The sequence below is a fragment of the Scyliorhinus torazame genome, chromosome 14, assembly GCF_047496885.1.
Source record: "Scyliorhinus torazame isolate Kashiwa2021f chromosome 14, sScyTor2.1, whole genome shotgun sequence".
NCBI lineage: Eukaryota > Metazoa > Chordata > Chondrichthyes > Carcharhiniformes > Scyliorhinidae > Scyliorhinus > Scyliorhinus torazame.
This window is the reverse complement of record NC_092720.1, coordinates 58296917-58418812: the sequence shown is the minus strand read 5'-3', so window position 1 is coordinate 58418812 and position 121896 is coordinate 58296917. Positions and strand designations below refer to the sequence as shown.

At 46.0% G+C, this 121896-nt stretch overlaps 1 protein-coding gene across 6 annotated transcripts; it reads right to left on the bottom strand.

The window, feature by feature from the left end:
• Window positions 1–274: 274 nt before the first annotated feature.
• fam131ab (family with sequence similarity 131 member Ab) lies at window positions 275–92713 on the bottom strand. Of its 6 annotated transcripts, none has more exons than XM_072474250.1 (6): window positions 92383–92713; window positions 87868–88007; window positions 21240–21333; window positions 16206–16388; window positions 4457–4591; window positions 275–2913 (listed from the first exon to the last, which is right to left on the bottom strand). In XM_072474250.1, exons 1-6 carry the CDS (start codon window positions 92411–92413, stop codon window positions 2414–2416), a joined length of 1083 nt encoding a protein of 360 aa, XP_072330351.1. In that variant the 5' UTR covers window positions 92414–92713; the 3' UTR covers window positions 275–2413. The 6 variants fall into 6 exon arrangements, with proteins under 6 accessions (XP_072330351.1, XP_072330354.1, XP_072330353.1 ...); XM_072474253.1 differs by having other exon boundaries at window positions 92476–92713; XM_072474252.1 differs by lacking the exon at window positions 92383–92713 and adding an exon at window positions 88275–88295.
• Window positions 92714–121896: the final 29183 nt, after the last annotated feature.

Genomic DNA, 121896 nt, shown 5'->3' with positions numbered 1-121896 from the left:
AGCACCCGGAGGAAACCCACGCAGACACAGGGAGAATGTGCAAACTCCACACAGACAGTAACCCAAGGCCGGAATTGGATCAGGGTCCCTGGTGCTGTGAGGCAGCAGCGCTAACCACTGTGCCACGGTGCCGCCCTTTTTGTGCGAAGAACGATATAGTAATCTCAATTTCATCTTAAAGAACTTTTGCTTTTAATTACATATAATGGAACGTTTCAAAAAGCTCAACATCGATCAAAAGTGGAAAGAATCATGAAGAAAAGTCCACAAGCCGTTTGAAGCAAACAAAGAAACATTACTGATTGTTTATTTGGAATTCTTGATTGTTGCTATAACAAAGAAAATGATAGACAAAAGAAGACACAAGTTATATCCACATACTACATTTACAACATTACAAAATAGATGAGTGCAAGTAGATTTCATAGGAACATTCACAGTGGCATCTTCCATTAAACTGGGAATTTCTAAAAAAGACTTTCTGTGCGACAGAACCGTTGCACAATTTGTAATGGAGAGATCTGCAACCTCTGCTAATGCCTAAGTGAAAATATTTTGGAGTGCGTCACTCGGCAAGGTTACTTAAAACCATAGTTGTAGCAAAATAGTCCTGCGCTTAATCCAAAAGAAAGATGATCCACTTTCACCCACTCTACAATTCTGTTAGCAAAAAAGTATAACAAAGACTGGCAATTACTTAGCTGCAGACTCAAGTACATCCAAAACAATCAGGCATTATGATCAACTGTCTACAACCAAAGTGTGATGGATCTTGCAGCTTTTCCAATCAGAGGGCTTGAGTTCCTGATTTTGGTCTGTAACAATTGTTTCTCAGTTTGTACATGTTTTACTAGAAGAAAAGGACATTGCATCATTCCTGAAATGTTGTTCAAGCAGAATCAATCAGGCCATGTCAGTATTCTGGGGATGATTAAGGGATTTAGGAGAAGGGTGGTGGTGGGGAGGGAGAGGGGGGGCAGAGAGAGAGAGAATGTGAGGGCATTGAATATTTACCCTGTCCAATTTGAGGTAACATCAAGCCCTGGAACATTTTAGTAGGCATTCAAGGTAGATGGCGTTTCTTGGGAGCATTAAGAACTTTTACAAACCACATTCAGCGTCAAACTACAAAGGAACAGCCAGTCCCAGTCTAAACAAGACTGATGCTTATGAGGTGCAGCAAAGTCATAGTTGAGGGCAATCTAAAACAAATAAGCTGCTGTGTTTTTGTAAAACAGCCACTGCCAAAAAACATGACATGGGGGAATTGTCCTTCCATTGCAGTCCATTATCATGCCAAGAAAACAGCAATTACACAAAACAGGCAGCTGTAGGCAGAGAATGGTCATCAACTAAAATCTTCCTCCCATGTAAGAGCACGATCTGAAGCACCATGCTAGAAAACAATGATAGCCCAGGGTACTGTAATAATGTACCTTCCTATGTGTGGTCATCATTAAAGCGTCCAATAAGGTTGTCAAATTCATGTGCTACCAGACGGAACTTTTTTTGATTTTAAAATATCTCTTTTGAGTGGTGCCTCATCAATCTGCGTTTCAGACACTCACACGTGTGTTTTATTTGAGTGGGAGGGGTCCTGTATCATTTTAAGTCAAGGTTTGTTAAAACACTTGCAGTTTGAACAGTATGACAATGAAAGTCAGAAATACCACAATATTCTTTGTTTGTAGACTATATCACACAGTGATAACAAAGAAATACCCTACAGCAACAGCACTGAAGCCCCGTGCAATCCAATTTACAGCAAAACCTCACAAGATGCAGACACAAATACAAAAATAGAAAATTTGAACCATAATGCACTTTTGCTTTACTGCATCAGTGGAAACTATTTTATCCAAAATTAGAGGATTCAACTGTGGGAATTTAAAAGATTTAGACATCTGCATGTTTTTCATAAGACCATTGAAAATTAATTATTCATCAGACTATAGTATGTTGAATGGTATAAAAGTAGTAGGTTAAAAGCAAATACCTCTTATGTGAAATATTTTTTAAAAGACATAAGTTGTCTGTTTTTAAGAACATTCCAGCAGCTGCTTAATCTTGTACGAAGATTATAATTTGGCCATTTTAGCACAAGACATAGCCATGCCATTGTGACTGGAGAATGCTTTCCAGCATGAAAAGTAACGTAGCATGTAATTTAAAGATCAGTACGAAAGATTCTCAAAGCTTGAGCTACATACCGTGCTAAGAACATTTCAGCAAACAGTTCCTTTCAGCACTTCGTAGCATGCAAACTTGTGAAGTGCTGAACCCGTGCATCAAACCTCAGGCAATTATCCGGGCAAAGGTTACTTTTATAGTCTTTTACAAAATACAGACCGATTGTTTGGACGCCTCAAGACCAGTATCAAAGGGAACAATGCATGCCAGGGTCACAAAGGATTCATTGATCTTCAGCATCATCCTCTTCCAGAGATACCACACCTGAGGAGGCAACATCTGACACTTTTCTACGTCCCTCATACTCGTCATCCTCCTTCTTAGAAAGGGTTTTGTAATCTTGACATGACAAGTCATCTTCTTCCGGAGTAAAACAAGATTCAGCATAAGACACAGAGTAAGAGGAGTCTTCACATATAAGGTTCCTAAAGGCACATTCAGTATTGCTGTTCGACTGCAGCTGAGAGATCACAGCCCCACGACCAGTCATTGCACTGATCTGACCAAAGAGTTTTGCAGCTAGTTCAGTGGGGGACCCTAGCTCCATTTTAAGCAAAGGGTGGTCTTCCAGACTGCACAGACTTGAACAAAGAGTCTCTGGTGAGACAGTTTGGGAGGAATCACTTTCCTGCTCACATGATGACTGTCTCACTGTAAGTTTGCACATATGGCTATGCAGTATGTCTCTCGAGTAATTCACTTGAGGATACTGGCCTGCTGCATCTGAAACAATAAGATAATTGCAGTTCAAAAATTCAGTGGTTCAGTCCTGTTCCAATAATATATTGATTAACAGCAACGTTTTGTGAAATCAAAAGGCTTTCACAGCAAATAGGGGTTCATTGCATTCATCTGCATCATGTGATAATGTTAAAATATGAGTGGGACGCACAATACATTAATTTGAAGAATGTTCTGGAACAACTGATGTATTACAGAATTGAATTTGTATCTTTGTCTGTCAAAGCTGTTAGCCCAAGATGCCTAACTGTCTATTTACCGGACAGAATATTTAGTGTCACCCATCCTTGTTTAATTGTTAGCGGGTGCATTTCTCTAAGGTGCAACAAGATATTATTACAGGTTTTATTTTCAGTTCCACAATGAAGACATTCCATCTGGACTACATGGACTAAAGACTGGTGAACATGATGGTTGGGATCTTTCGTCCCGTCCAGCCTATAAGTAACCAGTAATTTATTAGCCTGTCTCGACAATCAGAAAATAAGAACACAGGAAACAGGAGCAGGAGTAGACTGGACAGGTCATTGAGCCTGCTCTGCCATTCCATATGCTTATGGATGATTTGGGCCTTCAACCACTTTCCCACCTGCTATCACATCCCGTGACTAGCCGAGAGACCAAAGTCTGTCTATCTCAGCCTTAAATGTATTCAACAATGGGGCATTGAAAATGCTCTGGGGTAGAGAATTCCAAAACTTCACAATCCTTGCAAGGAAATAATTTCTCCTCATCTCAGTCTTAACTGATCTGCCCCTTATCCTAAGACTGCTCCCCCATGCTCCAGATTGCCCAAACAGCAGATGTCATGCCTTAAAGCAATTAGAACTGATCCCAGTGTTAAATTATTTAACACATTTGTGTGGACCCAGTACTAGATGGAGCCCTGGCAAGGTTTCGCAGGCGAGTGCCAAGATCCAGACCGCAGCGGGTGGAGCAAGTCATGTGACTTGCGATCGGCCCGTGCGGAACCTGATTTGGTGCTCTTGCGCGATTCACCCGTTGCGCCCGGATCCACGTTGGGCACAATAGGATTGCTGAATTACGCCCATGGATGCATTATTCACAAACCTATTTTGAATTATTACTTTTTTATTTAAATTAAGAGCACCCAGTTATTTTTGTTCAATTAAGAGTCAATTTAACGTGGCCAATCCACCCACCCTGCACATCTTTGGGATGTGGGGGTGAGACCCACGCAGACACGGGGAGGATGTGCAAACTCCACACGGACAGTGACCTGGGGCAGGGTTCGAACCCGGGTCCTTGGCGCCGTGAGGCAGCAGTGCTGACCACTGGGCCACTGTGCCACCCATTTTGAATTATTATAATTGTTTCCATGCTTTTTCGGCTGTGTTCATGCTGAAATGGACATGTGGTCATATAGGCAAGGAGATCCAAGGAAACACAGGGAAAGCACACAGCAGATTACTCCTATAAACAGTAACACTGTGTTTTTGTAGAGTTGCATAATAGTGTTACACACCACAATGATACCAGAACAATAGTGTTTGAAAAGGGTTACCATTACCAGCTGGCAGTGTGCTGTCACTAGTTGGAACAAAATCTTCATCGTAGGAGTCATCATTTGAATCATCACCATCAACAGATGACCATGCTTTAAGCTTAGCCTCTGCAATTTCAAATTGTTCTGCCACACCTGAAATGCAAATACTTTATTTGAAATCATTGTGTAAAAAGGGATAAAAAGGAATATACAGCCAAAAATGGACATGCTATGGAACGGGAAATATTTATCAAATTTGCTTTCATTTTCTATCCATCCCCAACACTCCCCTTCCCATTCTCGACTTCTCTGTCTTCATTTCTGGGGATAGGCTGTCTACTACAATTATTATCAGGCCACCAACTCTCACAGCTATCTTGGCTACACTTCCTTGCACCCTGGGCTGGATTCTCCGGTCGCCTGAGGTCCGCACCCTGATGCTCCGCCCCCGACCGGCTGAGTTCCCGACGGCGTGGGACACGTGTGGTCTCACCCGTCGGGAACTTGGCGTGGCGGCTGCGGACTCAGTCCAGCGCCACCACAGTTGGGGGAGGGACGATCCGCGGTCAGGGGGGACGTTATGCGGGGCTGGGGGCACTGTGGGGGATCGTCTGGGGCACGCGTGCCGGCTAAGGGGGGGGGGGGGGGACTATTTTGCGGATGGGTCAGCGATTGGCCACAGCCATGAAGCACGGCGCAGCCGCTGCAGGTCTCCGCTCTGCACAAGCGTGGCCACAGACCCGGCAATTCTCCAGGGCATATCGGCAGCTAGAGTCGGGTGCTCTAGGCTGCCGTCCTGCGAGCCCCCAGCATAGTTTTTAGATAGTTTTTTGAAGAATAAAAGGATTAAGGGTTATGGTGTTCGGGCCGGAAAGTGGAGCTGAGTCCACAAAAGATCAGCCATGATCTCATTGAATGGCGGAGCAGGCTCGAGGGTCCAGATGGCCTACTCCTGCTCCTAGTTCTTATGTTCTTTTATCAAAATGGGAACTCGGTGGCCGGTTTCGCCATTTTTTCTGGCGTAAAATGCCACCGTTCCCATGCCGGCGTGGGGACATAGCCCCAGAATTGGAGAATCCAGCCCCCTATCTCCTGGAAGGATTCCATTCCATTCTCCCAGTTTCTCCATCGTATCTGTCTGATGATGCTCACTTCCTCACTAGTGCTTCCAACCTGATTTCCTTTTTCCTTAACCAAGAACTACCCTTCAGCCCTTCAGTTCCCCCGGTGTGGTTGACCGGGCCCTCAACCATGTCCGACCCCTTGTCCTCACTTTCCTTGCTGCCAGCCTCCACATTCAAAAGATCATCTTCCACCATTTCCATAACCTACACTCGGCCCACTAGCATGATCCTGACTTCCAAACTGCTTGCCATTTAATTCACCACCCTGCTTCCACACTCACATTTCTGTTCTCAGCCTGCTACAATTGCCCAGTGAAGCTTGAGGAACAGCACCCCATTTTCCGATTGGGCACTTTGCAGCCTTCTGGACTCAGCATTGAGTTCAGCCAGGTCAGACCATGACCTCTGCCCCCCATTTAAATTCCTGTTTTTGCCAAGTGCCAATCTGTGTCTTGTTTTCATGTTTTTGGTGTCAGGGAGCCAATGTTTATTCTGTCAGTAACACAAACTCTGGATCAATGTGTTGCTTCTTGACCACAACCATTGGACACAATCGAAAGGCCTCGTTGCGCTGGACTCAGTGACACGACGAGGCCAGTAAAGGCCTCTCGCGAGACTCGGGACCCTTGGTAAGCAAGATCCATATATTTAAATGAGCCATTAGGCTCTTTTAAATATGTCGACGCCCGATTCTCCTGAGGCCCGGGAATGAACGCCACCTCTGGGAGACCATGCTGTGCCGCCAAATGTGAACAGGTGCAACGGCAACTGAGGGTGTCCTAGGCCATTGGATACACCTGGTGGTCAGGGGTTGGGCAGGGTGCCATCCTAGCACTGTCAAGGTGCCTGGTTGGCACTGCCAGGCTGGCAGGGACACTGACAGGGTGCCCAGGTGACAGTGCCAGGGTGGCCAGGTAACAGGATAGCATTGTCAAGGACTGGAACCTGAGGGGGGTCCATGCTCATGAAAGGGGGGATAAGGAGTGGTATGAAAGATGAGGGGGGGGGTGAAGAGAGTGTGTAAAGGGGTAACCTAAAGGTTGGGGGGTGGCTTGAAAACGGGGTGCCCTGAGCGACCCGATAGCAGGGTGTCCTCACTTGGGGTGTGGGGTAATACACATGTGCGCGGGGGTGACATTGGCCGTGGGTGGGAGGTGTGGGGGACTCTCATACTCACTTAGAGATAGGGACACCTTTCAAAATGATGGCCCAATCTCTGAGGAGTCGGTCTGGTCAGCGAGTTTTGCTGAAAATGTTTCAAAGTGTGGGCAAGACGAGTGAAAAAGTCTTCAAGGCACAAAACAATGGCTAAGGCTGGAATTTACCCGATATTCACGCATACCGGCATCCTCCAGTCCCACCGCCGGTGCACCCCCGCCTCGGGTTTCCCGCCCACGAGGGGTGCATTCAATGGGAAATCCCATTGACAGCGCCGGAACCAGAAGGTCCCGCTGATGGGCCGCCTCCGCCACCATAAAACACGCGGAGGGTCACGCAGAAAATCCCTCCCTAAGTGTGGGTGAATACCGATGTGGATCTCACCCAAAAAGCCGGAGAGAAACACCCCGACAAACTCACTCAAAATGATACTTAGGGCACAATTCCCCCAAATTTCTAAGGGCGCGATCTTCCCAAAAGGGACCAAAGTCCGCGAGTGAGCGCGTTTGGCCGCGTGTTTCCCAGCACTCACAATGCCGAGAAACACATGACTATTCAATGCTACTCTCATTGAATAAGTGGCCTAAATGTGGAACACGCAGCCAAGCCTGCACATAGCCCCGTTTTTTACAACCGGGAGCTCCGCTCGCCAGAACTCACAATTATAGCAAGAGACCACCGAGGCCTACAAAAATCCCTGACTTCCCTCCAGCCCAAACGCAATGTGGTAGGGTTCCCAGCCGTCCGAACCCCCCAACACCCATGGTGAGCAACCCCAGCCCAATCGTGCACACACAGAAAATGCCACCATGGCACCGCCAAGCTGGCACTGCCACAGTGGCAGGCTGGCATTGCCTGCATACCTCCGTGGCACCAGTAGTTTGTGGGGACCGGTGCCAAACGGCACTCGCCCGAGGTCCCTGAGGCAAAGGGATTGAATCCCAAAAGCCTCAGGTACCTCGGGAATCTGCACATTAGAGTGAGGCTTACTGCCTCGCTCAAATATGCAGATTTGCCAAAAACTGATCCCGCCCATTGTGGGCAAAAGTCCCCGTGTAACGTCTCGCGAGATTGCGTTAAATCTCAGGAGGCACTGCGAGCCGGGTGGATCCTGGGAGCGGGGTCCCCCGGCTTTCATTGGCCACGGTGCACCATGGCGAGCTGCTTTTCAGGCACAGCGTGGCCGCAAGATTGTGCCCTAAGTTAATTTGTGGCGGATTTTTCAGGGAGTTTCCTGCCAGCTCTGCCAGCGAGTTCCCCACCGCTATTCAATGACACTTATCCACCTTTCTGGGTCCTAGGGAGTTTAGCCCACACTTCGAATTTTCTTTAGCACTGGGAAACTGAACTCCGAGATCGGGACGCCATTTTGAAAGAGTGCCCCAATCTCTAAGTGAGCTTGTGAGTCCCCCACACCCTCATCAATAGGCAATGTCACCCCCCACACACACATGGACACTACCTCAGGCCCCCCAAGTGAGGACACCCCACTATGGAGTCCCTGGGGATCTGCCCTCTTAAGGCCCCCCGACACCCCCTTACAGCAACCCCCATCCTTCCAGGACTCCCAACCATCAGCCCAACAATCTCTTAGAAGCCCGTCCTTACCTGCCTATACATCCCCAAATCTCCCCTCCACCATCCTTTCATGGGCAAGGCCTCCCTCAGCCCTTGACCCCGGGCAGTGCTCCTTCCAGCTTGGCAGTGCCACCTGGACACCTTAGCAATGCCCATGTTCCAGGGGGAAAGGCCAGGGAGCCACCCTGCACTGACCCTGGCCACCCTGGGGTCTCCGGTGCTGTTCCGCCTGGTCCATGTTTGTGTAGACCAGCACTGATCGGCACCCAGCTGCAGCCTCCCTGAGGAGGCCGGAGAATTAACAGAGGTCAGTGGATCCCGGCAGGTAGGTCGTAAGTAGGCTTATGACCTACTTCCGCGAGTGTGATTTGGTCTCGGCCAATTTGGGCAGAGTTCCGACTCCAACGTCTCGCGGGACTTCGGTGAATCTCGGGAGGCGCGGAGGCTATCGGGAGGTCCGCTGGAGGCCTCTCTCGGGATTCTCCGGCCTTGTTTGCTCTCGTTTGAGCGCAACGCAGCAAGAGAATTGCACCCTGAGAAATGTTTCCGTTAAATCACGCCCATTATCACTCCTTTTACCTTTTGTTCCATGACATCTTTGCTATTTATCTCTCTCACCCTCTATCCCATCACAGACATTCCCTTTTGTTCTACCTCCCCCGCTCCACTTTCAATGCCATAAAACCCATCACAATTCAACCTCCCTTCAGTTTCGAAGAAGGATCATTCAACTCGAAACATTACCCTTACTCTTTACACAGATGTGCCAAACCTGCTCGGTTTTTGCTGCACTTTCTGTTTTTATATTAGATCAAAAATATTTGTCTGTGCTACCTGGTCAAAGAGTTCAGACAACCTGTAAAACTGTACAATATTCATCACTGAACTCCATCTCATTCCTCAATATTACCATAACACTTGGACATAGATGAGACTATTTGAAATAATCATGGGCGGGATTCTCTGATCTAGGGGCTAAGTGTTGACGCCGTCGTAAACGGAGGAGCGTTTTACGACGGCGTCATCTAGCCCCTAGGATCAGCGATCCTGCGCCGCACAGGGGGCCAGCACGGGACTGGAGAGCCTCACGCTGCGGGCGCGAGCACGTCCGGCGCGGGTTTGTGCCACAGCCGACCCGAGTTCGCGCATGTGCACCATGGCTGGTGCGAGTTCGCGCATGCGTGTGGGTTGCCGTCTACGCACCGGCCCTGATGCAACATGGCGGAGACCTACAGGGGCCCGGCGCGGAGGAACATGGGCCCCCACCAGGATAAGCCCGCCGATCGGTAGGCCCCGATCGCGGGCCTGGCCACCGTGGAGGCCCCCCCCCCCCCAGTCGGATCCCCCCCTCTCTCCCCCCCCACCAGGCCGCCCCCCCCCCCCCGCAACATAAACACCGAGGTCCCGCCGGGTAGGACCACACGAGAACGACACCGGTGGGACTCGGCGGGCACTCGGCCCATCGCACGGGGAGAATCGCCGGGGGGGGGTTAGCGTTGAACTGGATTCTCCAGTTGCCGGAGAATTGGCGGGCCAGCGTTGGAGCGGCAGCGCGGGATTCGCGCCCCCTCCCCCCCCCCCCGGACAATTCTCCAATCCGGCGCGGGATCAGAGAATCCCGCCCCATATTTCTGTTAGTAACTCAGTGGCAATATGACATCAGAGAACGTTGTAACTTGGCGACATTGTAACTTGGCGACAAAAGGTTCAAATGCAGTTCTTAAGATGTATCTCGTCAACTGAAACTTTGCACTAATTGCTAAGGATGGAAATAACATCACAGTAGTGTCAAAAGGCAAGTATTCCCACTCTGAATTATAATCCATCTGTATGATGCAACCAAGTATATTCACATATATTTATTTGTAGAATATTTACTGAAGTGAATTTGAAACTGAAGTTATATCTGAGGAAATTCCAGGTATACATTCTTTTTTCAGTTTTGAGCTTGTTAGGGGGCTGGGTCATTTTTTGTTTAAGCTATTATTCAGCTCTTGAGTTTCATAGGTTGGCCAGTACGTGAAAACTTTTATAAACACAATTTCTGTAGTATCACTCATCTGTCATAGATTAATAATAATAATAATAATCGCTTATTGTCACAAGTAGGCTTCAATGAAGTTACTGTGAAACCTGTGAGTTAAAATCCAGTCCTTACAGCATATTACTATTTAGAATTTCTAGCACAACTACACTTAATGGGTCCAACCTTAATTGTTGTCCAAATTGATGGTTTGGAATGTATACCAGATTTGCACCTCATTAAATCTATGTCAGAATTTGTGAGCTGCTGCAATTACTTTCCAATGTAGATTGAATACCTCCAACACCATTTCCTGAATGATGAAAATGTAGCATAAAAATGATTAGCAGTGAATATTTCACCCATGGCATCTAGAACTAGAACAGAAAATGGCATTAAATCTGGCAAACATAATCCTCAATATGTAAAGCATATTGCACCGGTTCTGAATTACTTTAAAGCATTCAGATTGTTAAAAAATAGTACGAAGTCTTACAACACCAGGTTAAAGTCCAACAGGTGTGTTCCGATGTCACTAGCTTTCGGAGCGCTGCTCCTTCCTCAGGTGAATGAAGAGGTCTGTTCCAGAAACACATATATAGACAAATTCAAAGATGCCAGACAATGTTTGGAATGCGACCATTAGCAGGTGATTAAATCTTTACAGATCCAGAGATGGGGTAACCCCAGGTTAAAGAGGTGTGAATTGTCTCAAGCCAGGACAGTTGGTAGGATTTCGCAGGCCAGATGGTGGGGGATGAATGTAATGTGACATGAATCCCAGGTCCCGGTTGAGGCCGCACTCATGTGTGCGGAACTTGGCTATAAGTTTCTGCTCGGCGATTCTGCGTTGTCGCGGGTCCTGAAGGCTGCCTTGGAGAACGCCTACCCGGAGATCAGAGGCTGAATGCCCTTGACTGCTGAAGTGTTCCCCGACTGGAAGGGAACATTCCTGCCTGGTGATTGTTGCGCGATGTCCGTTCATTCGTTGTCGCAGCGTCTGCATGGTCTCGCCAATGTACCACGCTTCGGGACATCCTTTCCTGCAGCGTATGAGGTAGACAACGTTGGCCAAGTCGCACGAGTATGTACCGCATACCTGGTGGGTGGTGTTCTCACGTGTAATAGTGGTATCCATGTCGATGATCTGGCACGTCTTGCAAGAGATTACAGCAAACTACCCAGTCTTCAGAACAGTGACCACGACACCACACAACCCTGTCATGGTAATCTCTGCAAGACGTGCCAGATCATCGACATGGATACCACTATTACACGTGAGAACACCACCCACCAGGTACGCGCTACATACTCGTGCGACTCGGCCAACGTTGTCTACCTCATACGCTGCAGGAAAGGATGTTCCGAAGCGTGGTACATTGGCGAGACCATGCAGACGCTGCGACAATGAATGAACGGACATCGCGCAACAATCACCAGGCAGGAATGTTCCCTTCCAGTCGGGGAACACTTCAGCAGTCAAGGGCATTCAGCCTCTGATCTCCGGGTAGGCGTTCTTCAAGGCGGCCTTCAGGACCCGCAACAACGCAGAATCGCCGAGCAGAAACTTATAGCCAAGTTCCGCACACATGAGTGCGGCCTCAACCGGGACCTGGGATTCATGTCACATTACATTCATCCCCCACCATCTGGCCTGCGAAATCCTACCAACTGTCCTGGCTTGAGACAATTCACACCTCTTTAACCTGGGGTTACCCCATCTCTGGATCTGTAAAGATTTAATCACCTGCTAATGCTCGCATTCCAAACATTGTCTGGCATCTTTGAATTTGTCTATATATGTGTTTCTGGAACAGACCTCTTCATTCACCTGAGGAAGGAGCAGCGCTCCGAAAGCTAGTGACATCGGAACAAACCTGTTGGACTTTAACCTGGTGTTGTAAGACTTCGTACTGTGCTCACCCCAGTCCAACGCCGACATCTCCACATCATGTTAAAAAATAGAAAGCACATCTAGATCTTTACTTTTAAAACTATCTTAAAAATTAAGCCGATAATTAAAAGTGTACAGTAGATTAACATTTAAGAAGAAAAGGAGAAATTATCATTGTGATGAGGCTATGGGCGTGATACAATCAAAACATTTCAATATGTGGTTACGGGCACGTTTAGTGAGGTGTTTCTTGATGCCTGAAGTGCTATCCAATGACATGTGGCCGGTTGTTTTGGCCTTGGCGAGGAACGCGCGGTTGAGACCGCACTAAGATCATTTTGCGCCAGTGCAGAAAGACTACTCATGGATAGGGCTGGATGTTTTGGACCCCGCCCTCAGTAACCCCGCCTCTGAGCCCCCTCACTGCACTCAACCTACCCCTTCCAGTGAGTCCCCTCTCAACCCACTACTGGCACGGGAAACCTGGCACCTTGGCACTGCCAGCCTTGGGTGGCAGTTACAAGATGCCAGGCTGGCAATGCCAGGGAGTGCAGGTGACAGGTGGAGTGCCATGGTATCACCCTGCCCAATGTCCAACCGCCCGGGGGTCTCTGATGGCCTGGGAGACACCCTCAGGTGCCATTACGATTGGTCCATTTTTGTGTGGACCAGTACTAAATGGCGAGGTCTCCCAGGCATAGCCGGTGAATCCTGGGTCCCGGGAGTATCTGACGAATGCATATTTAAATGAGCCCAATGGTTTATTTAAATATACGTAGCTGGATGTCGTCCAACGAGAGTGAGATCCAGATCACAACGGCTCTGTTAAATCTTGCGAGACGGTTTGAACATTGCGAATCTCGCAAGATGTCACTAGCGAGACTCAATGGCGTCGCCCTGACATCAAGTCGGGCAGGATGGGGCTGTTGAATCGCCTCCTGAATCTACTGGAGCGAAAGGCTAAAAGAAAATTTAACAGAAGTTCACCCTCATCTCCACAATTGATACCTTTGTCCCCAGTAAAACCTTAACTCTCCTCCATTTTGCTCATTCTTCTTGGTATGATCCCCACTTTTATTCCCTCAAATCTGAAGGGGACATATTTGGTTTAGACATCCATCACCAGATTCGGCTCGAACACATCCAGACAGGGATGAAGTGAGTTTTATGGGGCTTCACATCACAAGGGCTTTGGTCAATTCCAAAAATGTGTTATTTTAGAAAACAGCAATTTGTCAGCATTAATTGCAGTACGTTCATGAAAATTCATAGGCTCAAAAAAGTAAGGCATTGAGAAAGAAGATCAATCACGATCAGGCTGAATGGCGGAGCGGGCTCGACTGGCCGAATGACATACTCCTGTTCCTATTTTCTAAGTTTCTATAAAGCTACAAGGTATTATGTATATGACATTCAGTTACTACAAGAAAAAATAATTGCCATTTTGGGGTTCCTCTGAACAGTCCCTCGTCACTATCCCTCATCTTCACTGTTTAATACTGATTTGAAAGCAGTCTTTCCAATGAACATGATTTCTGAAGAGGCAGTGCCAATGTGAGTTAGTAAGAAAAACGAATGCTGACTACGGATGATGTATAGGCTGTCTTTACAAAAATAACCCTTTAACCAAGCCTCAAAATTTACTTCAAAACAAGAAACCGAATTTTCTTAAGAAGTCGTATGGACTCGAAATGTTAACTCTGTGTTTCTCTCCTCAGTTGCTGCCAGATCTGCTGAGCTTTTTCAGCATTTTCTGTTTTTATTTGCTTTTGTCAACAGAATTCTATTCATTTGTGATGGTGGAATGAAACAAATTATGGTATATTACATAACACAGAAGTAGTTTATTGTGAAATAGAATCTGCTGGTTCTATAGTCGCCCTTATGATGGTAATCATTTTGGATTTATGCCCTCGAAAAACAATTTGTTGCGTATATTTTCCATAAGGTTCATTTCGAAGTCTAGTGAGGATTCCGTGCTCTCAATTGTGTTTTTGCAGACTGGAAAACAAAATGTGTACGTTTTTTTCTTCTTCCCTCCTGAAGGTTCTGATGTTTGCTGGAATCTGGTTCCAAAGGTAACCCCAAAAACTCTCACTGAACAAAGTACTTTATATGTTCGATAGACAACGAGAGTCATCAAACTCCACAATCATTGAAACCAATATACCTAAGCTTGGATAAACTCAGCAAGTCTGGCAGCATCTGGGGAGCAGGATACGCAGTTAATGTTTCAAGTCCCTACAACCTTCTATAATACTGAAAAGTGATGGAAATGTGACGAATTGTATTCTTGGTGGGGGTGGGAAGGCAGAATGGAAAGTCAATGATAGGTCAGAGTTAAGGAGAGATTGACAAAGATGTTGTCGACATGACAATCCTTCATCTCCTTCTCTTGTCACCTACCCATGCAATTGCAGAAGGTGCAATACCTGCCCCATTATCAATAATAATAATCTTTATTGTCACAAGTAGGCTTACATTAACACTGCAATGAAGTTACTGTGAAAAGCCCCGAGTCGCCACATTCCGCCGCCTGTTCGGGTACACTGAGGGAGAATTCAGAATGTCCAAATTACCTCACAGCACGTCTTTCGGGACTTGTGGGAGGAAACCGGAGCACCTGGAGGAAACCCACGCAGACACAGGGAGATCATGCAGACTCCGCACAGACAGTGACCCAAGCCAGGAATCGAACCTGGCACTCTGTCCTTGTGAAGCAACAGTGCTAACCACTGTGATACCGTGCCGCCTCCCTCTTCAATGTCCAAGGGCCCGGTTACTCCTTTCAGGTTAAGCAGCATTTCACTTGCACCTCTTTCAATTTGGTCTGCTGTATTTGAGGCCAGAAACTCAATTGAAATGCAGTATTAGAGGGAGGCGGTGGCTGCTGCCAGTACAATAACCACGAGGCTGAGGATTACTCTGAATCGTGGGCCAATGGGGAGTGATGGTAGCATGGGGTCTCGGGGTTGGGATGCGCAGCAAGGACAAGGGGATAGCTGTCAGCAGCAACCCCTTCCCCCCCTCCCACTTCCCGAGGCAGTTCTCAGGACAATCCCGGAAAGTCTAGGACCGTTGGTCACCCTGCCATCTGAAACTATTTCCACTGGTGCAAAATGGCTCAGAGGAGATGGGTAGAGGATCACCCTCACCTCCATAATTGATACCCTTGTACTTAGTAAAACTCTTATACTCTCTTCCATTCTAGTTATTCTTCCTGCTATGGCCCCAACTACTTCACAGCTCCAGGGTTCCAGGTTCAATTCCCAGCTTGGGTCACTGTCTGTGTGGAATCTGCACGTTCTCCCTGTGTCTGTGTGGGTTTTCTCCAGGTGCTCCGGTTTCCTCCCACAGTCCAAAGATGTGCAGGTCAGGTGGATTGGCCATGATAAATTGCCCATAGTGCCCAAAAAGGTTAGGCGGGGTTATTGGGTTATAGGGATAGGGTGGAGGTATGGGCTTAAGTAGGGTGCTCTTTCCAAGGGCCGGTGCAGACTTGATGCCGAATGGCCTTCTTCTGCACTGTAAATTCTATGAAACTAACAGTCCCTCAAATTTGAAGAGTGCATAATTGGGTTAGCCACATATCACTATGGTTAGAAAACATCAAAGAATATAGGACTTCAAAGGCAGATAATTAAAAGGTCAGTTACTGCATTCATAAAAAGTAAATTTCTAAAGTGACATTAAAATGACTGAACCAATTCTAATAATCCAGCGAATTTATTCTACCTCTTCCCGCTACTTCTAAAATTCTCACAACATACACGACACTGTGTCTCAATACTTTTCTTTCCACAAGTAGTCTACAATCAGTGCTCGATACAGGCTGACAACACCATTGTCATTCATAATACTCATTAAACACTTCGACATTCACAGATATACATTGTTTTTACCACAGAGTATCAAGCAAATTTTGTATGGGTCTGGTAGCCCATGAAATGAGACATATATTTCATAGCTCGGTTTTCAAAGTTAATTTACCTGCTGCAAATCTCGCTTCCTGTTCTCCTTCACTTAAATCTGAGTAAGAATTGAAATCAATCTCAAGAGTCATTGGCGACTCCATGGGCTTACACCAGCCTTTCCACTCTATGAGGTGAGCAACTCGGCCCTGAGCCATGGCTGTAGGTTTAGTTACGTGGTCCTTTACAACCTGTGAGAAACCTGAACAAAATAAAAATTGGTTTAGAAGAAGGGATGGGTGGAAAGTCGGATTATTTTGACTAGGTCAACAGTGAAGCAAATGTCACTGTAAAACATTGTTTTGGTAACACAGTTAAACCTTGGCAATCGGAGTAAAGGAAAATCAAGTGAATTTCTAAGCTGTACACAATCCTGAATAAAATTTGGAGCGAATGCTTGTAAGAATGATATTGCTATCAGCACAGACTCCAAACTATCTGTTCAATTTTAGTAACTAATCTTTTTCCAGTGAGTTTCCCGCATTAAAACAGTGACTGTACTTCAAACATGCTTCATTGGTTGCAAAACACTTTGGGATGTCCGGTGAATGTGAGAGCTGCTGTATAAATACAAGTCGATCTTCTTTGAGTCGGGCCAGCCGCCTGTTTCGTGGCCCTGTGCCGATCGCTGGCAGCGGGATTCTACCTTCCTGCCGCTTGTCGATGAGATTTCCCATTGAAGCCACCCCGTGAGCTGGGAAACCCGCGGGCGGGGGTGCACTGCCGACGGGGAAAAGTGAATCACAGCGACCGAAGAATTCCGGCCAGCTTTTAATTCTTTTTCAGTAAACTTGTTAACAAGTAAATGTTCACATTAATTTAAACTAGGCTAGCATGTGTCATTGTGTGGACAATATCATGTGCACAGAGGAGTTTATGTTCATGCTTCCACTCATGGGTGAGTGTAGGACCAGAGAGCACACGGCAGAATAAGGGGATGCTCGTTTAAGATGGATTTCAGGAAGAATTTCTGCGCTCAAAGAGTAGCGAATCTTTGGAATTCTTTGCCCCAGGAAGCTGTGGAGGCCGAGTCCTTGAACATTTTCAAGGCTGAGATCGATAAGTTTTTAATCAGTAGGAGAACTGAGGATTACGGAGAGGAGGCAGGTGAGTGGACTTTGTGAGTTTTAGATCAGCCATGATCTTGATAAATGGTGGAGCAGGCTCAAAGGGCCGAAAGGTCTACTCCTGTTAGCAAACATCATAATATGAAATTGTAGCCAATTTCCAAATCAGGACTTTGACACAACAGATGCTGCTTGTAAACAATAGGAGAAGCTAAAGATCCAGTTGTTCTCTCCAAGACTTGGGCCAGAATTTTATGTTCCCCTCCCAGCTGGTTCTCATAAGGGGCTGGAGGGGAACGTAAAATTTTATGGATGGGAACCCACTTGGATCCTGTCCGCCCCAACCTGGACGTGATTTTACGGTGGAGTGGACAGGGCCTTGGATGCGAATCCTGCTGATGCCCCAATTGAGGTCAGGCCCTTAAATGGCCACTTGAAGGCCTTTTCCTGCACAGCCTCAATTTTAAGCTGGCAGGCACCTGATAACTAAAGGTGGGAAACAAATGAAAGGAGTTCTCACCCTCGAACTTGGGTGGCAGATGATGGTCGGTAGGCCCTTCAGATTGGGGAGCCCTTCCCTCACAGACCTACTCTCCCTCCCCAGGTCCCCTGGTACTTACCAGCACTGCAGTTCCCAGGACTTAATCCCTGGCACAGCACTGCAGTGCCTCTTCTGGCCATTGTAGCGCTGTTCCTGGATGGGCTGGAGAGTTGATGACCAATCTGATTGGCCGACTGCATTCCACGGTGGGACTATTGTCCTCACTTGCATGGAATTAATAGTCATCTTTATTATTGTCACAAGTAGGCTTAAATTAACACCGCAATGAAGTTACTGTGAAAATCCCCGAGTCACCATATTCCGACACCTGTTCGGATACACAGAGGGAGAATTCAGAATGTCCAATTCACCTAACAAGCACCTATTTTGGGACTTGTGGGAGGAAACTGGAGCACCCGGAGGAAACCCACGCAGGCACTGGTAGAACGTGCAGACTCTGCACAGACCGCGACCGTAGCCGGAATCGAACCTGGGATTCTGGCGCTGTTAAGCCACAGTGCTAACCACTGTGCTGCCGAGTCCAGATTGCTGCCGATCAACACTCACTGGGGCATAAAATGGCAGTGGAGCGGGCCTGTCAGAGTCAGTGGGGATGCGTTTCGCACTGACTGTCCAGATAACGGGCGCCAGGCGCTCAGCATCCTTAAAATTCAGGCCTTGGCTTCATAATAAACGGAAGGCAGTAGAGAAATGTTCAAAATGCATTTGATGTTTAGAAACTCACAAACAAAATAATACGCATGTAAACATGAAAAAAATTGGTGGGTAATACCATATAAAGATTCTAACAGAACACTGCTTCAAAATTTAGCCCCCAACTAAATGATTAGTATTCTTAGGATTCTGACTTTATTCATATACCAGAATAGATAAAAATTTGTCAGAACATATAAAGCAATATTAGTTCATATATATTGATGGACATTATGTATTATTCTTCTGCTAATGCGGAGTTGTTTGTAAATGGTGTGTCCCTTTAAGGCCACAAAATCTGTTTTACCTGAGCATTGCTGATGCCATTTGTAGGATAATTGCTTTTAATCCAATCATAAGGTCAAGATCAGAAACAGTCTTGCAGCTTCTTTCGCTGGTTTACTACTTTTTTTTCAAAGTGCATCAAGATATATAAATCCCCGGGACCTGATGAAATGTATCCCAGGATGTTGTGGGAGGCTAGGGAGGAAATTGTGGGTCCCCTAGCAGAGATATTCAAATCATCAACAGCCACAGGTGAGGTGTCTGAAGATTGGAGGGTAGCAAATGTTGTGCCTTTCTTTAAGAAGAGCCGCAGGGAAAAGCCTACCGGATGGTGAGCCTAACGTCTCTGGTGGCTAATTTGTCAGAAGGTATTCTGAGAGGCAGGATCTACAGGCATTTAGAGAGGCAAGGAATGATTAGGGACAGTCAGCATGGCTTTGCGAGTGGAAAATCATGTCTCACGAATTTAATTGAGGTTTTTGAGGGGGTTACCAAGAAGGTAGATGAGGGCAGTGCAGTTGACGTTGTCTATATGGACTTAAGCAAGGCCTTTGACAAGGTACCGCATGGTAGGCTGTTGCAAAAGGTTAAATCTCACGGGATCCAGGGTGAGGATACAAAATTGGCTTGACGACAGAAGACAAAGGGTGGTGGTCGAGGGTTGTTTTTCAAACTGGAGGCCTGTGACCAGTGGTGTGCCTCAGGGATCAGTGCTGGGTCCACTGTTATTTGTTATATATATTAATGATTTAGATGAGAATTTAGGAGGCATGGTTAGTAAGTTTGCAGATGACACCAAGATTGGTGGCGTAGTGGACAGTGAATAAGTTTATCTAGGATTGCAACGGGATCTTGATCGATTGGGCCAGTGGGCCGATGAATGGCAGATGGAGTTTAATTTGGATAAATGTGAGGTGGTGCATTTTGGTAGATCGAATCGGGGCAGGACCTACTCAGTTAATGGTATGGTGTCGGGGAGAGTCTCCTGTCCCCAAAGAGATCTCGGGGTACAAGTTCACAGCTCCTTGAAAGTGGAGTCACAGGTGGACAGGGTGGTGAAGAAGACATTCAGCATGCTTGGTTTCATTGGTCAGAACATTGAATACAAGAGTTCGGACGGCTTGTTGAAGTTGTACAAGATATTAGTAAGGCCACACTTGAAAAATTATGTACAGTTTTGTTCATCCTATTATAGAAAGGATATTATTAAACTAGAAAGAATGCAGAAAAGATTTACTAGGATGCTACCGGGACTTGATGGTTTGAGTTATAAAGAGAGGCTGGATAGACTGGGACTTTTTTCGCTGGAGCATAGAAGGCTTAGGGGTGGTCTTATAGAGGTCCATAAAATAATGAGGGGCATAGATAAGGTAGTCAACATCTTTTCCAAAAGGTAGGAGAGTCTAAAACTAGAGGGCATAAGTTTAAGGTGAGAGGATAGATACAGAAGGGTCCTGAGGGGCCAATGTTTCACACCAAGAGTGGTGAGTGTCTGGAACGAGCTGCCAGAGGCAGTAGGAGAGGCGGGTACAATTGTGTCTTTTAAAAAGCATTTAGACAGTTATATGGGTACGGTGGGTATAGAGGGATATGGGCCAAATGCAGACAATTGGGACTAGCATGGTGGTAAAAACTGGGTGGCATGGACAAGTTGGGCCGAAGGGCCTGTTTCCATGCTGTAAACCTCTATGACTGGTTAATAGGTGGATAAAAGGTGTACATTGCTGTATTGTATCTGACTGGAGCATGTCTGATAGGCCAAATGGTTCTTCTTCACCCCAACACACACATTTCTCTTTCATGTGATTCCTGAAGTCATTTAAAAGTTATTTTCTGCAACTGGGGCATTTTGCTTGATAGATTTATTTTTGTGAAAAGTTACAACATAAAAATTTGACCATGCTGAAGTATAATAATTGCATCTAAAATTTGATTTCTGTTTCTTTTCTATTTCTATTCTATCTGGTTTGCATGGTAACCTCATAGTTGGTAATTCACCTGAATATTATAGTAGTTCATTGGCGGATTTATGTCCAATTATCTCATAGTTACGCAGTGGATATACATCTAATATATCAGTCTGGGAGGATAGATATTTCTATTAATCCAGGATTTCAGAAGAATTTGCCCACGTTTCCTGAAAGTGCAGTATTGGATTTGCTTTCAATTTTCTTGAGAGTCTAGTGGATTACGTTAATCGAGAAGGTGGCTGAAAGAGGATGCATTCAAGTTTTCTTATTTTACCGGCATATCCCTTTATTTGTTCACACATTGTGTACCCACGCCACCTTTTTAAGCACTATTGTAACAGAACATTTTGCACACGTGGGCAGTACTGTTATACAAATTATTAAGGACATATGTGTCTGACTGTTCATGCTTTACAGAATTCACCTTTTAGATCATATAATTCTGAAAATTGGGTATATTACTAATGCACACATACCATGCAAAGATGATCTTGCAAGTGCAGCAATCTCCTGGATTGTAAGTGCGCGTCTTGATTTCGGTAACATTTCAATTGTGTCTTCAACATTTACCTGCAGAGAAAACCAACAATCTGTGAGCACTCAGACACAGGGGGCGGGATTCTCCACTCCCACGCCGAAGTGGCCGCGCCGTCATGAACGCCGTTCACGACGGCGCGGAACGGCCACGGTCCCGACCGATTCAGGCCCTGACAATGGGCCAGTATCGGGGCCGCGTCATCTAAACGCGCCAGGCCTTGTCGCCCGCGTGAAAGCGGCGCCGCATAGATGACGCGGCCGGCGCCGCATAACGGACGTCATCCGCGCATGCGCGGGTTGGACGGCGCCAACCCGCGCATGCGTGGTTGCCGTCCTCTCTACGTCCGCCCCGCAAGAAGATGGGGGACGGATCTTGCGGGGCCGCGGAAGGAAGAAGGTCCTCCTTCAGAGAGGCGGCCCGACGATCGGTGGGCACCGATCGCGGGCCACCCCACATTCCAGGTGAAGCCCGGTGCAGGATTCCCCCCCACAGGCCGCCCCCCCAGCGTTCACGCACCGCCCACGACTGCAGCGACCAGTTGTGGACGGCGCCAGGGAGAACCCGCCGTTTTGGCCTGGCCGCTCGGCCCATCCGGGCCTCAGAATAGCGGGGGTGCCGGAGAATCGCCATTTTCGGTATCTACGGCGTTTCTCCGGCCTGCGGCCCGTGAAACTCGACCGGGCCGTTCCCGCCGCTTGGGAGAATCGCGGGAGGGCGTCGGACCGGCGTCCCCGGAAATTTTGGCGGCCCAGGCGATTCTCCCAACCGGCGTGGGAGTGGAGAATCGCACCCAGGATCTTCCTTCTTAATGCTACCGTCTGTACTTCATCAGTAATAAAAGATATCCAAGTTTAGTTTGCTCCCTGCCTCTGAAGCAATATGCACTTTATATAATGGAATAATTTAATCTGCTTTTGTTTGTAAAATTATACATATCGAGTTGTTAATTTTAATAACTGAAGCTGGCTTTATCTCAGATGATTTACGTGTGGTCATATCGCCTGAGGAGGTAGAGTTTTCCTGCAGAAAGAGTATTTGCTGTATTTTTGGTCAAATATGGACAAGCAATAGCACATTTGGGAGATTGCATGGATATTTTTCTGCAATGCTCACCACTGTATTAATTTACTTTAAAAATAAAAGCCCCACTTCAAGCTTCTGTCGAAGCTATTCATTTGATGGGTATAGTGCAAAAAGAAAGTATTAATTTTTAATTGTACTTTGTTAGTCACCCAACTATTAAGTAAGCTTTCAGAATGACCTTTAACATCTGTGAAAGTAACTAACAGTCTGAAATAATTTCAGGTAATTTGGTTAGCAGTATAATTACTTCCTCAAATCAAGAACAATTCAATGTACTTGCATGGGCGTTCATTTGTAACAGTGCGAGTGAGGTCAGATCAGTACAATGTCATAGTCTGTATGTTATTTTGCAGTGGTTCCACTGAAAACAATATCCATTAAGAGAAACAATTGGATAAAAGCATCCATGCTTCCTGCACACTTCTTCACGTCCAGCTCCATCATATACAGTTGTTATTCTCCTCACCGCTGCTACCACCTGTCATAATGATAACTGTTGTGCAGCACTGTATCAAATGCCTTTTGGAAGTCCATGTACACCACATTGCCCTCATCAACCCTCTCAGTTACCTTTTTGAAAAACTCCAGCAAATTAGTTAAACATAATTTTCCATTAAGATAGCCAGACTGACTTTCCTTAATTAACCAGCATTTGTCCATGTGACTATTAGTTCTGACCCGAATTACAGCTTCCGGAAGTTTCCCCACAACCAAAGTTAAACTGACTTGTCTATAGTTGCTGGACTTATGAAGAAGGAAAAAAACAAACAAAACAATGATGACACACTTTCAATGTCAGAAAGGAGCGATGTAATGTTGATTACTGAATGTGTTTCATCAATGTTGAACAGTGATGAAAGTCAACCAAGGTCAGATGGCACGTGGCCAGAAGTTAGGCTATATATGGCAGAATAAATTATGTGACACCCTTGCTAAACCTGTGACTTTGAGTGTTGTTCTTTCAGCCAGAGATGTGACACCACTCATCCAGTTCTATCATTATTCTACAAAGAACAATACAGCACAGGAAAAGGCCATTCGGCCCTCCAAGCCTGTACCGGTCATGATACCAATCTTGGCCAAAACCCTCAGCACTTCCTTGTGCCGTATCTCTCTTTACCCATCCTATCCATGTTTTTGGCGAGGTGCCTTTTGAACACAGTTAATATATCTGCTTCCACAACCTCCCCTGGCAACGCGTTCCAGGCACTCATCACCCTTTGTGTAAAAGAACCTGCCTCGCACATCTCTTCTAAACTTTGCCCCATGGACATTAAACCTGTGCCCCGTGGTGACAGACCCTTCCCCACCCTGGGAAAAAAGTGCCGACCCAGCCACTCTATCCATGCCTCTCATAATCTTGTAGATCTCTATCAGGTCACTCCTCAACCTCTGTCTTTCTAATGAAAACAGTCCGAGTCTATTCAGCCCCTCCGCATAGCTAACACGCTCCAGGGGTGGGTTTAGCACAGGGCTATAGAGCTGGCTTTTAAAGCAGACCAAGGCAGGTCAGCAGCACGGTTCAATTCCCGTACCAGCCTCCCCGAACAGGCACCGGAATGTGACGACTAGGGGCTTTTCACAGTAACTTCATTTGAAGCATACTTGTGACAATGAGTGATTTTCATTTCATTTCGTTTCAGACCAGGCAACATCCTGGTAAACCTCCACTGCGCCCTCTCCAAAGCCTCCACATCTTTCTGGTAGTGTGGCGACCAGAATTGTGCGCAATATTCCAAATGTGGCCTTACCAGGGTTCTATACAACTGTAGCATAACTTGCAGTTTTTATACTTGATGCCCTGCCCAATGAAGGCAAGCATTCCGTATGCTTTCTTGAACCAAGTACTTCCCCCTAATTCTGACCAAAGTCACCGTTACCCTCCTGTCCAGGGGTAGTCATGCATATTATTGGCCCATCTTACATCTCAGTACTTGACTTTCCTACCAATGAATCCATTCCATTCACTTACCTTCCATGTCTGAGCTCTAATTAACTCTATTTGTACGTCAGATGTGCTGCAAACTGCCTGATAAGAAGTGTAAGACCAGAAAATTCCTGTTCCATTTGGTAACAATAATACATCATACCACAGATCATTCCATACATGAGCAAAAATGACCAGTCTTGTTTTGAAATCTTGTGAAAAATGTGGTCTTATTAAATCTTTTCTGTAAATATTACTGTGGTATTATAGGTATTACGGTACCTGAGAGGCTGAAGTAAAATTGGTAGAACCTATATGCTTGCTATTGGCTGGAAAGTATAATAGCTCCGCCCTGGTAGATGGGGTATAAGAACCCGTGCCGTCCCAGCAGTCCTCATTCTGTACCTGAGCTGCTGGGGGAAACACCTAGCTTATTAAAGCCTTCAGTTGTACTACAACCTCGTTTTAGTGGTCATTGATCGTGCATCAATTACTAACGGTTATTAAAAGATGCTGCTGCAGCAGCAGCATTGTTCTAACAGTAGATATTACGAAAGGTGGCTGCAGTTAAAATATAAGGGCAGAAGTATTAGGATCAGGAGTAGGCCATTCAGCCCCACAGGTCCGCTCCCCCATTCAATAAGATCACGGCTGATCGGATTGTGACCTCAACTCCACTTTCCTGCCTGCTCCCCTCAACTGTTGACTCATTTGCCAAACAGAAATCTGTCTAACTCAGCCTTCAGTATTTTGAATGGCCCAACCTCCACGGCTCACTGGGGAAGAGAATTCCAAACACGAATGACACTCAGAGAAGACATTTCTCCTCATCTCTGTCTCAAATGGGGGACCCCATATTTTTAAACTGTTCCCCCTAGTTCTGATTTTCCCACAAGCGGAAACATGCTGATTTCGGCATCTACCCTGTCTAGCATCCCAGAATCGTATGTGCTTAAATAAGGTCACCTCTCATTCTTCTAAACTCTGATGAGGATAGCCCAACCTACGTAACCTTTTCAAAAAGGACACATCCCTTATCCCAGGAATCAGTCTAGTGAATCCTTCCTGAACTGCTTCCCCTGTAACTGCATTCCTCCTTATTGTAAGGTGACCAAAGCTATACACAGTATTTTGGATGTGGCCTCACCAAAACCCTGAACAGTCACAGCAAATTTTCCCTACTTTTATACTCCATACCCCGTGCAATAAAGACCAACGTTCCATCTGCCTTCCTAATTACTTGCTGTCCTGCATGCCAACATTTTGTGAATCATGTAAAAGGATACCCAGATCCCTTTATACCTCACTTGGGGGAGGCATGGGGCAATGTCCATGTGTGTGGGGGTGACCACAAGAGATCCGGGCATCTTTCAAAATGGTGGCCCGACCTCTGAGGAGTTGGTCTGGCCAGCAGATTGTCACAACCATATTGAAGAAAGAGTGTAAGGACAGTTCTAGCAACTACAGGCCAGCTAGTCTAACATCAGGAATGGATAAAGTTTTAGAAGTAATAATCAGGGAAAACAAATTAAAAGAGAGGTTTGAATTAATTAATGAGTGTAAGCACAAATTTATAAAAGTCAGATCGTGCTTAACTAATCTAATTGAATTTTTTGATGAAGTAACAGAGATTGTTGCTGGAGGGAATGGGGTGGTTTATGTCCATGTGAATTTTAAGAAAATGCTGGACAAGGTTCAAAAATGTTAATAATATTGAGGCTCATTGAATTGGCGGGTCAGAGTCCAATTGGATAAAAATAGATAGCCGATGTACAGAAAAAAGTGAGTCATGATAAATGGTTATTTTTCCTTTAGGAGGGTGGGAAACAGTGACGTACCCCAAGGGGCAGTGTCAGGACCATTGCTCTTTTTGCTATACATAGATGATTTGGATCTTTAAATAGAGAACAAAATTTCAAAACTTGCCGATGATTTCAAACTTGGAGTGGCAAACAGTGAGGATGGTACAAATCACCTACAACAGGAAATGGATGGGCTAGTAAAATGGGCAGGCAGGTGGCAGATGGAATTTAATACAGAGAATTGTGAGGTGACACATTTTGGCAGAAATAGGGAGAAGCAATATTGACTAAATGGCACAGTTTTAAAGAGTGTGAAGGATCAGAGAGACCTGGGGTGCATTTGTTTCAATCTTTGAAGGCAGAACATATTGAGAGAGTGGTTAACAAATCATGTAGGATCTTGTGCTTCGTAAATACTGACATTGAGCACAAAAGCAGGGATGTTTTCCCAACCTGTATAAAGCCCCAACAAGAGTACTTCATCCAGTTCTGGTCACCATACCTTCGGGATTATGTGAGGGTGTCTGAGAGTTTGCAGAGGAGATTTCCAGGGTTGGGGCGATTTTTAGTTACAAGGTTGGAAAATGTGGGATATTTATTCTCCTTGAACAAGTGAGCATAAAAGGAAGTTTGCAAAAGGCATACTAGATTATGGCAGGCTTAGGTAAGTAGACAAGGAAAAGTTGTTCCCATCAGTTGATAGTACAAGAACTAGAAAACATGGGTTAAAGACCTTGGGAAAGAAATGCAAGGGGAATATTTGGAAGAACATTTTTTATGCAGCAAGTGGTAATGACCTGGAATGTTGTGCCCACAGGAGCGGTAGAAGCGGAAACAATCAATGATTTCAAACAGAAATTGGATGGTCCCTTGACGGAAAATATTTGCAGGACTACGGGGATAAGGAAGTGGAGTGAGTTTGACTGGATTGCTCTCTAGAGAGCAGGCATAGACTCGATGGGCTGAATAATCTCCTTCTGTGCCATAAATTATTCTACGGAAAATTATTCTTTGAGGCAGGGTATCCACCGGCCGTGGCAGAAGGGGGGTGCGATTCATGCGATGACGCCCCGACGCCGGTCCGCGTGATGGGCCGACTGCCCGCCGAGTTCCGCCAGCGCCGTTCTCGTATGATCCTACCCAGCGGGACCTCGGTGTTCATGCTGCGGGGGGCAGCCTGGTGTGGGGAGCGGGACTCCGACCAGGAGGGTGGGGGGGGGGGGTGGCCTCCATGATGGCCTAGCCCGTAATCGGTGCCTACTGATTGGCAGGCCGGCTTATCCTGGTGGGGGCCTATGTTCTGCCGCGCCGGACTCCTGTAGCTCTCCGCCATATTGCGTCGGGGCCGGCGTGGAGAAGGCAACCCACACGCATGCGTGAACTCGTGCCGGCCGTAGCCGCATGCATGGACCAGTGGCGCCCGTTCTGACGCCTGTATCAGCAGCTGGAGCAGCGTGAGGCTCTCCAGTGCCGTGCTGGCCCCCTGTGCGGCGCAGGATCGCTGATCATAGGGGCCAGATGATGCCGTCATAAAACGCTCTGACATTTACGACGGCGTCAACACTTACCCCCAGGATCAGAGAATCCCGCTCCTGGTATCTCCCACAAGAGGAATCATTCTCTCAGCATCACTCTGTCATGTTCCCTCGCGATCTTATATATTTCACTAAGATCACCTCTCAGTCTTCTAAATGCCAATGGATACAGACCCAGTCTGTCCAACCTTCCCTCCTAGGATAACTCCCTCACCCCAGGAATTAATCAAGTTAACCATCGCTCAACTGCTTCCAATGCAAATCTGTCTTTTCTTAAATAAGATCAAAACTGTACTCAATACTCTGGATGTGGTCTCACCAATACCCCAGACAACTGTAGCAAAATATGGGGAAGCATGGTAGCACAGTGGTTAGCGCTGTTGCTTCACAGAGCCAGGGTCCCGGGTTCGATTCCTGGCTTGGGTCACTGTCTGTGCGGTGTCTGCACGTTCTGTGTGGGTTTCCTCCGGGTGCTCTGGTTTCCTCCCACAAGTCCCGAAAGACGTGCTTGTTAGGTGAATTGGACATTCTGAATTCTCCCTCTGTGTACCCGAACAGGCGCCGGAGTGTGGCGACTAGGGGATTTTCACCGTAAATGTATTGTGGTGTTAATGTAAGCCTTCTTGTGACAATAATAAAGATTATTATTATTATTATTATATTCCTACTTTTATATTCCATTCCCCTTTCAATATTCCTCTTGCAATGAAAATAATTTTGCCTTTTGTCTTCTTAATTACTCGCTGCACCTGCATACTAACTTTTTGCGCTTCATGTGCCAGGACACACTGATCCCTCTGTACCTCAGAGTTCTGCAATCTCTCTTCATTTAGATAATATGCTGCTTTTATAATCTTCCTATCAAAGCGAACAAGTTCCCATTTTCCCACATTATAGTCCATTTGCCAATTTTTGCCCGCTCATTTAACCTTTGCTTCATAACTTACTTTCCTACCAATCATTGATATAGATTGTAACCAATTGAAGTCCCAGCACTGAGGCACTCCACTCGTTCCATTTTCCCAATCAGAAAATGGTACATTTATGCCTCCTTGCTGTTTCCTGGTCGCTAACCAGTTCCCTATCCTGAATTCTCTATTGGATTTATTACTGATAATCTTATACTTAAGATCCTTAGTTTTGGACTTTCCCACAAGTGGAAACATTTTCAGTTGGTTTTCCATTCATTCCTTCTTGCACAGCACTTCCCACATTCTGGAACCAGGGGCAAAATCAGGGCCCACTGCTTCACGTAAAGGATGGTAGGAATTGAAACCGATCTTCCTCCTTCGTTCGATATGTCCTGATACCCTTATCCAACAAGAATCTAGTGATGAGTCTTGAAATCTCCAGTACCCACACATTTCTGGGGGAGGGAATTCCAGGTTTCCAATACCCTTTGTGGGAAGGACTTCCTCATTTCACTCCTGAACTGTCTAGCTCCAATTTTAAGATGATATTACCTCACTCTTGATTCACCCACACCATTTTTTTTGTATCTATTGAATTCTTTTCACATTTTAAACACTTTGATCAGCTCATCTCTGAATCTTCTAAACACAAGCCTCATTTATGCAACTTGTCCTCAATTTAACTATTTCAGTCCTGGTTCCGGTGAATTTCTGTTACACTCCCCTCCAAGGCCAATTTATCCTTACTGAGATGCAGTGCCCAAAACAGAACATAGTACAGTACTCCAGACAAGGTCTGACCAAGGCGCTGTGAAACACAGGATGAAATTCTCCGCCTTACACCGCGGTAGTAGAGTTACCAACGATGTGATGATTGGAAGATTTTTAGTAAAATTGGATTATAAATGTATTGGACAAGTGAGGGTTAAAAGCCTGGGGTTAGAATGTGTTTTAAAATTCTGTTCTGCAGGGTCTGGGTGGTTTCAGTAGCCAGCAGATAAAATTGATGACTGAATGTGCTTTTCAGTCTGGGCTAATGCATAGTGGTTTGCCTGGGGAAGTCCCTGGAGAGTTCATGTGCTATCAGTCCCTGGAAAGTTAATTTGCTTTTTAGCTTGGGGAGGTAAGGTGGAGCCAAGGAAGGCAGAGAGACATTTTGAAAGCATTAGAGAGAAAAAGGGCTGGATTCTCTGTTTCAGAGGCTAAGTGCCGGCTCAAATGGAGAATTCCCGGGCGTTTTACAACCGGTGAGGGGCTATCAGCGGGTGAAACACCTGGCTCCCGTGCCATAAACGGCCGGAGAATGGCCGGGTCCCCGGCTGCGCATGCACACGGCGACAAACTGCAGCGGTCGCACCATACAACATGGCACCGGACGTGCACGGATCCGACCTGCCAGATAATGCCCCCTAGACACCGTCTCGCCACCCCCCCACCAGCCCTCACTAAAGCCCCTCCTGGCCAGCAGCACAGCTCCCACCCGACTGTGGCGGCGCTGGACACAGTCCGTAGCTGCCACGCCAGGTTCCCGACCGCTGAGACCACATGTTCCCGCGCGGTCGGGAACTCGGCCCATCGGGGGAGGATCTCAGTGGTCGTCCTGTGGCCGTCCCAATGGCGTGCGGTGTGCTCCTCGATGATGCTGTTTTGGAGGGGGTGGTGGTTGCGAAAACAGGCACCACCCCCGATTCCATCGTCAAAAGGAATTCTCTGCTCAATCGCCGATTACGAAATCGGAGTCGGGGAAAGGAGAATCCCACCCATAGTCTCCCAAACGGAAAATGTCACCCATAGAGTGCAACATGTCTGACACAGGATGCATAGTTGTGTACCATTGTGTGTTTACCAGCTTAATGTGTAGCAGCTAAGCCCAGAAAGGAGTGCAATATTCCAAATAGCAGAATTTGGAGGTGGTTGTTCCCCAAGAATTAACCAATTTGGAGTTTTTTCAGGTGTTTGGCTCCTGTAGGTTAGCAACTGGTCGAGTCTGACACCCTAGTAAATAAGGTAATCATCAGGTTTAGGAAAGGCATTGACTCCATGAATTGGTACAGCTGTGCATGTGTGCTCTGAAACACAGAAGCTAAAATTCAACTAAACGGATGGCCCAAATTGGCAGCACGCTCAATATTTTTGCAGAAGGCCAATATTCCTGAAGTCATCATAGGTTGCTGCTGGTTCAAGGAAGATAGCACCAACCTGAAGGTTTTCCTGAAAACCATTTTAAATTTAGGTGGTCAGGGTACATACTTGGTCACAGATGCTGCGGCCATGTTGGAAATCAGTTTGACCTGGACTCATTCAGCATTGGCCAATAAGTGATACATTGGAGGACCAGTCGTTAAAGAACCTTATGTGGACATTCAGGAGAGCGATTGGTCAATGGTTCACTACCAGCTATGTTTCCTTGCTGGTTTATGTATGCAAGCTGCTAAAATTCAGTCTTCCAGGATGACTGAAGAAAAACAAGGTGTAATTACAAACCCTCGACCGAGGTTCTACAAGCGTTCAGGATGCATGATGTTATAACTGGCTATAGTAACAGGTGTCACATCACACAGCAGGTTTCTTATCAGAAGCAACACAGCCAAATGCTTAATCAAACGACTAGAAAAGAATATCTGAAAAGAAGTGAACTGTGGCATTCTCTAATAATTCATTGCGATTCAAAAACAATCACGAGATAATAAAATGACAATGTCAAGAACTGATATCAAAATTCTGAAAATTGGCAATAATGGTTGAAATGTATTTTTATGTGCATCTAATGGTTCACTTTCATCAAAGCGATGTTGTACTCTTTCCAGCAACACATACTTGAAATGGTGATTTTGCTCAGTCTTCCTTATTATTGTCTCTTGTCTAGTTTGACCTTCTCAGTTAATGTAGATCATAAAAGTCCTGCAGCTGTATTAAAATGAAGCTTCTTTTTGTTGCCAAATAAACAAAGTAAATCTTTTGCTTTTCATATAAGCTGATAAATTGAACAGTGCTGAGGAACGCATGCTTTCAGTGAAGCAACTGTAACTGGCAGACATAAAAAGAACGTTCCAGTTTGACAAACCAGGACAGACATACAGGAGGAGGGAACATAACATATCCCCTCACACTGCGGACAGGGGGCCACTAGCAGGTTGGGTTGGAAGCATACTTCAACGTTGTTCTTTAATTCAACCATGGCATTAGCAACACAAGTTTCCCAACCAAGTTTCCCAACCAACGACAAGAGGCCGGTTATGATGGCTTGCCAAAACTCTTTCAAAGGAAGGATTTCTAGTTAAAAGGCCTGGCAGGAGTCCAAATGGTTGATTAAGGAGGCTTCAGCAACCACAGAAAATGGAAAGGATGCCTGGGAAGGCTGCCCACACCCCTCAGTGTGTTTCATTCCTACCTGGAGGTCCTGCTGCAACACCTGAGGGACTGAAGTGAGGTAATGATTTCCAAGGGGTCAGAGGAAGAGGTCAGCCTGTCAAACCAAATTCTTCCCTGGGGTGCCTGACCTCCCCACATCAACAAATCCTGGACTTAGCTGACTCTGGGTCTTCTTGGGCCTGCTTGCAGTCCTTGCAGCGCCCACTACTGGATTCTGGTGCCGCTGGCACTGCTAGGGATGCTGGCCAATCAGAATAGCGTGTTGCTAGCAATGGTGGGGCTTCCTCCCACTGAGAGGCAGAAGGCCCACTATCTGCATCTTTCGGCCGCTGGCAGGGTGACATGGTTGGGGGGTGGGGAAACTTTTTTAAAATTTTGGTGGTTTGTGACCTACGTTTATAATGGGGGAAGGAGCAATGCAACACCCGGATCATGTCAGGTTTATGACTGGCTATCACTTTCCAGGGCTTTCAACCCCGTCACCTGTACCTGAGCCTATCCACCCCCACCCATAGTCTGCCCATAGTGTACAATATAAAATCTGGGAATAGAGGAAGGCATTCAGCAGCCATTGGAAATCTGTCCCTGTGGGATCAACCAGCAAATTGGTTCAGCAAGTATAATGGGCAGAATATATATAGCAGACAGAGTTTCCCCTCAGTCTCTTGCAACTGATGTGAAATTAATGATAACCTTAACAATAATCTTTACTGTCACAAGTAGGCTTACATTAACACTGCATTGAAGTTACTGTGAAAATCCCCGAGTCGCCACATTCCGGCGCCTGTTCGGGTACACAGAGGGAGAATTGAGAATGTCCAAATGATCTAATAGCACATCTTTCGGGACTTGTGGGAGGAAACCGGAGCACCCGGAGGAGGCCCACGCAGACACAGGGAGAACGTGCAGACTCCGCACAGACAGTGACCCAAGCCGGAATCGAACCTGGGACCTTGGAGCTGTGAAGCAACAGTGCTACCCACTGTGCTACCGTGCAGGCAATATTATAGCTTTTTGATTGATTGCAAAATGCTGCTGGACAAATTTTCTACCTGTCACTTAAAAATTACATCAGCGTTTGTATATCTATAGCCACAAAGCAAGTTTCCAAAAATACCTTATCACGTGGTGAATAACCATTTACTGTTTCATGCGGTAGAATGCAGATGAACACTTGGGCTGGAATCACCTGACAGGAAGCGAGGAAGGAGGTAGGTGGGCCTGAGAATTTGGCTGGTTGTCATCAGGACTGATACCCGATATCTTCCCACCTTCACTGGAAGTAAATCCTGTGCGGGAAGACCCGTGGTCAACCCTCACTTGAGTTCCTTAAGTGGCGAATTAACGGCCATTTAAAGGACTCTTCCCACCTCCGCTGTAATTTTTCAAGCTCCAGGTTGGCCTAGTGCCAACAAGTGGCCTGCATGACGTTAACTGTGCGGGCTGTATGCCATCATTTTCAGCAGAAGTGCAAGAGGATGATCCATTTTGGTCTTCTCCAGAGGTCTCCAACGTCACTTATGCTCCAGAACTTGCTATGCCCCTAGCCAAGCTGTTGCACGAAGGCAGCAACATTGGCTTCCTCCTGACCAAAGGGAAAATTGTCCAGATATGTCCTCCACAAAAAGCAGGACAAATCCAACCTAGCCAATTACAGTCCTATCAGTCTCTCGATCAACAAAGTGATGGAAGAGGTAATTTACAATCCTATTGCATTAAATCAGTATGTACCAATACAAGCAACTCATATACAAGCCTTCTTCAACAGCACCTTCCAAATCAGAAACTTCTACAACCTAGAATGTCAAGGACAGATGACACCTGGGAACACCACTACCTGCAAGCTCTGCGGGTCACACACCATCCTGCTTTGGAGCTATATCTTCATTCATTCACTGTCACGTGAAACTCCCTCCTGAACAGCGCTGTGCGTTTATGGACTGCCGTGATTCAAGAAGCTGGCTTATCACCACCTTTTTCATCGGGGGAGTGCAATGGAAGTTCACTAGACTGATACCAGGGTTGGCAGGACTATCCTATGAGGAGAGATTGGCTTGACTGGGCCTGCATTCACTCGAGTTTAAAAAGATGAGATTGGGGGACTTCCGGTGACGGGGGGGCGGGAGGCGGCCGCACAATGGAGGGCTCCCGTTCGGCAACGGCATTTTCGGGGCTTTAAGCCCGGTCCCAGGGCCCACGGAGGCGGCAGAATCAGGGAGAAGGCACGGAGGAGGCACAGTGAAGACACAGGAGGGAGAAAAAAAACAAAGAAAAATGTCGAGGGTGAGCAAAGAAACAGCCAAAAAAAAAACAGCTGAAGGTCCGTCGGGGAGTGGAAAGGTCACCGCGGGGTCACCAAGGAAAATGGAGGCTGGAGCACCAGGGAAGGCCGCACTGCTTACGGCTGAAGAAATAACGAAGGTGATGGCTGCGGAATTTGAAAAGCAGTTGGCGCAGATTGCGAAATGCATGGAGACGGTGAGGAAGGAGATGGGGGAGGTTTTGAGTGTGCTGGTGGAGGAGGCGGTTTCCCCGGTGAGGACGGAGGTGGCGAGCGCAGTGGCGGAGGTGCGAGAGCAAGGGGAGGCGCTGAAGGAAGTGGAGGAGACGTTATTGCAGCACGGTGATCAACTTGCCTCGATGGGGAAAGAGATGCGGAAGGTGATGGACACTAACAAGGATCTGCGAGGAAAAATGGAAGACCTGGAAAACAGATCCAGGCGACAGAATTTGAGGATTGTGGGGCTGCCCGAAGGAGTTGAAGGACCGAAACCGACTGAGTATTTTGCCGCGATGCTGGCAAAACTATTGGGGGAGGGGGAGGATCCCTCCCGATATGAACTGGATCGGGCTCATCAGTCGTGGAGGCCTGTACCAAAGGCGAGTGAGCCGCCAAGGGCAGTGACTCTGTGCTTCCGTAGGTACAGTGTGAAGGAGAAGGTCCTGAGCTGGGCCAAGCAGAAGCGGGTGGTGCAGTGGGCTGGAGCTGGTATACGTGTATACCAGGACTTTACGGTGGAGCTGGCAAGGAGGCGGGCTGCCTTCAACCGGGTGAAGAGGGCACTGTACATTAGCACGGTGCGGTGCGGCATTATATATCCAGCGAAGCTGAGGGTGACTTACAAGCTTGGGGTCTTTTGTTTTGGAACGGCGGAAGCAGCGGAGGAGTTTGCGAAAGCAGAAGGACTGTGGCAGAACTGACAAATTGAGGAATGGCCATGTGCCGATGTAATCTCATGACTGTATTTTCTTCTTTTTTGTATCACTGCGCGCGGGTGTAGAGATTAAAGGAGCCAAGGTGGTATATATTTGGACAAGGGAAGGGACGGGACTTTCACTCAAAATGAGGGTTCTTTGGGGTGTAGGTGGATATGCGGGGTTTGTGTGCTAAAAGGGGATCTTTGGGCTTTCCTAGGGCCGGGCAAATGGGAAAGGGACCCGGGCGGGGGCCTCCACGCTGGCCGGTTTAAGTAGGCCCGTGAACGGGAGTGAGGTGGGGGGAGGGGCTGCGGCCAACGGAGCCTGGCAGAACAGGGTCCGAGTGGTCTAGCCGGGGTGGAAAGTTGGGGGGAAGGAACCGAGGTTGGGAGGAGGAGTTTTACAAGAGGCAGTGGACGGGAGGAGCTGGAGACCTGGGCTGGGGAGCTGTGTAGATTAAGGGTGACTATAGGTAATCCCTGATTCCTTTTTGTCATTTGTTTATGTAAACATGCGGGTAGAGGTTTGGGGGTTGGTGGGCGGATGGGATCGGTGTTATTATGGGGACTGACATATCTTGCTGATTATTGTTTATTGTTGATGGATGTAAATGTGGGAGAAAATGTGAAAAAGGAGGAGAATTTTTTTTTAAATTTTTTAAAGATGAGATTGAAACATATAGGGTGGGATTCTCCATTTCAGCGGTAAGTGACAGCTCAAATGGAGAATTCACAGTTGTTTAACTATGCCAAAATCGGTGCCGAACCCTCACCGATTCTGGGACCGGTGAGGGGCTAGCAGCAGGGCTGTGTGAAACTCCTGGCTCCTGCGCCGAAAACAGTCAGAGAATGGCCAGGTCCCTGGCCACAAATGTGCAAGGAGACAACTTGCAGCGGTCGCGCCGTACAACATGGCGCTGGCTGTGCACGGACCCATTTTCAACCCCACAGGCCACCCTCTGTCCACCCCCCACCAGTCCCCCCAACCCTCGTGGAAACCCCTCCGGCCAGCGGCACAGATCCCAGCCGAGTGTGGCGGCCCTGGACACAGTCCACAGCTGCCACGCCGGGTTCCTGACTGCAGAGACCACACGTGTCCCGTGCCATCGGGAACGCAACCCATCGGGGCAGAGCATCACGGGAGGGCATTCCAATGGCGCGCCAACACCATTGCAGCGGCGCATGATACAATGATGCAATTTTGGAGGGGGCGGTGCATGGCTGACTGGAGTCAAACTGGCGCCGGCCCCGATTTGGGCATCGGAGCCCAATTTTCGCCCAATCGCCGATTACAATATCGACGTCGGGCAACGGAGAATCCAGCCCATAAAATTCCAAAAGGGTTAGACAGACTAGGTGCAGGGAGAATGTTTTCCCTTGTGTCATGGGAATGTCACTTTAAGAAATGTTTGTCTGCTCAAGTGGCTGCAGTGATGTCAGAGTGTGGGTGGAGCTGAGCTCGGGCTCTGCTTTTTAGTTTCGCTTTGAGGAAAAGCTTGGGTGTGTCAGTGTTTTTTGGTTTTGTTTTAGTGTTGGAGCTGAAGCCAGCCAAAGAAGGTGTAATTTTGATTTCTCTGCCATCTAAAGACTATCTCTAGATCATTTGGTGAATTCAGAGTGATAACTACTTTCAGTAGAGAATTTATACCTGATGTCCTTCTGTAAAAATAATTTTTGTCTTATGGATGTTAAAAGGAAAGTTTAAGGATTACTTACAGTGTTATTTTTTTGGGGGGGTTGTATTTGAATTGATGGTTGCTAAGATGTGCACTGTATGTTTTAAAAAGGTTAACTGAATTCATAGAATAAACATTGTTTTGCTTTAGAATTTCTGCTGCACCACACCTGTAGAGTGGGCCGTGTGCTCCCCATACCACAATCTAGTAAAAGTCGTGGGTCAGGTGAACTCCGTGATACACTTTGGGGTTCACTAAATTCTGGCCCATAATAAATTGCGGGCTCGAGGGGGATAAAAGTTTATCTATTGGATTGGCTTAGTGAACTTAAAGACAGTGAGGGATGAGCATATTGTGGTTGCTTTTCAGGTGTGGTATTTCTGTTTAGGTAGGGAGTGTGTTGTGGACAATGGCTCTTTTAGAGGCTCTGAAGTTTTTGGGGATAGAGACGGTCACATGCAGTACCTAACGGACAGACTAAAAACTGGCTTTAAGAGTTGGCAAAAACATTGCAGTTAACACTACCTGACAAAATGCGAAAAGGTGAGGTAATTATGGCGGTGGCTAAGCATTTAAAATTGCCTGAGATACAGTTTGATTCATTGGAACTGGCAAAAATTCAGTTACAAATAAATAAATGGAACATGAGAAAGAATTAAAGCAGCTTGAATACGAAAGAGAGAGAGAGAGGAAAAAGAAAGAGATATTGAGGAAAAAGACAAAGAGAGAAAAGAAAGGAAAACAGAAAGAATAGCCCTCGCAGAACAAAAAGAAAGAGAACGGGAGATACAGATCAGGGAAAAAGATAAAGAGAGAGAGTTTGAACTTCAGAAAATGGCCATGAAACATGACAGTCAGTTAAAATTGGCGGGCGTAAAGGGAAACGTACAGTTGGAGGATAGTGATGAGGATAGTGAGAAAGAGAGTCATAGTCGAAGGCTTGGTGGGGATCTATTTAAATATGTCCACGCAGTGCCAAGGTTTGATGAGGAGGTAGAAGCCGTTTTCATTTCATTTGAGAAGGTAGCTAAACAAATGAAATGGCCACAGGACATGTGGGTATTACTGATTCAAACAAAGCTGGTAGGTAGGGCTAGTGAAGTGTTTGCATCACTATCGGAGGAGGTATCTGGGACATATGAGGTGAAAAAATCCATCTCAGGTGCATATGAACTAGTGCCTGAAGCCTACAGACAAAGGTTTAGAAATTTAAGGAAAGAATTTGGTCAAACATACATGGAGTTTGAAAGGATCAAACAGAGTAATTTTGATAGGTGGATAAGGGATTTGAAAATGGACTAAACGTATGAAGCTCTCAGAGAAATTATACTTTTGGAGGAGTTTAAAAATTCAATTCCTGATGTAGTGAGAACTCATGTGGAAGCGCAGAGGGTTAAAACTGCAAGGATAGCAGCAGAAATGGCAGTTGATTATGAATTAGTTCATAAATCAAAGCTTGATTTCCGACATCAGTTTCAACCTGTGAGGGATAGAAACTGGGGACATGAGAAATACTCAAGTGGTCGAGGCAAAGGTGATCTGATGGGAGATAATAAGGAGAGTGTACCTCAGATTAAAAAGGAAATCGAGGTGGAAGAGACACAAGTTTACAATGTTTTCACTGTAATAAACTGGGCCATGTAAAGTCACAGTGTTGGTGGTGGAAGAAAAGCTTTGGGAAGGCTGATATGGTAAAACAGGATAAGACAGTGGGGTTTGTTAAACTGGTAAAGGAAAGCCCAAATGAAGCGAAAGAGATGCAAAAGATTGTATAGCCTGATCAAGAGGTGATTGATAAGACGGTGCCATATCTCTTTAAAGAATTTACTTGTGTGGGTAAAACGTTTATTAAAAAGTACCAGAAGGAGCAGGTAAAGAAGTTACAATTTTAAGAGATACGGGAGCTAATCAATCTTTGATGGTAAGAGATGAGGAATTATGTAGTTTGGGAGGAATATTGCCAGAAAAGGTGGTAGTATGTGGAATTCAGGGTGAGAAGAGTAGTGTTCCATTATATAAGGGAAGGTTGGAAAGTCCAGTGAAGAGTGGTGAAATGGTTGTAGAAGTAATAGAGAAACTATCTTGTCCAGGAATACAGTTTATCTTGGGTAATGATATAGCTGCATCGCAGGTGGGAGTGATGCCTACTGTGGTTGATAAGCCAGTGGAAAATCAGACAACTGAAGTGCTGAAGGACAAATATCCTGGGATTTTTCCGGATTGTGTAGTAACAAGGTCGCAAAGTCACAGGTTAAGACAAGAGGAGAAATCAAAGAGTGAAGATGAAGCTGAAGTGCAATTATCAGAAACGATCTTTGATCAGATGGTTGAAAAAGAACAAGAACAGGTGGAGGATTTGGCAGATATATTTAGTTCAGGAAAATTGGCGGAGTTACAACAGAAAGATGTAGAAATAAATTGGATGTATCAGAAAGTATACACGGAAGAGGAATCTGAGTGTATATCAGAGTGTTATTACCGTAAAAGTGATGTCTTGATGAGAAAATGGAGGTCTTTACATATGCAGGCGGATGAAAACTGGGCAGAAGTTCATCAAGTGGTATTGCCGGTAGGGTATAGAAAGGAGGTGTTGCGAGTAGCACATGAGGTACCAGTGGGAGGTCATTTGGGAGTAAGGAAAACTTAAGCTAAAGTACAAAAACATTTTTGTTGGCCTGGACTACATACAGATATAGTTAAATTTTGTCGATCATGTCACACAAGTCAAGTGAAAAGGAAACCACAAGTAGTGATAAAACCAGCACCCTTAATACCCATTCCAGCATTTGAGGAACCTTTTACAAGGGTCTTAATTGATTGCGTAGGACCGCTTCCTAAAACGAAAAGTGGGAATCAATATCTTTTGACTATAATGGATGTGTCAACTAGGTTTCCAGAGGCCATTCCAGTACGCAATATTACAGCTAAAAAGATTGTGGAGGAGTTACTTAAATTCTTTACTAGATATGGACTACCCACAAAAATACAATCAGATCAAGGATCAAATTTTACCTCAAGGTTATTCAAAGAAGTTATGGATAGTTGAGGAATAAAACAATTTAAATCAACTGCGTACCATCCAGAATCGCAGGGAGCATTAGAGAGGTGGCATCAGACATTAAAGACAATGTTGAGGGCGTATTGTCAAGGTTATCCAGAGGATTGGGATAAAGGAATTCCATTCGTACTGTTTGCATTTAGGGATGTTCCTAATGAGTCAACCAAATTCAGTCTTTTTGAACTAATTTTTGGTCATGAGGTAAGAGGACCACTTAAATTGATTAAGGAAAAATTGGTGAGTGAGAAATCAGAACTTACATTATTGGATTACGTGTCAAATTCTAAGGAACGATTAAATAGAGCGGGGAATTGGCTAGACAACATTTAAAAGTTGCACAACATGTGATGAAACGGGTAGCGGACAAGAAATCCAAAGTTCATGGGTTTGCCTGTGGAGATAAAGCTTTAGTATTGTTACCAGTGGTAGGTGAACCTTTAAAAGCAAGGTTTTGTGGACCTTATCACATTGAAAGGAAATTAAGTGAGGTGAATTATGTGGTAAAAACGCCAGATAGCTTAAAATGTACTTTGAAAGGGAAGGAGAGAAAAAGGAGGAGGTTTTAATGATTCAAACCAAATCCAGATGACTGTGAATTTGACATACCTCAAATTAAATTGGAAAACGGGTATGTTCTTAAAAATTGGGATAAATTGTTGAGTTACCTTCCAGAGGAAAAACGGACTGACCTGAAAGAGTTATTGATATCACATGGGCAAGTTTGTGGAGATAAATTGGGAAGTACTAAAATCGCTAAACATGATGTAGATGTGGGAAATGCTGTTCCAATCAAACAACATCCATATAGACTTAACCCTTTAAAATTGGCACAGGTTAGCAAAGAGATTGAAAGTATGCTTAAAAATGGCATAATTGAAGTGGGTTGCAGCCAATGGAGCTCACCCATAGTGGTGGTACCAAAACCAGATGGTACCCGATGGTTGTGTGTGGACTATAGAAAGGTTAATGCAGTTACAAGAACTGACTCTTATCCTATCCCACATTTGGAGGATTGCATTGAGAAAGTGGGACAATCAGCTTGTATTTCCAAATTGGATTTACTCAAAGGTTACTGGCAGGTACCTTTATCCGACAGGGCGAAGGGGATTTCAGCTTTTGTGACTCCAGATGGTATATACCAATTCAAAGTTATGCCATTTGGCATGAAAAACACCCCAGCCACATTTCAACGGTTAACTAACAAAGTTGTTTCAGGATTACCCAATTGTGCGGTATACATCGACGATCTGATCATTTTTCGCCAGACATGGACAGAACATTTGACGCATTTGATGGAGTTATTCGATCAACTTGAGAAGGCGGGTTTGGTGATAAACCTAGCCAAATGTGAATTTGGAAAAGCCCAAGTCACTTTCCTTGGCCATACAATCAGACAGGGTCGGACGGTCCCATGAGTGTGAAAACAAAAGTTATTGGGGAGTTTCCTATACCCTTGACACAACAGGAAATAATGCGATTTCTGGGTATGAGTGGATTTTACCGGAAATTAGTATCGAATTTTAGCAGTGTGGTCTCTCCACTGACGGACTTGCTGAAGAAGCGTAACAAATTCCAGTGGACAGCGGAGTGTCAGCAGGCATTTGACAGCCTGAAGGCTGTGTTAACCACTGCTCCTGTGTCAGTCATCCCAAGTTGCGCAAAACCATTCAAAGTGGCTGTTGATGCGAATGATGTGGGTGTAGGTGTGGTGCTTCTACAAGACGGCAACGAAGGGCTAGAGCGGCCTATTGATTATTTTTCAAAAAAATTGAATTCTCACCAAAAGAAGTATTCCACTATTGAGAAGGAGACTTTGAGCTTGGTGCTGGCTTTGCAACATTTTCAAATTTATGTGACCAGCAATCCGTCTGGCACAATTATCTATACTGATCGTAATCCACTGACGTTTTTGGTGCGATTCCGGAATAACAATGCCAGACTGTTTCGATGGAGTTTATTGTTACAGCCTTTTCATTTAAAAATAATACATGTGGCACGATGAGAAAACGTGATAGCCGCTGCTTTGTCAAGAATGTGATGACGAGTTACAGGAAGAAGAACTGAAATGGACTATGTTATTATGCCTGTTTGCGTGTGTTGTTTTTTAAACAAACAAATATATTTACTGTCTGCATTTCTTAAAGGATAGTAAAAAGGTGAAAAATGAAACCATCTTGAAGTTGATGGTTTATTAATTTTTCTTGGGGGGAGGTGTCATGGGAATGGCACTTTAAGAAATGTTTGTCTGCTCAAGTGACTGCAGTGATGTCAGAGTGTGGGTGGAGCTGAGCTCTGACTGCTCTTTAGTTTCGCTTTGAGGAAAAGCTTGGATGTGTCTGTGCTTTTTGGTTTTGTTTTAGTGTTGGCGCTGAAGACAGCCAAAGAAAGTGTAATTTCGATCTCTCTGCAATCTAAAGACTATCTCTAGATCATTTGGTGAATTCAGAGTGGTAACTGCTGTCAGTAGAGAATTTAAACCTGATGTGCTTCTGTTAAAAGGATTTTTGTCTTATGGATGTTGAAAGGAAAGTTTAAGGATTACCTAAGAGTGTTATATTCTTTGGGGGGAGGGTGTATTTGAATTGATGATTGCTAAGATGTTCACTGTATGTTTTTAAAAAGGTTAACTGAGTTCATAGAATAAACATTGTTTTGCTTTAAAAATTACTTTTAAATTGCTGCTGCACCATACCTGTAGAGTGGGCCGTGTGCTCCCCATTCCACAATCTTGTAAAAGTCGTGGGTCAGGTGGACTCCATGATATACTTTGGGGTTCTCCAAACCCTGGCCCATAACACTTGTTGGGGTAATCTAGAGCCAGGGGGCACAGTCTCAGGATACAAGGAAGACCATTTAGGATTGAGAGGAGGAAAACTGTCTTCACTCAAAGGCTAGTGAACCCATTGAATTCTCTACCACAGAAGGCTAAGGAGGCCCCGCATTGAATGCATTCAAGAAAGAGGTGGATAATTGTTTTAGTTTTTGATGGCATCAAGGGGTATGGGGAGAAAGTGGGAAGATAGCATTGAGATAGAGGATCAGGCATTATCATACTGAATGGCGGAGCAGGCTCGAAGGGCCAAATGACCTACTCCTGCTCTTAGTTTCTACGTTTCCTAAGGGCAATTAGGAATGGGAAATAAATGCTGACTTTATCAGTGATGCCCACAATTTGGGAAAAAGCTGCAGAGATAGTGGATGGGTCAGTTATAATTTTACAAAATTCCCAAGATTCTAGAGTTATCCCAGCACATTTAAAGTTAGCAAATATAAGATCATTGGTATTAGGAGCAGAAATAGGCAATTCAGCCCTTCGAGCCTGCTCCAATCAGATCATGGCTGATCTCTTAGAACATAGAACAGTACAGCACAGAACAGGCCCTTCGGCCCTCGATGTTGTGCCGAGCTTTGTCCGAACCAAGATCAAGCTATCCCACTCCCTGTCATTCTGGTGTGCTCCATGTGCCTATCCAATAACCGCTTGAAAGTCCCTAAAGTGTCCGATTCCACTATCACAGCAGGCAGTCCATTCCACACCCTAACCACTCTCTGAGTAAAGAACCTACCTCGGACATCCCTCCTATATCTCCCACCCCGAACCTTATAGTTATGCCCCCTTGTAACAGCTACATCCAACTGAGGAAATAGTCTCTGAATATCCACTCTATCTATCCCCCTCATCATCTTATAAACCTCTATTAAGTCACCTCTCATCCTCCTCCACTCCAAAGAGAAAAGCCCTAGCTCCCTCAATCTTTCCTCTTAAGACCTACCCTCCAAACCAGGCAGCATCCTGGTAAATCTCCTTTGAACCCTTTCCAATGCTTCCATATCCCTCCTATAGTGAGGTGACCCGAACTGCACACAATACTCCAAAATGTGGTCTCACCAGGGTCATGTATAGTTGCAGCATAACCCCGCGGCTCTTAATCTCAAGCCCCATGTTAATAAACGCTAACACACTATAGGCCTTCTTCACGGCTCTATCCACTTGAGTGGCAGCCTTCAGAGATCTGTGGACATGAACCCCAAGATCTCTCTGTTCCTCCAGATTCCTCAGAACCCTGCCGTTGACCCTGTAATCCGCATTCAAATTTGTCCTACCAAAATGAATCACCTCGCACTTATCAGGGTTAAACTCCATCTGCCATTTTTCAGCCCAGCTCTGCATCCTATCAATGTCTCTTTGCAGCCTACAAAAGCCCTCCACCTCGTCCACTACTCCAACAATCTTGGTGTCATCAGCAAATTCACTGACCCACCCTTCAGCCCCCTCCTCCAAGTCATTTATAAAAATCACAAATAGCAGAGGACCCAGCACTGATCCCTGTGGTACACCGCTGGTAACTGGTCTCCAGTCTGAAAATTTTCCATCCACCACCACCCTCTGCCTTCTATGTGATAGCCAGTTACTTATCCAATTGGCCAAATTTCCCTCTATCCCACACCTCCTTACTTTCTTCATGAGCCGACCATGGGGAACCTTATCAAACGCCTTACTGAAATCCATGTATACAACATCAACTGCTCTACCTTCATCTACACACTTAGTTACCTCCTCAAAGAATTCAATCAAATTTGTGAGGCAAGACTTACCCTTCACGTATCTGTGTTGACTATCCCGGATTAAGCTGCATCTTTCCAAATGGGCATTAATCCTATCCCTCAGGACCTTTTCCATTAACTTACCGACCACCGAAGTAAGACTAACCGGCCTATAATTACCAGGGTCATTCCTATTGCCTTTCTTGAACAGGGAAACAACATTCGCCACTCTCCAGTCCTCTGGCACTATCCCCGTGGACAGTGAGGACACAAAGATCAAAGCCAAAGGCTCTGCAATCTCATCCCTTGCCTCCCAAAGAATCCTAGGATATATCACACCTGGCCCAGGGGACTTGTCGACTCTCAGGTTTGCTAATACAAAATTGCTAATACATCTTCCCTCAGAACATCTACCTCCTCCAGCCTGTATCACACTCTCATCCTCAAAAACTTAGCCCCTCTCCTTTGTGAACACTGAAGATAAGTATTTATTCAACGCCTCTCCTATCTCTTCTGACTCCATGCACAAGTTCCCACTACTGTCCTTGACCGGCCCTAACCTCACCCTGATTATTCTTTTATTTCTCACATAAGAGTAAAAGGCCTTGGGGTTTTCCTTGATCCGACCCGCCAAAGATGTCTCATGCCCCCTCCTAGTTCTCCTAAGCCCTTTTTTTTAGCTCATTCCTTGCTACCTTGTAACCCTCAAGCGACCCAACTGAACCTTGTTTTCTCATCCTTACATATGCTTCCTTTTTCCTCTTGACAAGACATTCAACCTCTTTTGTGAACCATGGTTCCCTCACACGGCCATTTCCTCCCTGCCTGGCAGGGACATACCTATCAAGGACACGCACTATTTGTTCTTTGACCAAGCTCCACTTTTCATTTGTGCCTTTCCCTGACAGTTTCTCTTCCCATCTTATGCTCCCTAATTTTTGCCTAATCGCATCATAATGACCCCTCCCCCAATTATAAACCTTGCCCTGCCGTATGAAAATGAAAATGAAAATCGCTTATTGTCACAAGTAGGCTTCAATGAAGTTACTGTGAAAAGCCCCTAGTCGCCATATTCCGGCGCCTGTTCGGGGAGGCTGGTACGGGAATTGAACCATGCTGCTGGCCTGCTTGGTCTGCTTTAAAAGCCAGCGATTTAGCCCAGTGTGCTAAGCCAGCCCCATATCAGCCCCGTATGGCCCTATCACTCTCCATTGCAATAGTGAAAGACACCAAATTATGGTCACGATCTCCAAAGTGCTCTCCCACAAACAAATCTAACACTTGGCCCGGTTCATTACCCAGTACCAAATCCAATGTGGCCCCACCTCTTGTCGGCCTATCCACATATTGTGTCAGGAAACCCTCCTGCACACACTGTACAAACACTGCCCCATCCGAACTGTTCGACCTATAGAGGTTCCATTCAATATTTGGAAAGTTAAAGTCACTCATGACAACTACCCCGAGACCTCCACACCTAGCCATAATCTGCTTTGCAATTTCTTCCTCCACCTCTCTATTACTATTTGGGGGCCTATAGAAAACTCCTAACAACGTGACTGCTCCTTTCCTATTTCTAACTTCAGCCCATATTACCTCAGTAGGCAGATCCCCCCTCGAACTGCCTTTCTGCAGCCGTTAAACTATCCTTGATTAACAATGCTACTCCTCCACCTCTTTTACCACCTTCCCTACTCTTACTGAAACATCTATACCCCTGAACTTCCAACAACCATTCCTGTCCCTGTTCTAACCATGTCTCTCTAATGGCCACAACATCGTAGTCCCAAGTACCATCCACGCTCCAGGTTCACCTACCTTATTCCGGATGCTCCTTGCATTAAAGTAGACACACTTCAACCCACCTTCCTGTCTGCCGTTACACTCCTGTGACCTTGATACCCTCCTCAGTACCTCACTACTCTCAACACTGGCTTCTGGACTACAGCTCGTTTTCCCATCCCCCTGACAAATTTGTTTAAACCCCCCCGAAGAGTGGTAGCAAATTTTCCTCCCAGGATATTGGTGCCCCTCTGGTTCAGGTGCAAAACGTCCTGTTTGTACAGGTCCCACCTTCCCCAGAATGTGCACCAATTATCCACGTAACTGAAACCCTCCCTCCTACATCATCCCTGCAGCCACGTGTTTATCTGCACTCTCTCCCTGTTCTTCAACTCGCTAGCACGTGGCACCGACACCAAACCAGAGATGACAACATGGTTTGGCCTGGCTCTCAGCTTCCACCCTAGCTCCCTAAATTCCTGTTTTAAATCCCCGTCCCTACTCTTACCTATGTCGTTGGTACCGATGTGTACCACGACTTGTGACTGTTCCCCCTCCCCCTTAAGGATACTGAAAAGACGGTCCGAGACGTCACAGACCCTGGAACCCGGGAGGCAACATACCATCCGTGAGTATCTTTCGTTGGCTCAGAACCGTCTATCTGTCCCTCTAACTATCAAGTCCCCAATAACTATTGCTCTCCTGCTCTCCCCCCTTCCCTTCTGAGCCACAGGGCCGGACTCAGTGCTGGAGATCCGGTCATCGTGGCTTACCCCTGGTAAGTGTGTCCCCCCCCCAACAATATCCAAAGCGGTATACTTGTTACTAAGGGGAATGACCACAGGGGATCCCTGGACTGACTGCTTCCTCCCAGCCCCTCTCACCATCACCCATCTATCTTCATTCTTCGGAGTAACTACATCCCTGAAGCTACTATCTATGACCACCTCTGCCTCCCGAATGATCCGAAGTTCATCCAGCTCAAGCTCCAGTTCCCTAATGCGGTTTCTGAAGAGCTGAAGATGGGTGCACGTCCCACAGGTGAAATCAGAAGGGACACTGACGGTGTCCCTCACCTCAAACATTCTGTAGGAGGAACATTGCACTGCCTTCCCTGCCATCCCCCCTAGATACCTTGCGGATAAAACAAGAAAAAGAAAGAAAGAGCTTACCTGATATTCACTCACCCGCTTAGGTTAGAGGAGGTGGAAGGGTGGGGGACACTACAAGTGTAGTGTCTCAGGTTTAGCAACCGCCCAACTTAAATACAGGTAAAAATAAAACACTTAACTAGCAACCACTGCGCCCCGCACTATAACAGCAATCAGTTGTTATGGGCCCGCGCAAACAATTTAAATCTGCACTACTTACCCAGCAGTCACTCTGTCCTCACTCCAACAGGATTCGGTTGGAAACCGCCAACGGTAAGTTTTTAAAAATTCACTCACCTTCCCAGCAAGCACTCAGCAACTACTGCGTCCCGCACTACAACAGCAATCCTTCCTGGTCTCAAACCCACCTTCCCCCTTGTGTGTGTGGATAGAGGGTGGAGCAGTTAAAGTGGGTAGTAGGTATTAATCATCGTTAACCGGTTGTATTTACTGCATATTTCATGATAATTCTTGCTATAAATAAACAGTGATCATGTTTACACCTGGTGACTGTTATTATTGGGCAGCGAAGGGCCAAAGATTTCAGGTATCTTATAAGAACTATTGGTTAATTCACTTGTGCTGTGACTCTGCGGCACGTGGGGCTGAATTAGCTGCGGACTAGCTCAGGGCGTTGTAGCAATTTCAATTGTGTTTTGACTCCTGGTCACGTGGGGCTGGAGTTGACTGTGCACTAGTCCAGGGTGTCATAACAGTAGGCAACAAGGTATAATAATAATCTTTAGTGTCACAAGTAGGCTTACATTAACACTGCAATGAAGCTACTGTGAAAACCCCTAGTCGCCATATTCTTGCGCCTGTTCGGGTACACGGAGGGAGAATTCAGAATGTCCAAATTACCGAACAGCACGTCTTTCGGTACTTGTGGGAGGAAACCGGAGCACCCAGAGGAAACCCACGCAGACACAGGGAGAACATGCAGACTCCGCAAAGACAGTGACCCAAGCCGGGAATCAAACCTGGTGCTGTGAAGCAAAAATGCTCCATAAAAGTGCGGTATAATGTGGGACGTAGTTAACAGACAGAAGGCACAATAAGAATAAGTAGGGCATTGTCACATTGTCAGGATACAACGAGGGGAGTGCCACAAGGATCAGTGCTGAGGATTCATTTATTTACAATCAATACTTAGGTGAAGAGATTGAGAATAATTACGTTTTCTGACAATACAAAGCTAGGTGGAAACATATGCTGTGAGGAGGACACAAAGAAATTGCAAATGGATAAAGTGAGTTTCAGTGAGTGGGCAATACGTTGTCAGGTGGAGTATAATGTGGGGAAGTATGAGGTTTCCATTTAGGTAGTAGGTATACAAGGAACACAAGAAATTAGTTTGAAGGTACAGCAGGAAATTACAAAGGCAACATGGTGGGTGGCATTCTCCCGTCTCCGACGCCGTAATTGCGTTCGACAATTGGCCGGACAATCAACGTTGGTGCAGAAATCGGGGGGGAGCGCTGCTTTTGCGATGCTCCGCGCCCTCTAGGAGTACGCCGCAAGCCATATGTACGGCCTCAGGATGTTACCTGAGGCCCTCCCCCCGATGCTTCACCCCCGATGGGCCGAGTTCCCAACGGTGTTGGTCGCATGTGGTATTTATTTTTGGGAACGTGGCGTTGCAGCTGTGAACTGAGTCCAGCGCCGCCACATTCAGGGGGAGCGAGCTAATCCGCAGGCAGGGGGCTTTGGCGGGGGCTGGGGACACTGGTGGGGAGTGGTCATGGGGGTGGCGAGCCTAGCCAAAGGCGGTCACAGGCCAGGTCTGCGTACGGCCTGTGCCATGTTGCACAGCGCAGACGCTGCAGGCCGCCACCGTGCGCATGTGGGACTACGGACCCGCCAATTCTCCAGCCGTATCCGCAGCTAAAGGTGCTTTACGCTGTGTGCTCATTAGCCTCCAACCAGACGGGGGAACGGTGGCCATTTTGTGCCATTTTTTTGGTCGTAAAACACCGCCGTTCCCACGCCGGCGTCAGCACTTAGTCTCCGAACCGGAGAATCCAGCCCATTGGCTTTTATTGTCTTGGCATTGGAATAAGAGAAGACGGACATCTTTCGGCAATTGTACAAAGTTTCCATGAAACTACACCTTGAGTACTGTAAATACTTTTATATAAGAAAGGATAAACTTGCCTTGGAGCCAGTACTGCGAAGGCTCAATAGAGTTACTGGAATAAGAGTCCTTTGATGAGAGGCTGAGTAAACTGGGTGTGGTAGTCACCACTAGCTGTATTATATGTATTACGGTATGACACATATACTAGAGGTACATGGGTAAATCCCTGCCTGCTGACTCCACCCAGTAGGTGGCGTATAAATGTGTGTGTTCGCCGGTGCTGCAGCCATTCTGGTGGCAGCTACAGGAGGCACAACATCTTTGCTCAATAAAGCCTTGATTATTCCACTACTCTCGTCTTCGTGGTAATTGATAGTGCATCACTGGGTTTACACACTCTCTGGAGTTTAGAAGCACGTGAGATGATCTCACTGAAAAGTACAAGATTCTGAAGGGGATTGGCAGGATCGGCACAGAGGTGGTTTCGCCTGGCTGGGGAATCTAGGGCATGGGAGCACAGTCTCAGATGGGTGGTCAATCCATTAGCAATGAAACAAGCAGAATATCCCTGACTCAGAGGATTTTCAATCTTTGGAATTCTCTGCCCTAGAGGACTGTGAATGTTCCATCAATGAGTATGTTCTGGGGTGACCGAGGTGATGGTCGTGGAACTTGAAATACACTTCACAAAGCACATGGAGGTGATGAGGAAGGAGATGGTGGCGGTATTGGAGGTGCTGGTGGAGGGGCCGATTGCCCAGGGGAGGGCAGCGGTATCGAGAGTATCGGCCGAGGTGCGGGAGCAGGGTGAGACACTGAAGGAAGTGGAAGAGGCATTGTCGCAACACAGTGATCAACTCACCTCAAACTGTAAGGAGCTGCAGGGGGTGGTGGAGGCCAACAAGGGTTTGCAAGCCCAAAATGGAGGACTTGGAAAACAGATGTAGGCGGCAAAATCTGAGGATCGTGGGTCTGCCCGAAGGGGTGGAGGGCCCGAGGCCGACGGAGTATTTTTGCCAAGATGTTGGCAGAGCTGTTGGGGAGGGGAAAGTTCCCTCTCGGTACAAACTAAATCGACCGTATATGGGGGTGGAGGCCTTTACCAAAGGCGAATGAGCTGCCAGAGCAGTGACTATTTGTTTCCGTAGGTATCGCGTGAAGGAGATGGTCCTGAGTTGGGCAAGGCAGAAGCAGGAGGTGCAGTGGGTTGGAGCTGGCATATGTATATACCAGGACTTTACTGTGGAGTTGACAAGGAGGCGGGTGGCCTTTGGCCAGGTGAAGACGGCACTGTATAACAGCAGGGTGCGGTGCGGCATAGTGTACCCAGCTAAGTTGAGGGTGACCTACAAATCCAAAGACTTTTATTTTGAGAAGGTGGAAGCGGCGGAGGTGTTTGTGAAGGCAGAAGGACTGGGGCAGAATTGAGAAATGGCACTGAGGATTGGTCTTGTACTGAGGGTAGGGGGTTTGAAGGATTGTATGTAGCTTTATTTGTTTCAGATGTGCTAAATGAGTCGACGTTGTCTATTAGGACAAGGTAAGAGTTGGGATTTTCTTTTGCAATGATGGTTCTTTGGGGTTTGGTTGTTTTACACTGGGGTTGTGTGTTAAAGGGGATTTCATTGTTTTTCTGGGACCGGGCGGGGGGAGGGGATTGGAGGTAAGTGAGGCCGGGGCAGGGGCCTCCACACTGGCTGGTTTAAGCTGGCCACTGAACGGGAGTGTGGTAGGGGGGGAGGGGCTGCGGCCATCAGAACCTGGTAGAACAGGTTTCGCTGAGCCTAGGAGGGGTGAAAGGTTGGGGGTGTCATAATATGCACATCATGAGGTAAAAGCAGGCAGTGACAGACACCCAGGTGAGCCAATCAACATACAGAACAGAACACGACCAATCACCAGACTGAACACCAGAGGGGGGCTTCCAACTATAAAACACAAGAGGCACCAACACTCTGCCTCTTTCCACTGGTGACAACTGTAGTGACAGTCAGGGTGTACAAATCATTTAACACCTTCTACACGTGGATCAGAGCTAGCCTGGTCTAGATAATTAATGTTAGTTTACTTAGAGTAGTAGCGAGTCAACCCACAGGCAGCTGTGTGCTTCGTTGCTGAAGTTCAATAAATCTTATTGAACCAACGCCTATGTTTGGTGTCTGCTTGATCATTTAACTGCATCGTGTTGCAGTCCATGTTACCCCAGGGTGAATAATACAACATGATACCAGGAGTGGCTACTGCTTCTAAGTAATTTACCTTCGAAAATTCACTGACGACCAGCAACTGCCTTCCAGCGGCATGGAAAAATCCACGCATCTCCACACCTCCGGATGTCCGGGAACCTTGGCGCCAACTGTTGGGTCTTCAACCAGAAATTCAGTCTGTACCTTGAGGCCTCGGGCCTCGAAAGAGCGTCCGATTGCCGAAAAATCGCGCTGCTACTGTCGACTGCGGGGGACCAGGCCATCCAAATCTTCAATTCGCTCACTTTTGCCGACGGTGAGGACAAGACCAAGTTCCAGACTGTCTTAGCCAAATTCGACAGTCACTGTGAGGTCGAGACGAACAAAAGCTTTGAGCATTCTGTCTTCCAGCAGCGCCTTCAGGGTAAGGATGAGCCTTTCCAGTCTTTTCTCACTCATCTTCACATTCTAGCACAATCCTGCAACTACGGTGACACCGCTGACTCCCTCATCAGGGATCAGATTGTGTTTGGCGTCCACTCCGACACCCTGTGGGAGCAGCTCCTAAAGATAAAAAATATGACCCTGCCAGTGGCCATCGAGACGTGTAAAGTCCACGAACAGGCGAAAAGTCGCTATTCCCGCCTTAAGTCGGCAGAGCAGGACCAACTTGCCTCCCACGAGGCTGAGAGTGTACAGGCCATCGCCCGAATGCGGCGCCTGAGCATCGATGAAGGCGGCCATTTCGCGCGCTTTTCCAGGGGTCCCAGGCATGCGCACCACGGTCAGGAGAACAAAGCAGCCAAAAACTACACTGCGCAGGTGCGAGCGGCGGCTGACCGCACTGCGCATGTGCGACGACGATCCGAGCGTCACAACGTGGATGTGATGACGTGCCCCAACTGCGGCACCGCCCATCTAAAGCGGCAATGCCCTGCAAGAGGCAGGCGATGTCTCAACTGCAAGAAGCTTGGCCATTATGCGGCTTTGTGCAGGTCTGCACCTCCGATAGGGGCCAGCGATCCCAGTTCCAACGCAGACGCGTCCGATGTGTGCAGCAAGGGCTGCTGGATTTGGAACCTGATCCCATCACGGATCCAGAGGACGACTGCCTGGAGTCCCCATATCGAGTGGGCATCATCACCATGCATGACAAGGTCTCCTCGCATTCAGCAACACACACACCCATCCTCAATGTGGATTATGCGGATGAGTGGCGTGCCACAGTACAAGTCAACGATTGTAGCAACCGGTTCAAGCTGGACACCGGTTCTCCGGCCAATCTAATATCCCAAGCAGATATTGCTCGTAGCCAACAATTCTTCCACCGGCCTGCCAGTTGCTCGGCTACAATGGAAATGCCTTCACTGCGTTAGGGTCCTGTCACCTGCATGTATCCAACAAGGCCATCAAGGCCACTTTGCGGTTTGAGATCGTCAAGCCCGGCAAGGCTTCTCTGCTTGGTGCCCATGCACGCAAGCTACTCCATCTCATCCAGCGTGTACATGCCATGTCCTCTGCCAACTGCACTCTTCAGGCCGACATTGAGGAGCTACTATTGCAATACCCTGATGTGTTCAGTGGGATGGGTACGCTGCCCTACCGCTATAAAATTCTGCTCAGGCCTGATGCCACGCCTGTCATCCATGCGCCATGCCGGGTGCCGGCACCACTAAAAGACCGTCTAAAGGCGAAGCTGCAGGAGCACCAAGATCAGGGAATAATATTCAAGGTGACGGAACCAACTGACTGGGTCAGCTCGATGGTCTGTGTCAAGAAGCCCTCTGGAGAACTGCGCATTTGTATCGATCCCAAGGATCTGAACCGCAACATTATGAGAGAACACTACCCAATCCCGAAGCGGGAGGAGCTGACGAGTGAGATGGCACATGCCAAATTCTTTACAAAGCTGGATGCATCACGTGGCTTCTGGCAGATACAACTGGACGAATCCAGCAGGAAGCTCTGCACGTTTAATACACCCTTCGGAAGATATTGCTACAACTGCATGCTGTTTGATATTGTTTCGGCTTCCGAAATCTTTCATCGAATAATGGAGCAAATGTTACAGGGTATTGACGGTGAGCGGGTTTTTGTTGACAACGTCATCATATGGTCCACGACCCTAGAGGAACGTATTTCTCATCTGCAATAGGTTTTCAGGCGCATACATGCCAACGGCTTGAAATTAAAAACCAAATGCTCCTTTGGCATGTCGTCAATTAAGTTTCTGGGTAATCAGATATCCCAGCAGGGCATGCAACCAGACTCGGACAAAGTCAAGGCCATCAACACAATGAAGACCCAAGAGGACAAGAAGGCTGTCCTCCGCTTCCTGGGGATGGTACATTTTTGGGGGAAGTTCATTCCCAACCTCGCGTCACACACCACGGCCCTCAGGCACCTGGTGAAGAAATCCACCACTTTCCAGTGGCTGCCCGCACATCAAGCAGAGTGGCTTGAGTAGAAAGCGAAGATAACCACCGCTCCTGTTTTAGCTTTTTTTGACCCAGTGAGGAAGACTAAAATCTCCACAGACACCAGCCAGGACGACATTGGGGCTGTGCTCCTCCAGAAGTACGACACCTCGTCCTGGGCCCCAGTGGCCGATGCATCAAGGGCCATGACCCCCACTGAGCAACGATATGTTCAAATAGAGAAAGAATGCCTGGGCCTTCTCACTGGCATCGTTATATTCCACGATTATGTCTATGGTCTCCCGACCTTTACAGTAGAGGTGGACCACAGACCCCTAGTGCACATTATACACAAGGACTTAAATGACATGACACCCAGGCTCCAGCGCATTCTCCTTCGACTCCGCAAGTATGATTTTGAACTGGTTTACACACCTGGAAAGGAGCTAATCATCACGGATGCCCTTTCCCGTGCCATCACCTCGCCATGTGAGCAGGTAGACTTCATACACGACATTGAGGCACAGGTGAAACTGTGTGCCAGCACCCTCTCGTCATCCGACGAACGACTCGTCATCATACAAGAGACCGCCAAGGACCCTTTTCTGCAGCGGGTCATACATCACCTCACGAGTGGCTGGCAGAAAAGGCAATGCCCCCAATACTATAATGTAAAGGATGACCTAACTGTTGTCGAGGGGATCCTTCTGAAATTGGATCGCATCGTCATTCCGCGCAGCTTCCAGAGCTTGGTGCTCATGCAGATACGAGGGACACCTCAGTATTGAGAAGTGCAGGCACAGGGCCCGGCAGGCTGTCTATTGGCCTGGCATCAATGAGGATATATCAAACATGGTCCTCAATTGCACGACCTGCCAGCGCTTCCAGCCTGCTCAGCCCAAAGAAATGCTCCAGCAGCACGAGATTGTGACCTCACCGTGGTCTAAGATCGGAGTTGACCTTTCTCATGCCAACGGGCATGACTACGTCCTGATAATTGCACTACAGTTACCCCAAGGTAGTGAAACTGTCTGACCTAACGTCCAGGACTGTCATAAAGGCCTGCAAGGAGGCATTTGCCAGGCATGGAATCCCGCTCGCGGTTTTGAGCGACAATGGTCCCTGTTTCTATAGTCAAGAATGGTCCAACTTCACAAAGCAATACCACTTCCAGCACATCACCTCGAGCCCGCATTACCCGCAATCTAATGGGAAGGTCGAAAAAGGGGTCCATATCGTGAAGCAGATGCTCTGCAAGGCTGTGGACTCAGCTTCTGACTTTAATCTTGCTCTTCTGGCATACAGGGCAACCCCTCTGTCCAACGGTATGTCTCCGGCACAGCTCCTTATGAATCGTAACCTGCGGACGACTGTTGCGGCCATTCATGTACCTGACCTGGATCAGCTTCCAGTGCTGCAAAAGATGTAGCAGATCAGAACCCGGCAAAAGCTGATATGATGCTCATGCCTGTGCCCGTGCTCTCTCCGAAGGACGTTGTTCGCGTCAAATTGCCCGGCTGGTCAGCTCCTGCTGTTGTTGTTCGACAGGCTGCTCCCAGGTCGTTTGTGGTTTGCATGGCTGATGGATCTATTGTCCAGCGCAACAGAAGGGCACTACGCAAACTTGCCTGCCCACCACCGGATCTCACGTTCCCAGATGTTGATCTGCCTTATCCGGACATCTCGCTCCACGAGGCCACCAATCTGGCTGCATGCCAACCTGTCAAGACACCATCATCTCCGCCTCCACCTCTCAGGCAGTCCACAAGAATCCGACGACAGCCCCAACGACTGGACTTATAAATAGTTCCTTTGTATATATACTGTTATGTTTCTGCACGCTAGACACCTTACATGTACATATCCATTCACTCACCAATTGCGGTATATAGTTACTTTTGTAAATATGTCGTATATGCTCTAAGCAGCCGACAAATTTTTTTTTAAAGGGGAATGTCATAAAAAGCACCAGTGCACAACATGAGGTAAAACCAGGCAGTGACAGACACCCTGGTGAGCCAATCAACGTACAGAACAGAACACGACCAATCACCAGACAGAACACCAGAGGGGGGCTTCCAACTATAAAACACAAGAGGCATCAGCACTCTGCCTCTTTCCACTGGTGACAACTGTAGTGACAGTCAGGGTGTACAAATGATTCAACACCTTCTACACGTAGATCAGAGCTAGCCTGGTCTAGATAGTTAATGTTAGTTTACTTAGAGTAGTAGAGAGTCCATAAGACATAGTCAACCCACAGGCAGCTGTGTGCTTCGTTACTGAAGTTCAATAAATCTTATTGAATCAACGCCTACGTTTGGTGTATGCTTGATCATTTAACTGCATCATGTTGCAGCCCGTGTTACCCCAGGGTGAATAACATAACAGAGGGAGGGGACCGATACTCGGTGAGGTGTTTTTTGAGAGGAAGTGGAGGGGAGGAGTTGTGGAGGGGAGGAGTGTGGGGGGTGGGGGTTTTACAATTCATGGGTGTCATTCATTGTACACTTTCGGGGATTGGATGGCCTTGAATATTAGCCATTATGTGGGGATGCTGGCGTTGGACTGGGGTGGGCACAGTATGAAGTCTTACAACACCAGGTTAAAGTCCAACAGGTTTGTTTCACTAGCTTTCAGAGCACTGCTCCTTCCTCAGGTGAATGAAGACTCTTCAATCACCGAGGAAGAAGCAGTGCTCCGAAAGCTAGTGATCTGACACAAACCTGGTGGACTTTAACCTGGTGTTGTAAGACTTCTTATTGAATATTAGTGGGGGAGGGGGTGGCTGGGGTGGGTGCGGGCGGCTTGGGGGGGGGGCGCGGCTGGGGGACGCGGCTGTGGGGGGGTCGCTGTGGGGGCGACTGGTGGGGGTAGCTGGGTGGGGGTGGACTATATATATTAATGGTGACTATGGGCGATTCCGGATTCCTTTTTGTTTTTTATTTGATGTTTATGTTGTCATGCGGGCTGTTGTTTGGGGGTTGGTGGGAGGATGGGATCGTTGTTGTTAATCAGGGGATTGACAATGTATTTGTCACCATTTACTGTTTGTTGGTGGGGTGTAGGTTTTGAAGAAAATGTGAAAAAGAACAACAAAAATAGATATTTTTTTAGATGAGTATGTTCAGGACTGAGATTATGGGACTCCTTATTTTTTAAAGATTTTTCTTAATATGTCATTTTGTTTCATTCAACATTCTGTGTTTAATATGATAATTGGCTGCAATTTACCTTTTCTTAGCTTTCTTCTTTAAAAATCAATTTGCAACAAAACATACCCGGAGAGACAACAGACCAACCCACAACTAAATATCCCCATAGAGATAATGGACCAATCCACAGCTAAATATCCCCATAACGACAATGGACCAATCCACAGCTAAATATCCCCATGGAGGCAATGGACCAATCCACAGCCAAATATCCCCATGGAGGCAATGGACCAATCCACAGCTAAATATCCCCATGGAGGCAATGGACCAATCCACAGCTAAATATCCCCATAAAGACAGATTTTGTTGACTCTCAGGGAATCAAGGGATATGGGAAGTGGGCAAGAAAGTGGAGTTGGTGCAGAAGTTCAGTCAATATATTATTAAATGGCAGAGCGGGCTGGGAGGACTGTATGTTCTGCTCCTTCTCCAATTTCCTGTGCTCTCGTCTATCAACTCCAGTACACAACCAGGTAGACGCTGCCCAGTAATCACTAGTCTAAATACAGGTTCCTCTCCTTCTACCCATCTCTCTCAGATTCAATCCAGGTCATGAAAGATTGACCTAAATGTGGCAAATAGTGAATCTGATCTTTCAAATGATGAAGTTTATATATTATAAATATTAATTGTGACTGGTCACTTTGAATTATTGCTGGCATGCTTTCCTCAAGTTGGTGAGCCTAAACATTGCAGGCAGGTGTACAAGATTTCACTTTAAAGACATTGGGCGGGATTCTCCTCTCCTGCGCAGAAGTGCCCACGCCGTCGTGAACGCCGTCGCGAAACGGCCCCTATCCCGACCGATTCAGGGCCCGATAATGGGCGAGGATAGGGGCCGCGTCATCTACATGCCTTGTCGCCACGTAATGGCGGAGCCGCATACATGATGCGGCCGGCGCCGCATAACTGGCGTCACCCGCACATGCGCGGTTGCCGTCCTCTGAGTCCGCCCCGCAAGAAGATGGCGGACGGATCTTGCAGGGCCGCGGAAGGAGGTCCTCCTTCAGAGAGGACGGCCCGACGATCGGTGGGCACCGATTGCGGGCCATCCCACATTTGAGGTACCCCCCCGGTGCAGGATCCCCCCTCCCCCCCCGCAGGCCGCCCCCCCCAGTGTTCCCGCACTGTTCCCGACGGTAGCGACCAGGTGTGAACGGCGCCAGGGGGAACCCGCCGTTTTGACCTGGCCGCTCGGCCCATCCAGGCCTGAGAATAGCGGGGGTGCCGGAGAATCGCCATTTTCGGTGTCTCCGGCGATTCTCCGGCCTGCGGCCCGCGGAACTCGACGGGGCCGTTCCCGCCACTTGGGAGAATCGCGGGAGGGCGTCGGACCGGCGTCCCGGGAAATCTTGGCAGCCCAGGCGATTTTCCCAACCAGCGCGGGAGTGGAGAATCGCGCCCATGATTCCTATGCAATTAGATTTTGATTGCAAGCCAAATGGCTTGCAAACACAGGTGCCTTGCTTTATTCATTACAAAATCTATCAACATTAAAATGTTTGTTAACACAAGTAAATTGGTCAGAATCTTGCACCTGGAAAAAAGACTGGAAGTGTTGAGGAAATTGTTCTAATTTAATAAAATTAAGTAATTGTCACGGGTTTAGCCATAAGAATCAAATGGTCTGGGTCAATACAGTCTCAGTCATTTTGAGAAAGCCAGTCATTGTTGGGACTGAAAGCAGTGGGCGGCACAGTGGGTAGCACTGCTGCCTCAAAGCGCCAGGGACCCCAGGTTCAATTCCAGCCTTGGGTCACTGTCTAGGTGGAGTTTGTACCTTCTCCCCGTGTCTGCGTGGGTTTCCTCTGGTTACTTCAGTTTCCTCCTACAGTTCAAAGATTTGCAGGCTAGGTGGACTGGCCGTGTTAAATTGCCCGTTAGTGTGCAAAAGATTAGGTGGTGTTAGGGGGATCAGGTGGGGGCCTAACTAAGTAGGATGCTCTTTTACAGGGCTGGTGCAGACTCAATGGGCCGACTGGCTTCCTTCTGCACTGCAGTGATTCTAAGGTTCTTCTTCTGTAGAGCGAGGGAGACTGAGCAGGCAGTTGCGCCGTGTGCAGCTTCAGCAGTTAAGGTGGATTGCAAGCTTTAGCAATTAAGATAGACTGGGAAAATTGAGTCTTACAGCTGCGAAGAAATTTGTATAAATGTCCAAGTTATGTTGACTCAGATAAAATATGGAAAGATGTCACGGGTCAAGGACCAGGTTTACTTAACCAAGAAGAAAAAAACCTCGAAGTCCCGCGACCTGTAGAAGGAGAGACCAACATGTGTTAAACTTGTGTATCGTGCCATTCCTTGACTAATGCAATGTTAAGTATTAATATTTGTTGTTCAATAAACCTTGTTAGTTTGCATTCAAAATTGGTGTTTGTCCTTTTTGCCAATAATGTTATTGCTCAACAAGAATTTTCTTACTCTGGGGTTTAGTGTGGAGTCCAAAACCCAGCACTCTGCGCACCTCACTCAAAATCATCCCAGAGCTAAAATCGGGGGCTGGATTCTCCGATTCTGGGGCTATGTCCCCACGCTGGCATGGGAACGGTGGCGTTTTACACCAGAAAAACTGGCACAAAGCGGCCACTGATTCACCAGTTTGCTGGGGGCTAGCAGCTCAGGTACAGAATGAGGGCTGCTGGGATGGCACTGACTCTTATACTCCGCCTATCAGGGCGGAGCTACATACTATACAGCCAATGGTAAACCCCCAGGTTTAACCAATGGAACTTCAGCCTCTCGGGTACTGCAGTACCTGATAATATAACTGTTATATCCTGCCTACTTACCATTGGCTGGGGACTAATGACAATCCCACAATCCTGTGGGAGTATGAGCTTCCCCAATGAGGGGGGCGGAGAAACCATTAGTAAACTCCAAGTATAAATAAAGCTGGCCAGTTTGGAAACAGCAGGAAGGAGTGTGCAGCAAGGGAAGCTGCTGCTGTTATATATATATATATATGTTATTGTAAATAAATGTTATTACTTTGGATCCTTAAAACTCGTGCTGGATTCTTCGTGGCCCTCACAAAACTGGCGACGAAGGTTAAAGCGATTAGCTGTCTACACTGCTGAAGCCACTTCCCTGGATTTTTGTTGGATACAGGTTGGAATTTGTTTTCTATTATACCATGCCTCTGTACGGACGTTTGGATGTTTTTGATGCTGCGCTGGAAAGCTGGAACCAGTACACACAACGGATGCGTTACGATTTCCGGGCAAACAATATCACTGAAAACGAGCGCCAGGTGGTCATATTGCTCACCGCCTGCGGCCCGCATACGTTTGGGGTGATTAGGAGCCTTACGTACCCAGCTGCGCCAGACACCAAAACGTTTGATGAACTTGTGAATATAGTGCGGCAACATTTTAACCCAACCCCGTCCACGATAGTCCAGCGTTACCGGTTTAATACCGCTGAGAGGACCCCTGGAGAATCCCTTGCCGATTTTCTATCCAGGCTACGCAGGATTGCGGGGTACTGTGACTATGGTGAGACCTTGTCAGAAATGTTACGCGACCGTTTGGTTTGCGGTATTAACAATGCGGCCACCCAGAGAAAGTTGTTAGCTGACCCAACATTGACTTTTCAACAGGCCATTCAAATAGTATTGTCCCGAGAGAGCGCAGAACGAGGAGTGCAGGAGCTACAGGGAATGGAAGTGCATGCCTTGGGGCGCAAACCCTTCCGTCCGAAAACGTCCCCCCGCACTCCTGCGGTACCTTGGGCGAGGCAACGTCCGGACCGACGCCAGTGGCCGTCGGACATTCCTCCCCGAAGGGAGCCTTCTCCAGAACCAATGGATGAGGAGCCATGTCCGTGTCAGACTTGTAGGCGCCGACCCCGTCGCGGACGGCGGTCCTGGGGGCGCCAGAGGCGCCGTCGTTCCGACCGAAACTGGGACCAGCCCAGGGGCCGTACCTTCCATGTGGATGAACCTGCGGCGACTACTCCTGAGGACGTGGAGATGGAGGACGACTGCCTGCAGCTGCATTGTGTGGCAGCTCCCCATGTGGCCCCCATTAAGGTGACATTACGGGTCAATGGCCACCCGCTTGAGATGGAGTTGCACACTGGCGCAGCGGTTTCCATGATCGCCCAGAGGACATTCGACCGCATCAAGCAGGGTATATAGACCCTTAACTGACTCACAGGCCAGGTTGGCCACCTACACGGGGGAACCACTGCACATTGCAGGAACTACAATGACCTCTGCTGTTTATGGACGCCAGGAGGGGCGTTTCCCATTTATCGTAGTGCGTGGCCATGGGCCCAGCCTGTTGGGTCGGGACTGGTTGCGCCATTTGCGGTTGCAATGGCAGCACATCCTCCAAACAGTTTCTGAAGGGTTGACTGAGGTGCTAGGATGATACCCAGATGAAGCCAGGTGCCACAGTTCGCTTGTGTGGCGACTATAAACGTACAGTGAATACGGCTTCCCGACTCGACCGATATCCAATGCCTCGCATAGAGGATCTCTACGCTAAGCTTGCAGGTGGACTCTCGTTCACAAAATTAGATATGAGTCACACCTACCTGCAGTTGGAGCTGGACCCTGCCTCCCGACCATATGTAACGATTAATACACACCGGGGCCTGTATGAATATACACAGTTGCCATTTGGAGTATCCTCTGCCTGCGCAATTTTTCAACGTGTTATGGAGGGCATTTTGAGAGGTTTACCACGTGTTGCTGTCTACTTAGATAACGTTTTGATTACAGGGACATCGGAGCAGGAACATTTGGAAAATCTGGAGGCTGTCCTTAGACGCCTTTCAGAGGCTGGAGTCCGTTTACGTCGCACAAAGTGCGTATTTCAGGCAAAGGAAGTAGTCTACCTAGGTTATCGGGTGGACCGCGAAGGTTTGCACCCCGTCGCAGAGAAGGTGCGTGCAATTCAACAGGCCCCGCCCCGACTGACACTTCGCACCTTCGTTCTTTTCTCGGTCTCGTAAACCATTACAGGAAGTTCCTCCCCAATCTGGCAACTACGCTGGCCCCTTTGCACCTTCTGCGAAAGAAAAATCACACCTGAGTTTGGGGTCAGCCGCAAGAAACCGCTTTCCGGTGGGTAAAGCAACAATTGTCATTGTCTGGGTTACTAACCCACTATGATCCTGGAAAGCCTTTGCTCGTCACATGTGATGCATCCCCGTATGGTATTGGGGCCGTCCTGTCCCACAAGATGGAAAACGGGGCCGAGCGGCCGATAGCTTTCGCCTCCCGCACATTGACTGCAGCGGAAAAGGAGTACGCGCAGATCGAGAAGGAGGGCCTGGCAGTGGTTTTTGCGGTGAAACGTTTCCACCAGTACGTGTATGGCCGCCATTTCACTATCGTGACTGATCATAAGCCTCTGCTGGGACTTTTCAGAGAGGATAAGCCAATACCGCCCATTGCTTCCGCACGGATCCAGCGCTGGGCTTTGTTGTTGCTGCATACGAGTATTCTCTGGAGCACAAACCAGGAACGCAGATAGCGAATGCTGACGCACTGAGCCGATTGCCTTTATCGACCGGCCCAACGTCGACCCCCACGACCGGTGAGGTGGTTGCAACCCTAACTTTTATGGACACCTTGCCTGTCACGGCATCACAGATCCGTAAGTGGACCCAGACGGAGCCAGTCCTGTCAAAGGTTCGGCACATAGTCCTGTATGGTGGGCAGCATAGACAGCTCCCAGGCGAGTTGCGGGCATTTTCCTCCTAGCTGTCAGAATTCAGCGTGGAAGACGGCATCCTCTTGTGGGGGACGCGTGTGATTGTCACGGAAAAAGGCCAGGAGCTGATACTAACAGACTTGCACAATGGGCATCCAGGTGTGACCAAAATGAAAAATGTTTGCCCGGAGTTATGTCTGGTGGCCAGGCCTCGACACCGACATTGAGAAGGTGGCCCAAAACTGCTCCATTTGCCAGGAGCATCAGAAGCTTCCGCCGGCCACGCCCCTTCATCACTGGGAATGGCCAGGGCGGCCTTGGGCATGCTTGCATGCAGATTTCGCAGGCCCTTTTCAAGGATCCATGTTCCTTCTATTAATTGACGCCCAGTCCAAATGGCTAGAGGTGCATAAGATGCAGGGGACAACGTCCTGCGCAACAATTGAAAAGATGCATTTGTTGTTTAGTACGCATGGCCTCCCCGAGGTGCTGGTCACGGATAACGGCACTCCATTCACGAGTGAGGAGTTTGCGAGGTTCGCAAAGATGAACGGCATACGCCATATCCGCACTGCCCCTTACCACCCGGCTTCAAATGGGTTGGCAGAACGCGCAGTGCAGACATTCAAAAGATGCTTAAAGAAGCAGTCCTCCGGATCAATGGACACGAGACTGGCTCGCTTTTTGTTTACGTATAGGACCACCCCCCATGCGGTGACTGGGGTAACTCCCGCAGAACTCCTAATGGGCCGGAGACTTCGCACCTTCCTTAGTATGGTTTCCCCGGACATTGGCGCAAAAGTACGCCGCACACAAGAACGGTAGGGACAGGGATTTTCTCGGCATCGGCCGATTCGGCAGTTTGCGCCCGGTGACCCAGTGTTCGTTCGGAATTTTGCTGGTGGTGCGCAGTGGGTTCCTGGTGTAATCTTTCGCCAAATGGGCCCTATATCTTACCAGGTGCAAGCCCAGGGTCGTCTCCAGCACAAACATGTAGACCACGTTCGATCCAGAAGACTATCCCCTCAAAAGATTCCCCGCCCCCGGAGCTCATTTCTACAGCCGCAGAGACCAGAGAAGGTAGTCCTCACAATCTTCCACTGGTGCCTCACTCGAAGCCTGCGCAGGTCGTTACAGAACCGAATGGAGATAGAGACGCTGACATGACGGAGGCAGCAGACTCTGACTCCGAGATGGAGACACAGGATGCATCAGTGGGGGAATCCTCGGGTCCACGGGCCGTGGATGTACAACCGTTGCGCCGTTCATCGCGGAAGCGCCGGTCTCTGTCTCGTTACATGCCACCTGATCCAGTGCCGCGTGCAAATGGTGTCCGGCCTGCGGCCAAACGAGTCCGACGCCCTCCTTCGCCAGGGTCTTTGGTGGATTCCTTGGACTTTGGGGGGGGGGGGGGGGGGGGGGGGATGTTATAACCTGCCTACTTATCATTGGCTGGGACTAATGACAATCCCACAATCCTGTGGGAGTATGAGCTTCCCCAATGAGTGGGGCGGAGAAACCATTAGTAAACTCCAAGTATAAATAAAGCTGGCCAGTTTAGGGACCAGCAGGAAGGAGTGTGCAGCAAGGGAAGTTGCTGCTGCTGTTATATATATATGTTATTGTAAATAAATGTTATTACTTTGGATCCTTAAAACTCGTGCTGGATTCTTCATGGCCCTCACAAAAACCACACAGAGATAGATAGGTTCTTGATTAAGAAGAGGATCAGGGGTTGAGGGGAAAAGGCAGGAGAATGAGGATGAGAAACATATCAGCCATGATTGAATGGCGGAGCAGACACGTGGGCTGAATGGCCTAATTCTGCTCCTATATCTTGTGGTCTTATGGTCTCAATAAACCCAATGATTTTAACTCCAATACTCTGTTCAGAAGCTCATTACACATCATCATTCTTTGTATGGAGAAGAACCTCTTAGGATCAACTTTCAATTTGCTTTTTACTAATTTGAACCTGTAATCGACTGCTACTCACATGATATAGTTTTGCAGATTTGACTTTCCTATTACGCTATTTATTATATTACATATTTCTATAAAATAACCTTTCAGATTTTTCCCTTCAGAGTTAACAGCCAAGCTTAGGAAGATAGCCTGTCAAGATCCTTCTGCAGTCTCTCTGCTTCCTCAATACAATCTGTCACTCCACATATCTTTGTACCATCTGCAAACCTTGCAACAATGCCCTCAGTTCCTTCTTCCAGATCATTAATGTATATTGCAAATAGCTTCTCCAATACATCAGAGCTCAAACTCAGAGATCAGCTTTACGGCTCTTCTCGGAAGTGCCTTCAGCAATTTGCTATTGTTCTTTTACTTATCATCTCAAAGTTTCCATTCTGACGATCAGGAACAATCAAAGTGACTTTTGACTCTCCATTGTAACAGCAACTTGCTTGAGGGGACATGCCATAGCCGATGAAATAAAGTGAAAACTGCACCAAGATATGTAACTGGAGAATTATAAGACATTGGTCAGAATTTCTTGCGTCCGCCATGAGAAAATGCATCACATCTAATAACAAGAATGATTAAATTTTTGCACAGTGGTTACAGGACTGTGTCAGCCATTGCATTCAAATTTGTGCTTTCATATTAAGACAACTGACTTGGAGTGAATTAGTTCTGACAGGTAAAATATAAACTGTCACAGTTGAAATGATTACAGCAAGTTCCCAGTAGGTGGGACATCCACCTCTGGGGTCTTGATTCTAGGGGACAAATTGCCGCTGGCCTTGCCACTGCCCGGTTGGTGTGTGGTCCAGCAGGCCTGCCCAAAGAGGTAGCTCTCCAGCTGGCAGGTGAGACCCTAAGGCTTGAACAACATTCCACCCACCTACTGACTCAACAGCCCCTCTTCCCAAACACTCAGCCCCCCCACCTCCACCCACACACTCACATTCACCAGCCACTTCCCGTTTTGTGGTCAAGCTAACAGTGCCTGCAAAGCCGAGTCATTATCCTGGCATGAAGAGCCTGTTCAACAGGCAGACGGGAGCAGAAATATAGGATGGGATTTTCTGACCCTGACACCGGCAGGCATAGCCGTAGTGGAACAGGAAAATTTGCCTGTCTCGCCCGTGGGTGTCGAGGAGGTAAAATCCTGGCAATAGTAAATTTTGAAGCCACCAATCACCTTCTCAGCTGAACCCATGATATTCTCTTCTCTCCCGTACTCAGTCAGTGATTGGGTCAGACTTGCCAGCCTGTACCTGAGCCAGGTCCGTGAACAACCATCCCAGGCACACTCAAACTCTCCACTAGTGCTTTGGTTCCACTATCTGCCCCTTGCTGTTTGGTGGATTCAGTCCTTTTGGTTTAGGCCTGTCCCACAAGAGCCTCCAGGCTGGGTGGCCTCCTCTTGACAGTGTCCATTGCTGCCTGGAAGAGGAGGAGCTCATAACCCCAAATGTGGCCTCTGTGACCCCAGCGTGGGTCGGGACCCACGATTTGGGAACCCACGGTGTAGAGGAAAATATGCGTAGGGTTCTACATTGCTCTGTTTTAAATTTCCCGCTGGAAATCATTTTAAATACCAGAAGAGTATTTCATTAATGTTGTAAAAATTGCTTATGAGACATCATGGGGGGTGGGGGGATGTCCAATTTGAACCTGCCCTTCTGAGCAGGTGGGAAGAACTTTCCGAAAACTAGTGGCTTCCTTGTTTAAATGTGAAACTCAAGTTCCAATGGCATCATCAGGCCCCAATTGCTATTTTAATCAGAGGACTGGACTCGGAAATTATTGTGACCATCCCTTCAGCTCAACTTGGCATCAAGAGTTGAGGTGATTTTAAGAAATGTCATTTAAACTTCCTTTCCTCACGCATACAGGAGATATAAAAGGGCTCCTTTAGGCCCCGCAACAAAAATGTTTGTGCCTCCCCTGCCCCTTAGAACCATAGAACACTTACAGTGGAGAAAGAGGCCATTCGGCCCATTGGGTCTGCACCAACCCTCTGAAAGAGCATCTTATCTAGGCCACTCTCCCCAACTGATCCCCACCTGACATGAACATCTTTGGACACTAACGGGCAATTTAGCGCAGCCAATCCACCTAACCTGCACATCTTTGGACTGTGGGAGGAAACCGGAGTACCCAGAGGAAACCCACGCAGACGCAAGGAGAATGTGCAAACTCCACACAGTCACCCAAGGCTGGCATCGAACCGGGGTCCTGGTACTGTGATGCAGCAGTGCTAACCACTGTGACATCGTGCCACCTTTGTTTTTACACCTTCCCCCCAATGATAACTCCATCCCTGGCAGTCGTTTGCTGAGTGGTAGGGACTGTTCCTTCAATTATTACAAAGGGTTTTGAGCACAGGTGTAAAGATGACCCACTGAAATTCTAAATGGATTTGGTGGGACAGCATCCAGAGTATTGTTTACAGTTTTGGTCTCCTTATTGAGGGAGAGAGTGCAGCAGGGTTTCAACAGACTGATTCCTGGGGTGGTGGGGTTGTCCGATAAGGAGACATTGAGGTGACCATTGGCCTTTATTCCCCAGAGTTTAGAAGAATAAGAAATGATTTAACTGAAGCAAGAGAAATTCTTACAGAGCTTGACAAAGTAGATGCAGGAAGGATGTTTCCCCAGGCTTGGGGTGGTGGTGGTGGGATATATGGAGATATTGAGGTAGAAGATCAGCAGGAAATAGTTGAATGGTGGAGCAGGCTCGAGCAGCCACAGGGCCTACCCTACGCCTGCATCAATTTCCTATGTTGCTATATTCCCAGGCACTGGTTTCTGCCACCTGATAGTTCTGAACCACCCAGCAAACAGCTGACACTGCCTGCCAGGTTTCAGCAGGTTCCGGATTGGACCTCGGTCTCACCCCACTCAACTGTTATCACATATCAAAATCAGAGCTAATGGGCTGGATTCTCCGATCGCCGACGCCAAAATCGCGTCATGCTCCGCCTCCTCAAAAACGTCTAGTACACCGCACGCCGTCGTGTCAGCCTCAGGACATCACCTGAGGCCCTCCCCCGATGCTCCACCCCCCAACGGTGTCACTCACGCATGCTCACACCGTTCGGGGACCTTGCGTGCCGGCTGCGGATTGAGTCCAGCGCTGCCACAGTCGGGGGGGGGGGGGGAGCCGTTCCACTGGCAGGGGCGGCTTCGGCGGGGGCTGGAGACACTGGTGGGGGAGTGGCGAAGCTGGTTACAAGGGGGCAGTTTGAGACCGGTTTCGCGCACGGCCGGCCCCATGTTGCATGGGGCAGCCGCTGCAGGCCGCCGTGCGTGTGGCCATTCTGCGGCTGTATCCGCAGGTAAAGCCGGTGTCTTTTGCGCTGCGCAGCTGCTAGCCCCCCACCGGGAGGAGGATCAGTGCAGGGGCGGCGACGACTTTCTGGTCGTAAGACCAGATGGATCCTGCGGACATAGCCGCAGGATTGGAGAATCCAGCCCACGGTGTTCCAAAACTTTGAATAAATGAAGACTTATAGTATAGGTAAGGAATAGAAACTAGAATTCAAACATTTAAATAGGAAATTCAGAATTTATACTCAGTAACAGTTCCTATTTTGCATCAATGTGAATTAGTAGAGGTAAAAATGAAGCAGTTTTGACTGTAAATATTTGCAATTCACTTTAATACCACAGAAATATGTCACCTCGAGATTTTGAACTGGCATTATAACTCAGGAAAAGCAAATCTCTGTCCGTACATATTTAAAATGTTTTAAATGGCAGCACACAACTGGTAGTGCAATCTCTTTGAAATGATCTCACACCTAATGTCAATACTGCTTCACATTACTGAAATTTAGCTGTCAGACAACAGTAATGTGCCTCATAACAATTCTATCAAATCTGAGCTGCATATTGAGAGGTTTACATTTTAACTTTAGGTAGTGCAGTTGTCATGTTGCTGCACTATTAATCCAGGTACGTGAGATCGAATCCCACAATCACAGTTAGTGTTCAGTTTTTTAAAACTGGCATGATATCAATAAAAGTCACCAGGAAACTTTTGGATTATCAGAAAAACCCTACTGGTTAACTGATGTCCTTTAGAGAAGCAAACTTGCTGCATTTACCCAGTCTGGATTGTATGAAACGCTAATATGGTCACTCTGAATTGCCGTCCGAAGGCACTACTTTGTATCAAGCCACTATAATTAAAGACTGCAGTGAGCAGAGCCTTTACGGGAGACCCACTATCACCACCTCAGGACCAATAAAGATGGACAATATAATGCTGGCCTTGCCAAAGAAACGCATGTCTTAAGAATTAAAATTATAACTCAAAACAGTTTATTTCAACCTACATATTGATCGGCCATATTTAAACTATTTCTCTTACAATTTTGGTATTGTGCCTTCAAAGAAATATTGATGCATTGAAGAAGTATCTGAGAAAGAGGGATAACGATAACTAAATTATGAAGACAAACTCAAAGAATGGAACTTGTTTCATGGGAGAAACTATTGATTGTGCTAAAATGCTGAACCGCATGACAGAATGTAGATACAATTTTATTTAAATTGATTAGAGGACTAGTACACAGGGGCCTAAAATCAACATGCCGTCATTTTTTTCCATAAATTATTGGGATAAATTAAACAGATTCCCATTAAGACCTGTTAATTCTGTGATGATTAACTACTTTGAAGAGGAATTGGTTTAACATCTGGCTTGGTAGAGGATTGAGGATGACATGGCTCAGCAGAGGATTAATGACAAAATACTCCATACCTGGATTGCTGGAACCCTGGATGTTTCTTTTGTGCAATGCCACCGGTCAAAGCCGAATATTATTTATTGTAACATTTGTTTGAAATTCTGGAATGTCGCTAGATTATCTCACTGGGTTAAACACATTTGTAAAAAGTCTTAAATGTGTTTTTTAGATTATATAAATGGGATAGAGCCAAAAATAAAGCAAACTGTATGTGGTCTTTTGGAAATAATGAGATCAATGGATTAAGTAACCCTTTTTTTGTTTCATATTTTGCTTTCATGTTCATTATTGTGAGATTTACAACAGGTTTTTGGTCTGTAACTGCCTCGGTACTACAAATTTCAAAATTACAAATGGCAAAATTGCCATGATTATGTCCAGCCATGCCACCAAATCAGATCCCACCAGAGACTGTAGGATCAGGAGGGTGTCTATTTGGCATGGAGATGGGGAGCACCTTTACCCCTGTGGGAACATCTCAGCACTCAAAAGTTTCTGGGAATGTCAACTTCTGACTCCATGTCCGAGCAGGGTGGTCAGGGAACCTCACAATGGTGGTCCTCATTTATGCCATGGACCTTGCTGTACTGACTTCCAAGATAACATTATGGAAGGCCAGGGATATGGAAACTGTCAGCGATGGGAGTTTTCTCCCTTGATGCAGGTGGACAGAGGTTTCATACTTTGAAAAGATCTGTCGATATTGGTGGTGTGGGCTGGGACCCAGTACATCTGGATTCTGACCTGTTTTCTGGCCCATGCACTGTATTCACAATGGAGCTGCAGTGCAAACCAATTTGAGGGTCACTGAGTTTCAAGGCCATACTGTTCATGAACAGGGAAGACTATTTTGTAAAATAAACTAATAATATAGCTATAGACTAATCTGAATTGATTTAATTTTATTAAAACTTTACCTAGATTGAGTGTGTTTGTCCTGCATTTCCCTTAAGAGGTTATTAATAGCATGAGTGAATCTTTCACATTGGTGATTGACCATCAGTCTACTGACCGTTTCTACCAGAAACAGAGAAGTCAGAAAGGATTATGTCCTTCAACCTCCATGCACAAGTGTAAAATATTTCCACCTTTGAGGCTGTTAAACCTTTAATGTGCTGTCAAAAGCTATTAGAACCAAGACAAGTGAAGCATAAATGAAAGGAAATGGGCTATGATAAAAATGACTTTCAGCCACATTATTGGATGGAGCATTTGGTAACATCAATGTAGTGGGGAAACGGGATGAGCAGTCCCACCAAGTGCCTTGCATCACTGGGGTCAAATCCCAATGTGATGTATGTAATCCAGGCACATCTTGAACAGCAGCAAGAGACAAAATAGATAAATACCAATAAATTATGAATGTTGAATGAAAAACAACAGTCAATAATAGTTGATACCGTTCAGCTCAAAAAATTGCTATGGTCTCAAAATTACTATTTGTGATATTTGTAAATTCTGATTTAATTTAAATGTGTTTTCATTAGCAGACAGCATATCATTGAACATGTTGGGTGCGATTTAACCACCGCGTTGTGCCAGGCGCGGATCTGTGCGTGTCAGTCAAATTGCGGGAAAGGCCAAAATCGCGATTTGCTCGGGGCGCAAACCAGTGTGCTATCTGACCGGCCCAATCCCAATGGAGAGTTCCAGATCTCGCTTTAATATGGAGATGTGAGGGCCACGAAGAATCCAGCACGAGTTGAAGGATAGAAAGAAATAACATTTATTTACAATAACATAGATATACAATAGAAGCAGCAACTCCCTTGATGTTCACTCCTCTCTAGCTGGTTCCAAACTGGCCGGCTTTATTTATGCAGGAAGTCTGCTGATGATTTCTCCGCCCCCCCTCATTGGGGAAGCTCATACTCCCAAAGGATTGTGGGATTGCCATTAGTCCCCAGCCAGTGGTAAGCAGGCAGGTTATAACATCCCTCCCCCCCCAAAGTCCAAGGAATCTACCGAAGACCCTGGCGAAGGAGGGCGTCGGACTCATTTTGCTGCAGCCCGGACACCATTTGCATGAGGCGGTGGATTGGGCAGCGTATAACGAGATGGAGAACGGCGCTTCCGTGATGAACGGCGTAACGGTTGTATGTACACGGCCCGTGGGCCAGAGGACTCCCCTTCTGAGGCGTCCTGTATCTCCATCTTGGAGTCGGAGTCCGCTGCCTCCGCCATCTCGGCATCTCTATCTCCACGCGGTTCTGCAACGACCTGCGCAGGCTTTGAGTGCGGCACCGGAGGAAGATTGTGAGGAATACTCTCCACTGTGTCTGGTCTCTGTGGCTGTAGAAATGAGCCCCAGGGGCGGGGAATCTTTGGAAGTGATGGTCTTCTGGACTGAACGTGGTCTACATGCTTGCGCTGGAGACGACCCTGGGCTTGCACCTGGTAAGAGATAGAGCCCGTTCGGCGAAAGATAACACCAGGGACCCACTGGGCACCACAGGCAAAATTTCAAACGAACACTGGGTCACCGGGCGCAAATTGCCGAATCGGCCGATGCCAAGAAAAACCATGTCCCTGCCGTTCTTGAGTACGGCGTACTTTTGCGCCAATGTCCGGGAAAACCATGCTAAGGCGGGAGTGAAGTCTCCGGCCCATTAGGAGTTCCGCGGGAGCTACCCCAGTCACCGCACGTGGGGTGGTCCTATATGAAAACAAAAAACGAGCCAGTCTCGTGTCCAGAGACACGGAAGACTGCTTCTTTAAGCCTCCTTTGAATGTCTGCACTGCGTGCTCCACCAACCCATTGGAAGCCAGGTGGTATGGAGCGGTGCGGATATGGCGCATGCCGTTCATCTTCATGAACCTCGCAAACTCCTCACTTGTGAACAGAGTGCCGTTGTCCGTGACCAGCAGCTCGAGGAGGCCATGCGTACTGAAAGACAAACGCATCTTCTCGATTGTTGCGCAGGACGTTGTGCCTACCATCTTATGCACCTCTAACCATTTAGACTGGGCATCGATTAATAGAAGGAACATGGATCCTTGAAAAGGGTCACGAAATCCACATGCATGCGCGCCCAAGGCCGCCCGGGCCATTCCCAGTGATGTAGGGGCGCGGCCGGCGGAAGCTTCTGATGCTCCTGGCAAATGGAGCAGTTTTGGGCCACCTTCTCAATGTCAGTGTCGAGGCCTGGCCACCAGACATAGCTCCGGGCCAACATTTTCATTTGTCACATCCGGATGACCATTGTGCAAGTCCCTTAGTATCAGCTCCTGTCCTTTTTCCGGGACAGTCACACGTGTCCCCCACAAGAGGATACCGTCATCCACACTAAATTCTGATAGCTTGGAGGAAAATGCCCTCAACTCGCCTGGGAGCTGTCTATGCTGCCCACCATACAGGACTATGTGCCGAACCTTTGACAGGACTGGCTCCGTCTGGGTCCCTCACGGATCTGTGATGCCGTGACAAGCAAGGAGTCCATAAAATTTATTGTTGTAACTACCTCACCGGTCGTGGGGGTCGACATGGGGCCGGTTGATAAAGGCAATAGACTCAGTGCATCAGCATTCGCTATCTGCATTCCTGGTTTGTGCTCCAGAGAATACTCGGAGGCAGCGAGTAACAAAGCCCAGCGCTGGATCCGTGCAGAAGCAATGGGCGGTATTGGCTTATCCTCTCTGAAAAGTCCCAGCAGAGGCTTATGATCAGTCACGATAGTGAAGTAGCGGCCATACACATACTAGTGGAAGCGTTTCACCGCAAAGACCACCGCCAGGCCCTCCTTCTCGATCTGCGCGTACTCCTTTTCCGCTGCAGTCAATGTGCGGGAGGCGAAAGCTATCGGCCGCTCGGCCCCGTTCTCCATCTTGTGGGACAGGACGGCCCCAATACCATACGGGGATGCATCACACGTGATGAGCAAAGGCTTTCCAGGATCATAGTGGGTTAGTAACCCAGACGATGACAATTGTTGTTTTACCTGCCGGAAAGTGGTTTCTTGCGGCTGACCCCAAACCCAGGTGTGATTCTTCTTTAGCAGAAGGTGCAACGGGGCCAGCGTAGTTGCCAGATTGGGGAGGAACTTCCCGTAATAGTTTACGAGCCTGAGAAAAGAACAAAGATGCGAAGTGTCAGTCGGGGCTGGGGCCTATTGAATTTCGCGCACCTTCTCTGCGATGGGATGCAAACCTTTGCGGTCCACCCGACAATCCAGGTAGACTACTTCCTTCGCTTGAAAGACGCACTTTGTGTGACGTAAACGGACTCCAGCCTCCGAAAAGCATCTAAGGACAGCCTCAAAATTTTCCAAATTTTCCTGCTCCGACGTCCCTGTAATCAAAAACGCATCTAAGTAGACAGCGACATGCGGTAAACCTCTCAAGATGCCCTCCATGATGCATTGAAAAATAGCGCAGGCAGAGGATATCCCAAAGGGCAACCATGTATATTCATTAAGGCCCCGGTGTGAATTGATAGTTACATATGGCCGGGAGGCAGGTTCCAGCTCCAATTGTAGGTAGGCGTGACTCATATCTAATTTTGTGAACGAGAGTCCGCCTGCAAGCTTTGCGTAGAAATCCTCTATGCGAGGCATTGGATATCGGTCGAGCCGGGAAGCCGTATTCACTGTAAGTTTATAGTTCCGCACAAGCGAACTGTGGCATCTGGCTTCATTACAGGTACAATTGGAGCTGCCCAGTCAGCAAAACGGACGGGCCTGATAATACCCATGGTCTCCAAACGAGTGAGCTCCCCTTCTACCTTCTCGAGCAAGGCGTAAGGCACCACGCGCACCCGGAAATAGCGCAGCGTGGCTCCTGGTTCGACTTGGATATGGGCTGCGGCCCCTTTTATTTTCCCCAAACCGAGCTGGAATCCATCTGGGTACAGTCCAAGCACCTCAGTCAACCCTCCAGAACCTGTTTGGAGGATGTCCTGCCACTGCAGCTGCAAATGGCGCTACCAGTCCGGACCCAACAGGCTGGGCCCATGGCCGCGCACCACGATAAGTGGGAAACTCCCCTCCTGGCATCCATAAACAACAGGGGTCATCGTAGTTCCTGCAATATCCAATGGTTCCCCCATGTAGGTGGCCAACCTGGCCTGTGTGTCGGTTAATGTAAGGGTCTTTATACCCTGCTTGATACGGTCGAATGTCCTCTGGGTAATCACGGAGACCGCTGCGCCAGTGTCCAACTCCATCTCAAGCGGGTGACCATTGACCAGTACTGCCATCTTAATGGGGGCCACACGGGGAGCTGCCACACATTGCAGCTGCAGGCAGTCATCCTCCGTCTCCATGTCCTCGGGAGTAGTCGCCACAGTTTCATCCAAATAGAAGGTACGGCTCCTGGGCTGGCCCCAGTTTCTATCGGAACGTCGGCACCTCTGGCGCCCCCAGGACCATCATCCGTGACGGGGTCGGCGCCCACAAGTCCAACACGGACATGGCTCCACATCCATTGGTTCTGGAGAAGGCTCCCGGGAGAAACGTCCGACGGCCACTGGCGTCGATCTGGACGCCGCCTCGCCCAAGGTACCACACGGGTGCGAGGGGGCGCTTTCGGACGGAAGGGATTGTGCCCCAAGGCATGCACCTCCATTCCCTGTAGCTCCTGCACTCCCCGTTCTGTGCTCTCTTGGGACAATACTATTTGAATGGCCTGTTGAAATGTCAATGTTGGCTCAGCTAACAACTTTCTCTGGATGACCGCATTGTTGATACCGCAAACCAAACGGTCGCGTAACATTTCTTACGAGGTCTCACCATAGTCACAGTACTCCACAATCCTGCGTAGCCTGGATAGAAACTCTGCAAGGTATTCTCCTGGGGTCCTCTCAGTGGTATTAAACCGGTAACGCTGGACTATCATGGACGGGGTTGGGTTAAAATATTGCCCCAGTAAGTTCACAAGTTCATCAAGCGCCTTGGTGTCTGGCGCAGCTGGATAGGTAAGGCTCCTGATCACCCCAAATGTATGCGGGCCGCAGGCGGTGAGCAAAATGACCGCCTGGCGCTCTTTACGGTGATGTTGTTTGCCCGGAAATAGTAACGCATCCGTTGTGTGTACTGGTTCCAACTTTCCAGCGCAGCTTCAAAAACATCCAAACGTCCATACAGAGGCATGGTATAGTAGAAAACAACTTCCAACCTGTATCCAACAAAAAGCCAGGGAGGTGGCTTCAGCAGCGTAGACAGCTATCCACTTTAACCCTCGTCGCCAGTTTTGTGAGGGCCACGAAGAATCCAGCACAAGTTGAAGGATAGAAAGAAATAACATTTATCTATAACATATATATACAACAGCAGCAGCAACTCCCTTGCTGCTCACTCCTCTCTAGCTGGTTCCAAACTGGCCAGCTTTATTTATGCAGGGAATCTACTAATGGTTTCTCCACCCTCCTCAATGGGAAAGCTCATACACCCAAAGGATTGTGGGATTGCCATTAGTCCCCAGCCAGTGGTAAGCATGCAGGTTATAACATGAGAGCATTTCATTAACCCCAATTTGCATCAATTTCCATCTCATTAGCAGGATTAAATTTGATGTAAAGGCCTCCTGGAAATTATCTGGCATCCCAGCAATAAATCACGTGGGTGTCGTTTAATTCTCCTTTTTAAAAATGTGAAGCTGGCGCAACTGAGGAGGTGAGTAGCCATTTCCATTTTAGGGCAGGCTGCCCAAGGGCAGTAAAGCTGCTGCCCCAGTCCTCTTGTGGGGCCAGGGGGAGGGGCCCCTCAAGGGGGTTGGGCTTGATTGGGGAGCTGAAGCATTCCAGGTTGGAGGTCACCCCCGTGCGGGAGGGAGGGAGAGGGGGGGGGATTTTGTCTTTAAAGCCTTTAAGCCAACTTTAAATATTGTGCATACCCATAACAGGGGCAACTATAGCTGTTGCTCTTCTGTCCTACCAAACACTTCCAGGACAGAGCCCTGTTCCTGGTTGTATGCTGAAGGTCACTTTAACTCCCTGTTACTGTGAGCAGCCTCTAGCTTCAACAGCAACTGGCCTTGTTACTTGTGAGAGCACTTCACAGCTACAGGTGGTGTTTGCTGCTTGCTCCTACTGGTGGCTGCAAATGTCTGAAGGCTGATGTTGCTGTTTCCTTCCATTACTGTAGCCAGAAAGAAGGGCAATATTTCTAAGATTCCTGGGACCTGGATTTTCAAATCTTTGTTACTGTTGACCATTTAATAAACCTGAGTACAATGGGGGGGGGGGGGGGGGGTAAAGTACCAGCTGAGACCCAAACACAGACACAGATTCAAAATTGCAATCAATGCGAAAAAACTGGGTACACAACTAATTGCTGGAGTAAAGATGCAAACATTGTGGTAAAAAAGGGCACATCAAACATGCCTGTTGGTGAAAGAAACAAGTGTTATAAAAACCAAATACATCAAATGCAAAATCGAACAGAGGGAAGAGCATCTATGTGATGTGAAAAAGGGTACATAAAAGGACCAGAGCCACAGTCAGATGAGGAACTTGTTGAAAGTACTGCCCATTACGGGTGTAATGAACAGTTACTGGGTCATTCATTTACTGGGTGGACAACCAGTGAAAATTGAAATGGACACTGAAGCAGCCATTTCATTGGTTCCAGAAACTGTTTATTAAGAGAAACTATGATATATCACCTTAAAACCATCAAGATAGCACTAAAAACATATACCAGGGAAGTTGTGCTGTTGAGCGGCCATATCAATGTAAATGTGCAACTAAGCGGACAGATTGCAGACTTGTCCCTGCGTGTTGTTAAAGGGCAGCACGGTAGCACAAGTGGCTAGCACTAGGGCTTCACAGTGCCAGGGTCCCAGGTTCAATTCCCCGCTGGTCACTGTCTGTGCGGAATCTGCACGTTCTCCCCGTGTCTGCGAGGGTTTCCTCCGGATGCTCTGATTTCCTCCCACAATCCAAAGTCTTGCAGGTTAGGTGGATTGGCCATGATAAATTGTCCTTAGTGTCCAAAAAGGCTATGAGGGATTATTGGGTTATGGGGATAGGGTGGAAGTGAGGGCTTAAATGGGTCGGTGCAGCCTCGATGGGCTGAATGGCCTCCTTCTGCACTGTATGTTCTATGTAACTATCCAGCTCAAATGGGAGAACCTAGCTGGAGGGAATCAAGCTAAACTGGGCTGAGGTGAATCTCATGTCAGAGTCCAACGCAGTTTTACTGAAGATTTTAAAGAAACATCCCACAGTCTTTAATGAAGAGCTGGGAAGCATGAAAGAGATCAGTCAAGCTAAAGATTCAGGGTGAAAGCCAGGCAAGGTGCTTAAAGGCTAAATTAGTGCTTAAGGTTGAGGCAGAATTGGAGAGGCTGGTCAAGGCAGGGGTCCTCAAACCCATTAATGTAAGTGATTGGGCCACGCCCATCGTATGTACGCATGATGCAGAAAGATGGTTCAGTACGAATGTGTAGCTGTTTTAAAGTCACTATCAATTTGGTAGTGTGTGCAGAGCAGTACTCTGCCCTTAATTGATATTTATTTGCTGGGTTGGTTGGAGGCCGGTATTTCAGTAAAGTTGACCTTAGTCCAGCTTATCTTCAGATAAATGTGGATCCAGGTTCACAACAATATTTAACAATTGTGACACACAATGGGCTATTTAGATATAAAGACTTCCATTTGGCATTACATCCGCACCTGCATTATTCCAACATGCAATGGATAAAATTCTAAGTGAATTAGAAGGAGTTCAGTGCAACTTAGACAATATTTTAGTTACTGGAAAGAGTGAAGATTGTCTTCAAACTTAGATGCTACACTCCAAAGACTAGAAGATTACGCGCTACAAGTACAGAAGGATAAAGGTGAATCCAAATCTTCCATTGAATATCTCGGACACGTAATAGATGCAAAGGGACTGCACAAATCGACTTCCAAAGGAAGTCCATAACTGAGGCACCTGCACCTCCAAACATAACTCAACTTTGTTTGTGTTTGGGCTTATTAAACTGTTTTGAAAGTTTTGTCCCTAATCTAGCAACTATTCTCAATCCGTTATACAACTTATTGTATCAAATGGAAATGGAAGAGGGTGAATGCAGCAAGAATGGAAGATCGAGGGGCAGGTCGCAGGGTCTGATGGAGGCACGTCACAATCTGGAGAAGTTGCCGCAGAGACTGTGCCATGAAAAAGGAGGTCCTGCTATGTAGCCTGCAGGGACAGTGGACTGACAGCCTAGGGTAAGAACTAAAGAACTAGCCTCTGAAGGGAAAGCTCTGAAAAAGCAGCCTAATCGTTTTTTGAGTCATGAGACAAGGCTAAACGCTGTGTGTTTCATAAAGGTCTAGAATTATCAGCAAGGAACTGTACCACTTGTGAGAAGTGTATACCTGCCATCATATTAGCACAGACAGGACCAGTTTCCTACACCATTCAAACTCAAGACAATGCTATGTGGAGAAAACACGCTGATCAACCTTTAGCAATGAGAACAAGGTTGCCAGAGACAGAGTCAACCAAGAGTCCGCAACAAACTGTGCCAAGTGAAGAGCTGTACATACCCGAGAACCTGACAAAACCCGAAACAACTGTAAAAGACAGGCCTCAGTTGAGGACATTTCAACACCGAGTAAATCTCCAAATTCTACATCAACTCCTGTTGAGACAACTATGGACAATGTCCAAACGAAATGAAATGAAAATCGCTTATTGTCACAAGTAGGCTTCAATGAAGTTCCTGTGAAAAGCCCCTAGTCGCCACATTCTGGCACCTGTTCGGGAAGGCTGGTATGGGAACTGAACCGTGTTGCTGGCCTGCCTTGGTCGTCTTTAAAAGCCAGCGATTTAGCCCAGTGTGCTAAACCAGCCCCAGCTAAACCAACTGAACCAAAAACACCAGAGGTTACAATCAACACGAAAAAGCAGATTCCTGAGATTCACCAACAACCATGCAGGAATCGATGTCCACCGGTATTGACTGTTGTGTATGTTAATTGTTCATATTGGAAATTTTGATTGTTGACCTTATATTGTGTTTCATTGTAAGAACTTCTGATGTAAAGGGTGAGAAAAGTGTTGCGTATTCATGTTTGTTCCTTGTTGAAACAAAGTCACGATAACAGCTTTATCATGTGATGTATTGATGTTGCTATCCGCAGTTTGGGCGGGCGCACAGTCAGTCTATTCTAGCAGCCTGTGAAAAAGCACCTTTCCAATAAAGCTCTTGGTTGTTTGTACCTTTGTGGTCTACAAGCCTATATTTTAAAAATAGTGCCAAGAGTGGAAAAGGAACTTGGTGCTGAAATGAAAGTACAGAAAGTGCCGTCAAAGAAAAGAAGGAATTGTTAAAGAAACATTCAGGACTCAAAGATAAAGAATGGTGCAGAAAGGTAAAATGGAGCACAAGGAAAGTGATTGGTTGCTAGAGAAAGATCACTTGCCATGGAAGAAATAAACAAAAGTCTGAAAACCAAAGAGGGATGAAAAGATATCTTCAAAATAGCAGCTGCTCAGGATAGGTTAACAAATGATGTGGGAAACATCCGTACAATCAAGGAGGAAGGTGGAGTAACCTTCGTGAAAGAGAATTAAATCATTGGGAGGTGTGGCCAGTACTTTAACTGGCCTATAAATGAAGAGAACTTGAGAATAAAGACAGAAAAGGTAGCTGCAAATCAAGAAATGATAACTAGCATCGATCTGGAAGAAATCAGAACATTGCTGAGAGAGGAGTGAAGAATGTCAAAGCAGTAGGACTGGATAAGATACCAGCGGAAGTATGAACCGGCTTGGGTGCATATGAGGTCCAGATATGATAAGAGAGAATATCTCACTGGAACGAAGGCAATCCATTTTCAAAGGAAAAAGAGACATTCTAGATTGCAAAAAATACTGAAGAATTAAACTCCCACCACATCCTTCAGGATTTGGGAGACAGTCATGGATCAGAGGTTGAGAAAAATAGTGGAACTCCATGAAAGTCAGTACAGATTCATGTCTGGAAGGTGCACCACCAAGGCCATTTTGTTTGAGACAAATTATGGAAAAATATTGTGAAGGTCATTGCAACATGAAGATTGTATTCATCTTCCTCGAGAAAGTTTATGACCGGGTGTCGCGAGAGGGAGTTCAGAGGTGTGCTAAAAATCATGGATTCCCTGGGAAGTATGTGCAGCTATTACTTTGCCATGTGCAAGGAGTACCAGACAAGATTTTCAAAGTTAAAGTTGGATTCCACTAAGAATAAGCACAGAGCCCCTTTCACTTCCTGATTGGCATGTGTGTTCTAACTGGGCAAGTGAAATGGAAAGTGTCGTAATCAATAGTGTTTGCAGATGATATTGAATGATGTGATGGGGATGTTGAGAACATGTCTGAGTATCTGGAGAATTGGAGGAAAGTACAGGAAGACAGGGGTTTGAAGATCAGTTGACCAAAGACTCAATTTATGGACTAGCATTTTGAAACTAGGGAAGAGGATCAGAGTGAAAGTGTACGGTTTTGGGGGAGACTTGGAGAATGTGACTAGTTTCAAGTTCCTGGGGTGAGTGTTGACAGAGATAGGCCGATGGAAATGGAAATTAAGCAACAGGTTAGCTCTGGTTGGAGTGGTTGGAAGAAGTGTAGTTGAGTGTTATGACAGAAGAGTATCGCTGAAACTGAAAAGAAGGCCAGGATTTTCTGGTCCAATTCCCGCTGGAAGTCAGTGGATCTTTGGCTGGTCCCACTACGGACTGGAAAATCCCAGCCAAAGAATCCACAAGCCAATTAGTGAGGAAAATGTGGTGGCAGGAAAATTAAATGCAGTAGGATTGGAAGAGGAATGGGTGACTGACAGGAGGAGGTGATGAAGGGTAATCAACCAACATTATGATGATCCCAAGTTAAATGGGTGTAGCAAAAGAAGTTCTATTTGATCTGGAGGCATAATGATACCACAGTTCAATACAGAATGGAATCATAATCCATTCTTCATTACAACCAACCCTCATTTAATATTACAGTGTATTTCCATGTCTGAATGCATAGAAACATATGGAATAGAAACAGTAGCATTATAAATATTCCCCATGGTCCCAGCAGAATCTCACCATAAATCAGTAGATTTACTGTTAAAAATACTATGCCAGGGCAACATGGTGGCACAGTGGTTAGCACTGCTGCCTCACAGCACCAAGAACCCGGGTTCGATCCTGGCCCTGGGTCACTGACCGTGTGGAGTTTGGGTCTTACTCCACAACCCAAAGATTTGCAGGGTAGATGGACTGGCCATGCTAAATTGCCACTTAATTGGAAAAAAATGAATTGGGTACTTTACATTTTTTTTAAAAGAAAAAAAACTATGCCAATCCCAAAGGTTTATAATAACCAAACTTAATGTTTAATAGTTTGTTTGGTTGGTGTCCTTTTGAATAATTAAATCCAGGCCATTAATTAAATCATGAATTTGTCATCACAATCAATTCCAAACTAAAAATAATTCTGTAACTACAGCATAAATCCATTTAACACTTTTTTCCAATCTATGAGAATACTGCCCTGTGGTTAATGGTGCAAAGACCATGTAGGGCTATGAATATTATAATGCTTCAATGGCTTGGTAACTATCACCGGAATTTCACCCTTATCTCACACATAAATCCTGGAGGAATTATTAAAATTCATGCAGAAACAGGGATTACGATTTTAACATGAACCTTCAGATTATATGATTTTGTTGGAACTTCAGTATAGACCTTCAGCAAAAACATTTACAATGACAATTTAGGTTTATATTACGTTTTAAATGTAATTAAAACATTCCAACGTGCTTTACAGAAGTACCTGAATTATCAGACAAAATGTGACACCACGTAACATAGAAATATCAGGGCATGTGACCAACTGCAGTGTCAAAGTACGTCTTAATCAGTATCTTAAAGGCAGAGAAAGATGCAGAGGCAGTGATGTTCAGGGAGAGAATTTCTGAGCTTAGGGCTAGAAAAACTGCAGGCACGGCTGTGAATGGTGGTTTAACGGAATTCAGGGGTGTGCAAGAGGCCAGAATTAGAAGAATGTTGTGTTAGGAAGCTTCTTTTAATTCATTCATGGGATATGGACGTTGTTGGCTAGGCCAGCATTCATTACCCTTCCTTAATTACCCTTGAGAAGATGGTGGTGAGCTGCCTTCTTGAACCACTGTAGTCCCTACAGTACACCCACAGTGCTTTAGGGAAGGAGTTCCAGTATTTTGATCCAGCGACGGTGAAGGTTTTGCGTCGATCTTGTTCCAAGATAGTGTATGGCTCGAGGCAAACATGAAGATAGTCTTGTTCGCACGCATCTGCACCCTTGCTTTTCTAGGTGGTAGGGGCCGTGGGTTTTGGAAGGAGCCTTAGTGAGCTGCTGTCATCTATCTTGTAGATTGTACACGTTGATGCAACTGTGCATTGGAGGACGGGAAAGTGATTATATAAGATGGTGTGTGGGGTGTCAATCTAGCAGGCTGCTTTGTCCTGGGTGGTGTCAAGCTTCTTATGTGTTGATAAAGAAATAGGGATAGATATGAACACAAGGGTAAGAATTTTTAACTGAGTCATAGCTAGACTGGATGTAAATGTAGATGAGCACCCACATTGAGGGTGAAACAAAGTCCAATTTCTGAGATTGCAAACGTGTAATACAATAAAGGAAAAGGTCAGAGCTCCTGCTCATTACTTATTTTCAAATCTAATGCCACATGAATGCACATAATGCAAAAACGTTTAAAACGTATTTAGCGCAAAACATCTTATTTCCTTCAAACAGCAATATCACGACTTGATAGTCAGTCAGATTGGTACTATTTACATATTAGTTATTTGCAATTCTTTGTTCCAGCAATATCATCAAACTAAAAGCTTAAAAGATGAAATTAGCAGCATGGAAGCAACCATTACTGAGCTAAACCTAACCTTAAAACAATATTACATTATGTGTATTTGTAAGAATCCGGAATACAAAACGTAGGCTGTTTTTCAGCTACAGAAAGCCGCAGCACTTGAGGTTCGAAAGAAAATGCCAGACAGACTCTAGTTAATAGCTGATTATATCACTGCAGATAAGCTACCTACCATAAGATAAATTTCAATTAGTTAAGACTAAAAAAGCATTTCCAAAACAAGGAGAGCTCCATCAAGCAAGACACACTCTGAATCAATTGTTTCTATATTAATTTGCTTCAAAACTATTTCATAGCATGCCACGTCCTTCACTACAATTTCACAGCAACCAGAAACTATGATCTGCTTTTTCTCCCAGTGACTACTGACGTAAAAGACACGCATTTAATTCTGAAAGGCTTCAACTAAATAGCAGAGGTTTCCTTTTTGAAATGTAAAACTGAATGAGAGGAGAAGATCCCTTTTTTAAAACCAGCTCATCTCAAGCCTACTGTTGTAAAACATAATCTGGCATTGGCTTGGGGGGGGGGGGGGGGGGGGGGGGGCTTACTTTTTATTACAGTAGCTAATGCAATTGTGATGCTCCACAAATTATTGTTTAAGGAGCCACCCAGTGGTTAAACCACATATGGCAGAGGTATTTACAGCAAAGAGGAAGTATTGACAATCTTGTACATTTACTCTGGAACCAATGGGTAAATGGGTTGTATAGGGAGGGTGGGACTCATTTACATTCCACCCTACGATGGTACATGATAAAACAGTCTAGCAACATTCAGTGTTTCCATTTGCACATCTGTGCAAAGTGCAGTATCCATAGAACGATAATCAATCAAAAGGTCAAAAGTCACTACCTGCAGCGGAGGAAACAACAATTGTAAAAAAAACATAAATAGCTTAACTAACTGGATGTTGCATTAAGCATTTTTTTCCATTTCTTTTTAATTTGCATTTTTCTCATTATCATCCATCATGTGCAATCCTAGTTCCTGAAAACATACACAGACTCAATTCAAAGATTTCCGTAATCAAAGCTGCATTTAAAATATCACTACTTTTAACAATAACATTTCTATTTTGTCATGTAAGAAGGATGAAAATGCATACTTTTCTGGAGTTCTTCATGATTAATCATGTTCCAGTATAGCTGAATTTTACAGAGATTATGTAAAAAATTGTAAGAATCTAATGTTGCTTCTGCATGGACTCCACCAATATTTAAACACGTTCAGTGCTTGTTTATTCAGTGGTTCATCTGCAAGAATCACTCCCAAAGGATCTGTTTTACACACTAGTCCTAACTCCCCTAGGCTTTCATTATATTTCTAAATCTCATATAGCTAGGAGCCATGCAATTCAGATAAGTTAATTACCATGATCAGATAGAAAGAGAAAAATTCCATGATTTATTGTACTACATTGTAACTTTGCATTATGGCCAGCTGAGATATTAACCCTCCTTTAACTCTTACAAAGCTGTCATCTCCATGAAATCTGTATGCCCTGAACAATTTTATGCTTGTCAACTCACACCCTCAAAGTTCAAGAATTATATAGTATTGCAGCAATAATGGTATGTATTAATGTATGAATAAAAGATTAATACTCAAAACTGTAAATACACAAGCATTGTTTCTACACTGTCTTCTTCCACATTGCCTTTATCATCTCCTTTATTATTTCTTATTCATTTTGTCTTGCTATTAATAATTGTAAAGTTAAGTGTTTCCCTCTTCTCCACCACTCCATATAGGTTAAGTCTGTATCCAATGTTAAAGTCTGTTAACTGGAAGCGATGGGTGGCATGGTGGCGCAGTGGTTAGCACTACTGCCTCATGCGCTGAGGACTCGGGTTCGATCCTGGCCCTGGGTCACTGTCTGCATCGAGTTTGCACATTCTCCCCATGCTTACGTGGTTCTCACCCCCACAGCCCAAAGATGTGCAGGCTGAGTGGATTGGCCACGCTAAATTGCCCCTTAATTGGAAAAAAAGAATTGGGTACTCTAAATTAACAAAAAAAACTGGTTATGAAATGCAATATCAAATTTAAATATATTACTGTTGTGTGGTGAAACCTTTTTTTCACTCTGCTCAATTGACTCCTGGAAAGAAAACTGCTCATTGCACAGAAGAGCCAGCTGAAACAAAGGGAATCATTTTCAGCCTCGCTGCCTGGGAAGTTAAACTGACAAAACAAATTGTCCATCAATTTTAGAATCATAATAAAAATCAACAATTGGTCTTCTTCTATAACATGCAGGTGATCCACCCCTCCAATTTACTGCCAAGAGGTGAAGACAAAAGTTATGCCAATTTATCTCAGCACCAAAATTGACAACCTTGTTGAAAACAGTCATTATGTTTGGTGTAGGAAAATGATAAATATCACATTGAGGTACAGCAGTTAATGTGCCTTTATGAGATTGTGCTAAGATACATTGATTCAAAAGATCCTGTCAGCCAAGCTGATAGCACTCTTTGTTGTTATTAATGTTCAATTGCAAAACAATTTAGGTTCTGCCATTGGTTTCACAAAAAAGGCATCTCACTGCCTGACCCCCCCATTCAAATGCATTGAATATTGTGGAGTTCTAGTAATTACACAGTGATATAAACTAAACTTGTCATAGAAAAAGTTAAGTCATTTTAAGTCTAAGTAAGTTTTCTAAAAAGTGATGCTTCTTAATTATTGCAGGTCAACATTTCTGACACTGCAAATGAACTATTATAAATATATAGTCTCATGCTTTCAGGTTTTAATAGTTGTGAGAGTTCTTTTAATCATTTATTCTTCAAAAAAATTACTTTCTGTCCTTTTTTCTCTTTAAATCTAACCTTTCTTTGTCTCTCTGTACCACATTTGACGATGAATTTGCCATTCTAATTTACACTTTCTTGGTCAGACCCTGCATTGTTAATTTCATAATCCTTCATACCGGTCGATTAAGGTGGCACAAATTTTCTTGCCCAGGTCACTCAGCTCCCAGATGCCCTGTAAGAGACACTAAACAATTTCCATCCTACATTTGCAGCAACTTACCATGCAAAATATAATTGAAAGTAAACAGGCATCATTAGTTGGCCTGCATTGCAATTTTTGAGTCATTGTTATGATAGATTAGATGAAGCTCACACTGTGCTCTGTGACAACAATGAAAGCCTGAAATTGGTTTGTGTTCCCTTTTCCAGGACTTCTTTGATCAGCACCGACTCCATCAAAATGTTTGTTTGGTTGGGAATTTCAACAAATGTGGAGGGAGCCGAGCATAAAAAAACCACATAATCCATTTTAATGAAGTTATCAATTGTATTAAATTAGAATGCAAAGTAATTTTATATCAGTATATTATTAAAGGAAATGTTTTTTTTTAATCCCTGCTAATTAAGATGTATAATCTCCTCTTTACAGTTTTGCATTACGTTTATAAAATGAAAAATGAAATAGAAATTACATTTAAAAAGCGACCTAGAACAGAAAGGAATCATCTAAGTTGGTTGGGGCGCTCCGTGAGGGGTTGAGGACCTAAGGAGGTTTTTCTGTCCATTTAAAACTGGTGATGCAATAAATAATGAGCTTTTGTAATTGCAGATTTTAATTATAGAACAAACAGCATGTTTGGGGCCCACACTTTTAGGGATAAGATCAACTACACTTTTGTCGCACAAAAAACATTGCTTTTAAAATTAAATTAAGAGTACCCAATTCCTTTTTTTTCCAATTAAGGGGCAGCTTAGCGTGGCCAATCCACCTACCCTGTGCATTTTTGGGGTTGTGGGGGTGAGACCCACACAGATATGGGGAGAATGTGCAAACTCCACACGGACAGTGCCCCGGGGTCGGGATCGAACCTGGGTCCTCGATGCCATGAGGCAGCAGTGCTAACCACTGTGCCGCCCTGATAAGAAACATTGCTGAGATACATGGTGGCAACGGGAATTAGCCCTAAAGTAAAATATAGATGAGAAATAGTTGGCGCCATTAGGTGAAAGCATATGAGGCTGATTAAAACAGCACTTTCAAGAGCAGCTGCATGAAAATCCCATTAAATAATAAAGGGAAAATTCATAAAAGATGGCTTTCCATTCGAAAAACAGAATACGTGACTATCCATTACTCAAATGCCAATCCACGCATCCCAACAGAAAGTCAAACTAGAAAGCACATCAATAGAAAAGCTCAATTGGTTGAAAAAAATTGAAGCATCTAATACTCAGGTATTTGTATCATAGCATTTTAAAAGGATTTAAGCGTCTGTCTAATTTCTCTGACTTCCCCCAATAGGATCAATGCTGACTGCCATTTATGAGAGGATTCATTGATTTGCCAGGCAGAAGTTGAAAATCTAGTACTACAATCATGCTTTTACTGTTACTTTTTTTTGTTCTATAAGTGCACATCCAAAAGGGAAAAAGCAGCACCTCAGCAGTCTCCGGGCTGTCTACTGATGTCTGGTGTGCTAGCCTTCGCACTAGAGAAGTCGTAGTGTTTCCCAGTGGGAAGAGAGCTGCAGCTGACTTCACTTCCTTCCACTCCACACGCAAGGTAGTATCAACTGCCACTGTGAAAGACAGAATGCAACACTACATTCATCCAGGACATTGAGAGAATAGATGTTTTAGCAAAGCTGAAATATACAACTAATTCTATTTTCGGGCTTTCCCAATTCTTCCGTTCTTGACCCAATTCCTGGGCCATTCGCAAACCCGCAAAAGTTCCAAATTCTAAGTTTTTAAACAGGTCAAATACATGAGCCTTTCCTTAAAACTGAAGAAACCGGCGCTGTTTTGTGTGTGTGTGTGTGTGTGTGTGATTCCAGTCCTACTACCTTGTCAATTAATTCGATGTATTTGAATCAATTTGTTTGTAAAACAAATGTAGATATCGCAACATCCCCTCTGGCTGTTGTGAGCACACAGGTCGAAACAGCCCTGCTGGCTTGCTCTCTCCGAAACACAATAGCGTGCTGAGATTGAGGGCGGGTTAGCACAATACTGGAGCACGGCAAATGCAGGTTGCCAAGGAAACCCAATCGATTTGCAATTTTATTTGCAACTGCCACACAGACGATGGTATGAAGGAAAAGTGCTAACCCAGCGGGCAATCTCGGCATGCAGAGACTCTGGGTACTCGCAATCAGTTCTAATTGGGATTTGGAGAGTGGGCACACAACGTTAGAAACAGCACTTTCGGGGGCGCAAAATATGTACATGTTTGGAATTGCGCAGGTAATATTTAATAATTAATCACGGACCGTCAAGCTATTCCCCCGACACGCTGTTGACACTGCTGGCTTGATGTTTGCTTTTCCTGTCTGCATCTAAAATAGTAGCAGAGCAGTGCCCTGCTGGTAATGTTGTCATGTGAGGCAGTCAACACGGTCCAATAAACACTGACTTTGTTATGAAATATATTTGAAATGAAAATGAAATGAAATGAATGAAATGAAAATGAAAATTGCTTATTGTCACGAGTAGGCTTCAATGTAGTTACTGTGAAAAGCCCCTAGTCGCCACATTCCGGCGCCTGTTCGGGGAGGCTAGTACGGGAATTCTACAACTGGAAGCCTAAACAAACCAAACTCAATCTTAAACGGGTCATCCTACTGGCGTTGCACTTACCCCGTAGCCGAAATGCACAGATCAGGTACAGATTGTTTATGTTTAGAGGTCAACCCCCCCCCCCCCCCCATCACCCCTCCTCCTCGGCCATTGCTAGTTAGCAAAGTGTCAATTAAAGATATGGTTGAGTGCGTATCACACCGTGATGATGATTTCAGCATTTATGCAGTAGTTATCCATCTGAACCGTGTCTGTTCACACAAATAAAATCACCACTGGTCCAGTCTACAGTAAATATAGAGGAACACACTGTAAATCAAACAAGGTGGCCAGTGTTTTCAAGCGAATCAACTGGTCTGATTGCAATAGAAATATTATGACAACACTGCTGTGTTGGAAAAGCCTACTCAATTCAAATGAAAATTCTCCGCTCTGTTACCCATGACTAGATTTTTTCGCTCTGTCCTGCAGGTACACAATTTGCACACAGATACAGTAATGTTCTCAAAGTATCCTGGACCAGGGAATTAGGGCCAAAACCACATTGGCAGAATTCAGTGAGTGAGAAGCAACTTTTGAATTGGATGGCCTGACGAAACTTTTTCACTCAGAGCCAGAAATGTTTTGAATAATCTGTCAACCCAGGTACCAGAGACAACTAATGGGGTTGCTCAGAGGTAATTGCACTTCATACTGGGAAGAGTATGATTTTTCTGATTTCTTAAATAGTCCTAATCTGTTAGTAGCTCAAACAAAGCAACGCCCTTCTAATATCTGTTGGCAGGGCCGACATACATGTCCTATTCTAATCCAAGTTGAATTGGAAAGTTAAGCAGGAAAAGCACAGGGACGTTATTTGTGCAAATGTACACAATGAATAATGTTTTGCCTGCCCTTTCCTACTCGCGCTGCTTAATCCTACTTTAGCTACATGTACATCTTTTTCCCTCACAATCACAATTGTCATTTCAGCAAATCTTTCATGAAGGTTTTGAGCTTCAGCGGTGCAGCCAACCCTTACAGCAACAACGCATACAATTTATACAACCAGATCAACAAGTCACCTGAACCAGAGTCTCTCTCTACACTTTCCTCAGCCAAATGTCTCAGGCAGGTTGGTGTTCCTCAAGAGCCCCTATTATACAGGCGGGTTCAGCAGACCTCAACATTACACCGTTTGGCTGCACCAAACCTCTACACAGCTCGACTGAAAAATCAGATGGATGTAGTAAGGAGCGGGCGACTCCGACAAGACGCGTGTTTCCAAATCGATTCAATGCAGCCGTTTGAACAATTTGGTTTTATTCACACACAAAAAATAAGGGAAAGGGGGGGGGGGGATCTACGAAGGAAACAGCTGGAGGTGGACATTTATTGGTGACAAAAGCAAAACGGCCACCCGCGTGAAGCACATTCGCTCTTAATTCAGCACCACTGGCTTCTCTGAAATCACAGATCCGTACGTGCCATATTTTCATTAAAAGTGGGCGGCTCAATAACAATGTCCCTGGTTTCATCCGTTGCCCGTATTCTTAATAAAACTGCAATCCTCTTAATGAGGCAAAAAAAAAACACATCCAAGCGACGCATCGAAAGTATTCCCCCAGGATCTTTATCATCTAACAAATAAAGGACGGAAGAAAAAAAACCTCCCGGTGGGAAAGATAGAGTGCGTCCAGTGTAACTGGCAGCAGTTTGCATGGTAACAGTATTATTTATTGAAGTCAATTCTTAATGCTCTCTGGAGAGAAAATGGCCGCGTACTACTGCTCCTGGTATTTGACGATTAAATCATGATTATATGTGCAGAGTGTGAGGAAAGTCTGATACACCTGACACTTAGCGCTCGGCTGGCTATTTGCAATCCACAGTACATCAGCTCACAGCCAAAAACCAAGATTGCATAATATGGATGGATCAAAATTGTACTAAACTGGTCTAACTTGTTATAAATCACATTTCAATGCAAAAAACATGGAAAGCTACGTCATCTATTCTGGTAGTGTCAACCTCTCTGCAGAGAATAGTCTGGTCAACTCTTCAATGCTACCATTTGCCGATTGTAAAACGTCTTTTTAATGCATTGATCAGAAGTTGGTCGGTGCTGGGCTCCTGTGTGCAGCCTGGCCAGGGCAGAGTGGCGCTCAAACTAACGCAGAGCTGATGGCCCTGCGGTGAGATTGCTGCCTCCGATCATTCTTCAATGGCCATACATTTTATACTCGGAGATGTGTGGCAGGGTGAAGAGTGAATGAGGGCATTGAATGAAAAAGAATCGGCGGCTTCGGGAACGAGCCACGCCCAAAGGAAAGATGTCGGTCGCCCTGTCTGGTTTATCTGACATTTCCCATTTCATTTATCGAACCGACGGCTCTGGAAAGTTCATTTCACCGCCCCATCTAATTTCCTCAAGTCCAGTAGCCTCTGACTGAATCCACAGGCGCCAGTGTTGACTGGGGCTCACAATACAATGTCCACAGCGCCACACATACATTGCTTTCTGAAGAAAGCAAGTGTAAACGCAATCTTCGCACTTGAAATACGGTTTACCTGCTAAGATCATCTCACCATGTTAGGTGACACGCTTCTTTGAAACTGTAAGGGATGTCCAAACTGTTGGTGGCACTGGTTTTACTCCCCCTTCTGTCTGAGCACTGCCTTTGTGATTAACATTCACTTGCGTGTTGAAAATTCCCAGTCAAAGGTCTGAGTTGTACCCTCTTTAGCTATCCAAAACAGCCGAAATCCCGCGGCTCCTCCAACCAAACTCAGAGGCGGGGGAGGGTCTGGCGACCTTCCCTGGCTATCCAGTGGCTGAATGTGAAGCAGGTGGGCGCATTTTAACATTTAGGGTCGAGTTAGGGCCACCCGGTTGTTGAGAAACGCCACCTTAAAAATTATCGATTTGGACAAATTGTTTCAAAGATGGTTGAACCAGTAAAAACAATTCTGACCCGATCGCGTAAAGAGCACCGTCCACTGAGCAGAAAAAGGCTGCAGGGGCTGGGAGTAAGTGCTGTTACTTTGCTGACGGAGATCATAGTTGCATACCGAGTGATTCCGTACAGAGCATGGCTGGACTAATATATAACACACTTGGATTCACGCGGTTAAGGAGAAGTGTGATTGCTTCATAACATAGATAACGGAGAAGGAACAATATAATGCATATACATGGGAAGCCTACATCCAGCCGTGCCCATGAATAGCCTTTACTGGAGAACATTAAACCTGCAGAAGGGGTCCACTGAAAACTGCAATTCACCCTACTAAGCTGCTGCCTCGCAGAAAGACTAACGAGTCTACACACAGCCTGAGTACCGCCTGAGAGGCCAGCAAACCCTGTTCTGTCCACAATAAGAAAGCAAAGCTTACCAATAGTTGTCTTGGAGCCTATACACCCCATAATCGGCGTTTTTTAGGTGAAAATTTAACCCTGGTTCCAGACTGGAATCATTTCCACAGTACCTCATGGAAATTGAAGTCGCGGGGATGTATGTGAACACTGAAAAGCTTTCCCCGGCAATGAGTGTCGTACAGAGTGGCAGTGAGATGTGGATTGCCTCCTGGCTGCCTGCACCTGCTCTCCTGGGCTCTCTCACTCCAGCTCTGCCTCTTGTACAGTCGCCCCGGCACGTAGCAAACGCCACTTTACGTAGCGTGCGGCGAACTCCGAATTAGCCGAGGCTGTCAGCGTGATCCTTTGTGGACTATGGGGATGGGGACGGGGGGGATCTCTGCCTCCGCATCTCCTTGTTATTGGACACAGCGGCGGCTGACGGTCCCTCTGGGCAGTCTGCTGACAGTACAGCTCAACCCGGACTAGCGGTGCAGCAGCGCACCCAGCTACACACTGCTGCTGAAAACTCCCACATCTCCCCGTCTGAATAATAACACAGCGCCCGTGGTTTGTGTGAGTTTTGGTGGGGGGGGGGTGTAGTTTGTACTTCCAAGTCTCTCTCATTAAATTGAAGTGCAAAGTTCAGTGGGATTTCTTGCAGTGATTGAAAGAGCGAGTTGTCCTGTCCTTTTTAGAAGGAACTTTAGCTCAAAGTCCCAGTGCTCGCTCGGTTTGATTGTTATTCCGAATGGTTGTTTTCTCACGCTTGCACCAACTCAAGTTGCTATCGGGCACAGGTCCAATGAACAGGGATCTCAGTGACCTTTAATGTTTACACAGCCGGCAAAATAAACTATTCAACGTCGCTATAATTTGGAAATACGGTTAGCAGCATTAATCCAGATGCGGTTAGTGAAGTTGTATTTCCCACCGCTCTAACTCCTGCTCGGATCCCCTTATGGGTGGGTTTGGGCAGCATTACCTTGGGGTGCACCGCCATCCAAACCGGTTCGCATCCCGGCCCCGCAAAAAAATGCATTAATCTCCAACCACCCCAATTGGACTGTGGCTCCCTGCAAAAGTGATCCGCTGGGTTTCCTGGCTCATTTGCAATATGACTTTTACGTTAGCCTTTTATATACAGATTCGCAGAACATCAGGCATGCATTCATCCAGTGAAGCTTGGTCGCTGATCTTTGTTCAAGCGGTAAAAAGTTGCTTCAAGCACACTGCTCCACTGAAGGTCACGCTGCACAGGAACAATCGAACACAGCGTGTGAAGTGTAACTACATGGAAAGTAACATTAATTTCAGAGTTAATGCAACCACCTTTTAAACATAGTACTAGTGGCACACAATATAACCATATAACGGTATGTACAGGTTCAAATTACGTTTTATTGCTTTACTCGCGTTAATTTAACAGGTTAATGCTTCTACTTCAAAAAGCAAAGAAACGAATTTTATACGTAAACCCAGTTTTTTCCATGTACAACATATTTAGACGTTGCAAAACATTAACTTGCTGGCTACCAGCAATTGAATAAAAGGTTCAAAGAGTGGAACCTATGACAGGTTGACAAACACTCCGAAGGGTGAGAGACCCACGTTTTCATTGTCAAGAACGGGATTATTACTGACCTCTTGTAAAGGAGTTTGCATGTGAAAGGAAATGGAGGATGGAATGAAAAAAACAGTTCTCTAATGAACATCGGCTGTGACTGCATGACTTTTCTCAATCCCATTGCAAAAGTGTACGAAACTTTAATTTTCAGAGAGTGCCAAAATGGCAATTTCTAGATAACCCTTTCTATCCAACTTCTGCACTGCAGGGTTCTGCTCTCACATATAGCATGTACACAAGGGTTAGATCAGAGAGGATTATTCAGTTCTGTTCAGCATGTACACAAGGGTTAGATCAGAGAGGATTATTCGGTTCTGTTTAGCATGTACACAAGGGTTAGATCAGAGAGGATTATTCGGTTCTGTTTAGCGTGGACACAAGGGTGAGATCATTGAGGGCGATTCAGTTCTGTTTAACATGCACACAAGGATAGATCAGAGAGGACAAAAAATCATTTCTCTTTAGCATGTACACAAGGGTTAGATCAGAGAGGATTATTCATTTCTCTTTAGCAAGTACACAAGGGTTAGATCAGAGAGGGCGATTCAGTTCTGTTTAGCGTGTACACAAGGGTGAGATCATTGAGGGCGATTCAGTTCTGTTTAACATGTACACAAGGATAGATCAGAGAGAATTTTTCAGTTCCGTTTAGCCTGTACACAAGGGTTAGATCAGCGAGGATTATTCAGTTCCGTTTAGCCTGTACACAAGGGTTAGATCAGCGAGGATTATTCTGTTCTGTTTAGCCTGTACACAAGGGTTAGATCAGCGAGGATTATTCTGTTCTGTTTAGCATGTACACAAGGGTTAGATCAGAGAGGATTATTCAATTCTGTTTAGCATGGACACAAGGGTTAGATCAGAGAGGGCGATTCAGTTCTGTTTAGCATGTACATGATGCACAATCAATTACACAAAGACGCAGATTGGGTACAACTGTGGCTTTATTACAGTCAGATGCGTGGCCTCCTGCTGCAGCTGACAAAATGGCAGGGCAATGGAGGTCACAGATATTTATACAGATCTTAGTGGGTGGAGCCAGTCAGCAGTGGCTGCCGGTGAACCTGTAGTGCAGGTCCTACCTTACATCCCATAATACAGTGGTCCAGCACATTCACCCCCTGTTAAAAATGAGTCCGGCGGGGGTGATGTGAAACTATATACACATAGTGCAATTATGTACAGTGTTAAGAATGGGAAAACCAGGAAGAAAAATAAGAAAAGTCCATGTTGACGGTCCGGAGTCAGTCACAGGTTCAGCCGATCCGGTGCTTTGGTGCTTCGTTGGGAGCGGCGTAACGGTGGCGGCGAAGTCGGTGCTGGTGGTGGTGGAGGTGGCACCGATGGCGGTGGTGGCGGTGCTGATGCTGGCCAGTCATCGGGGAACTCCGGGAGCATGCCGAAATCCACTCGTCCTCTTGTGCTGGAAGGGGGACGGGTTGATCTGGTGGGGTCAATGTTGGCGGCGCGGTGGGAGGGGGGTGCATGGGTGGGGGGGGGGTGGGGGTGGAACCTGACGGTGTCAGCTCCCTGAGTGAGACAGTATCTTGGCGGCTGTCGGGGAACTCCACGTAGGCATATTGAGGACTGGCGTGGAGCAGGTGAACCCTGTCCACCAAGGGGTCCGCCTTGTGGAGTCGGACGTGCCTATGGAGAAGGGCCGGTCCTGGAGCTGCGAGCCAAGTTGGGAGTGACACTCCGGATGTGGACTTCCTGGGAAGGTAAAAACACGTTCATGGGGTGTGGTATTAGTGGCGGTGCACAATAGTGACCGGATGGAGTGTAGAGCGTCAGCGAGAGGCTGGGAGGTTCCTGGACCGTAGGGCCAGCTGGACGGCCCTCCAAACTGTCCCATTCTCCCGTTCTACTTGCCCGTTTCCCCGGGGGTTGCAGCTGGTCATCCTGCTGGAGGCAATACCCCTGCTGAGCAGGAACCGACGCAGCTCATCGCTCATGAATGAGGATCCCCTGTCACTGTGGATGTAGGCGGGGAAACCGAACAGAGCAAAGATGGTGTTGAGGGCCTTGATGACGAAGGCAGATGTCATATCGGGGCATGGGATGGCGAAGGGGAATCTGGTCATCGACCACACTGAGAATGTACGTGTTACAGTCGTGGCGGGGAGGGGCACTTTGAAACCCACGCTGAGGCGTTCAAAGGGGCGGGAAGCCTTCACCAGGCGCACACGGTCCGGCCGGTAGAAGTGCGGCTTGCACTCCGCACAGACCTGGCAGTCCCTGGTGACTGTCCTTACTTCCTCGATGGAGTAGGGCAGGTTGCAAGCTTTAACCAGATGGTACAATCGAGTGACCCCCGGGTGACAAAGGCTGTCATGTAGGGCCCGGAGTTGGTCTACTTGTGCGCTGGCACATGTACCTCGGAAGAGGGCGTCTGGGGGCTCGTTGAGTTTGCCGGGGTGATACAAAATCTCGTAATTATAGGTGGAGAGCTTGATTCTCCACCGCAAGATTTTATAATTTTTGATCTTGCCCCGCTGTGTGTTATTGACCATGAAGGTTACCGACCGTTGGTCAGTGAGGAGAGTGAATCTCTTACCGGCCAGGTAATGTCTCCAAAGCCACACAGCTTCGACGATAGCTTGAGCCTCCCTTTCGACTGATGAGTGTCGAATTTCAGAGGCATGAAGGATGCGGGAAAAGAATGCCACGGGTCTGCCTGCCTGGTTTCGAGTGGCGGCAAGGGCGACGTCTGAAGTGTCGCTTTCTATTTGGAAAGGCAGTGACTCGTCCACTGAGCGCATCCCAGCCTTGGCGATGTCTGCTCTGATGCGGGCGAAAGCGTGTTGTGCCTTGGCCGTGAGAGGGAATTGGGTGGACTGAATGAGTGGACAGGCCTTGTCCGCATAGTTTGGGACCCACTGGGCGTAGTAGGAAAAGAACCCCAGGCAGCGTTTGAGGGCCTTGGGGCAGTGTGGAAGGCGGAGTTCCATGAGGGGGCGCATGCGGTCAGGGTCGGGCCGGAGAAGTCCGTTTTGGACTACATAGCCGAGAATGGCTAACCGGGTCGTGCTGAACACACACTTCTCTTTGTTATAGATCAGGTTGAGAAGAACATAGAACATAGAACATTACAGTGCAGTACAGGCCCTTCGGCCCTCGATGTTGCGCCAACCTGTGAAACCACTCTAAAGCCCATCTACACTATTCCCTTATTGTCCATACGTCTATCCAATGACCATTTGAATGCCCTTAGTGTTGGCGAGTCCACTACTGTTGCAGGCAGGGCATTCCACACCCTTACTACTCTCTGAGAAAGAACCCACCTCTGACATCTGTCCTATATCTATCTCCCCTCAATTTAAAGCTATGTCCCCTCGTGCTAGACATCACCATCTGAGGAAAAAGGCTCTCACTGTCAACCCTATCTACTCCTCTGATCATCTTGTATGCCTCAATTAAGTCACCTCTTAACCTTCTTCTCTCTAACAAAAACAGCCTCAAGTCCCTCAGCCATCCCTCAAGATCTTCTCTCCATACCAGGCAACATTCTGGTAAATCTCCTATGCACCCTTTCCAATGTTTCCACATTCTTCCTATAATGCGGCGACCAGAATTGCATGCAATACTCCAAATGCAGCTGCACCAGAGTTTTGTACAGCTGCAACATGACCTCATGGCTCCGAAACTCAATCCCTCTACCAATAAATGCTAACACACCGTACGCCTTCTTAATAACCCTCTCAACCTGGGTGGCAACTTTCAGGGATCTATGTACATGGACACCGAGATCTCTCTGCTCATCCACACTACCAAGAATCTTACCATTAGCCCAGTACTCTGTCTTCCTGTTATTCCTTCCAAAATGAATCACCTCACACTTTTCTGCATGAAACTCCATTTGCCACCTCTCAGCCCAGCGCTGCAGCTTATGTGTGCCCTTCTGTAACTTGTAACATCCTTCCGCACTGTCCACAACTCCACCGACTTTAGTGGCATCTGCAAATTTACTCACCAATCCTTCTACGCCCTCGTCCAGGTCATTTATAAAAATGACAAACAGCAGTGGCCCCAAAACAGATCCTTGTGGTACACCACTAGTAACTGGACTCCAGTCTGAACATTTCCCAGCAACCACCACCCTTTGTCTTCTTCCAGCTAGCCAATTTCTGATCCAAACTGCTAAATCACCCTGAATCCCATGCCTCCGTATTTTCTGCAATAGCCTACCGTGGGGAACCTTATCAAGCGCTTTACTGAAATCCATATACACCACATCAACTGCTTTACCCTCATCCACCTGTTTGGTCACCTTCTCAAAGAACTCAATAAGGTTTGTGAGGCACGACCTACCCTTCACAAAACCGTGTTGACTATCTCTAATCAAATGATTCCTTTCCAGATGATTATACATCCTATCTCTTATAAACCTTTCCAAGACCTTGCCCACAACAGAAATAAGGCTCACTGGTCTATAGTTACCGGGGTTGTCTCTACTCCCCTTCTTGAACAAGGGGACAACATTTGCTATCCTCCAGTCTTCTGGCACTATTCCTGTAGACAAAGATGACTTAAAGATCAAAGCCAAAGGCTCAGCAATCTCCTCCCTAGCTTCCCAGAGAATCCTAGGATAAATCCCATCCGGCCCAGGGGACTTATCTATTTTCACACTTTCCAGAATTGCTAACACCTCCTCCTTATGAACCTCAAGCCCTTCTAATCTAGTAGCCTGACTCTCAGTATTCTTTGTCTTTTTCCTGTGTGAATACTGACGAAAAATATTCATTTAGCACCTCTCCTAACTCCTCAGACTCCACGCACAACTTCCCACTACTGTCCTTGACTGGCCCTACTCTTACCCTAGTCATTCTTTTATTCCTGACATATCTATAGAAAGCTTTAGGGTTATCCTTGTTCCTACCTGCCAAAGAGTTCTCATGTCCCCTCCTGGCTCTTCTTAGCTCTCTCTTTACGTCCTTCCGAGCTAACTTGTAACTCTCGAGCGCCCTAACTGAACCTTCATGTCTCATCTTTACATAAGCCTCCTTCTTCCTCTTGACAAGTGTTTCGACTGCTTTAGTAAACCACGGTTCCCTCGCTCGACCACTGCCTCGCTGCGTGACAGGTACATACTTATCAAGGACATGCAGTAGCTGTTCCTTGAACAAGCTCCACATTTCCATTGTGCCCATCCCCTGCAGTTTTCCTCTCCATCCGATGTATCCTAAGTCTTGCCTCATCGCATCATAATTTCCCCCAGATATAACTCTTGCCCTGCAGTATATACCTAGCCCTTTCCATCACTAAAATAAACGTAATCGAATTGTGGTCACTATCACCAAAGTGCTCACCTACCTCCAAATCTAACACCTGTCCTGGTTCATTACCCAGTACCAAATCCAATATGGCCTTGCCTCTCGTTGGCCTATCTACATACAGTGTCAGGAAACCCTCATGCACAACACAAAAACGGACCCATCTAAAGTCCTCGAACTATAGCGTTTCCAGTCAATATTTGGAAAGTTAAAGTCCCCCATAACAACTACCCTGTTGCTTTCGCTCCTATCCTGAATCATCTTTGCAATCATTTCCTCTACATCTCTGGAACTTTTCGGAGGCCTACATAACACCCCAACAGGGTGACTCTCCTTTCCTGTTTCTAACCTCAGCCCACACTACCTCAGTAGACGAATCCTCATCAAACATCCTTTCTGCCACCATAATACTGTCCTTGACTAACAATGCCACCCCTCCCCCTCTTTTACCACCTTCCCTGAGCTTCCTGAAATATCTAATCCCCGGCACCTGCAACAACCATTCCTGTCCCTGCTCTATCCATGTCTCCGAAATGGCCACAACATCAAAGTCCCAGGTACCAACCCAGGCCGCAAGTTCATCCACCTTATTCCGGATGCTCCTGGCATTGAAGAAGACATACTTTAAACCACCTTCCTGTCTGCCGGTACACTCCTGCAACTTTGAAACCATACTCGTGACCTCAGTACTCTCAACCTCCTGTATACTGGAGCTACAATTCAGGTTCCCAATCCCCTGCTGAACTAGTTTAAACCCTCCCAAAGAGCATTAGCAAATTCCCCCCCCCCCCCCGCCCCCCAGGATATTGGTACCCCTCTGGTCCAGGTGTAGACCATTCCGTTTGTAGAGGTCCCACCTACCCCAGAATGAGCCCCAATTATCCAGGTATCTGAAACCCTCCCTCCTGCACCATCCCTGTAGCCACGTGTTCAACTCCTCTCTCTCCCTATTCCTCGTCTCGCTCGCACGTGGCACGGGTAACAACCCAGAGATAATAACTCTGTTTGTCCTAGATCTAAGTTTCCACCCTAGCTCCCTGAATTCCTGCCTTACATCCCTATCCCGACCTATGTCGTTGGTACCTATGTGGACCACGACTTGGGGCTGCTCTCCCTCCCCCTTAAGGATCCCGAAAACACAATCCGAGACAGTGTGGCAGTGTGGAGGAATTTATCGAGGTTGGCATTGTGGTCCTGCTGGTCATGGCCGCAGATGGTGGCATTATCTAAGTACGGAAATGTGGCCCGCAAACCGTACTGGTCGACCATTCATAAGAACACAAGAACTAGGAACAGGAGTAGGCCATCTGGCCCCTCGAGCCTGCTCCGCCATTCAATGAGATCATGGCTGATCTTTGTGGACTCGGCTCCATTCTCCGGCCCATCGGTCGATTTCCCTTTGGAAGACCGAGACCCCATTTGTGACACCAAAAGAGACCCTAAGGAAGTGATAGAGCCGACCGTCCGCCTCAAAGGCAGTGTATGGACGGTCCGACGTCCGGATGGGGAGCTGCTGGTAGCCAGATTTCAGGTCAATTGTTGAGAAGGCCCGGTACAGCGCAATCTGATTGACCATATCAGATATGCGTAGGAGGGGGTACGCGTCGAGCTGTATGTACCGATTGATGGTCTGGCTGTAGTCCACGACCATCCTGTGTTTCTCCCCAGTTTTAACCACTACCACTTGGGCTCTCCAGGGGCTGTTGCTGGCCTCGATAATACCCTCCTTAAGCAGCCGCTGGACTTCGGACCTGATGAAGGTCTTGTCCTGGGTGCTGTACCGTCAGCTCCTGGTGGCGACGGGCTTGCAATCCGCAGTTAGATTGGCAAAGAGGGAGGGGGGGGTCGACCTTGAGGGTCCCGAGGGCGCAAAAGGTAAGGGGGGGTAGGATCCCGCCGAATTTGAGGGTGAGGCTCTGGGATTGCACTGTAAGTCCAAGCCCAACAAGAGTGCAGCGCAGAGGTTAGGAAGGACATAGACGTGAGGGTGACTGTACAGAAACCTCGGATCAGGATGGAGTGGGATCCGGCGGCTAGGGAGATCCTTTGATTGGCAGGATGGACCGCGAGGGAGCAGCTCCTTACCGTATCTGGGTGTACAAAGCTTTTGGTGCTCCCGGAGTCCAGCAGGCACGAGGTCACGTGGCCGTTGATTTTCACCGTCATCGACGCGGTGGCCAGGTTGTTCGGGCGAGATTGGTCCAGCGTCATCGTAGCGAGCTGCGGGTAGTCATCGAATGCTTCGGATGGCGAGCGTGTGCGGTTCCGATCTCGGGATGTCCGGAGACCCTGTGGGGAACAAAATGGCGGCACGCACATTGCAGGGTCGGGACAAGATGGCGGCATCCATGGGGCGCACGTGGCCAAAGGGGGACAAGATGGCGCCGCCCATTGGTCGCACATGGCCCCGGGAGGAGAAGGTGGCGGCTCCCATTGTGCGTTTGGCATGGGGGAGGGGGCGATAGCGGACACGATCGAAGCGACTGCGCGGGCCTGGCACACAGCCGCGAAGTGGCCCATTTTACTGCAGGATTTACAAATGGCAGTGCGGGCTGGGCAGTATTGGCGGGGGTTCTTCTGCTGACCACAGAAGTAGCAGCGGGGACCCCCGTGGTGGGCGGATCACCGTGCGGCGCAGGCGTATTGGGAAGGCAGGGCCCCAGCTGAGGAGGTCGTTGGTGGGGTCCAGGAGGGGTAGGAAGGGGTAGAAGGGTGGGCAGCGTGGCGGGAGGGGTAAGACTGTACATTACCGGATGCGACCGTCTAGGAGAGCGCCAAGGTTTTCGTCTCCGCTAGTTCGAGCGTGGCCCCTTCCAGTAATCGTTCTCGGATGCGGTCCGCGCAATCCCCGTCCCAAAAGCATCGCGCATGAGGAGATTAGCGTGTTCAGCGGCCGTAACGGCCTGACAGTTGCAGACCCGGACGAGTGGAATTAGGGTGCGCCAGAAGTCTTCGATGGACTCACCAGGTAGTTGCGAGCGGGTGGCGAGTACATACCTGGCGAAGAGCGTGTTCGGCTTTTGAGCACAGTGTTCTTTAAGGAGTGCCATTGCTTTTGCGTAATTCGAGGAGTCTTGGATCAACAGGAACATGCTGGAGCTCAGTCTGGAGTACAGGACGTTTATCTTCTGAGCCTCCGTTGGGTCCGCCGCGTTGATGCAGGCCTCAAAACATGCTAGCCAGTGAGTAAAGTCTTTTCTGGGGTCGGGCGAGTGCGGATCCAGCTGCAGGCGATCTGGTTTGATTCTGATATCCATTCTGTGAAAAAATCTGACTGCAATAAATTGATGCGTAATCAATTCCACAAAGATGCAGATTGGGTACAATTGTGGCTTTATTGCAGTCAGATGCGTGGCCTCCTGCTGCAGTTGGCGAAATAGCAGGGCAATGGAGGTCACGCATATTTATACAGATCTTAGTGGGCGGAGCCAGCCGGCAGGGGCTACCGGCGAACCTGTAGTGCAGGTCCTCCCTTACATCCCATAATACAGTGGTTTGCCACAGTACACAAGGGTTAGATCAGAGAGGGTGATTCAGTCTGTTTAGCATGTACACAAGGGTTAGATCAGAGAGGATTATTCCGTTCTGTTTAGCATTTACACATGGGTTAGATCAGAGAGGGCGATTCAGTTCTGTTTAGCGTGTACACTAGGGTTAGATCAGAGAGGGTGATCCATTTCTCTTTGGCATGTACATAACGTGAGGTCAGAGAGGATGATTCAGTTCTGCTCAGCATGTACACAAGGGTTAGACCAGAGAGGATTAATCAGTTCTGTTTAGCATGTACACAAGGGTTAGTTCAGAGAGGACTACTCAGTTCACTTTAGCATGTACACAAGGGTTGGATCAGAGTGGATTATTCAGTTATACTTAGGAAGTACACTAGGGTTAGATAGAGAAAACCATTCAGTTCTGTTTAGCATGTACACTAGGGTTAGATAGAGAAAACCATTCAGTTCGGTTTAGCATGTACACAGGGTTAGATAGAGAAAACCATTCAGTTCTGTTTAGCATGTACACAAGTCTAGATAGAGAAAACCATTCAGTTCTGTTTAGCATGTACACAGGGTTAGATCAGAGGGGATTATCAGTTCCGTTTGGCCTGTACACGAGGGTTCAATCAGAGGATTATTCAGTTCTGTCTAGCATGTACACAAGGGTTAGATCAGAGAGGAATATTCTGTTCTGTTCAGCATGTACACAAGGGTTAGATCAGAGAGGGTGATTCAGTTCTGTTTAGCAAGTACACAAGGGTTAGATCAGAGAGGGTGATTCAGTTCTGTTTAGCATGTACACAAGGGTTAGGTCAGAGAGGACAATTCGGTTCTGTTTAGCATGTACACAAGGGTTAAATCAGAGAGGAATATTCTGTTCTGTTCAGCATGTACAAAAGGGTTAGATCAGAGAGGAATATTCTGTTCTGTTTAGCATGTACAAAAGGGTTAGATCAGAGAGGAATATTCTGTTCTGTTTAGCATGTACACAAGGGTTAGGTCAGAGAGGACAATTCGGTTCTGTTTAGCATGTACACAAGGGTTAGATCAGAGAGGAATATTCTGTTCTGTTCAGCATGTACACAAGGGTTAGGACAGAGAGGACAATACTGTTCTGTTTACCGTATACACTCGGGTTAGATCAGAGAGGGCGACTCAGTTTGATTTAACGTGTACACAAGGGTTAGATCAGAAAGGATTATTCAATTCTGTTTAGCATGTACACAAGGGTTAGATAGAGAAAACCATTCAGTTTTGTTTACCATGTACACAACAGTGAGATCAGAGAGGATTATTCAGTTCTGTTTAGCATGTACACAAGGGTTAGATCAGAGAGGATTATTCCGTTCTGTTTAGCAAGTACACAAGGGTTAGATTAGAGAGGGTGATTCAGTTCTGTTTAGCATGTACACAAGGGTAGATCAGAGAGGGCGATTCAGTTCTGTTTAGCATGCACACAAGGGTTAGATCTGAGAGGGCGATTCAGTTCTGTTTAGCATGTACACAAGGGTTAGATCAGAGAGGAATATTCTGTTCTGTTTAGCATGTACACAAGGGTTAGAACAGAGAGGGCGATTCAGTTCTGTTTAGCATGTACACAAGGGTTAGATCAGAGAGGGCGATTCAGTTCTGTTTAGCATGTACACAAGGGTTAGATCTGAGAGGGCGATTCAGTTCTGTTTAGCATGTACACAAGGGTTAGGTCAGAGAGGACAATTCAGTTCTGTTTAGCATGTACACAAGGGTTAGATCAGAGAGGTCTATTCAGTTCTGTTTAGCATGTACACAAGGGTTAGATCAGAGAGGAATATTCTGTTCTGTTCAGCATGTACACAAGGGTTAGGACAGAGAGGACAATTCAGTTCTGTTTACCGTATACACTCGGGTTAGATCAGAGAGGGCGACTCAGTTTGATTTAGCGTGTACACAAGGGTTAGATCAGAGAGGTCTATTCAGTTAGATTTAGCGTGTACACAAGGGTTAGATCAGGAAAGATTATTCAATTCTGTTTAGCATGCACACAAGGGATAGATTGAGAAAACCATTCAGTTTTGTTTAGCATGTACACAACGGTTAGATCAAAGAGGATTATTCAGTTCAGTTTAACATGTACACAAGGGTTAGATCAGAGAGGGCGATTCAGTTCTGTTTAGCATGTACACAAGGGTTAGATCAGAGAGGATTATTCAGTTCTGTTTAACATGTACACAAGGGTTAGATCAGAGAGGATTATTCAGTTCTGTTTAGCATGTACACAAAGGTTAGATGAGAGAGGATTATTCAGTTCTGTTTAGCATGTACACAAGGGTTAGATCAGAGAGGGCGATTCAGTTCTGTTTAGCATGTACAAAAGGGTTAGATCAGAGAGGAATATTCTGTTCTGTTTAGCATGTACACAAGGGTTAGGTCAGAGAGGACAATTCGGTTCTGTTTAGCATGTACACAAGGGTTAGATCAGAGAGGAATATTCTGTTCTGTTCAGCATGTACACAAGGGTTAGGACAGAGAGGACAATACTGTTCTGTTTACCCTATACACTCGGGTTAGATCAGAGAGGGCGACTCAGTTTGATTTAACGTGTACACAAGGGTTAGATCAGAGAGGTCTATTCAGTTCGATTTAGCGTGTACACAAGGGTTAGATCAGAAAGGATTATTCAATTCTGTTTAGCATGTACACAAGGGTTAGATAGAGAAAACCATTCAGTTTTGTTTACCATGTACACAACAGTGAGATCAGAGAGGATTATTCAGTTCTGTTTAGCATGTACACAAGGGTTAGATCAGAGAGGATTATTCCGTTCTGTTTAGCAAGTACACAAGGGTTAGATTAGAGAGGGTGATTCAGTTCTGTTTAGCATGTACACAAGGGTAGATCAGAGAGGGCGAATCAGTTCTGTTTAGCATGCACACAAGGGTTAGATCTGAGAGGGCGATTCAGTTCTGTTTAGCATGTACACAAGGGTTAGATCAGAGAGGAATATTCTGTTCTGTTCAGCATGTACACAAGGGTTAGAACAGAGAGGGCGATTCAGTTCTGTTTAGCATGTACACAAGGGTTAGAACAGAGAGGGCGATTCAGTTCTGTTTAGCATGTACACAAGGGTTAGATCTGAGAGGGCGATTCAGTTCTGTTTAGCATGTACACAAGGGTTAGGTCAGAGAGGACAATTCAGTTCTGTTTAGCATGTACACAAGGGTTAGATCAGAGAGGTCTATTCAGTTCTGTTTAGCATGTACACAAGGGTTAGATCAGAGAGGAATATTCTGTTCTGTTCAGCATGTACACAAGGGTTAGGACAGAGAGGACAATTCAGTTCTGTTTACCGTATACACTCGGGTTAGATCAGAGAGGGCGACTCAGTTTGATTTAGCGTGTACACAAGGGTTAGATCAGAGAGGTCTATTCAGTTAGATTTAGCGTGTACACAAGGGTTAGATCAGGAAGGATTATTCAATTCTGTTTAGCATGCACACAAGGGATAGATTGAGAAAACCATTCAGTTTTGTATAGCATGTACACAACGGTTAGATCAAAGAGGATTATTCAGTTCAGTTTAACATGTACACAAGGGTTAGATCAGAGAGGGCGATTCAGTTCTGTTTAGCATGTACACAAGGGTTAGATCAGAGAGGATTATTCAGTTCTGTTTAACATGTACACAAGGGTTAGATCAGAGAGGATTATTCAGTTCTGTTTAGCATGTACACAAAGGTTAGATGAGAGAGGATTATTCAGTTCTGTTTAGCATGTACACAAGGGTTAGATCAGAGAGGGCAATTCAGTTCTGTTTAGCGTGTACACAAGGGTTAGATCAGAGAGGGCGATTCAGTTCTGTTTAGCATGTACACAAGGGTTAGATCTAAGAGGGCAATTCAGTTCTGTTTAGCATGTACACAAGGGTTAGATCAGAGAGGGCGATTCAGTTCTGTTTAGCATGTACACAAGGGTTAGATCTAAGAGGGCAATTCAGTTCTGTTTAGCATGTACACAAGGGTTAGATCTAAGAGGGCAATTCAGTTCTGTTTAGCATATACACAAGGGTTAGATCAGAGAAGACGATTCAGTTCTGTTTAGCATGTACACAAGGGTAGATCAGAGAGGGCGATTCAGTTCTGTTTAGCATGTACACAAGGGTTAGATCTGAGAGGGCAATTCAGTTCTGTTTAGCACGTACACAAGGGTAGATCAGAGAGGAATATTCTGTTCTGTTTAGCATGTACACAAGGGTTAGATCAGAGAGGAATATTCTGTTCTGTTTAGCATGTACACAAGGGTTAGATCAGAGAGGGCGATTCAGTTCTGTTTAGCGTGTACACAAGGGTTAGATCAGAGAGGAATATTCTGTTCTGTTTAGCATGTACACAAGGGTTAGATCAGAGAGGGCGATTCAGTTCTGTTTAGCATGTACACAAGGGTTAGATCTGAGAGGGCAATTCAGTTCTGTTTAGCACGTACACAAGGGTAGATCAGAGAGGGCGATTCAGTTCTGTTTAGCATGTACACAAGGGTTAGATCAGAGAGGGCGATTCAGTTCTGTTTAGCATGTACACAAGGGTTAGATCTGAGAGGGCAATTCAGTTCTGTTTAGCATGTACACGAGGGTAGATCAGAGAGGGCGATTCAGTTCTGTTTAGCATATACACAAGGGTTAGATCAGAGAGGGCGATTCAGTTCTGTTTAGCATGTACACAAGGGTAGATCAGAGAGGGCGATTCAGTTCTGTTTAGCATGTACACAAGGGTAGATCAGAGAGGACGATTCAGTTCTGTTTAGCATGTACACAAGGGTTAGATCAGAGAGGGTGATTCAGTTCTGTTTAGCATGTACACAAGGGTTAGATCAGAGAGGGCGATTCAGTTCTGTTTAGCATGTACACAAGGGTTAGATCAGAGAGGGCGATTCAGTTCTGTTTAGCGTGTACACAAGGGTTAGATCAGAGAGGGCAATTCAGTTCTGTTTAGCATGTACACAAGGGTAGATCAGAGAGAGCGATTCAGTTCTGTTTAGCATGTACACAAGGGTTAGATCAGAGAGGGCAATTCAGTTCTGTTTAGCATGTACACAAGGGTTAGATCAGAGAGGGCGATTCAGTTCTGTTTAGCATATACACAAGGGTTAGATCTGAGAGGGCAATTCAGTTCTGTTTAGCATGTACACAAGGGTAGATCAGAGAGAGCGATTCAGTTCTGTTTAGCATGTACACAAGGGTTAGATCTGAGAGGGCAATTCAGTTCTGTTTAGCATGTACACAAGGGTAGATCAGAGAGGGCGATTCAGTTCTGTTTAGCATGTACACAATGGTTAGATCTGAGAGGGCAATTCAGTTCTGTTTAGCATGTACACAAGGGTAGATCAGAGAGGGCGATTCAGTTCTGTTTAGCATGTACACAAGGGTTAGATCAGAGAGGGCGATTCAGTTCTGTTTAGCATGTACACAAGGGTTAGATCTGAGAGGGCAATTCAGTTCTGTTTAGCATGTACACGAGGGTAGATCAGAGAGGGCGATTCAGTTCTGTTTAGCATGTACACAAGGGTTAGATCAGAGAGGGCGATTCAGTTCTGTTTAGCGTGTACACAAGGGTTAGATCAGAGAGGAATATTCTGTTCTGTTCAGCATGTACACAAGGGTTAGGTCAGAGAGGACAATTCAGTTCTGTTTAGCATGTACACAAGGGTTAGATCAAAGAGGATTATTCAGTTCATTTTAGCATGTACACAAAGGTTAGATGAGACAGGATTATTCAGTTCTGTTTAGCATGTACACATGTGTTAGATCAGAGAGGGTGATTCAGTTCTGTTTAACATGTACACGTGGGTCAGATCAGAGAGGACAATTCAGTTCTGTTTAGCATGTACACAAGGGTTAGATCAGAGAGGGCGATTCAGTTCTGTTTAGCATGTACACAAGGGTTAGATCTGAGAGGGCAATTCAGTTCTGTTTAGCATGTACACGAGGGTAGATCAGAGAGGGCGATTCAGTTCTGTTTAGCATGTACACAAGGGTTAGATCAGAGAGGGCGATTCAGTTCTGTTTAGCATGTACACAAGGGTTAGATCAGAGAGGGTGATTCAGTTCTGTTTAGCATGTACACAAGGGTTAGAACAGAGAGGACAATTCAGTTCTGTTTAGCATGTACACAAGGGTTAGATCAGAGAGGATTATTCAGTTCATTTTAGCATGTACACAAAGGTTAGATGAGAGAGGATTATTCAGTTCTGTTTAGCATGTACACATGTGTTAGATCAGAGAGGGTGATTCAGTTCTGTTTAACATGTACACGTGGGTCAGATCAGAGAGGACAATTCAGTTCTGTTTAGCATGTACACAAGGGTTAGATCAGAGAGGGCGATTCAGTTCTGTTTCGCATGTACACAAGGGTTAGATCAGAGAGGGTGATTCAGTTCTGTTCAGCCTGTACACAAGGGTTCGATCAGAGAGGATTATTCAATTCTGTTTCGCATGTACACAAGGGTTAGATCAGAGAGGGCAATTCAGTTCTGTTCAGCCTGTACACAAGGGTTAGATCAGAGAGGGCAATTCAGTTCTGTTCAGCCTGTACACAAGGGGTCGATCAGAGAGGATTATTCAATTCTGTTTCGCATGTACACAAGGGTTAGATCAGAGGGAATATTCAGTTCAGTTGACCATGATGCTAGATCTGCTCTTTCGCCTGCAAACCGAGTAGAATAAAGATGACATTGGGTTTGGCTTGTTTGTAGCCTCATCTCCATGGTTACGTGATTTCCAAAAAATATATCAAATTTAGCTGCAGTATTTTGGGTTTCGGTAGTTCCTGCTCTTACTGATTGTTTCTGAATGTCAGGCATTCAATTTATTATTTGCCACTATGACACCATACTCTCAGTGAGGCTTGATTTCCGTACACCTGCCATTTCCACCCAATTTCTGAGATTGGATCGTTTATTTACTTTGGACTGATACCTAAGCCACTTATGACACAGTTGCTGCACCTGCCTCAGGCATGGAAACTCCTCCAGCCCTCAATTCTAATGCGAACTCTGATGTGCAAAGTGGTAGGAACCCAACGTAAGTGAGGATTGCTCCAATTTCCATCCAGATTGTTCCTTTTTCTATGACGTAAGAAATCCAGGGCATTCTAATGTTCTCCAGAAAGTGGATACTGCAACCCAAGAGAGAACACCTGTCAACATATGCAATTTGTTTTTCACTTCACTTCAATGACAATGTTCTCTCTCCTCTCCTTAAGGCATTAAACCTTCAAAATGCCGTTCCACATTTATCCATTAGCATCTGGTACCTTCCCCAAGTAGCAACTCTTTGGATTTTTCTCCTTCCTGTCCCAGGGCACAATGCCCTTATAGCACTCCAGGTAAAGTCACCGAATGCAGCATATTTGAGTAACCTCTTGATCTCCTTGTTGGAAGGGTATGGATTTGTGGGATGGTCACGGTTATGCAGGATTCCTGTCCTTTTATCGTTCCACTTAAATATCCATTGCATTTTCAGGGAATACATAATACAGCATGCAAATGGGAAAAAATGCAACTTATCTCTCATTATTTGTGCCATTGTGACATGAATACAAAGAATGCCATGCAATCAGTTGTGGTTACCAAGTTATTTGAGGATGGAATAAGTTTTTTTTTGATTGCTCGGACAAGTAGCCGGTCCATTTGTGACACCAAATAAATTATCCTTTCTGTTAAGCTCCGATGGTAACTATACAATTATAACTAGGAAGTAAGTCATGACTTTTTCAACTCCAAGTTTATTGTGTTCAGTCATCAGTTGTCTCTCTCCAAAATAGTGCCACTTGTATCCCTTTATCTCTTGGTGCAGCCTATTAAAAATAAGTGTAATCTATTAAACCATTAAAATCCTAGTTCAAACGTAAGTACTGGAAGCATTAACTCTTTCCTAAGAGATACCCCATCTTTTAAAAAATCTTTAATTTTGGCATAAGTTATAATATACCATGACACAAATGTATATTTATAATTTTTATTCAGCAATAAATGCTCCCTATTCCCTCTCTTTTTTTTCTTTCATTCACATGTCTCTTCCTTATAGGAAGATATGCCCCTCTCTAATGATTTCTAATGACTTCTTCGAGCTAACCCCTCTTTTCGTCAGACAGTCAGATAATTGGTCACTGCTATCAACCTACGTGAACTTGTTACTCGCCCTGTTCTCCAGCATCTGTTTTACGCTCTATATGTCAATCAGTAATCTCTTCTCATTGACATATTGTGCAGAGTGAACATTCTCCCAAAGGGATTTATTGTCTAAGTGACACTCTATAGATTATGTTCCTGAATACCCTATTCGATTTAAAATTTCAGACAGGGTCCTGGATATAGAAAATGCCATATTGACTGCCTCCACTTAGGCAAGTGACTCGCTGCCAATATACATTTTTACCACTCTTTGTATCTTTTTCGTTTCCCATACCAAAGAGCGATATTTACCTTTCTCCCCCAGGAGAAAAACTATAAATCCTCCTGCACTTGAAATGCCATCACAGAGATGAGCATAAGATGAGTCACTATAAACAATAATAATAATCACTTATTGTCACAGGTAGGCTTCAATGAAGTTACTGTGAAAAGCCCCTAGTTGCCACATTCCGGTGCCTGTTCGGGGAGGTTGGTACGGGAATTGAACCCGTGCTGCTGGCCTTGTTCTGCATTACAAGCCAGCTGTTTAGCCCAGTGTGCTAACCCAGCCCAATCAGTTTCAGTTGTTTAATATCGCCTAGCGATGGGAATTTCAAAACACAATTCTCCCATTTTAATTTTGCCAATGTTTTGTTTGCTCGAACAATTTCTTCAACTTTGGGATTGTTTATTTTAGTGCTTAAGTCTAAAACGTCAAAACTGGTGTCTGGTCTTGTTTGCCTTGCTAACCAATTTAGCTGCCCAATTGAACTTCGGAATTGCTCTTTTTCCATTTCTGAAGCCGCCGTATCCTTTTGTCAGCCCCACCACGAGAAATTGCTGTGGGGTTAATATTTTCCAAATTAGGCTGCTAATGTCGAGTGACATGCAAACCACTCTTCCTGATTTCTAACCCAGTGTATTTGAACGCAACAGAGGCCTAACTTCCAATCTCGAACTCCGTTCTAAGCCCATTAATAACAGTACTTTCAAACTTGGTACTACAACTCCACAGAAAATCATCTACATCCATCATGAAAGTTTCCCTCCATGGTGCCAATAAAATACTACAGGTTTTGCAACTTGAACAAAACCGACCTCACTGAGAAATACCAAACTCTGGAGGCGTTATTCAATCCTTAAACGCATTTATTTAACTTCCAGAATACCCTTTCGATTCCTCACTCAGAGGATGAAGAAAAAATTCTCTTTTAAGCTGATGTCCCTATAAGAAAGCAATTTTAATGCCTATCGACTTGCACTTGTGGCTGACAGAGCCAAAAGTGTCTTCAAAGTAACCTTTCCTGCCATTGGTGAATCTACACTTACATTTTGGTCACTCAAGTTTTCTTCAAAACCTTGTGCCATCAGCCTGGCTTTGGCCTTATAACTTCCATCAAGAAGAACCTTTTCCCTGCATATCCATCTTAGAGATAGAACTTGTTATCTGCTATCTGGGTCCTCTGTGTACACCCCAATTCTTTCCAGTTCTTGCTGCTTTGTATCTTTTATCAATTTTTCATCTAATTTGCTGGAAGCCACCAAGACTTTTCAATCAAATGGGCTTCTGCTCCTTGCAGCATTCCTAATCTGCATGATATATCTTGACGTTGTTAAGCTGCGCCATCTATCCTGCCTTATATCTTGTTCCAGGAGATGCCTACTGTGTGATCTCCCCTTCTTATTAGGAGATGTTCTTTCAACAGTTCTTGATCTCTTCCTATGGGCATGTCACTGCCAGACCTATTGTCTGAACTGACACTCTGTTTCTGTGCTCTACATTTTTGTGCTTCGTGTTCCCAATCCATGGGCCTAACCTCCTTCCCTTTATCTGTACATTCAACCAGTTTTTGTATTTTCTGATGGCATTCCCTGCTTTACCAATGATAGTATGTCACTTTAGGCAGTGTCCTTTGGGTCAAATTTGTCAGAATAATTCTGTCCCGCTTCATATACCCTGCCAATTTCGCGATCTGGTCTTCATAATTCTGTAAATACGTGCATGAGAAGTACCCAGTTCCTCAACATGTTCAATAACTCCTTTTAAATCTGCAAGCTTGACGAATGCACCTGAACAGTCTGGTTTACATGCTGCAAAACGATTGTTTTACAGGCAGCATGGTGGCGCAGTGGTTATTGCTGCTGCCTCATGGTGCCGAGGTCCCAGGTTCGATCCCGGTTCTGGGTCACTCTCCGTGTGGAGTTTGTACATTCTCCCCGTATTTGTGTGGTTTTCGCCCCCACAACGTCAAAGATGTGCAGGCTAGGTGGATTGGCCACGCTAAATTGCTTCTTAACTGGAAAAAATCAATTGGGTACTCTGAATCTATAATTTTTAAAAAATGATTGTTTTACCATCTATACCTATAATCTTTCCTGGACCTTTCCACTTGTTAAATCCATCTCTTTTATAGTATACCATATGACCCCATTTGAAATTTGTTTCCAATGGCTGTATATTGTGCCTCAAAGCTCTTTGAATTCTTGGAGATTTCTGCTTTAACGAATGCTTTGCTGCCTGCATGCACTACATTCAAATGCTCAGAAAAGGTTGAAGCTGATTGTAGTCCCCTCCCAGGCTGGTGGATGACCATTCATGACTGACGGAATTTGGGGCTTTCTCCCAAAAAACAACTGATATAGACTGTAGCCCCCAACCATCTGTAGTGACTTATTTGCATAAACAGCCCATGATAAAGCTGAAGCAAATTTACAATTTGGCCTATCTGCCAAAATTTTACGAAGCATTTCATCTATCACAGAATGATTTCTCTCGCACATTCCATTACTAAATGGGCTTTCTGCATTTGTATTCGTAACAATTCATGTTCTCACACATATCCTGAAATTCAACATTAGCAAATTGCCCCCCATTACCAGTGAGGAACTTTGCCGGTGGCCCAAGTCCGGTCCCTATCCATCTTTCCATAATCTGTTCTACAATTATTTTCTTTTCTTTATTATGTCTAATCATCAACTGAAGAAACCTCATTGCCAAGTCCATAAAGTATAAAATGAAAATGTTCTTTTCTTTATCCCTCACCTTAACATCCATAGCCACAACTTAATTAAAATCTCTTGCTCAGGGCATACTCACTATGGGTCGCGATGGTGTTCTTCTATATTTCTAACATGTATCACACCTATCGCTGATCTCTTCGATAAGCTTTTTAAAAAACTATTTTTATTCTCCTTCTTTTTCACATTTTCTCCCAAATTTACACCCACGAACAATAAACAATAAGCAGTAACGAATATACTGTCAATCCCCATATCAACAACAATAATCCCATCCTCCCACCAAACTCTTAAAAGCAGTCTGCATGTTAACATAAACAAATAACTAAAAGGAATCAGGAATCACCCATAGTCAACATTAACCCCCTCCCCCCAGCCCTCTCAACCCCCACTAATGTTCAATGTTATCCAATTCTTGAAAGTGCATAATGAATAATGCCCATGAATTGTAGAACCCCTCCATCCTTCCCCTCAGTTCAAATTTAACCTTCTCAAGAGTTAAGAATTCCAGTAGGTCCCCCCGCCACGCCAGGGCACAGGGTGGAGAGATTGCTCTCCATCCCATCAGGATCCGCCTTCGGGCGATCAACGAGGCGAAGGCTACAACATCTTCCTCCGCACCCGTTCCAACTCCGGCTGGTCCGACACCTCGAATATGGCCTCCCGAGAGCCCGGGTCCAGTTTCACATGCACCACTTTCGAGATTACCCTAAAAACCTCCTTCCAGTAATCCTCCAGCTTTAGACAGGACCAAAACATATTAACGTGATTCGCGGGGCCCACCCCACAATGTTCACACACATCTTCTACCCCCTCAAAAAGCCGGTTCATCCTCGCCCTTGTGAGGTGTGCTCTGTATACCATCTTCAGCTGTATCAGCCCCAACCTCGCACACGAGGTGGAGGCGTTCACTCTCCGGAGCACCTCACACCAGAACCCCTCCTCCATACCCTCTCCCAACTCTTCCTCCCACTTTGCTTTGATCCCTTCCAGTGGTGCCTTCTCCTCTTCCAAAATAGCCCCGTAAACCGCAGACACCACCCCCTTCTCCTACCCTGTCATCAGCACCTCCCCCAGCAATGTGGAGCGTCAGCACCTCCTCCAGCAACGTGGAGGATTTTGTCTAGAAGTTTGATGTCTTCTTTATCTCTTATACCCCTATCCCTGAGCAAAATGTTTTATATTTGGGAAGATGGATGGGCAAATTGCCGATGCATCTTTAACACAATCAACTTTATGTTTTCTAGGCTCCTGTTGTCTGATGCCAACAGTACTTTCTTGATTTCTTTACAAGAAAAATTAGGATCCATTAACGGGATACAATAGTGTTCAGACTGTGTAAATTGTAACTCCATAGTGTTTACAAATCTGATGGCCTTGTCGTTTTTCATGTCAAATTTCATGTGCCTTCTTTGTGAATCGTTGTCTCAATAACAAAGGTATTTCACTGGAAGGAATAAAATGATTCCTTCTGGCGATTTTACAAGGAAAGACAACTCATTTCAGTGACATAAGGGTATTATCATCTCCAAATCTGAAACACGTGGAAGTTCCAAATTCCTTAACCTTGTTCCGATTTTTGTCACTTAAAGAGTCCAGGTAACATTTCAACCAGTCCATTCAACATACTGTAGATGTACATCCACTATCCAATAGAGCACAATTGAAGGACTCTGCAACCAGCACCTTCATCACCGGACTGAAACCTCTCATTACCAGGATAATGCCTTCTCTTTGGTTAGTATCTTCCTCTTCTTCTTCAGAGTCTTCTGTCTGGTTTCAAACATCCTATTATATCACTCAGGACAGTTTATTGCATAATGGAACTTTGAAAGCACCGATTGACCACACCCTGGGCATATCTGCCGTCCGTTTTTCAGTTGAAATTTCCTCATTCATTCCTCATGTCATAATTGTTAAAGGAGTTTCTGTCCTCATTATTTTTAGTTTTGCATTGATGCTTGTGGCCTGTTTCTAGATCACTTCACCATCCCATTGTCTGTCTTATTGAGATTGTCCTATCTGTGTCATGAAGGCTGCTGGGAAGGAATATTTACCCAGGAGCATTTTACAGCCTTTGACATTTGTTCCAGCTTGGTATGTCTTCCTGCAAATATAACTCCCGTCAAAAACAGAAGCTGATCCATATTTGTAACTATGGCACAGTCTAATAAGTTGAATGTCAACACAGATTGAGGAAAATCTAGACGGAGTTTTTGCAGCCTTGTATACAATCTGTTAAATTCCATTGTGTACTCTTCTATGGAGGTACCCTCCGACTTTCTAAATCTGTCAAAATCTGACCAAGCTTCAGAAGCACTTAATAAGTCATCCTTTTTAAACAAAAATTATCCATGAAAGATAATAATGTTTCCAAACCTTCATCTGTATTTAAATGCGCTGGCTCCAATTCTGGAAAAAAACCTGCGTCTTATTTTGCTTTCATATGGTAGCAAAAATTCCAAGGCCAATCCTTGGTTTTTTTCTTAGGCAAGAACGTAACCCATGTCCACATGGTAACTTCATTTTCTTGGATTGATGCTCAGAAACAACGGTGAGTTTTCCAAATTACTTTAAATCACTCTACAGGTTAGAATTATAATCTTTCATCCAAAGAGATCTCAGTATGCAATCCTTTTTTTCATCTTACATGCCAAAACCATTCTCTGGTACCATTGTTAAGCTCCGGTGGTGACTATACAATAAGACCTAGGAAGCACCAAATTTATTGTGTTCAGTAACCACTTCTCCATCAACAAAACAGTGCCACCTGTATCCCCTTTATATATTGGTGCAGTCCATTGAACAATAAGTGCAATCTATTAAACACTTTCCTCATCTGAGTTGAACACACCCTTAATGGCACAGGCACTCATCCGGAAAATACTTCTACATCCAAGCATAGAAAATAAAGCCCTATCACAGGTGTAAATAACAGGCTACCCCAAATCCCATCCAAATGAGGAGCTGCTACCATTACCTACATGCTCACTGACATAGTCAACTGACACAGCCAGATAGAATATGCACTCCCTAATGAATAACCAATATTTGACTCGAAGATGCAGAACCTGCTGGACAGTGATTTGGTTTTCCAAATAAAAGAGTAGAGATAAACCTACTCTAGGAATCATACTCTAGGAATCAAGCATTATTCAATTTCAGTAAAATGTTCATGCCACAATTGTTTGATTTGCGTTTGGAGATTGTTTACATTTCATTAGGCTAATAGAATAAGAGCCTCGAACAGAAATCTTCACTGCAAACCAGTGAGAAGCAATTAATGAATTGACAGCTGAGAATACCTTGTCCTGTTAAATTAGGACCTGTTCATGACAATCATTGCAAACGTGCCATTTTTTTAAAAAAAAATATTTTTTATTCTTCTTTTTCACATTTGCTCCCACATTTACACCCACCAACAATAAACAATAATCAGTAACAAATATGTCAATCCCCATATCAATAACAACCATCCCATCCTCCCACCATACCCCAAAAATTAGCCCGCATGTTCACACAAACAAATGACAAAAAGGAATTAGGGATCACCCATAGTCACCATTAACACACAAAGCCCCCCTCCCCCCAGCCCTCCCACCCATACTCCCCAACTAATGTTCGATGTTATCCAGTTCTTGAAAGTACAAAATGAATAATGCCCATTAATTGTAGAACCTTTCCATCCTTCCCATCAGTTAACTTTCTCAAGAGTCAAGAATTCCAACAGGCCCCCCGCCACGCCATGCCTTTGGGCGATCAACGAGGCGAAGACTACAATATATGCCTCCGCCCGTTTCCAACCCTGGCTGGTCCGTCACCCGGAATATGGCCTCCCGGGGGCCCGGGTCCAGTTTCACCTGCACCACTTTAGAAATCACCCTAAAAACCTCCTTCCAGTAATCCTCTAGCTTTGGACAGGACCAAAACATATGAACGTGATTAGCGGGGGCCCCCTCCCCGCAACGTTCACACACATCTTCCACTCCCTCAAAGAATCGCCCACGTGAGGTGTGTTCTGTATACCACCTTCAGCTGTAAGAGCTCCAACCTCGTGCACGAGGTGGAGGCGTTCACTCTCTGGAGCACCTCACACCAGACCCCCTCCTCTATAACCTCTCCCAACTCTTCCTCCCACTATGCTTTGATCCCTTCCAGTGGTGCCTTCTCCTCTTCCAAAATAGCTCCGTAAACCGCTGACACTACCCCCTTCTCCAGTCCCCCTGTCGTCAGCACCTCCTCCAGCAATTTGGAGGCCGGCTCCATCGGGAAGCTCTGTATCTCCTTTCTAGCAAGATCTCGAACCTGCATGTATCTAAACATTCCCCCCTGCTCCAGCCCACACTTAGCTTCCAGCTCCTTCAATCCTGCAAACCGAGCCTTGAGACACACATTTTTTAGTGTCTCAATCTCCTTCTCCTCCCATTTCCGAAAATGTACATCCCACCTCCCTGGCTTAAATCTGTAGTTCCCCCGAATCGGCATTTCCCTTGACCCTGCCCTCAACCCGCAGTGTTGGCGAAACTGCCTCCAAATTCTCAATGAAGCTATTATTACCGGACTCCCTGAGTATTTCCCCGTGGCTATCGGGAGCGGCGCTGTTGCTAGTGCTATCAATCATGACCCCCTGCACAAACGCTCCTCCATTCTGACCCACTGGGAATCAACCCCTCTGACCCAGCTCCGCACCTTCTCCACATTCACCGCCCAGTAGTAATATATCAGGTTCGGAAGACCCAAACCCCCTGCCTGCCTTCTCCTCTGTAGCAGCACCTTTCTAACTCTGGCCACCTTCCCTCCCCATATGAACAAAGTAATCCTTCCCTCAATCCCTCTGAAAAATGCCTTTGGCAGGAAAATCGGCAAGCATTGGAAAATAAACAGAAATCACTGCAACACGTTCATTTTAACTGCCTGTGCCCGACCCGCCAGTGCAAACGTGCTATTAATTAACATTTAAGCGGGATAGTCAAAGGTTTTCAAACAATACTCTCCATTAAGTTTGTAAGCAGAAGGCACATTCACCAGTTTAATGCCTCTTATGGCAACTTTACTATCGTCTTTAGTCAATTTCACATTTTAGGATTTTTAACATCCTACTGTGCTATAATAGTGAGGAGGTTTAAAAATAAATGAAGTTTGTGTTGTTTGTATTTGCACTGACAGATACTACAACATTGCACTGTGATGGTAACAATGCGATGATACCGTTCCTGTTGGGTTGAACCTATCCTCATATTGCTTCTAGCAGTTTTATTTATGCTGTCAAGCAAATTTCAAACCATTCAGTCATATGTTGACATTCTACAAATGGAATACCTTTTCTCATGTGCCCGTGCACACTGCCTATGCAAACCAAGTGTTTGATTACTCTAATGGCAGTAAATGGCTTTCAAGAAACACTATAGCAGTTCATGTGTGAATAAAGTGGGAATTTAGACTGGGTTTTAAAAGCAAGAGAAAATCATCTTCTCCGTGCAACAAATGGATTTCATCAATGTCATTTGATACTGCTGAGCGATAGATCAGCACTGCTCAGAGAGTAAATTGCAACTCAGAAACACACATTGCCATGAGAGAATCAGTGATCTTAAAAGAGTTGAGAGGGGTAAATGGGAACACATCAGAAAGATCAAGCCATATCATCTGGCTATCAAGAAAATCATTGACAAGGCAAGGCACTATTTATGGTCATGTAGTCCTTTACAGCACAGAAGAAGGCCATTTGGCTCACCATGTCCATGCTATCTATCTGCGGAGCAAAGAAGTCAGTCCCATTTCTCCATTCCAACCCTGTCGCCCTGAAAATGTATTTCCTACAAACTCCATTCTAATTTTCTTTTGAAATCATCAATTGTTTCCACTTTCACCACCCTTGCGGGAAGTGAATTCCAGGTCCACCCGCTTGGTAAAAGAGCTCTTTGAACCATTTCCGCCTACATCTCTTGCACAAAACCTTAAATCTTGTACCAGCAACTAATGGGAACAGGCTTTCCTTGTCTACTTTATTCAAACCCGGCATAATCTTTCTTCACCATTCTATGGCTGCCTCAACTCCACTTTCCTGAGTGACCCCATAACACTCGGCCCTCACCATGTCTCCCCTCCATCTGCTTTGTAACAAAGAGAGTAACTCCAGCTTTTCAAACCTAATACTGTAACTAAAATCCCCCATTTCAGGAACCAGTCTGGTAAATCGATTCTGCATCCTCTCCAATCACTTCATAGAGGTTCCAGATTTGATGAAGGAATAAATGTGATGTATAAATTTGCCCATGATAAATATTTTTTCACATTTTAAATTTCATTGCTTTGTATTGGGCGATGACATGCAGTAAAATATGGAGAAAGTTAATTTGAGACATAACTGGAAACCTCTTGGAGCGGAATTCTCCCAAGTCCCGGCTGGAATGATCAATGGCAGGCATGGGATGTAGAATATGGAGGGAGGCCCAGAAATTGGTTTCATGCCGGCATCGATTAACAGCGGGAATCTCCGCTGGTGTCCGCCATGGTAAGTGGACAACATACCAGCGGCCAGCTTGAAACTAATTTGCATCACATCCCCCATCACGCCCCCCTCCCCAACCCCAACACCCAATTCTCCATGATGCTGATGGAAAAACAGGCTGACTCGAAACATGTTTGGAGTATGTTGTGGAGTGGAGATGTCAGGGCTCACTTTAATAATGCCTGGAACTTCTTCCGGAGTAGAGGATGGAGGCCGCCCACAACTCTGGACCTTGGAGCACCACAGCAGTGGGTAGAGGGAGCATCTACAGGTGTAACTTCCAGATTTGGTGTCCGGAAGTGAGTCCAACCTCCCGCCTCAGAATGGTCCCAGAGATCCATCTTCATTTTTAGATCCACCTTTCTTCAATAGTGTGTCAGTATGTTGGGTCCTCTTCATTACGGTGCCTGGATAGGACAGCAGACTACGCACCATCAGGCCTGCCCCGCCATGGGATACATTGCAAAGCACCCTGCTACATAATTAATGAGGTCGGGGCTGAAAGATTTGGCATGTTTTCCCCCTTACCTCCGCAAAGGGAAACACTCCACATTCCCATTCATGCCCCCGCCACGGGACTTAGTCCAAAAATGGGAGAATCTCACTATTTAGCAATGGAGAGATGTGGAAGCTCCACTTAAGGTTAAAGGAGATAGCAAGGCGAAGGTTGTCGCTATATATAGAAGTGGGCAGGTGTTGGTCATTCCATACTCACACCTAACAGCTAGATCACATCAGAAGACATCATTCATCAATCTGGCTTATTTTACATCACAGTTGCTTCTGTGCAGTTTTAAAGTGACAAATGATGCAATTATGAGTTTAACATTGATAAAAATAGTTGCTAATTTTAGCTCCTTTTACACTGTGCACCATGGGAGGATGATACATCCCTACACTGACTGTACAAGCTCGATTGTAAATTAATCCTGAGACAAATCCAGATAATTAAAAGATGTCCCAATATTGCCACCAACTTACTTACAGGTGCCACCTGAAATTTATCGGTTCAACAACCATTCTATGCCTGTAAATAAGCAAGGTTAAAGTTCAATTTCTACTCTGTTTGAAGATGCAGCCTAAAGTAGTGTGTGAACATTCAATGCACATAGGAATTCTATCTAAAACCTGGGAAGGCAATGATGTAAGTCTGTCTTTGATATTCTTACACAAACCAACTGCGACTCTTAACACAAATGGTGTAATATTGGAATGTGGAGTGTTACCTGCATTGAAAAATACCACTCTAATTAATTGCCTGTTATTAGTAGTAAACCTTTAATGGTGTTTTAAATCCACATCAAAAAACACGAATGTCTTTTTAACCTGCCCGAAAGAACATTTGAAGTCCATTGGCTCTGAGTCAACATTAAGCTACTGAAGCCCAGAAAGTAGGCTCAAAGAAATGTATAACTTTTTAAATTAATCAATTAAAACTGCGGACACTACTGTTCCTCCTTTAACACATCAACAAATATTGTTATAAA

Excerpts from the sequence above, each read along its gene's own strand:
- fam131ab (XM_072474250.1), bottom strand. The coding sequence starts at position 92,413 with ATGGGGTGTATAGGCTCCAAGACAACTATTG. Across the intron at positions 16,389-21,239 it reads TGCAAGATCATCTTTGCATG|GTTTCTCACAGGTTGTAAAG; the intron begins GTATGTGTGCAT and ends TATTTTGTTCAG. Across the intron at positions 4,592-16,205 it reads GGAAGCGAGATTTGCAGCAG|GTGTGGCAGAACAATTTGAA; the intron begins GTAAATTAACTT and ends TTTGCATTTCAG.